The sequence below is a fragment of the Lineus longissimus genome, chromosome 2 (assembly GCF_910592395.1).
Source record: "Lineus longissimus chromosome 2, tnLinLong1.2, whole genome shotgun sequence".
NCBI classification, from domain to species: Eukaryota; Metazoa; Nemertea; class Pilidiophora; order Heteronemertea; family Lineidae; genus Lineus; species Lineus longissimus.
In genome coordinates this window covers 4,696,919-4,824,767 of record NC_088309.1, presented here as the reverse complement: position 1 = coordinate 4,824,767, position 127,849 = coordinate 4,696,919, and the positions used below count along the sequence as shown (strand labels likewise).

Here is a 127,849-nt window from a genome sequence, read left to right as displayed (position 1 = left end):
TCTCTACCACACGGCCGAGCGGGAGAAAATAACAACCCAAACTGTTAGAATAATAGCCTTCGCTGTTATAATTGCCATTGGAAAACAGTCCTCGCAATTTACAAGCTTTGTGTAGTATTTGAAGATTCATATACGGTCTTTATTTTGCACTTTTGATATTTTCAAAGTGTCCTGGCTTATTATCTTGGCTGGTTTAATTAGCCTGATATTAGCCCTAATTACCCCAGGACTATTTGTAGCAGTTGTCAGAAACGGCTCTGCGCGAAGACAATTTGATGATTCGCTCCTCTGTGAAGGAATCAAAGACCGCGATAGTTCGGACGTGATCACCGGCAAGTGGTCCTGATGCGCGACACACAGGGTGGGGTCATTTGGGCGGAGAAACAACAGTGACCGCCAGCAATGGACAACCATCACGTCAATACCGCAAAAGGTGAAATGGGCCAGAGGCCAGCTGAAATAGTCTTTGAGGTCGACGGTTGTGTATGTGTGGCACACGTTTGTGCGCTGGTGAAGCCGCAAGACAAAATTACGTTATCGTCACAAACAGGTTACAATAGAGAAGACCAGAGGCCTGAGGCATCGCGCGGGAAGTGAGCACGATAATATCTTGTGTACTGTTGCTGGACGGTAAAGGAGGTGTAATTTTCAATACCGAATAACAAGGTTATCACGGGTCTCCCGACACTGGTCCAAGACCACAAAGCGCACGTTTGATCGCAGAGGTGATGACCAGGGGCGATAGCGCAGCCCACCACAGACTCCCATCTAACATACTAGGTTTCCTTCGATCGCAAATCTCAGTCTTCAAAGCAAGAAACCTATTAGTGGCCGGAATGACATGTTTTGAATGAGGTCTGTATGATATACTCCTTTGCTCAATTCTGTGACGAGCGCGGCGCCATATGGTGCCTAATCGTACCATCTTCCCAAGACGGTGGCTTTGAAGCCATTGATGAAACATTTGAACTAATTAGGCGAGAGGCATTCTGACCAGAGCTCATAATGATCATATGACTATTTTTGTATCGCTAAGTGATCTATGAGTATTGAAGGCATTTGATACGCCATCCCTTAGGGAAAAAGAGCAAGATCGCGACATCTAGGGTCGACTCGGATGGCAACTTGAACATATTTGGAATAGTTTCCCATATGATTGAGATTTTAAGAGTCTTTTGAGAGCAATCTGGATAGGGTAATTTGCAATGGTATCGATAGAAGGAAAATCCCGTGTTATACACCGAGGGTTGGTGTTGTCAAAGCTTGCAGACAAATGCACAATCGACCAATGGCCTCGTCATAACTTACAAAGTCCGGACAGATTCCCACATAAGATTTCGGTAACGGCGAATCCATCAATTCTTGCACGAACTCTAAATCCATGGTTCAACAGTGACATTTTCATTGCATTGGTTAGTAGCAAGACATTTTCAAAAGCCAGAGGGCAAAGCGTTGGTTAGGAATGAAACTTTGGAGATGGTTAACCCTCAGTTCAGCAGCTTAAGGGGGACTTTTTCTGCAATGAATTGTGTCAGCGGAGAACTTTGCTCAGAAATCACCGCAAACGTTTCTTTGTTCTCTAACATTTGAGGAGTCGCGAATATCATTTGCTAGATCACCACAATCGAATGATTTGTCATGTTTGAACAAGATTCTTAAAGGATTATTAACACGTTTAATGATATAACGGTGTCTGAAGCCGCAACACGGTCAGTACACCTGGGTTCAAAGGCGTATTTGGTCAGCTTCATGCCTTACCGGTGTGATAAGCAGAGACACGACTACTGTCTGCTTCGACAAACCGCCAGAAAGCAAGAACTGAACGGACAGCAAACATCTTACGGAGATGCGCTGTCAAACATATTGGCGTCCATGTTTGTCAATCACCCACGGAGCGTAACTGGCGAGGGTTTGACTGTCATCGGCGCTGGCATTGAAGGGCCAGAGAGACTGGTCAGACGTCCGATGAACCCTGGAGCCTGTCAGTAGAATATTGAATGAAAAAGACTGATGCACGCTTGTCCCGCGTGACGCATCAGTCCAATATGTCCCTCAAAAGGGCTCCTTGGGCTTGACTCATGTTTCTGGAAAGCATGTACATGTATAGGCTGAAAGTACATATCATTCCTAACACAACTGCCGTAAAATTTTCGAATAGGTATAGCTTGTTGATGCTCTTTATGTTGCCATGACCTCGTTCGATTTGCTTTTGGCTCCAGTTATCAATATTGTTCGAGCCAAAAAACAAATCGAACAAAATCATGGCATTAACCGATAGCGACTTGACCAGATTGGAGATGGCCAAGAGAAGTAGCTTCTTACTCAGTATAGGCAGGTGTATTTGATTTGTACACGTAATTTAATAGTAATTCAAGTAGAGTTAATGGCACTTTTTTTCCCTAAAGAAGGTAATGTTGCCAATCTCTCATTTTCCTTTTTGGTGGTCATCTGGCTGCGAGTTTATCTAACCCCGTCGTCTTTGTGGTCGTTACCACCTGTTCGGCCAAATGGCCACGACTCTGTAGCAGCTTTGAGTAAATTACTAGCTGAAAGCCCGTCCATACTTTGCACTTAAGAAGAGATTGAGAGGAACAAAGTAAACACGGATGCTTTAGGCCGGAATCAATGATTTCTCGTCAAAGGAAGTCAACACACGGTAAGACGAGAAACTTGCGCTATCATCTAAGACGCAGCGCTTCTCGTCAATATACGGGCGACTTTAATAACAGCCGATGCACCATATTCCCGGTAATGAACGATTTAATCATGTTTTGTGTTGATCAAAAGTTACAATCAAAGTGGCTTTGTAGACGGCTAACGGTTGTGAGGATGACGGCCCGCCGTGGGTAGCCTGGCTGATGTCACGTGTGGAATGCTGTTGAGCTGAAGGCTCTGGTAGCTGACGGTTGGACGGGGGCTTGGACACGCCTACAGGAAACCAGGCGGAAACTATCAAATCCTTCACATCTTATGGGTTACTGAACATCACTTCTTCAGCTAGCATATATCGTCTCAAGCAAAATCTGGCACTGGTTTTAGCGACAAAAAACATTTGCTTTGGACGCGGACTTGAAGTGATTTCACGTGATTGAAGGTCGTGTAGTCAAGCAACGACAACAAAAATACATCTCATTTTATTTGCTAGGAACTCCTTGCTAGGAAGGTGTAATAACATGGATCGCCCATTTGTCACTTCTCTTAAGGGTTAACGCTCAATCCGTAGAGCACAACCCCATAGGCTGTATGCGCTCATCTCGAACAATGTTTTATTTAACCATTATTTCATAGCTCGAGATGCGCCCAAGGCTGTACAAGCTTTGACAGAGACGAAACTTTACTGAGACCAAGCTCCAATGATTCTGAAAGTAATTCGTAAAATAAATCGCCTCTCTTCGCTTTGTTTCGCGTTTATGTGCCGCTCATAAGCACCAGATCAAACTTGTTTGAGAACGTTTTGTTTAAATTGCACGATTAGGTGGGAACTTTTGTTTAAAAGCTCCGCTGCCTCCACGTCTCAGCGAAGATGAAAAAGGAAAGGAAATTGAGATGGAGGGGTTCTTAACTTTTTATTGATTTCTTCCTTTGAGAGGTTCATTTCATATGAACACTGGGAATGGTCTATTTGATTTTATAGAGCGTACTTCAAATTGTGATGTTCATTTAGATTTGTATATCTCCTGCACCATTCGGGTATGGCGAATATGTTCAATAACTCGAGAAAATCGCCTGAAAATACAAAAGACGGTGTAGGATACTGGTGGCGTACACCGAGGAGCGAAGAGTTGGGTTTTTAGTCAGATCACCATTCGGCTGTCTTTTTACTGATAAACATCGCAAACAATTGGACCACAAATTATCGGGAATAAACATAATTTTTTTGTTTGATCAAAATTTTGATCAAGATACAGGTCCATCATCGAATGTCAGAACAAATCGATCCACAAATACCTTGGTCAGTGTCGTTTATTTATAATGGACCCATCTATAATTGAGAAGCTAATGTTCTTTTATATTTTTTATGACAGAAAGCGTTGACATCGTGACTGTGTCCAGTATAATCATTATGCGTAAAATCGCGGCAAACCATCTCTCATCAGTGAGAATCAAGGCAAGACCATTTAACATATCAAGCCGCTTTGGTCACTTTATTACACAAAGAATCAGAATGCATTGTTCTCTCTTTGTTGCTAATGTCATACAAGCAATGACCACTGGGAAAAAGTTTTAGCCATTTCTTGGTGATTTAGATATCGTTTCCCTGATATAATCTTTTCCTGTCTTTGATAAGGATGCCCGGGTTTGTCCGAGATCAAAGGCCAAGGGAGAACTGGTAATCGGGTTAGAGGAAAAATAAAGGTTGGTGCGAGCGAACTGAGGCCAAATTGTCTTTATGCAGTGTATAACGGCCAAGAAAAGATTGAAAAAACTCTGTCAGTGTGGCACTTACCACGTTCCCATGCGGCATTTTCTAAGACTTCCTGTCGTATTTAATAGCCAATCAGAAGTCCTAAAATTTGTGTCTTCGGGGCAGACATAATAATCTAACCAATCAGAAGTGTGTATTTTGTCAAGATATTCTGTTAATTCTGTCTGGCAGTATATGGTGAATAGACAAAAAATCCCCAAATCATGACGGAAGGAGTAAAATTGGTGTGGCCTTCTGCATGGGCACAAATTTCCTTGACCTGTCTGAGCTGTCACACGGCATGGCGTTGAAAAACATGCTCAATGGGGTTTATCCTGTCTATCCCATTGAAGTATGCTTGAAAATAGAAACTTATGACACAGAAACTGTCATACCCATCCCAATAGTGAGCTGCAAGGTTGCAGCTATTTCTATCACAGTGCGACGATAACTACAGCGAAGTCATAAAGGACAACGCTAAAGAAAAAGTCAGTATGATGCATTTGATGTTAACACTGCTGTTGACAGCGAAAACATATGACTTTTAACCGGTCATCTTCTGTTTTTAACCCATATACAGATACATGTATTTAAATGTAAATGGGGTGAACAATCTCACTTTTGGATTGGAAAAACTCTCTTTTGTTTGTTAATGTAGAAACATGGCGGCACATCACAGCAGAGAGATCAATGCCAAATGACCAGAGCCGAAATCATTACTGTGTTTGTCAACAATTACTCAGCAATTTTCTCCAATCATTCCATTTTTGTGACGCAATAAAGTGTAGCCGAAACACATATGGCGTTTAGGTTGCACGCCAGTTGCAGACATCATGTGAAAATAGCCCAATTTTGCCGTTACAGTTTGGTTTGAGCAGACGGTAAAATTGTTCCATTACAGCCAACAGAGGAGCCAGCCTAACTACCAGAGGTCTTCATTTGGCGCCTCTAATATGGTCAATATTGCCTGGGATGACTTGGCTTGCATACACAAGTTGTTGGCCAGACGCCTCAATGTTTGTTCCTAGATCATGCCATGCATATTATCATGATTATACTCGAATTCATGATATCAAATTAAATAATGTCAGGGCAACTTTGAAACATTCAAAATGAGAGGCTTGATTTTCATCAACATGTGGCTTCTCGTCACCACGATCCTACACATGTATAAGCAGGGACATTTTAACGCTGATGTGGACCCACAGTTTGATATTACGCCAGCTAACATGTACATAGTGTAGCAGAAGAGCACTCTGAACAGAAAATTGAGAAATGTTTTCTTCAGCCAACGTGGTCGTGCCATTCCACGAAGACGGCAATGTTGTCATCGTTCTTATGGACACGAATCAACAAGCACAACTATTGGGAGGAGGGTCCACAATGTTTTGCGGTAAATTAATAACAGTCCATATCATACCACACCCCATGTCATGGCTTTGTCCGTCAATGAGTATTCACGTCCTTGGATACAACTTCACCATTGTATCATTCAATAGCAATTATGGTTCGATATTCGCTTGGATATGTGGAGGGCGGGGAGTTGGTGGGTGTCCCATCGCGTTTTGGTAGGACATGCGTGTGGCCATTGCAACCTAAGGGCAAGAGCAAGCCGTGACAACTCCTCAAAGGGCGACAGAATACCTTGTCAATCGACAACTAGATACTCGCCTAGGCTGTTGTAAAACACGGCCTTCTCCTAAGAATGCATTCTGCCAGCCATTTACTTTATCAATAAGACATTTCGTCCGGTCATTTTAACGGTTTAAATTCGATCCCTGAAGTGAAAATCTTAAGTTCCACTTCAATTAACCGCTAAACGTAATGACCTGGAGTGGTTTCAGACCAATGGAAACTCGTCCTTCAAATGCATCTTCAGTCAATAAAGGTAACGAGTTAAGGATACGCTTGGTTACACGACACTGAAAATGCATCTTCTCATTTGAAAGCTTTAAAATTTTGTTGTGAGACTACATGAAATGATCACCGTTTTTGTAAATTAACAAGACTTTGTTGTTGGTGATCGGTTTTCTTTGATGAGATGATAGGTTTAGCACTATCGGCTGCAGAACGGAACACGATTTGGTTTGATTTGTTGTTCTACTGTATTTGCTGTAGATTTTGTTTATTGTTCTTCTGTGATTTTGTTGTTGTAGATATTTGTTAGATTTTTTGATCTACTATATTTCGTGTTGTGTTTGATTTGATACCGTGTGCCTTCAATACCGTCAACATACATGTACATGTACTCCAATACTCACATCATACCAATACAACACCATCATACTCCAACACTCACTTTGAGTCAAGAAGCGTTATTGGCAACTGGCTACTCTAATAACGTTTTTACATCTTCATCGCGTCAGTATTGAGAAGCGATCTTTCTAAACTTTGCAGAAACTAATTTACTAATGTTATTGTGCTCAGCAGTCGAGTTATAAAGATTTGGCTTCGTTCTTCACAACAAAATCAAGACGTTTTATGTACACGGTTATCAAATTAAAATACATCAAGTTAAAAAAAATGATTTAGGACGAAGCAACTTCAGGGAACGAACGCAACCATTATTATTAATTATAACAAGCTTTCATCTCCAGTAACAAGCCGAAACATCACGTTTCATTTTCACGGTTCCGCTATGCATTCCGCCGAATCGTGACGCTTTGATTTCCCAACGTCAAACTTGCGACAAGATGCGAAATTCAGTGCCAAAATGATTCGTCACGTCAATCAGATGCGAGTATCTTTGATAATTCGCCCGATACATCCGCCAAGATTGAGAATAGTGCGCCATTCCTCACGATTTCCGCCAAGCTACGGCATCATTAGACACATACGCCAGTCCTCGCCGGCGTTGAACGTGACTTACTCGGTGTTACTGTTCCCAGGAAATGAGCTGCCTCTCGAAAGAGACTATTCTGCTTGATTGGTCTAATTAGGTGCGATTTTTAGCTTCTGTTCCTGTCATATCATTTGGCAAAAGACTTTTGGCTTAATGTTATCACGAAATACATGTAAAGCATACCTTATTTTCATGTAGTTTTTAACGTTATTCTTCATATTTTTATTCTTATTTTGGGCATGTTTCTCATACATGTATACATGCCTGAATATAATTGAAAACCATTTTAACAGGTTCTTGAACACGATTTTTCTATCTGCTATTTCTTCATACTAAAGTTGGCCAAATGCTGGCAGCCCATCAAAGCAGTCTAGCCTTGGTGTTCATCAGCTCGGCAGTTTTTATTGATCTTAGAGGAACTCTCGCACAACGCAACACTTGTGCTTTGTTAAAACAATTTAAAATGAAGTCTACTTCTAAAACTATTGAAAGTCCAGGTGTAGCATTTCACATAATTTCAGACTTGTTACCACTTTATTGGAAATAAATCGGAAACTCGATACCAAAGGCCTTGTTTTCATTCCGGTATTTTTCTCGTCATGGAATCTTGAAACTGTATAGGCGTGGAGGCAGCACGACATGAGCTATTGGCAAGCGCTGTGGGGGCCCCTATGATGACATGGCGGTGGTCAGCTCCCAAGGGACCCCCTGACACCATCACCGCACGTAGCCTATCATGTCACAATCTGCATCAACGTTATTAAGTTTAGAACGCAATAAATAACAGTATCGGTGCGTATTCTATTGTTTTTCACAGCCAGTGAGTTTTCAAATTAACTGGGATTCAAAGGAAGTAACGGGAGTGTTAGTACAAAGCATAATTACATGTTTCCTACCCCACGAGGTCGCATCTTCTTGAGTTCTCTCCTGAGAACAACACACGGCAACACCGATTATCTAGGCCTGATGTGTTGGTAATTTTTATTTACTAACGAAGATGAAAATTACACTTGAATTGTCTTTCCTTCTTCTTCAGTCTTGTAGCTTCATTTGACGAGAATATCAAATTGTTGGTGAATCTGCAGATGAAATACCGGGTACCTACACTTCAAAACTACGTCGCATGCAAAGACATTAGTAGGCCACTGGTAGGGTACTTTCTACAGTTAACTGCATTAGTGGGATATTTTTTCTAATGATCCTGCAAGGAGAACCTGCAGCCCTGCTGGAAGCTTTTTTCTTGCAGAACAACTAGTGTTTCACTCGCCCTGCTTGTGTCAGGCTTACTTTGAATTTAACCCCGCAACTCTCGTACTGAAGATGATTTCTCCGCGACTGCACTACACTTCACCGCACACCTACGGCACGACTACGACATCTGACCATGATATATCAATATTTCATAACAGATTAGGACCTAATTGATAATGATATCACTTTATGATTTTTTGTTGAAAAGTTCTGCTTGCTTCCTCCATCCATCACGGCCGTGTAATCTTTGTTCCGCTCAGCAGGTTCCGGCAAGGACCCCCGGCGTTCCCAGTGTCCCCTACTTTCCGTTTAACGCATAATCTGTCACTATTACCGTTAGATATTACGGAATTGGTCCTAGATGATACGGAATTGCTCCTAATAGCTCGGACGTGACCTCCCGCCAAATTATCTCATCACCATGACATCACGCTAAGTATCGTCTGCTAACTCTAGTTGTCATAACAATGGCGGCCATGATTAGAGGATAAATCACCAGAGCCAGAGGACACAGATAGAGACAGTTTTACCGCAACGTTTAATTAGGAAATGGTTGCGCTCCTAATGGACTCTGAAAAACTCCCACCCACATTTATTTGCTTTTATTTGTTAATTTCATCACGCGATTTAGCGGATTAGCTTACTTTTTTATGTTAGCTGTTCTTGACCACTAAGGCAAACACAATTAAAAGTGTGACACAAAGGATCCTGTTTGTATTTTTTACTCTCATTGAAGATGCATGTATGAAGAATGTCATTACAGGTGTATGTAGCATACAAACCTCGACTCCATCAAGAGAGACCCAACGGAGATTCGCAGAAGATATACATCTGCAGAAACCGACAGAAAACCAAACGTAATTTGGCCACTGATCACTTGCCAAGACAAACAGCATTGACCTGGGCTCGATCCTGGATGCTGAATGTGTACCTGGAAACGAGGTTGCGCCTTTATTGGAGAGCAATCCTTCCCGAATGTCCATTGAAGGGCGACATGAGTGATATTTGCAGAGTCAACAGATCTCACTTTCCGAGTCTCTTCCTTCAACTCATCTCCTCCTTCACGCTCTTAAGTGATTTAATTTCTCATCCTCGGTGCCAATGTCGTACATGACCGCCTCTGGGCAACGACTCTCTCGCTGAAGATTGATTAAACTGTTCAAGTTTGCCAGGACTAGTCTTCCAAGTTTATGAGAATTTAGCACCCGCGGCGAGATGGGCGGGGTAGGATTATTGGGACGATATTAACTTATCGCATTGGACTATTATAGCGAAATTTCTCATATCAGGAAAACTCTTGAAAGACTGTAACAACGTTTTATTATAAAGTTTAGATTAGACCCTCGAGTGCCAGATCAGCGGTCCTCGGCAGCGTCATCGCTATTCCATATTTCCGACTATTTTTATTACCGATCCTCGGACGGTTGATTGGGGTTAGCAGAGCCCTTACTTTACCATTGGTAGTTTCATTTAGCACTAACTGATGAATTCATACTATAGTCCTTGCACTGAGGAGCATGTTTTTTTAGACGTCTTCGGGGACCAGATTGGTGCCTGATCCACGCAGCAGATAGATGGCACGATTTTTTTCGTCGTGCCAATAGGCAACAGTTCCATCCGACTTGGTGCCAACCCATGTCAGTAACGGCCAAGTGATTGCCGCCGATCTCGCGGCAGACAGAGAGGATTCCGTCTGAGCAGGATATCAACATTCATCGTTGAGGCGACACTGCTGCTTGAACGTGGATGACGATGACGTACAAAATATGTTTTCATGACATATATTTACATGAATATATATATGAAGAATTGCTAATGGAACTCTCGATTTGTGAGCAATTGCTCTCTGGACAGTACACTTCTATTCAAATTGACATTTTCGTGTGGAAGCAAAACCCCAGCGGACCCCATAGGGTTTGAACCACCACTCATCTTGCGTGACTCCATTTTGCTAGAACTCAAGAAGAAAAGGATGTAGTACATCCGGGACACTGTTTGCTTCATCGGGTGTCGGTAAAATGAGAACTCGGGCAAACACTCACTATTATGATGGCCATGTTAGCTGGTCGGGTATAACATCCGGAAAACATGGTCAGATCACGCTAAATTGGTCCGAAAACCTCGCGATGATTTGCAGAGAAACACAGTCTGCTCAAATGTCAACAAAGACAGCACAGATCACCAAGGTCGAAATTCCAATCATAACTGGAATTGTCAAAACGTCGCAATTGGATGTTTATGCCTATTTGGTCGCACAAACTTGGAGAGTCTGTTGAGATGATCTCCACGGAAATATCGAATCAGACATATCAACAGGGTATATAATCGGCGCAAATCAATCAACAAAACAATGAAATGCCGGTCGTACGACACACCGCTACCAACGCGAAAAGGCAACACTTTCGATTCTAATGTCACAATCAGTTTTTGTTTCAGCTCCATCCACTCGGACACAATTTGAATATCTTTCCCTATTCACTGCGAAACTATTAACCTGTAAACTTCCGGCGTTTGATAAGTTGGGGATCGAAAGCGAGGCAGGCGCCGGCGATCCTGCACGCGAACAAAAATTAATTTTTCACTGACTGAGATTATCGGTGTGCGTCTTTTGTTTGCCCGGCAGTGGCTTCGGGATCCAGATGCCTGATTGGTGTTAAGTCTTGCTATTTTCCTGCTCAAAGCGGGAAGCAAAAAGGTCTCGAGTGTGGGGAGGGGCACCAGTAACTTTCACGAAGAGGTGCAGAATTTTAACGGTATGCCTAGAATTCTGCAATGATCAAGAATCTGAGAGCAGGCAAGGTTTTGTGCAAGAGGACAGCTTGGAGATCGGTAATGGAACTTCCCTAATGTAATGGGTTAATCCAGATGACTTTCTGAAGGGTATCATCGCATCGAAGATCGTTATTTACCAATCACAGGTACGAACGGTGAGGGTTTGATGTGGGAGTCTTCTTCACTCATCAAGTGCCTGCCGGGCGAGGCGTTGTCGTCATCGGCGCCGGAACATCAGAGCGTACCGCCTCACCGGTCGCAAAGCGAGAGGGATGACACGGGCGGACAAGTTGAAATTAATTGCATTTGAGCGAAGATTGTTTGCAGATGAGCAATCAGGCAATAGCTTTCAACTTTCCCAGGTGGACGTGAAAATGAACGCACTGAAGACGATAAATAGGTTTAAGCTCGTTTTGATGTTGGCTTTCTCTCGGAGACAAAGCGATTTGATTGGCGTTTGTCGTTTAATTACAGGATTCGGAAGACGCGGGGAGATTTGCGTACTTTCAAGAAGCAGACGATATCGGAATGGCAGACGGCTCAAACACACCCCACGCACTAATTCCATTTTGGCTCATTGGAACACTTTCAACAAACTACTTTTTCTGGATGTTTCATTGAGCAACATGCGCTTTTGCTGTACATTGCGAAGGAATGCTAATCAGTTTTCGTGTCTCCTAGATCGGAAGATTTGTTGTTGGTGGTTGTGTGAATGAGAAACCTCAAGTGTATGTTCGTGTACCCCAGGTCAACTGCGGAGTCTTTTTATTGTGTTCGATTATGAGGCCACTGGTATTCCAGTAGTAGAAGCAAGATTCCTTTGCGCAAGGTTGGCCTGCCATAATCGATGAGATTATCAAATATATTTCCTTAATATCCTGGCCTTATGACGATTATCGACAGGAGCGTCAATTCTGTTGAGAACCACACCAACTCTCACTCTCATTGGTGACGGTTGGTTGGGCCTTTAGCGCTTGGCCAATCCGCGGTGTCCGCGACCGATTGGGTTATCAGAGAGATAATCACGCCGGAAAATAACGCGGCGAGGTCGTCTTGGAGCTTTTGAAGTCTGGAAGAACGGACACTGTAGTGATTGGGATGAGTTATTGGATTATGTGTTACTAGTAACAGCGTTCAATACGTCTGAATGACATACTGATTAAGACAGAAAATGAGAAAATTAAACGAAGAGAGCAAGGCTTTGTGAAAGTGTGCGCACCACCCTTGGAGACTAAATTTTAATTTTTTTCTTAACCTTCCAGATCTACAAAAAAAAGAATAAAATGGTCACGACATCATTATACCTTGACGAATCGATAGAATGCAGACAGTGAAGAACGTGTTGTGAGTTCGCGAAGTTGATTATATTGATAACGTAAGGATATAATAGGAAAAGCCATCGAGGTGAAATGGCTATACGAAACAATGCAAGAAAGTCATCAATTTGTCCCCTGTTTAGCAAATCTCAAGCAGTTATTGCATTTACAGCGGAAATCTTATCATATCTCGATGGGATACTTCAAGTTTTTTGCCTCCAGAATAGATAGCGCAGCATGAACTTAAACATAACGGTATAATTTGAACCTGCGGGACGCTAGCAAAGCGCGCTTTCATTCATCTGCGACACAAAACAGACTTTAATAAATCCATTTGAGGGAGACACACCCCTCGAAAAATGATGACGTATTAATGCTGAAGAAACCTATTCACAGTCAGATGCAAAACTCTTAAAAATAAGGCCGTTTTTTAGCTTTCAACCATTATTAATATACTCCCAGGCGTTGTGTGTCCCTGTGACCAAGTTTAGGCTAACATCTTTAACATAAAGCCAAATGGACAGAAATTCATTTACAACTTGCTCTCCTGGGCTCTCCTGTGGCTTTGAACTGATCAACTGGGCGTTTTCAAGCAACTTCTCCTTCAAGTTGACCCTTCATGGATATTTTCAAATTCAACACCTTGCCTGTCAATTCCCGGTGTTATCTCAAGGCTGTTGACCGCGGCAGTCCTGCTTGTTCGACTGACGCCATACCAGGCGTCACCCGGGGCAAAATAATCACCCACTTCGACCATGATTGATCGTCTATAACACTCACTGCCCCGATCGATGTGTAAGGACTTAAAAACTGTCAAAGTTTGCACGGAGTCCACCATCTGTCTACCTAGAGTTGGCACCTGAGTCTCGCTGATATGACTACACATAAGTCCACGATAATATCGGACTGTCCTACACAATAGGATCCATGCTCGCAGGTGTTCCAAGTCCATTCAATCTCAGCTCATGCGTCCTGATATTTCATATGTATTGATGTACGCCAGGCCAAACAGAATACACATCTGGGTCTCACCAACTTTTGTTGGAATAGATTTTTGCATGGATGAACTGATTTATTGCATGAGGTCACGTTGCGGAAAGACGCAAATAAAATCTGAATTTTTGGTTGCCCAAACTCGTGAGGACCGTGTCTTCTTTGTTCGTTTTAGTGGCTTTTCAGGCACAATTCGGTCTAAATTGTCACAAATGCATGCATTTGCGTTAATAACCAGTAGAATAAGACAACAAAAAGGCAATTAACTTGTCCAGCATCTGCCGGACTTCCCAAAACGCATCCGTACACCATTTTTCGTTAAACATTTCAGCCCTCACGGTTTCACTATTTGACCAATGAATTCATCATATTGTTTATGCTCAATATTTTGGTAAATCGGTGTGTATGCATACACATAGCAGTTCGACATTCTAGTTCTTGGTAGACTGAAGCATACATATGATTACGTCAGGCCAGACATGATTCAGAACCTCTACGTCACTTCACATACTCGAAGGACAGATTGGTCATGCCTTAGGTAATGTAATAACACTGATCTATCAAGAAAACCTGACAGCATTTGAGAGAAAGCCTTATGCATCGTTGACAGAAGTCATCTTTTTTATTGAAAGGAAGGAATTTGTAGATCGTGCCGCACTCAAGGAACGACCATTGCATCTGTCATCTGCTATGTTTGGCTCTGGATGCTGGGAGCGATTGGTCTTGCCCGCCACAACTTGGGTGTTCCTGCCCTAAACCCCGAATCACGGCAATAAGATGTGAATGTCCATTTGACTGCTTGGATGAATAACGCTCGGTATCTTGTCATGTTTGCAATGATAATCTTCGGCGATCTGTGCATCTTCACGGGGCTATAGGTGCCCTGCCCTGTCAACAACTTAGTATTGTCTATTGATCATTGACTTGTCTTTCAGGGCCGAGCATTAGCCGCGGACAATCAGAACAAAGCGGCCGTGATGACCCGCCGATACCGCGGGAAGTTGGGATGAGACAGGGGACATACTGTTGGGAGGATGCCCAGCGGTATTTCAGTCGCCTAAGGTCCGGCAATTTCATCACGTCAGTTTCACAGTGCAATATGTTTGTTTTCTCCCCTAAGAGGTATATGTTTTCATTTAATTTCACATCTAAGAAAACTGCGAAACACAAAAGGCACAAAGTCGATTTTGAGCCCAAGGTGTTTAAACACACACGTTTTTTGAAATAATAGCAAATGACAATAAAATTGCACAAAATATACCACTTCACAAAAAGTGCGCTACAATTAGAAATGATTTTTAGCATTGAATTTCGTGGTGCCTTTGGCAGTTCTTGTGATTCTCTCAGTTTGTGTCGTAAATTAAATGAGCCATTTTCACTCTTAAAGTTAATTACAGATAATTATTGTTAATTAGATCGGTTGGGGAGAGGGGAGCCACCAATTAAATCCACGGGCGCCATGCATGGCTCCGGTTTCCGGTGAGAAGAGAAGAGCTGAATTTGTTATCACTCGGAGTCAATCGATGGACTTGAAGATTTTGCCTAAAAATCGTTTATCTTTGGATCTGTACATGCTGCATATGGTATAACAAGGACAGGCTTGTACCCATGCAACACAATCACACTTTGTCACAATGTAAGGTGTCGTGGTAAAAAGTTATAGTGGTATCAGCCAACTTATCTCATAAAAGAATTGTATTTTTCAAATTCATATATGTGTCGTCGATATGGGCGGTACCGGAAGTAGTTGCCAGTAAATAGTGGTTCTTTGTCTAAGCGCTTGTCTACGCAATAGCCAGACAAACAACAGATCTATTTGATGCATGAGAATAATAAAATCACCAGTTTACAACTCGATCCTGGTACATTAAGTCGGTCAGAAAAAGAGCTATGGCGCCAGCTGCGCAAATAGACAAACACCATTTGCTCGAAAATTAGCGGTAAATATCAAGGAGACTTTCAAACCTTGCGTATATATATGTACAGCGATTGTCAAATACCCTCTAATAACATAAAATAAACAAACGTGTCATTACACGTACTGATATTTACCTCATAGCACAACGGACAGCAGCAAACAAACAATCAGTTGGCAGCCATGTTGAAATGAGAAAGTATGAACGGATCCGCCTAAAAGATGGCGAGTTCCACCACCGTACTGGTACTCCAAGGTCAGTGTGACAGAAAGTCAACTGCAGTCTTTCATTCTGCTTGCCCCACCCGAACCCTTACAAGAAGCATTTGGTAATCTCTGGACTATATTCCTTTCACGCCGGCCATCCATCTCTTCACGATTTTGGTCCGCTCTTCAAGGGAAGTGATAACACCCAGAGAGGCCTTATTGAGGCAAAGTCAGGCTGGTACATTTGTACATTTGTGAAATGTATACATGGCCTGCATGCAGAAATATCGAGTGTTGCTGTTGATGAAGAAATAAGGCCTACAGTGGATTTAAAGAAGAAACATATCTTCTGTCCTGAAAGGAAAGCGTTCATTGCCGATGCCTCAATGTCCGTTATTTTGATGTGACAGCAAAGAGTATTACAGATAACCTTGAAGATGGCCCTACGAAATCCGTGTTTGCGCTTGCATGTACATGTGCATGGGTAATACATTTTTCTTCCCTCTGTGCTTCACGCAATAAAAACCGTGGATGTGACGTTCTGTGCACCTTAGTTCGAATCTCCTGAGATGCTTAGCAGAGCCCAACAAATTCAGTTTGAAGACGTATCAGGTTTCACATGAAACTTGGTGAAAAGGCTAGCGCATGAGTGGTAAAACGCACCCTATAATTTTGAACTTTACATGGCACTTGTTAGGCAATTACAACCATTCTTTCGGCTCCTTACAGAGTATTATTTCATGTGTCAAATAATATTTCGTTCTGTTTTGCATGAATGATAATTAAAGGGTAGAGCACCGCTCGGTCGCAATCGGGGGTATACACAACCAAAAACAACCTCCTTGGGCAAGAGACGGAGATCTAGAGATTGCAGCATCAGAGACTCCATTTGTTCCACGATTATCAGACTTTCGAATCCAATGATTCTGGCACAAAAGCATAATGGAGATAAACAGCTAATTGTGAATTCAGTAGCATTTGCGTGAACCATAGACCAACCATCCGACCATTCGGTGTCCATTCCGTACCAATCGCTTCCTCATTTTTTTGTAAAACCCTGAGAGATAACAATATGGCGTTTTTTTCTTTTCCGGCGTAAAAGCAGCAGTGGTTTGATCTCAGACTGGCGGGTTTGAGTGGCTAATTACCAACCCTCGAGAGCAAACACCAATGAAAAAAGCCTCAAATTGAGACGGTAAGCAACCTGCTTAAAGATCAGCACGAGCGACTACACCGCATAATTGATGGCGTCAAAGGCCGCTGCCGCCATAATTCGAATCACATTTGATTCCCGGCCTACTAATTTCACATCTGAGTTTGGCGGCGCATTTCCACGCTACCTGTGATCATCAGCAAGCGACTTCTCATTAATTTCATGGCCGGTACACTCGTAGCACCAGCAGTGGGGATGATAAGAAACCAAGATACACCAATAGTCGCTTAACAAAGCTTCTGGAGGATCCAATTTCGCCTCGGAAGTCTCCATTACCTGGGCTTGGTCACAACCCGATGAGGTTTTCTTGGGCAGCTGAAATCCGGCCTTCTGTCATCAAATTCAAGAAACAGATCCAACGTAATATGATATGGGATTGTTTCTTGGATTGTAGTGCCTGTCAAAGTGTTACAGTTGAAAAAGAGTTTGTGATTATAGGATGGGAGTGGTTTGAATTGAGTTCAAATGATACTGTTTAATGGCTTGGTGTTCCTACATGCCCTTCCTGTCACCAAACTCGAGTCTGAAGATCAAAATGTAAACCAATATCATATGGTTCTTCAAAAGCGTTTTTAAAGTTAGTGGTTCCCATTAGAATGTGGCTCTTTTAAAGAATAATCAATTCGTTGACCAGGGGAAACTACACATGATCCTCGACCTATATACCTATATACGAACCGTTGTTGGTGATGCACACATGTTTATGTGGTGAAAATCAATCAAAAGTGTAATTTATTTCTGTACATGTTTTGGTGCAAGTGTGTGCCTAACATGTATTTGCATTCTGTTTATAAAAATTCGTTCTCCAATTAAATCTTGAGCTTCACCCCTAACATACATACATACACATATGCCCACATAAAGGCACACATACTATGACATACAATCAAAAACAGACAGCTGAAGGAAATGTTAGTCACCAAGTCATATCATTATCATTATCAAGTAAAATCATATTCTCGACAGTTTCCACAGTGCCACCAATGTAAATCAATTGATAGTATACTTCTAATAGATTGGGCTGGGCTTTCAAGTGCAACTTGTCAAACTTGAATCGTCATCATATAAAAAAACCTGCCCTCTCTTTGTTACACGTTTTGAAGTTGACAGTTGGGGGCTTTTAACATTTGAATTGGTTAGAGTAGGGATGTATGTACTGGCATTCACTGTAGTTTTAAGTTTCAGTTAGACATCAGACCGGTCTCGCATCAGTTTTGCAAAAAACTACGAACGATGTCCGTGAATGAAATAAGAATATATACTGCTCGAGTGTGTGATCCGAGTCACCAGATTGAACGAGTGGATTTTCTCCGGCCACCGCAGATCTGCCGGATCAGTGCATTTTGGATATATGATAAAAATGATAGTTGAATGTATTTTCCGTGCAAGGTTTGCCTTGAACATTGCAGAAAAGACAAATACTATGTCTACGTATGCACTGTGTAGGATTTTGGTCATGGCGAGGGGGAGGGGGAAGTCTGCCATTCTAAATATGGCGGTGGCGTCAGCTGACCGTTAGGGTAACCGTACTGTAGGCAGGTCATAATCGTGAGCTATAGCTGGATACACGTACAACGACTAGAACATGTGGATTCCAACAAATGGAGGTTCGGGCCATCATTGCGTCGTTCATCGTTGTTAGTCTTTCTTTGACTCAATATCATCATCGAATGCTGGCCCAGATCTTTGCAGGATCACTGGCAGGCTCCTCTCGACCCCCCTAAGCTTCATTCACTTCTCATTTGCCACGATCACCCGTAGTGGGCTGAATTATGGTAAAATGAGGGTCAAGTCAATTTAGCGTCTCAAAAATCAAACTGAAGAATAATTGAATTTCATGAAGATTTTATTGCTTTTTGATACTTTGCCCTCTAATTACTTTATACATACACACATATATTATTCAATATAATACACATAATAATACAAACATGTACAATTTATCTGAAGAAGTTTACATGTATTTCTTTCACCAAACTCCTCGAGATGGAGAATCCATGTCTGTCTAGGCCTCGTCGAGTGTAATAATTAAAGCAGATTCCTCAGGTTTTAGCCATCAAAAGAAAGCGTCGTCCTGATTTCAATTGGCATATCATACGTTACACCGCTCAATTGATATAAATTTAAATGCTGACAACACTACATTTGAGGCTCAAGTTAGTTAAGGTTTTCAACCTCTCGTTTATTTTATCATACATTTTCCAATTAGAATCTGCATTGGGATTATTTTGTTAAAGATTTTACCAATTTTTCACTCAGAGAGAACGTAAGTGAGAGAACGTAACTGACTTGACAATTTTGAAACTTAAAGTAAATCTACATGGTCTTTGAACCATTTGTCATTGACAGTCAGTGAAGGTCAAACAACATTCACATCATACATGTACAGTGGTAGGAAGTACACCAATCCTTTTGGCTTTTCAAGTATGTTGCCCAAAATTCTCCCTAACGTAGACTCAGTCACAGTGCATGTTATGATATACAGACATTGGATCTCATCTCAAATTGTGGTCATTAAAGGACTCAAAGTAAAATTATACATATTTTTCTGTAAAAGGAATTTAATCCTTCCTGGTCGTCCAAAGCTCATGAAATATACATACAACCCAGTGATTTTTGTTTTTACATCGACATTGAATCGCTATTCACGGACGTTACACACACGTACATGTATACCTGTTATTCACAAAATAAAAGCACCAACTGACGAATCAAGTGCAGAATCGTACCGATTCGCACTTATTAAAATACATGTACATAAAGTATGAAATACATGTACACCAACATGTATGAAAAACATGTATAGGCTAAATACATGTAAACATGTATGAAATACATGTACAGTATTTTAAATACACGTACACCGATATGCATTAAATACATGTACACAGTGACATGTACGAAATACATGTACACAAACATGTATAAGATACATGTACATGTACATTCTTATAAACAAGCTTTAGATACAGGTCGACACCACCAACAGACATATTTTGAAAATATACAGACCTAAGACATTGAAGGAAAGTTTTCGTATTGAAATTGTTTACACAGAATTTGTACCAAAACAAGTCTACCATATATGACGAAGTAAATTACCACCAATGCACAAAGTCACGTACAATCGTTACCTCTCTGTTCTACATGTACACGTTTCTCTGTAACTGTTGGACAAAATTCATCAATATACTGGGTATGTAAGCTTTGTCCTTCTAAGCCAAAAACAAAAACAGATTTTTTAATGCAATCTATTCTACAAATGGATTACATTTCATTGAGAGGAGGTTGAGCCGCACGAAACACATAGAAAGATACAAAATGCATCTAAGAGTCAGAGTGTGATAGAATTTTTCTTTGACAGTACTGGTTCAGTATATATCACAACAAAATAAGCTGTCAGTTGTATTTGTAGCAATTCTTTAATATGTTGGTAATATGTTTTGCTTGACCCATTCGTCATTTCAACATCATCATCATCATCATCAACATCATCACATATAGCCTCATGGTCCCCTTTGCTGCGGTATTGATAATGATGACGCAGCACCTTAATAACAACAATCAAATTGTTCTATTTTGTGTTAAAAAATCTCAACGTTCGTGATATCAACGGGAAGTAAGATGAACGCCTCTGTGGAACCATTTGCTTTATACTTCGCTCAGAACCATCACACTTTTATCGCATCTCTGTTGTTTGTGCCTCATGATATTTTTTTCTCCCAGTAACAACGTTTCGTTTGATGAGCACCACTTAAAGATCGGCAGTTCCAGAGCCGTTTTTCCCCAACGTAATTCTTTCAAACGAAACCCAAACGCCCTTTACGAATGTAGCCTACTTTGCCGTTTGAACGTATCTGTCATGCAATCATTCCTTCTTGAGTTTATAACAATCCCACTTAAAGCGACGCTTGATGAACATATTTTTCCACTGACACATCTTTACCAAAACATAATCCACGTTTCTCGCCTTTGAGTATAATCGTCGCACGTTAGAAACCTCCTACAGCGAGCTCACGTCGTTTTACAAAAAGCCCCATTGCACCTTTTGATCTAACTTATGACACTACAGATCTGGTACATGTTCGTGTCGAGCTTTAAGTCGACTGACATCGGGATAGTGTTCAAGACTCAACGCTGGAAGCGTTTCTTTCAGCGCCATGGCGCGCTTACCTCTCGGTTTTGCGACAGGTATCACCACGCCCACGTGGCATCTATATGGCAAGAAATAGTGTTGAATACTTTAATCTTATGGTGAGTGTAATGGTATATAAAAACTCAGGTTCCTATGAACAGTTTCTAACTGCAATTCGATGAACAGATTAACAATTTTCATATTTTTCCTGTGTACTTGTCTCTTAAATCCTAATGGAAACAAACCGTCACTGCCTTTACCAACGTGGAATCTATACTTCACATTACATCAGAAATACGCAGCCAAGTTTGATTAATTTCAAGCTGTTGGATCTTCTAGCACATGACATTTCTATTGCACTTTTGTAGAGAAACTGTGTACAAGTAAGTATTGTACATGTAATGTATACATGCACATGCTACGGCCCGATATATTACTACCATACGCGCTTGGAATATACATTTAGTAGAACATAGGTCACAAATTTTAAAGTCTCAGATAGAACAAAATACTGCAAGATAAATGTAATACTGTCGATAATCACAGAAAATGGATTCATTATCATCGACATGAAAGGAAAAAATTAGTAATTGAGATAATGATAGCACGGATATAGTACATCCGTAAACCTATGGTCACACTTTACTTTGCGTAAGTTTATCTGTACAAACAGGGTCAAATTTTGTTGTGATGCCGTAATTCTATCTCAACGAAAGAAATCGTCGCATGTTTGGGTTTAACAGTACCAATAGAACTGACACGATTTGTTATGTAACAGACAGAATATTCAGAATGATGTATAGGCCTATATAAAGTATTTTTAAATACATCTATAAGAAAAGTTATGTTCATTGTAAATGCTCAAAGATATCAAGGGCTGAGGATATCATCAGAATGCTATGACTTGTACCAAATATGATTGTCCTTGTGTACAATCAAGTTATCAGCTTGTTGAGAATACATACATTTGACTTTTTTACATTCTAATAATCCAAGATTTTGTCGTAACCAGGCCCCAAACAGTTATTGAGGAATTACACTCGTCTACTTTTCTCCGGCGCTGAATTTTGTAAATGCCTCAGAACCATGATGGTCGTGCTTCCGTTCAAGTCCATCGACCATTCGTTCAATGTTTTCTAATTCACTTGGCACTGTGTTTGATGTGGGCAGGCTTGTAGCACTGGGGGAGACCCTCTGCCGGTTCAGGGGACTCGGCGATAGCCGGTCGCCCCGCAAACCGTTTACGGATGACGTAGACGAAGTTCCAGTGGAAGGAAGAGGTGCTGACGTCGTCACCATTGTTGTTTTTGTTAATGGCAAAGAATATGGCGAGAATCTGTGAGAATGCCGCGAGAAGAGAGGTCCAATATGGCTGTTCATGTAGGAAGAGTCAGATGAGGTTGTAGTAAATGGAAAGTTTTGATGGAGTAACGGATGTCCGGCTAGATGCGCGAGTTGAGAGTTTAGCACCATGTTGGGCACACTGAAACCAGCCATGTGAGCGGCCGCGGATATTGGCGGGAGATGCGAGACTAGATCACTGGTCACTCCAGATGCCGCCAGAAACGGATTCAAAGAACTGGAACCAGAGCCGTATAAAGCTGGGTGCGGAAAGTTTGGTAGGCCGTGCAGACCGTTAGCATACGCTCCTGACTGATATAGATATGATAACATCGGATGGCTAGCCGACGGGTGTAAAACCGTTACATTGGGCGGAGAAGTTGGCTCCTTTTCTTTGTGGCTGGCCTCCAAAGATGGCGGCGTTCGCCTGGGGCTACGATTGTCTGAACGCTCCGAGCGTGGTGAAAGTGAGGAAACCGATAGTCGGCCTCTTTCGCGGTCCATATTCAACCTGTGGTCCTCCAACCGACGATGCTCCTGGATTCGATTCCGGATGTCCTCGGCAGCTAAGCGTTGATGTTCATCTGCTCGTGATCGGTCGTCCACGTGACGTACTGGAACTTCGTCCGACCTCGGCCTCCGCTCGGCTAACCTCAGTCTATGTTCGTCGAGTCTTCTCTGGTCATCTAACCGCAGCCTATCGTCTTCCCGACCACATCTCACTCGCTCATCACGCATATCAGACCTGGGTGACATTTGCTTAACGGCGCTAGTGTTCTCATCAACAATTCTTGCCGTCGGCGCTGAAGTTTCTGTTTTTTCACTGTCTCTTTCCGTGTGACTTTCTAAGGATTTTTCTCTCTGTGGGTCCTCCACGTCTACGCGTACACTGGCACAGTCTTTGTGGTCCCGTACTAAGCTAAGCGGCGAGCTGTTTTCCTCTCGCTCCACCTCCCTGCTCGGGGGCTGACTAGTCGCACTCCGGTCATCATTTTCAGATTCTGAAAGTATCACAGAAAGCGTATAATTTATTACAAAGGAACAGAAGTTGCAGAATGGTGTACATCATTGTTAAACACCGGCTATGAAAATTACACGAAAATTAAGTGTATTGGGCTGTGGCTTAGCATTGTCAGACGATCTCTTTCCTGAAAAGCATCAAGGTAAATTCATGGGGTTAGCCAAGAATGGGCTCACCAGTTTAGAATGAATACTAGTTATCCCCTGTTATTATTGAGGGCCGCACTAGCTGCGTGGTTTGCCTGCTTTAAAGTCAAATGGAGCGCACTCATAGCAGCACAATGTAACAACAATTTGCAAAGCGTGGATCCAACTCCGGCCTAGGCCACATCGTTTGAAGTCGTCACCATGATCATAGACCTCGTTTCTTTCCGTGTAATTTTTACGGCTTTATTTAGCCGCTCTGGCCCGAAATACACAAGCCGGCTTCCTCGACATCATGCTTGTTGATTAAACATAAACGTTGCTTAATACCTACAGACGGACCCAGTCAAGCAGTGACCCCATAGTCAGCGCCCCGCCTTAAACTAGCCAACAGCTGGCCCGCAAGATAACTGAGAATTCGGGATCTCCGCACTCTACAATTTTAACCATGACGATGCAGCAGCAAAATGATATTTCGTCACAGCAGCAAACATTCATTGGATGTGCCAGGCCACATTGACCGTACGGTACATGTTATACATGTATGTCAAGTTTTATAACGAGATTTAGAAATCTCTCGCTACATGTACTTATTTTCTCCAATACCACCACTCACTTCATTGGGTTATTTTTTGCTTAAACTATTCTTTTATTGAGGTTTTTTTTCACAGGAAAGGGTTACTATTCGACTCATCCATACAGTCACCACTACAGTGTCAACAGCTAAGCGCTGATTTGTAACCCAGTCATATCAGAAATGAGATTTCCGTCTTTTTAGAGCATTTAATCTGAGTACCTTAGAATGGCGCCGCGTGCTAATGATTTGATAGATCTGAATATGTATAAGTCTTAATGAAAGTGTCCAAGTAGCCTTATCAAGGCCGGACATTTTGTAGCTTTTCGTGTCAGAAATCACGCTTAACGCGTTTTCCAATAACTAACTGATATCATCAGTGATGTTCTGGCGCCTTCAGCCCTACACGCTTATAGCGAATTAATAAGGATTTAGGCGTCACTGGTTGTATTTGTAACAATTATTTCATAATCACCGCAGACAAACTGGCTCCAGAAATTAACGGAAAAAATCACGGATAGGACGGCCCATACATGAACACGGGAACTTTCCATGTGCATGCGCGCCAATCAGTTAGACTGAGATTATAGAAGATGTATTGGCTTTTATTCAATGCAAACAACGCAGATGACAACCGATTGTTTTTCTGACCGGCCCAGACACTTCCTGATTGTATCTAATGTCATTCGGTTCCGTTAATACCCCTAATCCAAAGTTATCAATGTTTTGATATAACATGAGAGTTGTCTGCAGAAATGACTGACATTGCATTGAACACAAATTGCTTGTGAAATAACAGTTGTTGGTATGAACACCAGAATTACAGAAAACACCATGGCGCATGTGAAATTGACGGTACTACCGAAAGTTTAACGCTATGGGCGAATTTGACACAACCACCGAAAGCTAAACGCTTTGTGAACGTGTTGAAACTGAAAGCCATCCTCAGTACCTGGCCGCGCAATGAATCGCCCACGCGAAGTCAACCTGGTAGTGAAGGTTAAAGACTTGATCCAAGGATGCCCGGCGGTTGGAGCAAATGTTTGGCTTCTTCCAGGAAACGTAGCACTTGGACTCGCTACTACTTCTGACACAGACCACTGATTCATCGGTACGTCTTCAGTGGCTCATGATGTCAATAAGCTGTGGCCTTGTTAGGTCATCAAATGATGTTTCATCACTTCGCAAATTGTGTCTATTTGGAAAGAATGACTGTGCAAATGGGTAGATCCAATTGCATGCCTCTCAGCGAGATGGTTCAAGAATTTTTAAAATAGATGTAGTATATGCTTAAAAAAGTAACAAATGTGACATTTTTAATTTTCTCCAAATCTTTTTGTCGCCCACTAAGACTTGGATCCTGCTCAGCTGCATCGTCACCGTGGCGGCAAAACGGAATTTTTCTCAGGTACGGAGTAAAGTTGTTGGCTAGTTTTTGAAGGGTCATGCTTTAGAATGTGCATGTGTACTTACCAGTGTTTTTTGAAGGTAATATTGGCACAGTTATTGGGAGTTCATTATCCGAGTCGTCATTGACATCGACACATATCTCCATGTTCTCATCTTCCATATCGCTGTTGTCGTCGTGGTCCACAGACTGGTCGTGACTTGAGTGGTGTGGCTGTTGCACTGAGGAATGTGACGACATTATGAGTTTCCTGCAGAGAAAAGACGTATGAATATCAATGTGAGTGAGGAATAACCGGAATGAATTTGCGTGTTTCTATCATAAGTTTATAAGGAATGAAGGAAGAAAGGTTTTGGTTTTGATGGCACTGTACGGCGATAGAGAAGGGGACAATTGATGACCATTACACCCTCTGGGAGATAAGTACATGTGTTCTGATGGTTCACGAAATATCATCTCACCAAAATAGGAAAGATAACATTCTCTGAGGAGGACGATGTCCGAGTCAAGATATGTTCAATGGCGCCTAACAACACAGAAAACAGCACTCGAAAAGTTGGTACTTTGATCAAATTTCGATGTTTCACATGTTGCAAACGAGCTGACACGAGTCTTAAAAAGTGGCTTAATTAAAGGTATGAGGAATCGAGTTTGAGGGAGGAATCAATGTGATATACGATGTCATTTCGTGATCTGTCAAGAGATACCCAAGTGGCAGTAAACAAACGACCTAAATGGACCGCGCCGATGCGTCTGAAAAGTCTTGTTGAGTTGAGTGTGATTTGGCAGGGTGTGTTTCTTAAGCTACAGGTCACATCCAGCTAGTTTAGGGGAATGCAATGATCTTGGGCATTGTTGAAAGCATCATCAACCCTAGACGTGTCAATGGACGTCGATAACTCAGTGTGATGTTTGGATGGCGAAATTGCGATGGTGAATGTTCAGAATGAGGATTTGAGGAGCCGATTACTTGATGACATTATCAGAAGAATCGCACCAAACGATCACCAGCGCCATGCCCCATCACCCGATTCACAGATAACTTGAAAATATTAAGAGAATAATCGCTCGCAACGACATCAGCGGCGCGTAGACTATCACCATTCACTAGAGATAACTCTAACCAAATTCGCAAGGAATTTACAACTGAATCCAGCTGATTCAATCTCGCCACTGTCTGTGGAGCTCATCACCTCTGTATGAGGTAATCAGTGAATGCCATGAATGACTTAAACTGGATTATAGGACTCAGGATCCGAGACGCGCCATTTAGAGGCGCGCAGTCCCAACCTCTTGAGAGGCTCGGCATGTCACGCTGCTCAAAACAACCAGAGTCGCCTCGGAATGGCAAATTGTGTGCTTGTCCGCAAATTTAGTCACTCTTGTACAAATTTGCCGATGAATGGTCGCAATAAGGGATGATGGGGGAATCGATCCGGTGGGACTCCAGTAACTGATTGTAGCAGACGATGAGAAAATAGCGTCATTTTACGATAAGAATCACCAGATTCCGTGCCAATGTTAGCAGTCTCATCTATTGTAATTGTGGGAATCTATACTTGTCATTAGCTCTGGCTAGCTAATACTAGGCTACTAGATTCTGGTCATTTGTATAGCAATAAGTCGTTAGTGGTTTAGATTTCTCAGGGCAAGAGGCACGAATGCGTCGGATGGGTCATAGCAGTTCATAAAGGACTTAGTATCATTTTGTGATATTGCAATGTTAGCTGGCACTTTCGTCAGTTGTGGCGAAGAATATGACATGTTTCATTTCCAATGTCTAAGAAAAGACATTGTGAGTGTGGATGAGACATGAGTGTGGATGAGAGCGATGGTGTCTAAACGACTAGAGGTATGACACCATGACAAACTATAAGATATTGCAGAAACATCAGCAAGGACTACGAAAGACAGGAAAATGCCAGTGTAAATATGATTTATCTTCAAAACCAAATCGACCTTTACTAAAATGCCTGCAAATGTTTAGAGAGGGAACCATCAACCCCAGAACCTCTTTATGGTCTCATGAGGCGACCGCCATGTTTACTTTTCTGCCCGGTACTTACTTCTTTTCCCTCTTTCCACTCCCGGTATCTCGGAATCCTTTGGCAAATGGATTGTGGTCTATTTTCAACTGAGTTATCTGAAAAGATAGATGAGGCAAGAGTTTGAGAAGTTGGGTCTTCTTCAATGGTCAGGATTGATTAAGAGACAGTTCATGTAGGTCAGAATAATGGAAACCACCCGCCTCCTTGTTTTCTGAATTTCGAGATGAGCAACCGATGTGTGAACGGACATTACTTGCGAAGATATTTGATACAAACGACACGTTATGTCACCAAGCTGTCCAAAATATTACTACCACTCTTAAATCTCTCGAATATAATTATCAATTCGAGACACGGTGGATCCAGTAAGAAATTATTTTCAATTAATCAACGATGGCATGCAGGTACCAATATGTCTTGAAGAAATATGCGAATGACACTGGCGTCAAGTCGTAGGATTGAAATGAACAGGTTTTGCAGGGGAATGCAGACACGGTAGATATGTAACTGCTAAATAGAACAGGGCCTTTGTGAACAATGCAATTGACTCTTTTGATCACCAGATAATACGACCGTGACAATACTGCAATCACAGATTATATGTTCGTTATGTAACCTGTCTCCGAGGTTGCCAACAAGTTCCTTTGTTTTAAAATGGCGCCAGCACCCCGGATGCAGAACCATGGTCACTATTGTAAATAGTGGTAATCTCTCGCCGAATACAAAACCATAGTGATGCAAGTGCTACTTCATTGTGATGACTATACAACCTGATTACAATGGAATAATATAGGAACTAATATGGACCAGATGGGACAGAAGTGCCGCCTGTCTTAATTGGTGACAATCAGTGGTCACACCTTTACTGAAAAAGACTCATTGCCCAAGTCACGCAATTGCTTTTGAATTTAGACGCATACCATAAACCCGTAGGTGTTAATGGTAATACACTCAACATACCAAGAAAATAATTTTTTAAATAAAACATTGTGAAAAAGTGATGGAAGTGTCAGTATTTTTTAATGACGTGCGTTGATTGGCTTTGAGACAAGCGGGTATTTTCGGAATGTTTTGTTCTCAGTAAAAGAAATCAACAATGGTCAAGGTGTTAAATAAGTCCTGAATTCACACCCAGGCTACCTTCAACACAAAAGGGGTGTCGTGTCACGCAATAGCGTTCATGCCTAAATAATCAAATATGGACTATGTTCTATGATTTTAACAATAACTAACAAAAGAAACCATGCATACCAAGCTTAACTGATGAATGATTAACTCTTAAGTTCGATTCGCTTTGTTGAGTTCATTGATTACTGTGAAATCGACACAAAGGCCAAGCACAAATATGACGTCATGACCATTGGACAAATAAATTGTCCATCCAGACCATGAACGTAAAAAAGGAAAGACAGGAATAAGACTCTGTAACGCACGATACGTCTTCGAGTAGGATGTAGTCTTTCCCAAGTACTGCTTTATGTACACTGTACTCCAAATAGGTAGTACAACTTTACAAGTAGTTTTATCAACTCCAAGGCAGACTTTATAAGGCTTTTAATGGCGAAATGATGAACCACTATAGATATCGTCGAGCCATACGACCTCTCTCATTCACACTCTGGGTGATAAATTGACTCCTTAACAAGCTGTAAACACTGTCTTGCCATTGTTGGTCAGGTTATTTAGTCCTGCACAGTCTATGATGTGTTGGGGGCGGCAGTTTTGGCGGAAGGCGATTTAAAACCCGTGAAAAGAAGGCGTCACGAATCCCAGACGAGACGAGTTAGCATTGTATTAAATTGGAAATTTATGACACGTCATCAACCTGTAACATTGAAACTAGCCGACTTTAAACAATAGTTGAAGTAATGATGGCGACGAAAGACAATTAACTCACACAAATGTGTTGCATTGTATAATTATGCTCTTATCCGAGGTGACGGTTATGCTGGTGAAGCAGCCAGTTAAATTTTTTTGGATGCATGCGCCAAACTACTAGTTGACCTTTTTGGCGACAGTTGATTTATGGCAGTCATTTCATATTGTTAGATGCCACAGCAATGATTTTGCCGTCTGGTGTCCTGTTTGGGTAAACTCTCAAATAAATTTTCAATGGTTTGCAAAGATTATGCGCAATTTAGGCGCCATAGGCCCTGCATACTTGGCGCTGCTTTGCAATTTAAGTCATTATCATGTCACTGTATTCTATAACTGCTGTATCTTCTAGGCCACACAAGCGACGCATAAAAACTGTCGCAAAAACAATCGAGTAATAAATTCGAATGTTTCCTCTTATCATATCATATGCAGTACCGTCAGGGTAAACATGATGTTAGAGTTGTCGAGGATAAAACTTATTGTCTAGAAATCAGTGATGTTACATGTACATGTACATTGCATTGCTCTATGACCACCGTAGGTCATTATTTCTTAGTCGAACATGTTTGTTAACTTTACTGAAAGTCATAGATACAATAACTGATTTTTTAATAATTGCCACCGAAATCATGCTTTGTATATACTCAAGGGTAAAATCGTTTTGAAAAAATCGTTCCCGAGCCCATGTAATTTGTCCGCGGAGGATTAACTAGTTCCACTTCCGGTTGCGCCAAGATTGAGTTTTCGCCATAAGTTGCTACCTAATCTCATTGGTTGAATGTGACAATGCAGGGGAAGTAGCCTTAACAAAAAGAAGAATTCGTAACAAATAGATATAGTGGATGGAGTTTTTTCCACGCCTGCCCCGTGGCACTAGACGCAGGAACCCGTGGTGTGGTTGCCAAGTTCAAAGATTATGACCTTCGTCTTACTCCGCATTGTCAAGATATCTTCTTTTCGAGTCAGGATTCTGATGGAGAATCCGGATGAAGAAATGGCATCATGTAGAGCAACCAACAACCAACAAAAATAGACATCTTAAGACTGGCAACATTCATATTGTCGAATTGGTAATTATTTTCGCTGGGCTTTGTCTCGAGTTGGCCCGCTATCTCACCCCGGAGATTCCACCGTAACAATGGGTAACAATACAATGCGATGCTGGTGGGGAAATGAAGTGTCGGAGTCAAGAGACATCGCTTACGCGTCTGGTAACCTTTCAGATGACACCAGCCACGACATCAATTTCCTCCGCTATTCATGATGTGGGGACCTTCTTTAGCCGGGGATCTCGGATACAACCTCAAACAGGAACCGACAGCGGACCTGTACCGTTTTTCCTCCAACTGAACGAATTGGCCCAGCTTGAGAAGACCTCGTCTATTATGACATCTCGACGTGTAGAGACTCTGTTCGCCTATTACTAACCTTTTGATGACAGTGTTCGCAAAGGAGTGCGCGCCATGAAAAAGTCATCTCATTCTCTTGCCTATCTTGTCTCTCCATTGTGACAAATACGACTCCGCGCTGAGCCACGTTTAGATTTCCAAGTTCAATTTGCCACCAAGTGGAGATTTCTTCTGAGACATGCTAAATTTCCGTTTGCCTTTTCTTTTATGTGCCTTCTCTTTCGGCAGGTTTCGTATTGATCTCGAGAACTTCATTATCACTACCAATACTCGGCGTCAAAACACACACAATTCCTCAGAGGACAAAGGAAACCAAATAGACTTTTGACTACACTTACAAGATGGATGCGGCGCAGAGACTGTCGATTAGTGAAACTGAGGCGGCGCCAGGTTTGCCCAACTCATCAAACTCCAATACCTATTTGCGAGGGATTGTTGACATGATTTCATTCGCATATTCTGTTTGAAGCTGGCTTTATCACCTCAGTCAGTAACAGAACGAGTAAATTATCAACGGATTTCAGGCGGGGGGCCATCTTCCAATCATTTGATAACGATTGAAAACAAAACTTCGAATGAGTTCTTCACTTTGTTACACAAAGAATTGAAAGCACAATTGAAAAAAAGTCTTCGAAGGAATTCTCCGTTTCATTACATGTATAAACTTAAAAAATCCATATAACGTACCATATATATGAAATCTCTGAGAATATAATTGAACTCTATAGGAGAGCGACAATAGATATTCGGAGTAATTCAACTTCAATTCAAAGTTGGCGGATTTGTTTCCGTTTTTTTGCATTTACGACAGCAATGTTGGAAACACGCGCTAAGATTCTATCTGAGATGACGAGAAGAGATGGCGACAGCTTTAACATTCTATTCTCCACATTGTCAAATATCACATCAGATGCACAAGGCTTCACCATAGGAGGGCTCCGATTTTTGCGGAGATAGGTTTCACTTTTCAGACGCATTTAAAACTACAGTACAATGCACCGTGTTTGCCCTGTGCATCGGAACCCTGCTCAGTACACGGCGAGCACCACTGACGTCGGTATCGCTGGTTGGCGCCTCGGATTCACTGTCACGCAACCGAAGTCAAACACCGTAATATTGGAGCACCCAGAAGGAGGTTGATTGCACGTTCTCCACAATTCTGCATGATTAGGCGAAACTTCTTCATTTCGGCCCGACGCCGAAGATGAAAACCAAGAGTCGAGCTATCTGGTGCTCGACAGGGAACACGGCGTCAAGTACTAGGACTGATTCACAAATGTGTCAAAATGCTAGCGTGATCAGTAACGAAATATCACAATCTCGGCTTTTTAGAAGAAAGCGACACTAATCCTCCAACTGTGAATGAATTGGAAAGATTTTTTTAATACTGAGTTGTTTTGTATTGACTTTGTGTAGACGTGCTTGCCACTTGTAAATGCACAGGCATACACGAGAGATTAACGTTTGCAGAGAACAACAAGGATGGTATTGATTAGGGATCGATCAGAAAAAGGCATACACATCATCAACGTGTAGAAATGTACTTGGTGGCAAATCCTAAACTCCCCATTCCGTGCCTCCTTTAAAAAATGTACTTCACGGTCACTGCATCACCAGTCATCTATGTAGGCCCAACGAGGAACACATCTGTTATCTCTAGCTAAAGGGAAACCCCTTGTGATATAAGACATAAAAAGCAAAAGGGACGACTCGAATTTACTAAAAGGTATTTCATCTCGTCAAAGCTAGTGTTACAATGACGATAGTAGCTGTTATATTCGCAGAGATGCGTTCCACAAAAGGGCGACTCTAGAAATTATTGACAAGGGAAGGCTATAAAAGTTACACCCTGTCAAATTGGTAGCATGGTAGTCATGTTCACCTACTATTTGGTGTGTTGTGTTCATGGTAAAAGAAAGCTGGCCTGGATACTGTGTACAGCATCACTACGTCTTGTACATACTAAATGATGAGGAAAAAACACAACAAACATCTTGTTTGTGTTGACATCATGTTCGCACCAAACGTTCCCATGAAAAAAAACACAACCAGCTAATTACCTGAGTCGTAAGCACTAGGCGTTTCAGAATGGCAGTTACATTATCCTAGAACGTTTTGTCATCATATCTTAAAAATGTAGGAGATATTGGAAGTCAAAAATGGCAAATGAATTTTGAAATACCTAGTACTAGTATTCAGTATAGACGGCGATGATGAAAAACACAAAAAACACAACTTACCTTCTCATTCTGATATGCAGTAACGGCGATAAATTCTGTTTCTTTAAAGACATACGTTCTGAATTGACTGTATGGTAACTTGAGTATATCGTTAGCTCGGACTAGATGGAAACGTGGTTGATACTTGTGCATCGAATTTAATATCGTCTGCAAGGAGAAGAGGTAAGAGAATGGTGAATAATTTTATGAAAATATCAAAAAAGGGAAAAATGTTTAACTTATAGACATATTTTTAATCGCTGCGTAGAAATGTAATGGCTATGTAACGAAATCCTGAAACACGGAGACGAGAACATTATTTAATTCTTAATGTCCTCATCGAAATTTCGAGAATGTTAGAGAAGAGCCGAAGAGAAAGTTTCATAATTCATAGTTACATTGCTGTCTGTTTGAACCTGCCCATGGTGCTAAACATGCGAGGAACCCTCGATATTTGAATGCCAGGTGAGAATGCCAAATGACATCCTTCGCCATTTTGTTATCAAAACGAGCGAAAATTGAACCCGGTCTATCATCAGGCTAAGATAATGGCACATGGATTAGTTTAAGTCATCGATGAACTCTGATTTGCTACTTGAGGCGCGGCCGTTACGTTTGGCACGCCATCGAAACCTCTTGCCGTGTCTTTGGTCGCCAAGGGAAGCAATACTATCCTAACAATTAGGCGGCGTATCGATTTGGGAAGACAAGTACCTCCTTAGTACCGTTCATTCGGCAGGTATGGCGTGTGGAGAGGGCCGAAACTCGCCACAGTTGGGGTCTTAAACTCGGCTAATTACACCAGAGAAAATGGTAGACTCGATGTTGGAGAGTCATGATAAGTCAACTTAATTGTACAAAGGACAACTCTGTTGTTTTACTACATTTCCGCTGGCAGTGACTTCACTGCGAGATCTGGGTGCGTGATACCTCAGCTATTACATCGTTAAGACAAAGTCGTTTCCTAAAGAGCGCGTGACGTGTCACAGGCGGGCCGGGGAGCTCTCCTGTGGGGGAACCTAGACGTCCCTGGGCGGATCTTAGCACTTCAGGAGGTCAGGGTAACACTGTGATCTAAACTCATTGTCACAAGAGAGGGTACGTTCTTGGCATGTAGGGCTCAACCTTAAGCAGCGGGAGAGGGATACTTTTTGTTCCGTCCTCTGCACGTCATTTGATATTCCTTAAAAGCATTCAAGTTATCCGAGTACATCTTCAACGATCGACATTCGATATTTCGATTTTAAGAAATTTAAATTCTTTATGAGACCATCTTATTTCAGGTAAGACGTTCGTGACAGTAACAAATTATCTGTTAACCCCACACGTACCTCCCTTGTCAAGTTGTTAATCAGAAGGTATATGTTATGCAAGAACTAAACAAAAATATTGGGATTATTAAAGCGTTGTGCTGTGTATAGGCAAGTATGTTATCTTGTTTGGGATGGGCGAGTAACCACGCGCATGGTTTACCAATTTGACCAGCAGCCACCAATGTGAGCACACATTCAACGAAGTTCACTTCGCACTCCAAGAAGTCAAGGACCTGAAGATCAAATGGAATCAATTGGACGATATGAGTTAAGTTGTGGCGCTAGACCACCCTCATGCGGGTTTCCAGCCGAAGCGGCGGGCAAATCTCAACAGTATATGCAGTAAACAAACTGTGCAACCAAAAATGGGAGAGAAGAATATCTCTATTAGCATATCAAAAATAATTACAAGACAAACAGCATTAATCATATCCATCTGGCCTTGAGAGTTCGGCAAATATGGTGTTTTTTGCCAGATGGCTAGTATGGTTGAGAGACGGGCATGTACAATACATAAATAAATGTACATATATCGACCATCGTGTCTTGGCCATCTAATGCGAGATTTATCGTACTCGAGAAGTGATGTAAACACGTTTCATTCTGGTGACAAAATATTGAAACTGTACTTTTAGAATTTCATTTCATCTCAGTTTTTTTAATCTCGATATCAATCCATTCAAATCTCAACATCTTTAGCGCTACCAATGCATTGCAACCATGTTTTCCATTCTTATTCCTCTTTATCAGTACCGGGGCGGGAAACATTTTGTTGGAACAATTTGTTTCGCCAACTTCAACCACTTCAACAAATCAGAGTAGTTTTCCTCTCAATGCAAGTACCTCTCAAAGTGACAAGGACAAGCTTAGATCCCTCCCGCGACAGGTTTTCTTCTACCTCAAACTATGACACACACGTAGCCATCAACATCTGATGACCAACAAGAACGAACAGAATCATCACTTCACGAATAAAAAAAATCACAAGAGCTCTTTAGGTTTGGAATTTGGTGGAGGGTGGAACACACATGGTGATGATCGGTGAACATCGAAAATTGGGATAAACATTTCGTTTCATTTATTATCTGTTCCTGTCATCTCATAGCATAAAATACAAACTGAAACAACTTAATAGGCAAATTCACATTTATTAAATTTCCAGAACGTTAGACTTCTCGAGGGTGACAGTCAATGGCGTCACTTCCGGTTGTTTCGTTTGTTGTTACGAACAGCACTGGACTCTGGCCTGCCATCGTTTTGGTGAAGTTCGGAACTGGCCGTCAATATCGTGCATGCCGTAGTTGATTAGCAGCAGTTAAGGTCACAATGCCAGTGTTGGTATAGAGCTATTGGCAAGCGAGCAATTAGCCCTGAATGCTGGCGCCAACCAGCCAGCGTTACCTCCTCATAGAATATGCACCAATCTCACAATGTCCCATGTTAAATATGACAACCAAACATCGAATCGCAATTCTGGAGCGATATTAAAAAGGTGCCAACTAGGACATGGGGGTGGTTCATGAGGCGAGCAGATCTTATCGACTCTTTCATGTAATTGTAAAGTTTGCTCACCAATCGGTGAGGCCATTAATTCACGCGACTTAAGAATTATTAGAATTAAAATTAAGAACCACAGTGGCTCGTAGACCGAGTGGCGCTAGTTTCCATCGACCGCCATGTTTAGCTCTCGCCTCCGTCACCTATGCCGCGCTATCACCACTTGTGAACCCTTAGATTCGGCACCAAACCGACTGCACTGTGACAAGAACAGAAACTCATTTGACTAATGGAGAACACATAAATGATATTTTTCATGTTGATTCTTTCTCAGGCCACTTCATCATTAGAAGAAGAAACACTGAGACTTGATTCTGCCCAGCAACTCCTACGTGCAGACGACTTGTAAACAATCTTTGGTCACATGACCATTACTTCCGGTGTCAACATGAAGTAGCTCAAGCGGTTGTACTTTTCTGCTTTATTTCTACTTGTATATATGTAGAAATGTTTCTCCCTTGTCCGTTCCGTCGAAAGCCATAGCAAATTCGCAAGAAAACGCGACGCAAAAAAGATGTTTAGTCCCGAAGCCAGACTGCTGGATATCTTGCCAGCTATGACACGCCATGTGACGCTGCGGTGGAATTTTCGACTGTTCATTTACCCAATGCCTAGTCGTCCGGAACAACCAACCTGATTAGAACATGGGGGGTTAGAAGCAAAGCTTCGCGTTTTTAGAAAAAATCTGAAGATTGCATCGTGCCCTGGCACTTTATATGTCGATAACCTTCAGCAGAATGTTCCATGTTCCGTGACGAGTAAGCTAAGCAATCTTTCCTCGCAGCACTTCTCAGACTCACCCCAAACTGATTTTCTTTGCAAAAAGTCACTTTACAATTAAATAGTAATTCAGTCAAATTCTCCACTTGATTTCTCTCGTAAAATTATCCGTAATTGCGATAAATAGTAAACAAATTTCAAATAAGTCTGCAATTGCCAGCGACAGAACGGTGATATTTTCTTGATATAATGTAAAGAAGTGCTGATTAACATGTAGCCTTATTGTCTGAAACGATATAAAATTAACGAGAAATTTGTTCGTTGCTTGGTAGCGAAAATAAACCATTTTAATGAGAAAACCAGATTTGAAATGACGCAGAATTGTATCGTTTCTAAGACATCCTGAAATGACGCTCGAAGGAGTATTACATACGTGGCTTAAAAAAGGAAGTTAAAAAAGTTCACTTGAAAAAGTTGAAAAGCCTCAAGCTTTTCCCTTGAAATCCCCATTGCCGTATTTTATTAGCATTTTAGTAATACCTTCTTTTTTTGTCAAACTGGACTGAGGATTAAAAATATGCCCATTTATAAATATAATAAGAACAAAAGACAAGATTATCTGTATGTATCTTTGGCATTTTGCTCTTAATCCATCCATTTCTGCCTCGCACTTGACAGCATCGTGGTATGATCCCTCCCCGGTGCCTTATATCACGGTGAAGGAGCCTGCTTCACCAGCGTGATCCGGGAAGAAAGATTTACCGACAAGAAAGATTTACCGGTGCCTCTTGTTCACGCCTAATCCTCCATTACCGTCAACAGGGGACTTGGTAAGGGTCTTTCACCGGCAATTTGCCTTCGTTGATGGCCAAGCGAAAGAAAAATAGGCGATACGTCTTTGCCCTCTCGAAACAGCTTAGAAAAAGCGACTCAACCCTCTGCTGCATTGCCATTTTTTCATGTTCTTAGCTGATGAAAAAAACGTTAGGCATTATGATCTTTGACACTAACTACGTATTATTATGATGAAGATAGAAAATTTTTGTTTTGAAAAACAATAACAGATTCAATTTAACCACCAACAAACCACGAAATGGTGCTTTCCATGTATTATCAATTGGTCTGCATGCGTTCTTTTATGAATACGATCACTGTGCTGGACACTGACTATTCCTTACTACGTTATGCATAATCTGAGATATAACAAACAGAACGACAATTTCACGAATAAAGTGTAGGGTACTTGATTTGTAATCTGAGCGCGGAAGCCACTTCAAGCCGTAGTTTGACGACCGAGGTCTAGTGGACGTGGTGACAGTCACCCCGAGATATGCCAGTAACTAGACCCACCGTCATTGGATAAAATATATCGTCAAGCATTTCTATCATGACGGTTATGTCAAGTTTTGATTTGGAAAATGCGATTTGAGTGTCAAGTTCACGAATAAAGCCGGTGGGAATGACAGATACCTTATTGACAATCCGTGTTACAATTTTCTCTCCGATTTGTAATGGTATTGAGGTTTAGTGGTTTCATGAAATTGATACTTAGGTTGGCAATTCACTGGCAAGATTATACATAAAGTTCTTGGTCGAATTATATTTTAGCTGAACAATGTGCGAATAGGTGTTGGCGAATCTATTTCAACTCTCAACCTTTAATTTTTGCGTATCAAAATGAACGGGAAAAATATGCAAAGAAGAAACAAAAAATATTATTTTGTAACCTTGGTACTGTGAGGAATTTTTAAAGATGATTATAAATTGTATCAGGAGAAAAAGTTGTGGCTCAGTATTTCTAAGATGATTCCATACGAAATGGATCCGGGCCGCGTAAGATACCAGTTGAAAGTGTTAGCTTCCACGGGCTGAAGTAAAAGAAATGTGTGACTCGCCCACAGTCAATTGTGTCTCCAAAAGTCAAAATCTCAAGTGCCCTGCGCTTGTTATCAGCATAATATTGTAACGGATTTGGAAACTTTCAACATTCATTCGGTTTGAAAGCGCAAATAAACGATTTACAAACACGGGGACCTCCCTTATTGTGGGGATCATTAAAGCAGGCCATATGCATCCCGTTGAAGCACGGATTTCGTAAATACCTCAATGGTCAAAGCTTTGTTATGAGTCTCAATAACGCCAAGCTTTTCGACGAGGTGTTCCTGGGGGGAAAGGTATTCTTCTCGGGAGTCCTCTCCCCGCCCTCTTACCATGCAAACCAGTCTTTCTCGACACAAAGCTACCATACCAATGTCTCCCCACCATTGTGAAATGAAGTCGGAGATCATGATATACCCCTTAGTAAATCGTCGTTCCTGCAGGCAAGAGAATCAAATGATATCCCTATTGTCAGAAGACGGGGATTCATCGCTGTGTGTATTCAGTATAACTTATGGTGCAGAGACCTATGAAAAAAGGCCGAATGCCTTATAACAACAGTGGCGCCTGTCTGCCCAAGTTTGGCCCCAGCGCCGCGCTTCGGTGCCGAACCTTCAATACCGTCTTTCGCCAGAGAGATCGAAATCATCATCTTACTCAAAAATCTTTTCTAAATTCACCAGGTCTTTTGTGACGAATTTTTCAAATCTGTCAAGCAACTTTGATATTGTTGAATGGGTTATCTACTCTCTGGTCCTCACCTCCCACATAATAGCCCGTAGGCCTGCTGACAGGGTATGTGTCGCTGAGACAAAACGGTGCCATACAACCGACAGCTATTTCACCCGTCTATATCGTTACACATTCAAATGAATTACAACTGCGTTTAATACGTCAAAATGCAGGAAGAAAAAATAGGTGTTAGACTTCATGCATTGGAAATAATTCCATTTTTAGCCGTCAGAAGCTATCTTTAGGTCTACTTTGTTGAAGACGCCAAAAATCTAAGGATTTTATTGTTCAAACTGAGAAACGTACAGCATGGTCGGAAGACAAGTGGTTTAAATCTTTTTCATGCAGCACAAGTAATTGCATCGCATCGCAAGTAAAAACTCTGGAGTATTGTTGATATACAAATGTAGATGCATTAGTCTCTTCAATAAAACAACATATCAAAATTTTAGTTACAGACTAACTTGAATCAACCATTGTTCCCGCCAGCAGTAAAACTAAGCGGAATCAAAATCTATCAAACTGCCATATGCCGCTTTGTTCGTTTAAGCAGCATGGCGGTATTCTCAGTTACTCTCTCGTTACCTAACCTTTGAATCTTAATTGCATTTTAAAAATTGCGGCCAGTTTGAAAGCCCTGGATCTCCGCGACACCGTGAAAACACCCTCATTAATGCTACACTTTCTTACGAAAGACGCTGCAGCCGCTCAATCGCGTCTCCCAAAATAAACCGGGTGAGAGTTGATAAAAGCGCAGGGGTGCTGTCTTTCTCGAATTAAGCGGTGGCTTTGATATACCAAAGCATTATTGGTTTTGGCGGAAGAAAATTATCTATGATGGGAAACTAGGGCTTGGTGGTGGATAAAAAAGCCCTAACCTGATACCAAACACGCCCAGTTAATATCCTTTCCCCGGCGTATAACTGCATCAAAGATAGGACAAAGCTGGCTCGACTTTGATCAGGATTTGCATAATTGTTGCATACAAGGTGGAGAAACTCGGCAAGGTGTGTTGGAAACTTCTTTGTTTTTGCCCAGTGACAAAATGAACGCAACTCACGATGAAATCCACCTTATAATTTCCTCAAAATTGAACTGGCATTTAAAAGTTCTTTGTGGATTATTTCTAATTCAATTTGACACGACGGCGGAAGACTACACCCCGTATTTAACGGCAGAGAGCGGGACGGGGACAATTTCAATTACCAAGCGCGTGATATATTTTGCCTACACAGCGATTTGGCGTCGCAAGTCTTGTTCAACCGAGATCTCGGCAGAGGTTAACACAAAAAGACAAAAGCTTTGCTCAAAATAATTTTTTTCTAGTAAATGGATGTTCTGATCATTATCATCATCGTACTGCATCCTTTCCTATCCTTTTAGGACATGTAAATTACCAATTTTACAACTAAAAAGACTTGAGTATAAACCATCTAGACTGCCGCTACATTGTAGTTATTTTGTAAAGAAATTCGTCCAGTCTACTTTCTGGTTCCTGAGCAAGAGACATTATTGTCAACAATTACTTCATACATTTTATCGTCAGAAAAAAAACGCACTGAAGGGATGAAGGAAAAGCATTCTGTTTATAGATAAGTTATGTATTGTTTTTAATTTCGAAGTTGCTACGATATTCTGAACAAACTATGGTGCATGTCTCAGTAGAGTAGGTCAACTTTTTCAGTTTCCGATTTCGAATGCAAGAAATCAACAGCCGTGCGGTAGGCGTCGATGATTTAGTTACAGAATGGTGTCGACATTTCAAGCCATTCCTTGGCAGAAGTTAGCACCTTCGGCTCTTAACGTGTCGTCGGTGTGCCTAGCTCATTCATCATGGCGCTAACGAGACGAAACTACAATATCTTAATATGATTTACGCCAGTTCTACTTTGATGAAATTTTACGCACAGTATGAGTCGGAACGTGTACGGAAAAGTACGTAATTGAACAGTATTCGATGGGTGAGATGGTTTTTCTAGTCTTTAGCATATTGGGTGAGAAGAAGTAACGGGGTTGGCATGCCGAACGCTCGGGTTCCGCTACCTGTCCTCCATGGTTAATTAACGCAGACGCCAAACATGACGCCCAGGAGACTAAGCATTGAAAGCAAAGGAATACCAAAAGTCATAACATCTTTTCAGTAGACATACATGTGATAAGCACATGTATATGGTTCCACTTGGAATATGTATTTGATCAACATGACATCGCTCAGATTGAACTTCCTTTTGAAAATTCTGAATAAAATTATGAAAAGATATGTCATACAATGCATGCTTCAACAAAATGAATGTACATATACATACAAAAAAGGATTCGATTTTACCTTGGAAACATGTAAAATCCAGTACTCCATTGTCATGTTTTAAACACCAAATATTCCGCAATAATTAAAACTATGACGCTATGTACATGTATACTGTATATCAAAATACATGTACACTAACATTTGGGAGTATGGCGAGACCTACATTCATCAAGCTGTCTATTGTATTGATGAACTGTCTCATTGCTCATGACATCACCACAAAACGTTCAATTGGAAGTTCTATGATGCAGTGACTGATTTATTACTGAAGTCATAAATGTTCAATTAACGAAGCCATAATTATCAGCAGCGCCCGTGAATACATGTAGATAACAGCAACCTATTGGCACCTTTATAAATCTATACATTTTCATTATCGGCAATAACTTATAAGCGCATACGAACTTATTGACACATTATAAGCAATGTTTTGAATAGATTTTCTCTTGCGGATATGAAGGATGAGCCAAAGGATAATGTATACATTGTAAGTATAGAAAGGTTTTAGATCCAGGAAGGCATTAATGAGAGACAAGAGGAATTGGATCAGACATGCAGATAAAAAAACTCAAGCTTTCAGCTGATAAATTTGTACAAGTGTAACGGAAATCCTTGTGCCTTCGGTATTTTCACCAATCACATTGTTGGAAAACAGAGCGCGAGCCTTTACAACGAACCAAGTATAGAAAGCGATGACAAATTTATGCCTGCTTGAAAAAAACCACACATCTCGGAAAGCGGCAATACGTTCCGCCCTGATGCTTACTAATATACTGTTTGTCGTGTTCAATAGATAATACATGGATATGTATGTAACTCCGTGATATTGACAATAAATCAGTCTTTACATTGATGCCATTGTTATAAATCTGGCCAGAAAAAAGAGAAATGTATTGCTCTGATTCTCCCTTTGATTTCATCTTCACAACCTCACGCGCCAAGTGTGATATAACCCGTAATCTACGACGGCTACTGATCTATGACACACATTTCATGCGATAAGTGAGGATTTATAACATCAGTTGATTATTCATGATCGAGGAGAAAAAAACACGCACCTTGGTATACAAAACATACGAGTGTCCACCCATTAATAGGTCTGATTACGTATATCAAAGTATCACAAAATGTCATTTGGTTGTTAAATTCGCGTCCCACCGGATAAGTAATGAAAGATGCGTAAATCAGTGTTCGGGCTACAAATGAAAAAGCTATAACTATAACAAATAGCATTTGTTTACTATGAGCCTTCCAACCTTTTAGGTTCTCAGCGCTTGACACCCTGTTACATATTTGATTTTCACCTCCTCGAGTTACATGTACCAGAAAGTGTACTTGCTAATATTCGCCTGAATCCTTATGATGGTTTGCATGCACACTCTGTTATAGATTATACATAATAAAATGGCGAATGGCATGGCCCCTGATTCCGAAATCTATAAAAACTATGGCACTTTCAACATCAGCCACACACAGCTTATTGCCTTGGTTGCACGTTATATATTTTATTGGGCTTCATCTGACGGCGCCGTATGTACACCATTGTCGGTTGCGAAATGTCAGGTTTCCCGTCACGCTGTGTCTCCTAATGCAAGGTTTTATTACTTCAAATACACTGTTTGCAGCTTCTAGTGGCGTCAGCCCTACATTCAGGCCTTTCGAATTCAGGATCTGAGAGCAACACCACCGTCAACCAAACGATCACAAAACAGATGGTCGTCATGGTTTAGATAACCAGAAGTAGTAACGGTGGCGACACACACTGGGCGATATCTCATTTCAAAATGGCTGCCAAGTTGCTAACCACACTCAGGCTTCGTTGGACCTTTTATTTTCTTAGACAAGCATGTCAGATCGGCCGGAAGATACGTTAGAAGAAAGAGAAGTCTTCATACTGACACGATAACCATTAGATTTGACAATTGACCTCCAAATTACTCAGATTGCACTGTTAAGACTACACGAAGTACAGGCCATATTGCTGAATGGTAGATTACTTTGAAGTCGGAAGTGCGATGATAACTGCATTACTGTTTGATATATTGTTGGTCACCGGCCATAAGATATCATCACAAGCAAAGAAACAGTTCATGCACTTGCTACAAGTCACTTGAGGTTTATTAAATAAGAAACAATCATGCTAATTTTGCTGTTTATCAGCATTTTCGGTGATATGTTCCACTTTAAAGTTGGCTTTGATATCTCAGGGCCAATTAAGATGAAGAGCGGTGCTCTAGAACTTATCAAAGTGCGGAGGAGATCTTTGAAGGAGGCCTGACTGGTTAAACGGTGCATTGCTGTCCTGGGAAATGTTCCAAAATAACCTCTCCTAAATTTCCCTGAATGGTTCACTCAATGTATTCTTTGCAGTTTGTGGAAAAGAAGCTTTTTGCTACGGTTGCAATGTTTTTAAAAATAAGGTGTGGCCGAATTAAGTTCAAAGGCACATAAGAGACACCTAGGTTGCTATATCAAGCCTCATTTTGAAGAACAGCACGACCCCACAGCAGTTGCATATTCTCCCCTATTATCAACATGACAGTGCTGCCGACAAACTTTGAACTTGCAATTGATAATGACCTTGAACTTTTCATCAACAATTCACACCACTGTGCCCAGACTGAACTCAGTAAAGTCTATTGCCAGAGCGCCAGCAAATCACGCTCGACGCCGAATCATAGCAATATAGAAAATGACACTAAAATTCGCTCTCCCATTTTCTCAATCAGTGAATTAATTTGATGGTCTTTCATCCAAGTATCAAACAGACTGATGTGTACACAAGTAAATATGTTTACACACATTAAGTATCATTGCAACAAAATCACTCTGTTAATGCTCTCATTCGGTGGTAATTTCGCATGTTGACATGCATTGTGTAGAAACATTTAGGTTCTAATTGCAAATGAGAAATTAACAGCAATACCAGTTTGCTTGATCATTTTTTGATTGAGGCATACGGATCGTGTCATAAGTGTAATTGCTTAGGTTAGGACAGCCTCAAATGATTGTAACCATTGGGATTAAAATCTGATTCAAATGGTCAGGTTTAAAAAAAAAGAGAAATGAGAAATGAATTTGTATTCATTCGGGTCGCGGTCCAAACGGAAGCCGACCTATATATCGACGACAATAACAACCATACCCTCCATTATCGGATAGATCAGTGTTCAAGAAGATTTTGACGAGGCCGCAGACCTAATTGTGAAATTTCCGTCTCGTTACAAATGTTACTTGGTGACATGTCTTGAATGCGTTTACCACACTTATGCTGGTTGTTGTCCCGAGTTTTCTCGGACAGTGTGTGATCTCTGCCGGCTGTTGTGGTCTCGGTTTGAGCGATTATAGCCAAGTCTCAGTTGCCTCGTCAACACTTTTGTTCAAATCGTAGGATTCTTACATGCCGCTTGAGAAAAACACCAAACACGTTGGCGCTGCGTAACAACACAATCTACTCACTTCAAAGGAACTTTTTTTACTACCGTCTGAACATAATTCTACCCCGTCCCTTAAAACAGGGTTCACAGGTTCATGTACATGTATAAACCATCAGTTCTAGAATCATATTCAGAACACTTCGAAAAGGACACAAATATATATGCTACTTCTTTGATTTTGAGTAAACGCTTGCTTTGCACGATCAAATACGTGTACCTTTCAATTAGCAAACTTCCCATTTAAACATCAAGCCAGCTGGTTGACAAGTTCTCCTTAGAGAATCGAACGCGGGTGACGTTTAATATTTCAAAAGTATTAATTTTCAAGACCTTCTCATACTAAATCAAGTGTGAAAGCGAATCAATTAAGCAATCGACAGTTGGAAGCACACCGACGTGACGGAGGCGGCACTTATCTCAGTGTTTCAGCCCTTCTCCCCGAGATCAATTGGAAAGAAAAACTGAACCTCTTGAAACCTTTGCTATCGGATTCCAGAAGGAAGGCGATGGATTGTTCTCATGAGACGGCGGAAGTTAAACACTAAACAGACTATGATTTCTTGGGAAGAGGTACAGAAGGAGTATTGAGGCTAAGGCACTGTGTGTTGTAGATGCTTTAACTCAAGCATGTCAAGCCTGAGGGCCAGGGAAATTCTTGATGTTTCTGGCCGGATAGGCTTTGACAGGCGATAGTCTATCTTAGTGCATCTGTATTTGCTTTAGATTCAGATTCCGTTGAACAGGCCACTCAGTGCATGCACTGTCGATGTACATGTAAGGCAGTTCATTAGTGCATTGTAGTTCCAACGCAAGAGCAACGGGACCAACGGAACGTGTCTGCATTTTTCATGACTTCGACCCCAATCAGATTCTCATATCCACTGTCCTGTTAAACCAATGGGTCAAATAGATATGTAGTCATTACAAAAAAGTGATTAATCAATTTATCACAACTGTATGTGTAAAGAGCTAAAATTGAAACCTAATTTCGTAATGCTTCATAATTCTGAATAGTGTTGGAGCTAATCAGATATGATTATGTTTTTCTAGGTTTTGATGTGCTACCACATGCACTATATCGCTGTGTCCAGCCTGTGATTTCGACCCACTAGTATACGAATGTATGTTGTAAATAACCCGGTACAATCCAGATGATATTTGGTTGAAATGCTGTTTTTTCTGATAGTGTAATTTTTCACTAGTTTGCAACATTAACAAAGTTCTTCCAAAGATACATGTATCAGAACGCCTTCAAAAGTTTTAGAGAACGAAGTCGACAAAGAACAAAGAAGATTTAATACCTGCCCCTGTTACAGGTTTCTTACTCAATAGCTGACAAATCAAGCACGGATTAGAAGCAGTCACAAACTTCTGTCTTTGTATCATTTACCCCCTTCGAACTAGACTGACATTAGAGAGGCGCAAAAATTCAATTTTGATCTTGGTGAAAAAGTTAATGGATATCACATCGAAAATTTCTTGAAAATATCAGAGTTTGTGTTGTGCACACGGAAAACGTTTTAGAAGCTTAAGCGGAGGCGATGATGGACTGATGTTTTTTGAGTGTTCTGACAAGTCAAGGGGTGAGAGTCTCAAAAGAGAGCAGAGCGGTGCATTGTCTCATGGAGATTACTATAATCCATTCCCCGGGAAAATCTCAGTTCAGCTTCTGACTTAATTCATTCTTCACGATTGATTCTACGCAGTGACTTTTTTAAATTCAATTTTCTCCAGCGTTTATTGCCAATTTTACTCTTCCTTCTCTTGTCATCCGCTTAAAAAACATCCACAAAGCGATATTATTCAGAAAACCAACTGAGACGTAACTAAACAGATTATTATAATACTAGAAGCAATAACAGCGCGAGGCTAGAACTCGCAAAATACATCAACATCTTTTTGTTTCAACTCTTAACAGGAACAACGTCAAAACCTGGAGGACTCTCAGAGCTTTAACTGAGCTATTAAGCTTTCAGGGTCGGAAGTAGCAAAACAATATCAAATTATGAACAAAGAGGGATTTAAAATTTGTAGGCGAGTAAAATTGCACTTGTGAAATGAACAAAGGCTAAGAGAGTTACTTCTCGAATAAAATTGAACTTTAACACTGAAAACTGAGGGCGCCTTCACGAAAATTGAAATTGTAAAGGTGAACTGTTAGAAACTTGAAACAGAAAGTCATTTTCGCTAAAGAAGGAGCATGAACGGGAGTTCTGAGAATGTCGTTTGCTGGCAATCATCGTGCGAAAAGGTTGTCATGATGTATTTTAAAACGGCTTGATATTTTGATTTGATGCCTATTATTTCGAGAATTTCGGTTGTACATGTACATGCACTTGAAAAAATCAACTGATCCAGAAACTTCATCAATCCTTTTTACAAATGTAACAAATTTGGACCATTCATGCCATACACATTTTGCACTCCAAAATTCCATTGTTTATGAAATGGCGTTTTGATGAAAATGTGGCTGATTATTTCAAAGGATCGTCAAAAGGGAACTTATGTCACCTGATCCTTCGCCACCTCCAAGCCCATTGCCGAGGAGCCTGCAATCCTGTGAAACCAGCGCTAACTCAATCATTTTCTTCATCACCACGTTCTGTCTTGATCACCCGCACAAAGACAGCCAACTTAGATCACGTTAATTAATGCTAATTCACTAATCAGGCGGTGAGACCGGCCATGATGACGCTAGTCTCGGGGGAGACGCCATTTAAATTTGCACAGAAAATTCAAACGGACGCCATTAAAGAACTAAAGAAACAAATCTTGTCCCTAAAGCTTTCAGTGAACTCATTTACTATACATGGTATGACAAAGCCTGTGTGAAATGGCTAAGAGGAGCCGAGATTGTCAAAACGTCAAACGCAAGTGTGTCGTATTTTTATCTCAAAATGGCATCGCACGTCCTTCCTTGAACAAGGGAGGAATGGTCGCCCTGGTGCCGCCGGGTCTGGCCTAGTGTGGAGAGCACCCAGCGCTTGTCACGAAATCTCATCTCCGGTCTTAAAGTTCAGCTGAATATTCAAAGCTTTTTCGCACGTCTTCCACAGAGGCATGGGCGTCAGCAGACGACACCATAGCTTAGCGCAGACGACTGCGAACAGTGTTATCATCTCTTCTGCTACTTTTTATTAGCTTTACAAAGAACGCTTTCAACGACTTATTCAAATGTTGGCATATTCGGTTACAGCCATCAAATAATTCTATCGTTCTTAATTCATGATTGATTAAGACCAAGATTTGGGAACAGCAAAACACAACCGATGGCCGGACAATTTGAAGGAATTACTTGTACCCAGCGGATCATCAGTTCTGCTGCCTACAATTCTTGTCTATTTACCAAGGAAATTGACATGAGTAGTGAAGGCTTCTTAGTATCACCATCGTAAGCCTTAATGGCGCAGCCAAAATAACATTGGCTTTAGAGGATTTGACTTGAGTAGGCCCCCCGTGTGTTTACAATCCTTTTGGCAGACGACTGTAACAGCTCTGGAGTCAACTCTCGCGAGGATGGCGGCGAGACTCAAGCCGGGCACCAGTCAGTATTAGAAGTATTTTGTGAGATGGTCTCTTGAGCTGAATAGCGTTGGTACAAAAAGTTATCTAAAAAAACCAAAAAAAACTAGCACTGTCAATGAAAGGTATACTTTCTGCAACTAGAGTGGATTTTCACTTTTCTGGTTTTCTTCTAATCTTTTCCTTTTTGATTTACTTCAAATCAAATCTAGAATCTGTAAAATAACTTTACACAATACAGGTATTTGCAAATTTGTTATTTGGTGTTTCAAAAACGTGTTGTGCATGTGTTGTTGTTAGAAATAAGGTAATGCAGGTTAATGTGATTTCACAAGAAAGGGGATTCACAGGATCCTTCAAAATACTACAAAGCAAGCGTGGAGGTTATGGTGGATATCACACAGAAAATATTGTGAGGTTGGTTATTTATTTCCAGGAGTTGTTATTAGGATGTCTGTCACAAGTTAGCAACTTCTCCAAAACATTCGATAGTTATCGTCAAATCTACACAATCAAAACACAAGCATCAAACTCAAGAACAAGAGCCTTTGTTATCAACAATGAAATTGGCCCATTTTTGAAAATTCCCAATTGAATTTCATTCTTGCATTAAAAAATCCCAGGTTTGACTCAGACGTTGTCAGAGTAAAGTTCTAAGTAATCCTGAATTTCTAAAGCATTTTCCAAGCGTTTTCTAATTGCTAACCAAGGCAGACTATACTAAGTAGGTTATTCCAGTGGAAGCTGCATAAGATGAGGTAAAAACTTACTTTTGGCGATGATATAACCTGTGTCCCGTACATAAGTGAGCCTTGCACCATCTCCTACAGAGAAACGGGAAAGGTGCAAAAATAAATATACCAAATGATTTTATGTATCTACGCATTTATTGTGATGATTCTCAAAGTCTATGCACCGAGGTTAGATGTTTTCAAATCCAACAAAGATGTTACATGTATGTTGACTGCCGAAACTTCCTGGTTGTACCGTATCAGAATGATGAAAAAATCAAAAATCAGATGATTGTCAGATTGATCAACAGCCCACACTGAAACATTTAGCTACCAATTTCATCAAATAACTCAATTCAAGGGGTGCAGGGACCTTCTATAGGGTCTTTTGGTGCTCCTGACTCTTTCTGAAAAATAAGGCCTTTGAAGAGAAAGTCGCGCCGTAATTTTCTTTTGAAGGGAAGAAGACCACGTCATTAGTATGATTGCATTGTTGAAAAAATAGCACTTTAGAATACTCGATACCATAACGTTGGTATATCCTAATTATATATAAGAACACAAGAAATATTTTGTACCACATCATAAGCATACTCAAATAATGTCATCAGCTCATCACAATGACAGGAGAGATTGAACTTGCCAATATTGCAAATTCTAGCAGCTGTAATTTTTCATCCAACAAATCAGAGCATAATTTCCTCGATTTGATTAGTTGTCGCGGTAAGCTGCAAATACTCCAATGATTCCCAATCTGTTGATAAAAGGAACACCAGACTTGATGGATTGTCGATTTTTCGCCACTGGTAGATGGATTAGGTGCTGGTAGACGGATACTGGGTGGGAACGCAAGCATGAAGCTGTCATTGCTCCTCTATTGATATGCAATTTGTCAATAACATTTAGCACGTTCACCAATAACAGCTAACCGCCGCAATTTGAACAGTCGGCCATTTTAGCTAAATATCACATGATGGTATGGCAAACAAATCTCTCCCTAAATGGCGTTGGCCAGGGTGACTTCTGAGCAGATTAGTTTTAGTATCTCAGTACTTCACCATCAGTGTAATGTTTCGTCAATATGCTACTACTAGAAGTTGTTATCCTCAAGACCAGAGAGTATATACGTCATTACATCACCATTAGCGAAAGATGCAACCCCTCGGTAGCTTCCAAGTAGAAACTCAACACCAGATAGTACGAAGTCTTCACTCTAACGATGTAAATCGACAAGATCCCTGGGAAAATCAAGCGAGACAGTGCCATTAGTCACTCGAGGTTCCTATTCCAGATCAGACATTTAGGAGAGGACCGATCCTAAGTCAAGAAGCCGTTGCCCTAACTACCAAAAGTTCCGCCAAGATGTAATGAATTGCTAGTCTTGCATCGACCATTAGGGGGCCATTGAGGACAAGTTTCATGTTCTCTTTAAATGCAGACATAGTGAAGGAGCTACCCTTGTACATCGACGACTTGAAACGTTCGCCAACATGACCACTTCATCTTGAGACAAGGCTGAGAAAATGGCCATCCTTCTGACGCCAGCTTACAAATTCATCATCTTTATTGTTTCCTTGATGGAGCCGATCGATCGAACATGTTAATGCGGTGTAAGTGACACTGAGGCCACACCTACCGATAGTGGCTAATGTTGATATGATTACTTTCAAAGGTAAGGCGAATGATCGAATCTCTTGCTCGAAGGCTCGACATCTAGAGTAAACTGCGAGAGAATTTTTTGAGAATGGCGTCGTCGTTCGCAACCTTATTGCAAACAAAGGTTTGTGCGATGTACATTGTGACTTCTGATCTGGCCAAATTGCTCACACGTACGTAAGAGACACTTAGGTAACGCTGAAGACACACCTTGACTTGGCCGCGCAGCCAGGTTCCTTTCTGATTCATCGCCTGCTACCAGGGTTTGAAGCAGAAGGTAAAAATCCCAGTCGTCTGCTCCTTTATCCGGCATCACTCGGGCAGAAATCGGCATGCTTCAATCAATACTCAGTAATTTATCAATCAGTGAACCACCCGGTGTATTGTTCTCACCGGTGCATTATTACGCAAATCTCCAAGTGGGAGGTGGGAAAAGGTGGAATTATACTGGAATGACGCATACTTTAGTAATAGCTACATCTTCGTGATTTCCAAGATGGGAAGGTCCAAATTTTTCTTTTTAAAGGCAACCATGCAGGAAGCCCTCTTTCTGAATTCTACATCGGTACATCATGACAGTGAACAGCTCCCGCTGATTTCCGTTTCTTCCAATGGTCATCAAGACCACATGCGTGTTGGCCCAAAACAAATAATTTCGGCTAGAAATATCACAAATCTTTGAAATATTATTTGCATATGTTTCATGCACCAATCAGTTTCCGAATACCTTTCGAGAAATAGTCGCGGTCGCGGTGAAATAAAACAAAAAATATGAACAGCCACGCTTAGTGTATCAAGCGCCGTTACATTACAAGGATCATTTTTATACGCCTCGATTTCTTGCAAATTGCCGCAGCCTTTGTCAGAATAATGATCTTCATTGATTTGAAACTGTCACCTCATGCAAAATGAGCTTCTTGAGCTTCATTTGCATACACCGCTCGCATGTCATGTGGTACTGGCAGCCAAGAGTGTAGCTCTTAAATTGGTCGGATGGCTGTAAACACAAAAGAACACTGGAGCGTCATGAATTATGTTTTAAATTCATATGTAGATTTTAATTTTAAATATTAGAATACGACGGAAATGAATTTTTTGGATTGGTGAAAATAATTTTTTTAAACGAAATTGTCTGTTGGGCTGTTCAAACAAAATCAAAAGGAAGTTTTCTCATGGAAGTTCAAATCAAAGTCGTTTACTGCTTTCAATTTGTCGAAATACAAAATTTGCTAATCAAATGATAAGAATTAGAGGAATAGTTAATATAAGGTACTGAATTAAAATTTCAATGAGATTTATAACTACATGTATACATAAACTGCGAAAGTATCTCTTATCGCACGACGACATTTTCAAGAAAGAAAGAAAATAACTGACGATGAAAGAGAAAAAAAATGAACGAAATATGAGATCTTATCCCGGTGACATTAATATTGAAAGCTGCACCGCTATAGAAAACTAATACCGGCGAGAATTAAGCTGTTCTGATATAAAAGTAAGCTGCAACTAAAACGATATTTCCACATTATCTGTGATAGAAGATGAATATCATTTCTTCTTATCTAGCTCCGGGGATGAAGATTGCAGATTGCCTGTAAGAACATTGGACGGTTTGCCTAATCTTACTTATGTTAGTGGCAAATCCCGTGTCTCTATCTGAGGGACTAATAACCGCAAAGACAGAACTGTGCAGCGATGATACAAATTACAGATACATCTCCCGACTTCAAAGGCAGCTCGATCCACACCCAGCACCTAATCAAAGGCGTAAGAAGGAAAAACACCAATAAACGTACGTCTTAATTTTGTAAGAAAATTGAAATTTTTCTAGCGTGCATGGGTCAAAGAAGGTTACCCCACCGTCCAATATCAACTTCAAAGGCATTGAGGTGATCCACCAAGTCGACCAATTTTCCCGTGACAAACTAGATCGACAACAAGAGATAGAAATGAGACACATCTCTCAATCACTTTAACTTTTTCAATTATCAGTTTCATTGGATCGGAGGAACATATGGTTTTTCGATAATCTTTCTGGCGATACCGTACCAGGACTTCCACTAAGGTGGGTGGGGAAGACGCTGCACCATGTTACCTGCCCAGGGCGGTCACAACGCCGAAACATTTCAAAGGACAAATCGCGCATCCCCCGTTTATCGAAATCATCTTTTCCTTCAGATGCGATACGAACGAATGGAATATTTCATATGTCGTTTTGAACTTCAAAACAATTTTCGCGATATGAAATTCTCTGCATCACCAAGGAATCACCGATTTCAATTGTAGATAAACAATCGTAGCGAATAATTTCCTGATAAAGATGTCACGGACTTTTTTATGTCCGATTGATGACACACTTTTAAGGATCACACACCATTTGTTATCAGACCTATTTTGGGTTCATTTCATCTGATACCCTCTGAATTAATTAATTGGTTTGCAAGTTGGAAACGCACGTGAAAAATTGATGTTCAAATCACTGTTAAGTGTTAAATAGAGGTTTGGTTATATTCTTCCAGTTAACATTTCACAAAATACAATTGAGATAAGTATATAAAAATTGCCGCCTTGAGTGCAGCTTGGACGAGATGTCATCATAATCATGTGCAATTTGTCTTCATGCAACCACATATTGACAAGTACTACTTTGTCATTTCCATCATTATTTCACCCGTCATAACTACAGGGGATCAATAGACGCCGCCATTATGAAATTCGCAGACGGCAATTTAACAATGGCTGGACATTAACATAAACATGGTCACGGGTTAACCGCGATTTCTTGCTAGACGACGCTCTCTAATCGTCGGAGATTATAGAGTGATTAAATTTACCCTTTAGTCATTAACCATTTGAAATCACTTAAAATGTACTGCTGTTTAAAACAAGTAGCCCTACGTGTTATGCGTGTCCCCGAGTTCATTCCGTACATACATGTACCAATAAAAAAAAAAACATCGCAATCAGACAGTGGCATTTTTTCTAAAATGAGATTACATGTACATGACGTCCTGATATCAATGCAGTCACGAACTTATAGACACACTGAATTTAGTTCTTGTAATGAAGCTGGACCAGAAAACTTCAGCTCTGAAAAATCGTCGAGAAGATTCGTTTCAGACTTTTACTGATGCGTGATAAAAATGATATAGGACTCTCCTGTGTTTGCATCAAAGCAAAATATGCATCAAAAGAGGAAAAAGACAAAATAACAGACGTGTGTTTGATGGTATCAAATGGACTTATCCTAGAACTAACGTTATTTGCAAAAAAAATCGCGCTTCTGCCTCTGTTATTGTGTGTGCATTTGCCCCCTAATAACAAGACTAAAATAATTGCATTAACATGTGTCACTTAAATCAAACACTACCGTTAGGATCTACAACGCAAATATAATCAAATTATCTGGATACTGAGACCTAATCCGTGTGTTAGAGGAAAGGTAACGACAGGTAAAAGCCCGTGACACACCTTGTAGTGGGCGAGCCGAAAAATGATAAAATTGTTCAAGGTATTGCAGGATTTTCACAAATGGAAAGCTTTGAGGTCTTTTTCCACTCAAAGAATTCACGCCGCGTACCACGCGCAAGGCATATATGCTGTAATACGCTGCGAAACCCACGAACAACCTAAACCATATATTAGAAAGGCAATTAAAAACTAAAAATTGAATTTTTTTTCTTCACCACCAGTTTCAATGAATATCATCTTCACAGCTTTATTTGAATTACTCGCCTTCCCACTCGGGTTGTGATCCATCACAAATGCGCACTTTTCCTGTGGCAGGACTTGTAAGAGCAAGTGGACCAAATGGACTGGCCGTGTTAACGCTGACATTTACAAGACAAAAACAAAGTATATTGATAAAACAAATAACCTAGGGATCAAAATTGTCAAGGTTTAGCTACAATATGGTAGCTTGGAGGAGGTATGGAGCGAAATGTGAGGTCAGACAGGAAGTATCACCAGCAAGCGGTGACATCACTTCCGTTTTTCACATGGATTGTGTCCGTATCCGGTGGTCTAATGACTGCGTTAGTTGAATCGTTTTTCGTACGTCAGACCTTGCGCATTTACTATTCAAAGGAAGTCAGTTTCTGTATAGCAGCTATCCAATACTTGAAAATAAAAAATTTGTGGAGATTTTAAGTGATAAATCAGAAAAGCTAACTTCAAAATTATTGCATTTCCGGTGGTTGGCAAACATTACAATTTCACAAAATGGAACGACGAGGCGAATGCTCAACCTGCTCCAAATGTTATAATTTCAGGCATATTAAAACAATACAATGAGGTTTTTACCATAAAAAGAAGACATTCGGTGGCCTCCTTTTGTAAAGCGGGTTCCTAAAAGACGGACCGATGCACCAAGTTAGGCCCAGCCGCTCATGGGGCGTTGGGACAAGCCAGACCTATAAGCCGGCGCCTTATCGGTGGGCGTGACTGGCCAAGTTAGAGCCATATCATCCAGAACAGTAGGTTAGAAAATTACCAAGTAATAGGGTCCAAATCATAGTAGAGAACTTCAAAGAGAGTAACAGAAATGGCGAGACAATGGTTCGACTAAAATTGGATGGAGGGTGACAAACATGGCGACGAAAGCAGATCAAAGTATTTGGCTAATCCGTGGAGGAAATAATTATTCTCGCTTTTATACCATTTTGGAGTTTGTGACAAAGGCATTGTTCTTGCTAGATTGTGTACCCGAGAAACTATGAAAAAGACAGACACAACACTTATGAGTTGTGGAAACTGTATTTTCACAGATAAATTTGCATCTAATATATCTTTCTGTGACAACACTAATCAAATGAAAACTCTCAAAGTTGTCACGTGAACATACAGAATTACCACATACCCTTACAACCCGCCAGACTAACCCTTGACTTTTAAAAACACGAGTATCCTTGACAGCCAAGGCTTCGAGATGGCACAGTCCATGTGGGATTGGGCCTCCTGGGGGTAAGATGATAACAACAGTAAATAATTGATAGTCAAAGAACTCTGAATCAAGCCCCTGAAGAATATACTGTGTTGAAGGGTTATTTAAACAGGCCTTTTGTACAAAACCGGTTTAATTATATGTAGGATAGACTTTGGGTCACGGCCTCGTACATACATGTATGTATTTTATTATCAAGACGTCATAATTTTGTTTGGTTCCTGCAATTCCGTGCACACATGTCACATGTGCATCTGACCACGTATGAATGCCCGCAATCTCTTTTTCACGACAACATTAAACATTATTGGCGAAACTTGTAAAGTAGCGCCATCAAGTCTGGCCTTTGGTTCGAACCTGTGAAAAAAGAATTTCATAGGACAACAGCTGTGCATATTCTATAAAGGGAATTGTTACAGTTTCTGTCCGCTTTCCTGGCTACATAAATAGTGTTACTAAAGAGCATCATACATGTAGATCTAGCATGTAACTGTTTCTATTAATCATTTGACGTTTTGTGGCACGATATGAATGGTCAGCTGGTCGGAATCAGCATTATATCAGATCTTAGGCAAACCAGGCTATGCAAGTTAAAAATCTGTCACAAAATATATCATCAATTAGGTGTTTTTGGTATATACTCAAAAGGATCTGATGCTTTTGAAAAACATAAAATGAATTTTCGAGATCTCCAACATTCCATCCATATTATCTCATTACACTTGGGACATACGTTCAAACAATTCCAAACAAATATCTTAAAAGCCAGTAGCGACCTTGACTAATTTAATCTCAATGTCATCACTACTTATTAGATGAATTTACCCGGCAAAATCAACGCAAACACTGAGAAAATTAATGCTTTTTGTGTGCATAGAGCCCCGCTTGGTAGGATGATACGATTGACGAGAGGCGGGTGGGTCCTCTGGGAATACGGGTAAATTGACAGGGCGTTTCGGCGGCAAGTCGGCCATCGACGTGCACAAACGACTGATCATGCCCTAACAAGACAAATACCGGGCGGGCAGAAACAATGACTTGCCATGATATAATATTCTCATTAGTTTGGAGATCAAAGTCAATTTGACTGGGGAAATGACTGGTGCCAGTTTCGTCATGCGCGCAAACTGAATATACGCGGCCACCTGCTTGGGACTGGAGTAAGATCATGCCATTGTTGTCTCTAGAAAGAGTAAGATGACATCACATCGTTCAAAATCGAAATAAGAAACTTGATTTCCATCCAAGAAACAGTTTATTTTGATTAAAACTTCGAAGAATCAATGGGCAACGAAAGAAATGAAACTGTGGTGAAACTTAATCTGCCAGTTTGAGCACACGGCCATGAGCATATGAAAGTTCATGTATCATAACACAAAATTTGAAAGCAAGTCTACCAAACCGCTATTTAATCATTTGAAAGATGGACACAATTACCCGTTTCCAGAAAAACCAACAAATAATATTTTTATCCATCGTTATCTTTCTCCGAATCACAGTATCATCGTCACAATCGCTTCATTTTTTTTCTCTCAAAATTGTTCCTTTTTAACAAAGATAATTAAAGTTGGCAGCAGACAGGAAGACGCTTGGTTACCCTGGGGGGAAAAGCCAGGGCCATGGCCGGGGCGGGGAGACAGCCTCACTTGTCGTGCTATAGTTCCTCCTGCGCATGATCTGGTAAGGCTCCTCAATTCATAGGCCTCGAGGGGCTTCACCGGGACAGGGGCCGCGGATTGCACCAACCGCTGACTGCCTCGTATGGTTCCTTAGCCAGGTATTTTTGTACAAAATATCGTGTCTTTCGACCAACCGCTTGAATTGTAGATAATAGTTATAATTTTCAAGAGCAATTGCTTCACGTTTCGCAGAGGCATTTTCATTGTGGAGAAGATAAGGCGAGGTTTATCAGTATTGTCGTGAGCTATTGTGGTTTGGTTCATAAAGTGGAGTGTTTGACTCTCATAACTAGGGGTTCCTTTATGCAGCAATGTTGGGCACCCAAGCAGGAAATCATAACATGAGAGTTAGAGCGTATATTTCTAGCGGTGAGGGCCTCTTTGTACAAGCAACATTAGATTCGGTCCCCGACTCTGACATCATATATCTCACGATCCATTTTGATAATCTGCAATGCATATTCAGGTGCAGAAACATGCAGGAAGTTATCGTTTTCTTCATATTACGTATAGGCATTATCCACTTAAAATTAATCTCAATACATGTAAAATGTAGATGACACTATATACATGTAGAAACAAAACCACGGCATGCTCAGTGAAAAACCATTCACCGCAAAGCCACCTTCAAAACCAACCAAGTTCGTGTAAACTACGATTTCAAAAACAGAGAAATAATGTTACAAAACTGAAATCTATTTTCTCGAGTACCATAGCTTAGATTTAAAAGATTCATTAAATTTATGAAATTCCATCATAAAAAAGCCTCATAGCTTAGAATTGACAAACAGCTAATTTAAAAATCTGAAATTGATATCAAGCCTCATAGCTTAGAATTGACAGAACGGTAACTTCATATACTTACAAATCCGTGTTTATCTGATATGTTGTTGGTAAGTTTTAATTTATGGAATGTTGCCATTTTCTGCATCCACTGTTCCCCGGTGCTCGGCGAGTCAGGGTGGATGTACATTCGTTTCGGCATTTCAGGGTCGGCTTTTCCTGCCACCATCCAGCGGCTGTTGTGGAATTTGTACCTGCAGTCGTCGACTGCAACAATGTCCATGAGTAGAATGTATTTGGCACGTTTGTCTAGACCGCTGATTTTCACTTTGAACGGGGGAAACATTCGCCTGTAATGAGAAGGATGAAGACAAAATGAAGCTGATGTTTCAATATTTCTTGAGGAAAATGGACATTTAGAGAAGATACAACACAGAAACCAATCTACTAATAGCACGTGCCCTATATATATTGCTGAAATAAAAATAAAATAGGCAATATATCTGTTGAAACAAACAAAAACCATGTAAGGTTGAGTGAATATTTGATATCACCCATGTTGTACGACGAATCATTCATTCCGAGGTTCATGTATACTCCTGATAAATCATCGCTCACATTTGGGCAAACCAGCCCAGCCTGTGCCTGATTCGCTTTGAGGAGAATATTTTCAGATTTGGAAATGCCCAAGGGAACTTGGTAGACCAAGCTGCTTCCCTTGAGTCACGTGAACATATTTCATGCTAAAGGCATCCAACCAATGGGAAACCAATGACACATTTATCATCATCGGATCAGATCGAATATGACAAGTTAGTGATTTTTTCTTATTTGCAGATCGATCTGAGTTCAGACGGCTAATAATTCGTGATGCTGACAGAAACACATTGCATCATGAACTATCCGTGTTGAATTTGTGCGGGCAACATGTCGTTTGGTCTCCATGTCAACTTATGTTGACGTCCATGTCATCATACCTTTGCCTCACTCGCATGTATATTGCACTGACGATGCACATGCCAATGCACAGGTAATATTGGCTAGCGTGTGAGTAGCTCTGTAAGGTATGATGTAGGGCTACCATTGCGGCTTTTCACCAGGATTATCAAATGATTTATAAATGTTATTTGACTCAAAGTGACAGACGGGACCTAAATTGAAAATATTGCGTCGTTAACAACGAGTAAGTTGCCTGTTTTAGGAGCTTTGGCGTTCAGAGGTAATCCACTAGGCTGATGTTAGAACAAGCACATCCGGAGTTTGTTTAGGCCATTACGAAAATGGAACAATTTAGACTCATTACTGCGCTTGTTACGTCGAAAAATTGAGGTAAACGCGGAAAGAAAATGTCAAATTTAGTTAATAATCCGTGATGGTGAAGGGAAATCATGCACTTTATAACACTGGTATACACTATTCGCGTGCAAAGTCGCAATTAAGGTTCTATGTTGTTTGATTCTGTTTGATTTAATCAGTAAATAAACGAAATCAGCGTCCGCGAATGCGATTTTGCTACTTAACAGGTTTTTACCATTTCCGGTCGTCGAACGGGGAGCAGAAATTTTTGGTTGCGATGGAATCTTTTATTCGCATCCGTATAGTAATTGTCACGAGCTGGTACAGCGACAAATTACGAAAAATAAATCTATAATGACATTTTCTATTTAAATACGCATTACTTAAACTGACAGCGGGGGATTTTGAATACGAAATTAGAGATTTAATAGAAATCAGCCGGCTGGTATCATTTGGCTGCGGCAGAATAATTATATAACTTGAGGAAAAAAAAAGGAAAACGCGTATCTCGTATTTTTGCAGGACTCATCAAATTTCGATTTTCTGACTCGGGTTTGAAAATCATAGTTACTAGACTACATGATATAAACGACTTAAAATTGTTTTCAATCAAAGATGCTTGACATTTAAAACTGGCTTCGCCTTCACAGGGCCGGCGGTAGATCAAATGAGTGGAGTTACCCGCACGTGTTAGTTCGGAATCAACATATTCACACAAACGAGTCAATACTATTATACCAGTTGTCAAGCTGTTTAGATATATTGTGTAAAAATCATAAATCACCAGTAATAAATTGACGAGAATCGTGTGTAAAATGCCTGTTTTCGTCACGTTCAATAATAAAAAGAATTTTTCGTTTTTCAGCCAAACCACAATGAGAGGGATTATTGTATGCACATTCAGACCTAACGTCCCACTCTGAATTGTATTTGACATGTCCCTGCATATTTTGGGTTAATCAGTTCAAATATTGCGCAAACAAGCACAATTTTAATTTATGTTCATTCATTTCAGGGATAATGAATTACCCATCAAACAGTTTTTTTTATAAATCTGAAATTGGTGTATTAAAGTGACCGAAGTGTACCCGACATCCTCTTCGAACAAAATGGCGATAAAGTAAGAAAGTTGTCACGAGACACAATTTCCGTTAACGGAACTGGTGTTTTATCGAATTGAGTTTTTTCGAAGGCGAATTTCCTTTGAGAGACCGACCAGCACCAACCTTGTCTGCAAAAGAATGGCCTGAAATAAAAAACACTTTTGCTGGACATTGTTGAAGAAACACCGCACGCGCCATTGGAAGATTTTTTTAGGAAGTCGCTATAAACATCAGAATAACTTGCCAAACAACCAGATAAAAATATCAGAGAAAGTTTCCGAAATGGTTCATGATCAAAGATAGGTGCGCTGCCAATTTGTCTAAGTGTTCCACACCTCTGGTCAGAGAGTAAGGGAAAACCAGGCCCCCTAATGGCCGAAATCCAGTGAGATGTTACTAAGAGGGCGAGGCTTTGAAACTTTATCAGTTATGCGCCTCATAATGTACGGAGATGTCTCCTGACAGTTCACCGCTACTAAAATAAGACTGACATTACACTTGTGATTCGCATTAATGCACCATGGGCTGTCATGGATTTTATTTGATCTTTTGTGCCACTGATCAAAGGGCGGGTCAACCCTGTGCCCAGTGTCCGGCAGGGAGGGAGACCTAATCTCACATTACGTAAGAATCTTTACGGGGATCAAAGCAGCACGCGCTGTTACGGGATGGACGCTCGCAACGCACGTTTCACTCCCGTCACCGTTAACTACATCTGGAAGTGCTCCTCCTTCCGTTACAAAGTAACCGGTTGCTTGGCATGAAGTCAGAAATGCTGATTAGAGGTGATAAGATTTGTCCGTCGTGTAAAGAAGTCAAAAAGGGGCCTTCTGAGGAGATAAACTGAACTAAAACATCTAATTAAAATACCTTGATGTCCGCGAATACTTAGAAGTTAAAAAAATTAGAATCATGGCTTGTCTTGCCTCGCACATAACTGATACCAACAGTGCATGATACACTGCTGCTGATACAACATTGGGCGAGTCTTGCCTGTATCCTGTGACAACCCCCAGTTCAAAGATGATTACATTATCCAGATGGCGTAATCTGGGAAAGCGAACTGTGTACTCGACATGAGAACGATCAACGACCCCTCATCCATGGCCCACGGAAGTCACGCCAAGGATGTAGCTTAACATCAGGGCGTTTCTTCCGCCTTCTTAATTCACGCGCACTGATCACAGGAAACGCGCCAACAAGAACGACGAAGCCTTGCTGCTTTGCGACATCAAATAAATGCCGAGGAGGGAGATTTTCAAATGGTGCATGTTTTCCTGTGAGGAAAATCAGCTTCTGGCTTTGAAGGGCATGGCATGGTTTAGTGCAGTTAAGTTGTTCTGATACAGAGCAGAATGAAGGCGCGAAGGTCTATAAATACAGTAGTCGGGGTATCCTGGAAGGAACATGAGAGTGCAAATTCGATGAGGCGTTCGATTAACTTGTTTAAGTCCAATGCAAACAACGCAAATCACATTATGCAATAGACATTGACGGACTTAGAGTCCGTATTTTGGGCACCTGTTTTGCGTGCAAGCACAACTGAGTGGGACGTATGATAACTCCTTCATTTCGCCACTCAAACTGCCCCAAGTGACAAAGCCGAGTGTAATGATACCACCACTTTCCATACCAAACGATTCATTTCCAGACATACCATTGTCGCCTCCGTGACATACACAGAATAGCCAAACACAATAGCGGAGCTTTTTCCTCGTTAGCAAAACTGAGGCGAACCATCATCAGCGGTCCGGATCGTCGTCACACCTGGGGCTACAGGCCACCTCAACCCAAAGTCACAATACAACATAACATCAACTCATTATCTGCTATACTGGCTATTTTCGAAGTGACATTTTGCGTGCACTTTTGTCTCAGTCAGTGCCTGGACGCGTATTTTGGTAACATATGCTCTGTCCACCCGTAACCACGATCACACTCTTCTGACGGTTGGTATGGCCGCGCACGCCTATGGTGTCTTCAGTAATCAGTAGACTGCCCTATGCAAGATCACAACCACTCGATGGGCCACCCAGCAGGTTGCAAGTCCTATACAATCGCATTACTTGCCAGCGCAAAGTGAGAAACGGCTATCGTGGCGTCCAGACGTCAGGAGAAATGAGGCGGTTTCACTCATTTATTCTCGATCAAGAAGTCTGTTCAGGCAAACACAGCAAAGGTTCTTTGGAAATGTCCGAGGTCAACTTGAAATAACCAGTAGTTAACCGGTTATTAACAGAAATCTTAAGGCTCTAATTGAAATTTGCCTCAGCATATCAAGGCAGAGAAGCGCTGATGATACAATGGTACGTCGTCACGATAAATAATCTGCAGGCCGACACCAGAGTCTTTGAAATACATTTCACTCATTTATTTGAAAGACTCTTCTCTTGCTAAGTACATGTACTTGGGTGTGATAGTGAAAAGAAACTAAGAACAAAACATGTTTTTATCTTGGCCTAGGCCTGTTTTATACGTGACACCTAATAAAATGACAAAGACACGTCTTGGTTTGTAAAGAAAATGATATTATCATTCTGTCTTTGAGTCTACCACCTGCATTGGTCACCATCAGAGTTCTCACTTTCCCAAATAGTCATGTCCCAAACTCTTTGAGTTAGATGACAGCTTATCGTTTCAATCATTGTAATTCTGAAGGAAGAACAAACCACGTTAATGCCATAGAATGTGAAGGAGCACCATGTGTGTGATCACTGCATGGGTTTCTAACGGTAGGGGGCAAGGGAAATACGCCCATACATCATATTGGTGGTCACTGTATTGTTACTATCATGTCTTGCCACTCGAGGTTTCCAATGTCGCCTTTCATCCTGCTGGCATAAGTCAGGCTAGCTTTGACACAAGCCCTTGTCACCGAAAAGCAAAAACATACAGCTTTTGTACACCTAACACCTGTTTGAGGGCATGTCGAACGATCGTATTGGAGTGTATCATGCAGAACACCTCCCAACAAAAGCTTATTTATACATTAGTGTGAATATAGGGTGACTTCATATTGTCAGTAAGGTAAAGCTGCCATTGTATCATCATTTCTCACAGTGTGGTAGGCAGAATTCATTGTCAGTTTGGCATTCATATCAAATTCTCGCGGTCGACCCAACCAAAGCCATGTTTACTTAACGTTAGCTGTGAAAAGCAATGTTACTCCTTCATGAAAATCTAAGCACATCTTAGACAAAGACCATGAGAACATTACGGAAAATATCATTCCTCGTCAGTGAGTGTGGTGACCCGTGACAAGCCAGTTCGACTCTTCTATAGTGGGACGCGAACACCTTGGAATAATTCGCCATCCGAATGCGAGAAAGCGTCCGTCTATTTGATGTTTTTCCGCCGGCCGTTTCTCGACTATTGCAAAAAGAAACCGCGTTTCTTCACCTTAGGAGGCCTGTCGTTAAGGTAATGTCTCAAGCAGGCCAACACTTGAAGCGTATGATGGGGCTCCCGAAAAGGGTGGTCACCGCCCCAACTGTGCCATCCGATACCACCACTCAATGGCTTCGGCCACTCGTAATGTTGACCAGCCGTTTTGAGAAATAGAAATCTTTTGTTCGTCTTGTCCCGAGTCATCCCAGTATTGACCACGAATACGCCAAATGTGCCGTGAAACAAGTATTGTTTCCTCACAATTCGGACCCTCTTACCCGATAAAACACTCGAAAGATCACGAGAAAATAGTTGAACAACAGTTGAAAAAGACGGGGTTTGCAAAACGGGTCATTTAAGGTACAGTCCCATGTCATCATGTTCTGCCGCCCCTCATTCAAGACAACAATCAATTATTTGTTTGAGGTTCTTTCAAACATTCATTCTTCTCCAAGTGGAAACTATTCACTAGCTTAGTGAGAAATACGAATTCAAGAATTGTTTGCTCATTGTGATGCAGAAGCGTTTATGTCACACCTTCCGCTTGAAACAAAAGTGACATTAAAGAAGTTATATAATGAACCGCAGTATAGGAAATTCGGCCGATATATGGTTCCTTTGATGAACTGATAAGCACCATATATCACAACATTCTAGTCTACAATGTCGCCAACGGTATGTGTAATAATAATGGTCGTATAACTACATATGATGAAGATTAATATGACAAGGTATTAATTTATATACATAAATAGTTGCCAGAAACCAGCCATCACACACGCACTGACAGTTAACTTGGCACTTTGATTTAGCAGGGGAGAGACCACAGTTGTTAATTACTCTAGAAATAAGGCAAGATTACTTGTAATATGCATTTATGTACGATGGTGATACATCAAAACAATACCCCAGACACGGTGATGGGCCAAATGACAAAAACTTTTATAATTACAATGGGCAATTACTGAAGAGATTTTAAAGTTTGGCACGTTTTGGCAATTTGCAATGATGAAGTGCTAAAAGTCGTGCAGAATAACTTTTGTTCTGTGAAAGATGTAACTTATTAACCAATTATGACGAGTGAACAATTGCACGAGTCCGATATACTTCCAATTTGACTCGCACATTTAGGCACGGTTCGGAAAAAGTGTGAATACAATGACTCTGGTATATGACTGGAATCGTATTCATTCCATATCCACACAGTTTAAGAAATATAGATAAACCAAGCTGCTTCATGAAATACAGAGAATCAATAATTCATCCGCTTGGTGACGCCACTTCCATATATTCATCCGGGTATTTGGTAGTCGTATGCCTTGTTGATATTTCTGTATCTTTTACACCAGATGCACGCGAATGCATGCACTGCTGCTTCATACAAATGTATGAGAACAATATGCGGTCACGTAACATCAACTTTGCAAGTGTATCTAAATAAAAATGTCAATCTGATTCAAATCTGGTTCATCAGTCACCAGATGCAACATTTCACCATCTTTTAATTAATTCAAATCATGTGTGGGTGACGATATAACAATGAAGGATTTTGCAATTCACTAACTTACTTTAGACACTGGCTGATTTGTGTGAATATTGTAATTTTACGGTTGAACGTAATGGGTAAAATCTGATGATGTCGGTATAACACGTGTCACTGATAGCTCATGAAATCCGCAAGAATAAGCTTGCATTTCATCTGCAACGCCATCGACACGCTTACCGAATACCTCAGACCAAAGGCAGAGCAAACTCAGAGTCAACATGACACAGTTGGAGATGCTTCCAAAGTCAGGTCCCTGGGTTACCACAAGCATCAGGTCAAATTGGAATCGCTTCCTTTTCAGACAGGCGTTAGTGCCAATACGTACATGTACATGTAAGTAAGGCAATTGAAGACGTCGAATAATCGGACGCTGCCCTGCGTCCATTACCCGTGCAGCTTTTACATGAAGCTCTAGTCTAACACGGGATTACTTCATTATGTACATCACATGTGTAATCAAATGTACTGCTAGTGTCAAATGTCCCAAACCACAACTCCGGGGACGAGACAAAATGGCTTCCGTCAAATGTACATTGTACATTGGCGATAGAGGCGCTGCTTCCTTACGACATTATACAGCTACGAACTCTGAGGAAGACGTATTGAACAAAATTCAATAACTTCATCGCCGGAAAGCAATGGCACGTCATCACCATGACAGCTTACACACAGCTTACACACAGTCCTAAGTACTGTACATTGTACAAAACGCTTCGTTCCCAGTCCTGCGTCAATTACAGTTGCGATAATGAAGCTCGTATTAATGGTGTGTAGAGACAACAAGATAAAGCCGGCAATCGGCAATCTTGCGCCAAGCCATCAGCTAGCCACAGACAGATGACTTATCAGCAAACCAAGGTGCACCAAAGCTAATAATGCTAAGTCCATTAAGAAGAATTGGCTGTTTTGAATGCATCCCGTCAATGACAGATGCCAAGTTAGACCTTTATCTGTTGGTATCATCTCTCTCCGGGAATCCGGCATAATGCCACAGTTTTACGCCATTGGCGACTGGAAGATTTACTCCAAGGCTGTATAGTATTCTGTTGATCGATTCATTGACCAGTTTGGCCGGTCTCGGGATGCGCAACTAGGACATGAACCCAGTACCTTTGACGCTGATCATGAACAAAGAATTTTTGCGAAAGAGACAATCGAGTTTGGACAATCCTATCATCTACTGATCATACGGCCTTGCACCAGGGTGGGCTGCACTGCGGAGATGGATTCAGGGATTAAGATTCTTGACCGAAGGAACTCGTGAGAGAGGGCAGCACAGTGTACATCAGAATGGCTGCTAATCAAGCTTTTAATCTGAGCTAGTGATCACCTAGCTCGCTATTCCAGTGACATCAGTTCGAAAGTAGTTATGGTGTTCTCAAATAAAAGCAAAGGATAACAATACTCCGGGATGACGCCCATGATATCCAGCCGTCAGAGGGCAGCGTGTACACTTCACACCATCATCCAAGAAATTGAGATACTCCAGGATCCACCACCTCGGTCTGTGCAACTGCAAAGCAATCAAAGCGTCGAATCTCGTCGCGTTTATTTACAAATCATCTTTAAAGTGAGACGGTCTTGTTATCCTAGTTGTCAAGTTCTCTTTTATATTTGAAAATAAGGCTAACCTGGTCCAACTTGGTTGCTTTGATCTATAAAGACATTGCCGCTGCTTATCTCAGCATCCCCTAGGCAGTGATAGACATCCCTTTGTTCGTATTGCTATGTATGCAAATTAGCGTATGTTGAAACCTACAAGATACTGTATGTACACGTAACAGGACAGTAGTCGGACGCGGGATATCATTGTTACGCTGAAGAATGTACTGTACATTACGTCAGCAGAGTTTTCAGGAGAGGGAGTGCAAAATGTACAGATCGAAGCTGATGAGCAAAATGACATAAATATTAGCAAGAATTAATAAATTCTTGAAATCAGTTCATACACCGTGCTTTTTATAAAAATATGGACCACTTTTTAGTTGTGCCTACCTCGCCAACTTCTAATTTCTAGCACTGATCGGATGAGCAAAGTTATCCAAAAGCCCTGCAAGGGTCGGCGGACTGTTTGGACACAGTACCTTCCAAACGGATGCATTCGATACCCTTCCAAGCTCCATCGCACCATCGCACTGACAGGCGAGCGCGCTCATAAAACTTCAGTGTAGTATTATTATCAGTTGCATCCATTCCGCAACACAATATGACAAAACGGTTCAAACTTCAAATAAGAGGGCTACAATGAAAGGGTTTAATCATGTCAGTTGTTTCATATTCGGTCGCTCTGATGTCCCCGGTTCCACAAAGGTTCCGCCTCGGACAGTTTATAAGAGTTTATACAAGCATGAGCAGAAGACAATGAGCGTTCCACTCATAAGGGTACATGATGAAGAGAAATCGGATCTCAGCTATATTAAGGACAATACGATTTGTCTGTTTTTCAATGTGACTTCACCGCAAGTTCAAGAATCGCATCCTCATGAATGAAGTGTCTCTTCGTCGACGCTTTGGAACTCCTCAAATGCTGTGTTTCAAGTTCTGTCGCTTTGTGTTTCACGCATGTTGCATCCAACGCTTTCGCAAACTCTCTACGCATAATCAAATAACGAAAGGTGCAATTTTCAATTTCATGGGTCCTGGAGACTGGTTCTTCTGGAAGCGGCGCTTTGATTTCTTTAGTTGGGCGGCAAAAATAAGGCCTGTTTACAAAAATGTAAAGGTTCCGCCAATGTCGGTGTGTTTACGCAGGTTCAATGCTATTCAACGGGCTGCAGACTCAAACACTGTTAAGTAGGCTGGAGACGGTAATGTTAGCGTTCAGGCGGCGTCTGCACTGCCCCTCTCTTAACGTAAGCCCACGATAGGCCATCCTAGCCGACTTTATAAACTCTAATATTTAATCTTTCCCCAAACTTGCCAAATGTAAACTTGAACTAGCTGTCTTGCAAACAACTTACCATATTTAAACTTCTCTTTTAAGTCAACATTTGGAATTAAGTGAAATAAAACATGACAGCTAAAGAGTGATTTATTAGTTGGCTTTTATTAGCGTGTTGATTGATAACATTAATAAGCCAGTTAGGCGAGACTTTCATATTCCTGCACTTATTCACAGGAAAACTGCCAAAAACAGAAACGTTGGCTAGACAAATGATCGACTTCATTCTCAGACAGCTACGCCCGGTAAAATGTATTCAATATTTACCAAAAGCCACTGATATGTGCATGGTATAGTGGGTTTGTGTATAAAAGCAGCAGCCCCCCCCCCCCTCCCCCGACTTCGATTCCTTTTTTCCACACTGTGTGTTCTATCATAATATCAGTTCAAAGAGAGTTCATGACTCAAAACCTCTCCCCAGATAGCGGCAAATTATCACATAGGCCTACAATGTAAATCACATAATCAAATTTAATTTTTCTGACACCTAGATATGTTTGAACCGAAATTACCAAAGAAAGAAAGAGTTCACCATTTGTTACATCAAAGGCACGAACTGCCTTAGCAACGTGTCAAATAATCATAACTACAGGGTGCGAGTTGTTTTTTACTTGCCCGAAATATTAGGAGCCTCCTGGGCCAAAAAACACAATCACTGATTTTGTATGCATGTACGTCTCAGTGAATTTTAATGTATTGTGGTTGGGATTTAAATTTTCGCTCCAATGCTAATGTAGATAGGTTTTATTAGAATAGCTGAGTACATGTTTGGAGTTTATTTCTGACCATGTTCTCCACTCGAACGCCTTTTTTCACGGGTTAGTTAGTAAGGCGCGAAAATCATATTAATTTTGGCGTTAGTAATGATCTTAACGGTCTCAAGGGTGTCTAACTAGGCTTTGGCAGGCGTAAAGGGACAAGCGTGAGTAATGTGCACCCGAATGTGAACCTGTCAATCTTCCTGTCGTCAAAATGTAGCGTAACATCATGCCTTCTACCATGTAAACCCTTCTAGAAGCGAAAACAAACCTCTGGCTACATGTAGTCTTATCCCGACCCAAAATGTGTCAGCTTTGTTTTGACCAATACATTATTACAATGAACTTTGCTAGCGGAGCCGACCCCATGTTACTCATATCATTTCCCCGATCATTCCACAAGCCCGTACGAAGTATCTGCTGGGTTTGTCAGTGGGGGTCATTGTAACTGCAAACTCTCAGTTGATAGCTGACGATAGAACTCTAACCATTTCCCTCCTCACCGTATCATGACTCGAAACTTAAATACGATGACGTCACAACATGGCTGCCATCGACAACATGGTCGACAGCGGCAACGATGAGGAGATAAGACTTGAGATCGCATGAGGCAACAAGAATCATGTTTCTATCGCTCTTTGTTGAAGGTATACTTGTTCATATGAAATACATGTAAATAATGTATATTCTTCCATTACAAAATGCATTAACTGATACTCCAAATATTGAAATGACAGCGACACACTTGTACAGCGCCAACTTTTGACATAACAACTGTTAGTGACGTAAACAAACAAAGTCTAGATTAAAACTCGACCTGTCGTCGAAGGAGCGGCGCCTTGTCTATATATCATAAAATAAGACAACACAACGCAGAGATCGGACAAGATAGTGCTACATGCATATTATGATTCAATTTTTAACACCCAAGATGGCATTTATTGGGTGTCAGGTCAAGTAGCCTGGACTGTTGACAGTACTAACATACGAGCAGACGGCGTCGGAGCAGAGTAAGCAGTCAATATGGCACGGATCCGCACCAAAACGGAACGAAACGGGGTACAAGATCAATGAAAACACTGTTTTGATTCTTAGTTATATATCAAGCGTATCATAGTGTTCAGAAATATTTCAGATGCATTTTCTGACGCCTGCAGACTTCTTTCTATATCCACTGGGACTTAGAGGATTATATATGTGGTTTGATAATTATTTACGTCTGATCAACTCGGGCACTTGCCAACTGCTCGTTTCCCATAGTTAAGCATAACAAATGTACACTTTCAGAGTGTTTTGTCTTAAAAGCTTTAGCCACGCTTAGGTGTTAAAATGAAGATTCCTGTCTGCGAACCTAATTCCAGTCAGGTATAAACAAAATTTTGAGGAGGGGTCGTCTCAACCAACGCATCATGTAGACTATTGGTACTGTAGATTCCCCAACGGATCATTTCACATCAATGATGAAATCTTCCCTCACACATAAACGAGAAACCGCGGGCTCTATTTTGGCAGCACCATTTGTGTCCCCTGTAATTCTGCCAAAGTTACTTTTCATGTGACGCATGCGCAATATCAATTCTGTAATATCAACAAACCACAATATCATTTTCGATTAATGATTTTGAAAACAATAGCCTAATGAGATTACCCCTTATGTATGTAATTCTGTGCAAGAGGCCTTGTAAATCATGGTATAGCGCCGCTGTTCAGATAAGGTGACAGGAATACGATCAAGAGTGGGTGTGAGGGCGAGTCCACGGCAGTAATGTTACGAGATAATCGCGGCGCTTTATGACCACTTCATCGGCTCCTAAACGATTTGCTGGCGACTACTCATTGATCAGTATTTGTGTTCAATCAGCCCGCCATGGTCAAAAGGTTCAATTCTTGGCCCGAGAGGCGTCAAATGGATTTTCAGATATCCATGAAATCGCAATAAAATGTGTTGGCGGTCGTGAGACATATCGCGGTCGGGGCGATTGGTCAACCAGAAAACAAATAGAGAGACTCAAGTATTATGTCAATTATTGAGTTTTTTCTCATGGCAGTCATTCAAAGTCATTCATCATGTGGTGGCAATGGCCTGTTCGAACGTGATCGCACATGGACAAGGATCGCATACACACACTAAAAGATTTCACCCTCATGAAAATGAAAATCACTGTTTCTTCTTCGGCGGAAAGGGGTTAAGCCGTACCAATGGTTCTGTGTGTCGAAGCACACACAGTACAGTTTCTCAAATGTTTGAAAAACATTGAATATAATGCAAGCACTATTCGAAACAGAAAATAGTGAAAGGCAAGTTCGAAATGGCAGCAGACTGAGAGCTCTCGAGATGCTCTTGCCTTTTGAGTGGTAAACGTATGACTAAGGTCGTTTTGGACCACCACAGTGCATGCGAGTGAGATCATGGGCCTGGCTGAAATGGGTCTCGTGGGACTCTGAGCAGACACCCAAGACTGTTCGGTTCGGTGACATCCGACCGCCTCGGCCAGCGATATGACGTCGTCGCGCGACATTGCGTCATAATAGTACCCAGTACCGAAATTACACTAGGCATTCTGAAACACCTTAGTTACACTATAGCACTATTTGCAGTGTATAATGCACTGTGCCTCGTTTTGAAGGCAGCGGTTATACCCAGCATCCAGTTTGTAACATACATTCCCATACCTTTTTTCACAGCATCTGATACATCTAGGGCATCAATCTGTTAAAAATCAGAAGTGTTATTCCATTAAATACTCGCATTACGTAGCGAACACTTTTACTCGGCAAACATCAAAGGCCTTGCGCCACATATATCCTAATGCGGAAATTATATTGAAAAATGCAGACAACAGACACACTGGAACCACTGTAGATTCTCATAGTTGGATAATCTGTTTTTTTTTTGTTGCGAACAGTTTATAGTTATACGTCATAAAACAAAGTACATGTAACACTGAATTACCTTTTCGTGCATCACATGATTTTTCTGCTGTATTCAACTGGGATGACATAAACGCTTACATGCTTACGTATACGGTAAGCTAGCGTTTTAAAAGTCGAGATTCATGTCACTTTCAACTGTCACCTAATTCCTAATAGGGCCGAATGCAAAAGAAGAGATTGAAGAGGTGTGTGCCCAGATAGGCCCGAATTCGATAGAATTGCTGTTCTCTCAGTCAAAGCAGGTGAAATCAGTGCACAAGTTCTCATGACATCGCTATCATCTGCACGAAGACTCCGGGCAGGCGACGATCTAGACGCTGCAACAGACACGCCCAGGGAATTTGATTAAACCACAGCCACCGACTCGTCTCCCTCTAAACTATTTAGCGACGACTATAATGAGAGTGCGTTGAAACAATGCGAATGGCAACATGTCCCCGCGGGCGATATTGCATGTAACGCCCTCTAACGACCGGACGCCATCTTGCCTCATTACTAGAAGACATGGAGCCAATATGGCACGTTCTACGAGGTTTTGTCCTGTACGACCGATTACGTTTGGAATCTATTCTTTGATGACCTTGTAATTAGAATATTTTAGGTAGAAAAACCTTAGGGGATGTTATTAAATGATAACACAAATTTATAAAAATATTAATGTACACAAGTTTTACCGTAGTGTATAACTGACCTTGAAACAATTGTTTAAAAACGCATGATTTGCATTTGTCTTGGAGAAATTTCACCGATAAAACAACTTCTTAGATTTATGACTGGATACTACTAAGAAATAAACACTAGTATAATATAAATCTGTTCTTTGGAATGTGGTAGTTTTTATTCAAATATATGTTACACATAATACCACCAAAAATCTAAAACCTTAACTATGACTTACTCCTGGCTTCGTGTGTTTTCGATACAATCAAGGAATATGTTGAGATGAATGGTATTGTCATACTAGTATGCATGAAGGTGGATCTATTTATTAACTCTATTCAGTCAAAAAAAGTTTTAAAAAAGTAACGAATCTGAAATATCTTTGAATTATTAATAAAATAAAAATATCGAGGTATTCCGACACTATATAAGCACAACAAAGTGCATTAAAATGAATATTGAAAATTCGTCGTTATTCAAAGTCGAAATTTCAAAATTGAGTAAAATCTAGCAAAAACTTTTAGCACCACATGGCGTATTCTCGCAAACAAGCTGTCAAAGTTTTGTTTTCACTAAGCCCACTGCTTCCAACCGGCAAGGAGCAGGTGAACGACGCGTTTATTAGCACTAAACGCTGATTTGCGCACCTTATTCTATATACAAGAGCGTCTAGTGGCGCCAAAGCGAAATATTTAACGGCCAGGTCCCTATCTGGCACTTAAAACCCGACACGGAATTAGAAATAAGAACTCCTAAACACGCAAAACCGCGACTTTTGACTGCTTCGTGAAAGTTAAGCGCGTTAGAAAATTTTCTAAACAATGATAAGCAAACGAGGCTTTTTGGTTTGAGTTTGTTAGGTAAAGTTTACCTAGCTTAGTTAGGTGACAGCTCTTGTTAGCACTGGGAGAGCAATCACAAAAGGCGTCGGGGAAATGTTTGCTAACTCTGGCTGATGATGAGGCCGGGGCCACTCTCAGTGGTATGGATTTCCCAGGATACACACGCTGAATACGGAATGCAAAAGATGGCTCGTCCTGCGCACCAAAAGGCTGCGATTTCAATATCATGAGTTTGAGACTGTTAAGTGGTTTGAAAGCTTGAAAATCAGTTAAATTGCTATAAGGCGTTAAGAAAATAAAACATTAGTTAATACATTGTAGTATGGTAAACATTTGGTCAATGTAGTTGCGATTAGTCAGTTTGTTCATCTGTTCTGGCACGGTTGAAGCACGTATTATTTTGAGCTATACCAAATGGACGTATACCGTAAAAATGACCAAGCAAACTTTTTATTTTTTTATTCTCATAAAGAACGAAAAGTGTCATAACAGATTAATAAAGATTTAATGATACTATTAGTAAATTCTACTTTAATATCATTGTTGAACAAATACAATTGTCCCAATTTAAGCCACCAATTCAAACAAAAATGTCAGAACATCGTGATTTATCGGCAGTCATTTTTCATATTGAAGTATTTTTTGGAAGATCGGGCAAATTGTCGCTCTCCAAATGACCAAAACCCGCTAAAGAAATAAATACACGAACGAAATTCGAAAAAAGCACAACCACAATTAAATGTGACAGAACCGGCATACAACAATTATGCATTTCACAATCAAAATAAAAGAACAAGTTGATTGTCCCAAAAATTAAAAACGCCAATGAAATATGTTTACATAAAAATGGCGAACAGTTACATGTACAAGTATCCTAGATGGCGCCACTGACAACCTCCGCAATTCATTGGAATTCAACGAATGGAAGTTCGTGAAAAATGTCACCACGCCTTTGAGCATTCTACATTCGTATGTCGGTTATTTCCAGGCGAGTAAAGCTGTATTAAACCTTGTGATGGTCGCTTAAATCTCACGCACCCTCGGGAGACAACCTACTGAACAACCACACTTAATATTTTCGACATACACCTCTGTCGTTTATTGTTAGCGTGGAGTGTCCTCTGGCTTCTGTGGGAAGAAAAATTAATATCACCCTGTCTGTATTTGCTGGGTATACATAACGCAGCGAAGAGTATGGACCAGTTTTCCCTCGGGGTGAAAAATCCTGGGTCCCGATTTGCTAATGTCGACTGTCCTTTAACAAAATTCACGGTGGATTGTTTTAGCAGGAAATTGAAAATTAGTTTTCGGGATATTCACTTTCGTATATTACTCCTTTCTCTGCATGTCAAATAGTCTACACTAGCTTTGCGGTAATAAAGGTAAAATTGCGGTTTGTACGTGCCTCACACAAAGATGCTGCCCTTTAATAAGATTCTCTGTTAGCTCAAACCTGACAACAACGTGAATAGCATTATTAGAACTTTCAGAAACATGAGAGCAGCACAATTACAAATTTAATTTCTGAAGTAATCCTCTTGTGTTTTCGGTGACAGGTGAGGTTTGTGGAGAATTAGCGCGAGTGTCTCGGCTTGCCAGACACTACCTAGGAAGCGTCTTAATAGACGGCATGGATCCAGGTTAAAGGTGACTATTATCATGTCATGTTTAATCAGCCTTGATCCAACCAGCAGAGAATCTGTCAGACTTCGTCCGATATGTAGGAATTCTCCAGGTATAGTTGAGACATCACTTTTTCATCTAAAAACACATTCGATTCAGTGAAGCCAACCGTCATCGAAGTGGCGCCACCTACAGCCATTAACAGCGGCCATTTTTATGCAAGATGTACCATGGTATACGGAAATGCTGTTCCAATAATTGTTCGTGACAGATATGCTAGAGATTTTGGACATGATCAATTTGTTTTCCATCGATAATGCTTGCTAAAGTAGTCATGCCTTACAATATCCGAATTCATTAATTCATAAATATACTGTGGTTCTCCAAAATAAAATTAATTAAAAAGAAAGTAAATCACCAGCATATTGTAAGAACACGTTTCTACATATATTCTATTTAAAAAGAAAGTTCGTGTTCAAGCATATCCTTTTCTGCAACCCGATCTGAAGAGCTTCGTTAGTACTTGTCGTCTTAAAAAGTTGCATTTTACGATAGCGGCGGGGAATTTGCTATTTAAAGGTATGAAAAATATGTCACATATAAGCATTGGAAGGTGATGGGCGCCCAGACATTGTGCTGATGTGTTAACACCTCATGTGCAAATACGACTGGTTAACACCATCTTGCACTGGCTAATGTTCAATTCATGATAGGCCATGTTACCCATGTTGTCGAGTTTCCTATACGTACAGATAATGTTAGCTATAGGAATCAGCAGGTCTGACAGCTCTAAAAACCAGGTTCAGGATCCCCAACCCAGTTTTATGGTCATGCACCACTGCTGCTTTGTGATTAATATCCCAGCGTCCAGTGATGGACAAGGTCACTGAATATCAGTAGATAAATGTACTCCCCAAGGTCCTTTCCAGGGCCCTTGGAAGAGTGTAGTTGCCCCCTCACATTGCTCTCAACGCACGCGTGGAACACATGACATTACACATGAACATCACACGACTGCACATGCATTCATGTACATATTGATCAATCTGTATTTATTTCTAATATAGATTTGTCCTTTGTTCATATACCATACTCGGACTAAAATACAGCGTGCTGCATGTATGGATGGAAAATCTACTGCAATGTCATTGAAGCTGCTAGAGACAATTAGAATCGTTAAAGAGGCCGTGTGCTTTTAAACATTCTTCCCAAAGGAGGTTTTATTTTCTTTAAAGATGCAGCATCCTGAGAAATATCGTCGCATCTCATCCCCTAAGTGACGAAAGGAAACTAGTACAGGCACGATTTCGAGAAAGACGTATTGTGACAATATTTCCATCACAAATAATTGAATGAAATACGATGACACTTAACTGAATTTAGTGGATTGCAAGAAGAACCCTGAAAATGCAAATGATTTCAGCTAAACTATGATTCGAAATATTTATTTGCAACCGTTTTAATTAACTTTATTCAAATTTTTTAAAATGTTGGTGTAAGTTGCTTGAGAAGTCCCAATTTAATATCATACATGTAGGAGTGATGAAAACTGTCAGTTATTGAGGCTGTGTCTGATATTATCAGAAAGAGGAAGTCACCAGTGCCCACTCTTGCTTTAGATGCTTATTAGGAACGACAGAGGCAGCCCACACCACGTCGGGACATGAGGAAGAACACAGTCTCGCGCTCGTGTGGCGTCTCACCACTTATTAACGTCTAGAGAAGTGAAACCGAGTTTTGCAGTATCATATTCAACTGTTTAACTTGGAGGCGACACATCGAGTAAATTCTGCTCTTTTTCTTGCAAATCTCAAGTGGAAACGCAGTTTGCTCACAGTGGGGTAGTATAGCATATTCATTTTTTCAATTCCCTTCGAGACTAACTAGATAGTCTGAAAGATTTTTCCTACATTGCAGCTTAAGTGATTTCAAACAAAAAGGAATACAGTGACAGCGAAAAATACTTCCTTATTTCGACAATTAAAAGGAAATAACCCTCAAAGAGTTTTGTAAATTTCATCAGGTGTGAGTAAGTACGTGTAAATACATATCATATTTTATCTAGTCCAATAAGAGCCTTTTGTTGCTGCTAATCAAATCATCCCTTGAAATCATCCCTTGAAAATCAAATGCGCTTGGTAAATTAAAAGATGTGGCACATGGAAAGACCTTGAAGCAAATATAAAGTTATCTTCATGATTAAAACGTTGCCATTTGAGGGTTATAACTCGGAATATTTTTATTACCAGTTGCGAAATAATGACTTACATGATCTGATAAATCATATTCCTACTATATTTGAGCACGTACGAACGGTCTGATGAATTTGTACTTGCCACAAATATGTGTTTGAATTCGGTGATTAGCAGCAACAAAAGGCTGGTCACACAGAAATGTTATGGAAATTGTTGTTTATCCAACGCTTCATTTTGCCAGCTCTGCTGTTTCGAGTGTCAAATGTTTCAGCAGGCGAATGCGTTATCACGAAGCGACAATCAGACTGCAGCATAATGTCATCAAATTAATAGCTTGTTTAGTATATAACTCATATTATTGGAGCAATGAACGTTAGTATTCTCATCACTTTGGGTTAACCCATTGGGAACAGTTCTAAAAGCTTCCAGAGAGGCGTGTGATTTGTACAGATAGTTCGGAAGGCGTTAAACCCTGATATACCATCTGAAGTGCTTTCTCGTTTTTGTCACGAAATCAAAAGTAAAATGTGAAGTATTTTTTGACTTAGTTATCATGAATTTGAATTAATGATGATGAATATGAAATGTCATCAAGAGTAAAATTAAATATATTTTTGGAGAACGATATTATCAACTCAAATTATACTGAATTTATTTGGATTTATAGTTACAAAAATGTTCTTAATGTACATGTAACACCATGTGTTCATATTCCGTAATTTCCAACGAGTGCGATCGGGACTGACATCGCCGGCTGCTATTTAGACGGACCCGACCATCAGCAGCCAGGATGGACATGAAAACTATTACAGTGGAGCCAACAGGCTGCGTATAAAGTAGTGAAGTCTGCAGCAAATGCTCAGCACATAACATAACTGTAATTGTCGTTCAGACAACATACGTGCAGCATTTACAGTAACATATGATTGCGCTGTGAAGAACTGCGGGCAACTTTCATTTCTACGTTTGTCATGTTTGTGGATGACCGACTTTAAGTGTCGTTGGCCGGATGTTTTTGTTCACTTATTCAAATCTTTGATTCATATTCTTTAAATGATAGCCATGGAATACACCAAACTACACCAAATTATGAGTAATTATCACTGCATAGAATAATGAGTTTTAATGGCGACTTGAATTAATTCAGTTTGTGTTAACAGTAATGATAGTATGTAACAATACGAATATGTATGACTAAATGTGTTTGGCTGGCGCGATAAACTCACTGTGTGTGACTTGTGTAAGAGGCTAGATCAGAGTGGCCGTCCCCTTTCATGTCTGCCGACACTATCTATTCGAATATACATTTTATTTACGAAATTAAATGATATCTCGGAACCCGACTGGCGAGGGCCAGACCGATACGGCAGTCGACTCTATATCAAACTTTGTAAGTTATCAGGACGTGTAAACAGAGAGAACTACTGTGGTTATCTATGTTGACACTTTAACCATGTTACATTGAGTACTTGATGACAGTTAAGGTAATCTGTGAGGACGTTATGCCTTGTAGATTACACAGCCGAGCGACCTGCTGTCATCACGCATGTGATTTTAGAAGATTCACTGCCTGCAAGAGTTGCATCCAGCTTCAGTTTATTTTCCCCTTTTTGATAAATTTATCATTATCTGCAAGTCAGAGCTAATGCTTATATATTTCATATGATAGAACCCTTCCCAAATAAAACCAGTGAGATTTTTATCAACTTCCAGTGAGTAATCCCAATTTTACTTGCTGACTCGCCACTTCAATGTTGACGCAAACTCAGAAAGCTTGATAGCGCGGACTTCTCTCTGTTCCTCTTAATAGCTGCAAAACGAGTCATTTGAGACCGATGTTGTCAACCGCTGCTAACCATCCGAGTTTGACTTCATCAGAAATCATCCGAGGCCATTCAGAGCTGTAAATACAGACTAAATAGTCAGTGATCATTAATGATAGCCTGGCGCAGATCTGTAAAGTGATGGCCGGTTGATGAGGGCATTAACGCTTGTAATTCATTGGAGTTGAATGGAGCAAGATTGTCAAGAGTCTCTCAAGATACAGATTAAATTGACGTAATCTGATGGAGTGAGTAAGCCAACCCTAACATGAATTCTCTTGTCTGCTGCATACAGTAATCAAAGGATGGCAGGATGCAACCCGTTTGATCTTTGTCAACAGAATACTTAGAGAGGACTGTCTTTACAAGGTAAATCTTAAATGTTGATCTTGTTCATTGTTTGGTTTCGATTGGTGTAAATAATCTTACTTGTTTCTTCTGCATTCAATTTCCCTTGAGAATAACTGACAATCACTGAATACGGCATTTATTTTCCGAGTTTTTCTGATGACGTTATTATTTAATTTCCGCGTTTGCTATCAAATCGTTTAGTTTCCGTGTTTTCCTTTAGATAAAATTTAGTAAAAATGGGATTTTTATGGTTGTCATTGCATTAAGTAATATCAAGGCATCTTCAAAAGCAAGAAACACTGACACGAGACAGTTGCTATTATGTTATTCTTTTAATGATTAGGAATATTGGCTGTAAGACTAAGAGGACAAGCGACGGGGGACAATGTCCCATAAAAAGTATTGTCATACTTAAAAAAGAGTTTAATAGGTGACACTTACCTTCCTGATTTTGTTATCACCATCTCTGTCCCGTATTTATGAAACTGCTCCCACAGGTCCTTGCCATCCAACTCAACCTTTGGGTCATCGTGAACCTCATTTTCTGCAGGGTCTATACTCCGTAAGGGCCTAGGTATATGCTGCGTTAACAGGTCTGCCGGGGTCAGGGGACCCCTGGCCACAGTCTGTTGCAACTTTGGCAATATTGATGAAGGTAGTCCATGATGTGGTAATACACTTGGCAAATAATGTGGATGGGCTAGTAAGCTGTGGACACTGTAATCCGAAGGCCGGTGTAAGAGAAAGGGATTAAAAGCCATATTGCCACTCTGCTCGGCCACAGTGTGATGGTATCTCTCTATAGTCATTGGAGATCACCACACGTCCTTTCCTTTCTAGAGTTCACTGAGTATTTGATATGGTAAAGCAATGCGATTCTGGTTTCGTGAAGTGTATTAATGAAACGAGCAATCTGATTGGCTGCTGCTTTGGCTCGGGCCAATCAGGGTGAGAAATAGGCGTGTATCTGACAAGTTTACGCGCTGCTTACTCAACCGCGGAGGTGATGGTAGCCGCAAAAGCTTTTGATATTATTGTTTGAACGTGTTAGTCCTCTATGTATCATGCGAATTTGGGCCAATGTCGCCCGAATGGTTCACAGGTCTCAAATAGAGAGCTGTGAACGTCCACCGGCGCGCCGATTCCGGGTTGGTGTCTCGCTGTCCTGTTGCACAGTTTTGTCCAACTTCGCACCTGTGTGTCTGTGGTCACTATGGTTACTATCAGATCAACCCAAAATCACTTGCGTGGCTCCGCTTGACAGTGTAACACAATACTGGGCTAGACGAATCCGTTTTTGAACATGAACGCACAATCAGGAGACAATGAAGCAGACGACACGTTGTTCGCCTTCTCTCACGAAAATCCGATGTCCTTAAAAATCTGAAAAATGCAATTGCAACCTTAAACAAGTTATGTAAGCGAATTAAAAGCCAACTGATGGTCTCTTTTTGTATCCTCTCAGAATCTTTAACACGGGTCCCTTTTCTTCCCCTGTCCGCGTTGGAAGGACACGTATCAATCATAGACTCGTCACGTTAAGGCGTGTTTATACCAGCTCCTCTCTCGGAAGTCGTGGAACCCCAAGTGATTAGTTATTCCAACATTCAAGCCGCCATCAAATGCATAAGTACCGCTGGCGCCAACCTTGTGACGTCCAACAATAAAACCGATGTCTGCTGGCGGCTTCTATTGAAGGGGACTTAAGGCCAGCCCTTTAACATGAATTATGGACATTAAATATGATTAAGACCAAAACAATGCAATTATAAACAACGATTCATTACACACATATGGACGTATTTACGTATAGAATGCATTCCTTCTCAATTTATCCAAATCTGTACTGATATTTATTGAAGGTTTTGAAAATTTCGTCATTAACGAATTTGAAGTTTTTATTATACAAGTTCTGGGCGCGTTGACAGGAAGGACGACCTTCTCATTAATATTAGTCGGGCACAAAGCTGGTCGATATTTCTTTGAGCAGACAAATATCATTTCTTTCCGAATTTAGTGCAGAATCTTAGAGTTGCTTACGAACAATTCGTTACCTTGGGTAATTTTGCAAAGGTTCCAGAAAAAAATTGGTTGTCCGGGTTGGTCATTTGGTGAGATAAAAACAGTTTTCAGTTGGAGCGGATTTTTTTGACGCCATCCGTCGTGTTTGGGATTGGAGCAGACGACAAGTCTGGTAACGCCTCCTGTCAATCATTAGCGTTCCTACATAATTGTTGTTGACTCAGTCGAGTGTTAACATAATTAATAAGCAGAAGATAAAACAGTGGAGGTGTGAATGCTCCTTATGACAGACGACGCACAAATACTGACTATGTTGACTGCTAAGTCCGCTGGCGCCACCGATTTTGGTTGATTAGGCCTGGGTCTACAGATGAAACGGACCGGATTGGCCCGTTTTGGGCCGCATTTTTCTGCGCAAGCCGCGGTATGCTTTATGATGTAGCTGTAATGAGGTATGGTAGTTAAGAACCCAATGGGTGTGGGCACGACAACGAGGTATTATGTGAATTAAAAAGAGCAGTAAGATGGGCAGCAAAAGACCACTCGGAGCAATGTCACTGCGAGCTGGAAGTGGTATCCCGGCAACGACACAGTCCGGTGACCCTATTCACTAGGCCTTGGGACCATCCAGACACAGAACGAGAAGACAACACCAAATTGTTCTGTTTTGTAATTTACAGCGGCGACAGTCGCCTGTTTGGGGCGGGGTTTGAAGAGGTAATTCAGGAAGGGTAAATAACTGAAGAGGTTTGAGGTGGTCCACTAACCATCTATCTTAAAGCCCTCACAATCAAACCACTCTAACGTCCCGCTAACCTATTCAATTCAACTCTGTTATGTCGTCGTGCTGTTCATTAAATTCACATTATCCTCGGAATGGCAGCCCTTGTGTTTGTATACGTTTGAAGAGGGGTGGAACCGAGACAGCGAAAGAGCAGCCATAACCCCCAATCTGCCCGTGGCACTCGAGTTATTAACATGATATTCCATGACTCATGAATATTCACTTTCACTTGAACTCAGAGGCGCCATTAATTGTTTGGAATGTTGATATGTGTAGTTACTTATATTCTTTATTATATACACGTATTGATTAGGTTGGCTCCAAAGCAATGGGCTACAAAGCAGTGGGTTCATTTATATTTAAACATAGATGATGTTTTCCCTGAATCAAAAAATTAGGAAGGTACAGAGCATAAACTGATCAACATGTTCGGAACAGGACTAAGATATATGTCGAGAGTTAACACGGATATTTTGTTGGGTATTTCGAATTACGTATGACAAAATTCAGTATCCTGGCGAAGATAACTGAAACCATCTGTATTTCGAATGATGAGACAAGCAAAATCAACCTGCTTCATTTTCAAGTTCGAATGTCATTCTCTCGTGAAATACTACTGTAATTTGGCAGATTCATACTGCCAAAAATAACTTGGTTCTTCCCGCAGGATACATTTTTGACACGAAGGTGCTAGCAACGGACCTATACGTAAACAATAGGGTAATAATTCCCCGCATAATGCTCCTTGACGTTCGTAAACGTAATGATTACATAAATGTATGTATATTGATACGAATATATATGAGCATTAATGGGATTGATCCGTTTAATTAGTCTTTAGTCAACTAATTAACGGCATAGACGATGCGGATGATTACTACTGCGCTAATGACGAACCTGCATTAAGGGTGCCATCATCATCCTCTGCCGTTTATTTATGAATGAGGAATAATATGTATACACTCGTCAGGAAAACGCATTAATAATTAGCATTTTAACTTCTGCAAAGGCATTTTCATATACAACCAGATGATTTGTAAAAATACAGCCAATTTGTAGAAGAGTTCGAAGTCAATAAATACGCTAATTTTTCGGGATTGCTTTCTTTCCGTGCAAAAACATTTTTTGTGGTGTAGAAAGCGATGGCTAGCTGCTAAATCCAACATGATTATAAATCCCAATGGCGACACCAAAATGCATCTAGTTGAAATTAAGACTAACAGAAAATCAGCAAAGAGGTATTCACAATGTCACGTAAACCCCGTAGAATATAAAAAGTGATGGTACGATTTTGTATTGGTCAACTCCGCGTTATCCTCATTCGAAATACAGATGGTTTCAGTTAACTTCGCTCAGTGAATTTTGTTATTCCTCATTCGAAATGCAGATGGTTTCAGTTAACTTCGACAGTTGATTCATTATCCGCTAATTCGAAATAAAGATGGTTTCAGTTAAAGCTTATGTGAGTTCTGTTGTCTGTCACCGAGATTCGAAATAACACGGAGCTAGGTCTGTGTAAATAAATGTATAAGTCGTCGAAGGCGTATACATGTACACATAGTTGTCCGTCATGCTGATAGTTCGACCATTGTGGCATTGAGAGCGTGATTCTCACAATATATCAACATGCTTGCTATATGAGAGTCATCAGTTTGGGGACAGAGTGATATTAGAAATATATATAACGCTCGATCGAGAAGATAAGACACAAACATTTATCATCATAGCGTCAATCAGTGAGAGGTCTCGAACCGATCGTGCACTTAGGCATATCACAATCACGGTCTTGGACGGGGCACTCGCCGCGGATGTCAGAGCAAATAGTACGTTGTTTACTGTGTTATAAGTACCCCAGATAAAGTGTATGATAAACTACTTGTATTTAAATGACCAAAACAATATCCCACGTTATGAATGTGTTTGTGTTTCTACTCACTGGATAATTCCTTGTAAAAGAGTGAGCATTTTTTAATGTTCATGCATTCAAAATTAGTTAACTGGCCTGAAAGGAAGATAAAAGTTGCTAGGAAGGTATCATCCAAAATATTTAAGGCGCATATTTTGGTATCATGCATTGTCATGTACCAACAATACTTACATAGAATAATGCCAGACAAACACGGGGATATAAAAACTGGATGACAAATTCATAAGGAATTAAAATCAGATACTAAAATGAATTTCCCTCTTTTAAGAAAGAAAAGCGCTGCATTTATCACTTAGGCTTCAGTTGACATTTTGTAACGAAGTCGAAAACTATTTTTACACCAACTGATACGAGAAACATTTTCTGACAATAGACAACTATTTAGGCTTTGGTTTGCCCTTCAAACTTCGGACTCAAAGTCACATTTGATAGATGTTTCTGGAAAATCACATCGAAACCCTAAAAAAGGGTAATGAAAAGAAACAATGGGGATTGATGGGGCGACAGAGAAATGGGTGACCTACCTTGTTTGACTAATATCAGAATGTGACAGATTCACACTCTGTCGGACCAGAGCAGTTATCTATCTAGATGGCGCCACTGCTTGTTTCAGAATCATTTAGATGATTGATACTGTCAAGACCTCTGTTCTCTTCGTTTTTGATAGTTTGATTGGCTGGATAAAAATCCGAGTATTTGTCATGGGTTTTCGCTATCTCTTTTCAAATAATGCAGTATGTAGTATGAATTTGTTTGCAGGTGTTTCGGTAAAATATTTAGGCGAGCCTTAAGCGTTAATTTCTGTCCAAACAAAAAAAAACATACCGGAAATGCGATCAACACGTGTCATTCACATCACCTTGACCTTCCCCTTATGACAATGAAAACAAACCTGTAAATAACAACCATTAAAAAAAATGATGAATTGATCTGTTACACACATTCATTATTGATTTGATTACACTGTCCACACTCTTGCCTCCTGCTAGGCCCGTTTCTCACCTTCGGTCGGTAAGCACCGCAGCACAGCTACGCGGAGGTGCGATAACTCTTGGATGGGCAACAATGGCGGCGCGAAACTTCCGGTTCATTCGGCACCATATTTTAGCCTGCTTCCGTGAATTTATATTGAGGTGCCACACCCGGCGCTTTCTTTGAAGCAATGTATTACGTGGGAAAAAATTCAGTATGACTGTTTGGAAGAATCCACTCCAGTGCTAAACATAAACAACTTTAGAACCAAGGAGATTTCATCAGAAATAATCGATGATACCGTGTAAATATGTATAAAACCTCATTGGAACTAAACGTAGTGCAACCGTGGTAGGAAATTGTTTTTTTGTTCTTTCGTTTACTTCAGGTTTTGCGCTAATATAACGGATCAATAAGCATTGAACGATGTTTTGAATTCTTTACTATTTGTGCACTGGCATATGTAACAAATGTGTATGTGGTGCATCAAAGCACAGCGGTGCCCATACCATACCATACCATACCAATAATTAGCAAGGCGTAACGTGCCTTCTCTTGAGGCCTGTGTAAAAATCACCGTCCAAATTTATTTCAATAAACAATAGAACTTTAACATTTAGTTTTTGCAATCCTTAATCAAAGCTACCGTTGCGCATGCTCAATCAAAGTCACTTAATCCATCAACGACTTGTGATTGAGGCGTGTAATTAAGCAGCAGCGTTCCATTTTGTCCCCAAATGCCGTGCATGACTGGCAGACACGCGTTACACGCGTCCTGTACGTCTATCACCTGTCTCCCGTTCAACTACACCATGGACGAGATCTCATATAACCTCCCATTCCGCCTTCCCCCGACCCTAGAGCACCATCAACGCTGGATCCCGGGAACTGCATTATACTTTCATAAAAGAAGGCCAACCGCCCGGGCAACGCCCAAGGATGTGCATACCTTTTGTGAAACGCTGCCTTAATACATGTTTGATTGCAATAAAATGATGATACACTCAACAGTGATATTTGACTCGACTATTATGTGGTGAGCGCCGGGACTTGCCCGTAGGGGACCGTGTCGAATTGACGTATCACAGTCGTAGAACGCCTACTACTGCTCATCCAGAACATCTTCGGGTTAGAGACGACACTCTCTTAGTCATGCCGTGATATCAAGATCTGAGGAGGGTTATGGTAGCACTGGCTGCAGCAAATATGGCATAGAACGATACTGTTTACTGCCTCACAGAGCGGGTACATACATTTATGTATGTCGACTATACGCTACCAGTGTTGAGAAGTTCGGGTATCGCGACGTGGATTTGATGCTGCCTTTTTTCAGATTGCAGCCTAATAGAAGTCATGCAAGTGATTCTTTGCTCTACGCTATACAGTGTCAACGGCGTCTGCAAACAGACCAACACTGAGTAAGGTTAGATCAAACTGTGTCAAGTAGATTTTGTCGATCTTCATTCGAAGTACAGATGGTTTCAGTTAATCGTGACGTTGACTTGACATTCGAAATTAAGTCGGAACCTTTAGAACACCGTTTTTACGATGTTTTTATTCATTCATTCATGTACATATACATGTAATTACAAAATGCCCAGAAAAGATGACCTGCACTTTTATTTGCAGTGTACACTTGAGCACTAGAGGTCATTGGAAGCATAAAGTCAACTTGGTGTACAAGTCTACAGAAATCCCTAGTCTTGCCGCGAGGTGGAGTTTTGATTCCGAGAACGAGGTTCAGCTTCGAATCTCATAACGCATGACTTTGTCCTTGTTTTCATTAGAGTTTTTTTTCATTGAAAGAAAATCAGATCATACAGTCACACAAAATGCATCTTTATCATCGTTAGTATGCATGTGATATTCAAATCTCACCTCTGGACCAGGACATTGCCATAGATCACAATGTATCAAAGTGGAATAAAAGGTCTCAAAAGCAGGCATGACATTCACAATTACTTGTAACAGGACTTCTCTAAAATAAACAGGGTTCCGTGAGGGGACGCCGCACTCGGCTGTGGGACATGACAGTGTGAATGGATTTGGTGTGGACGATCTCGCCTCCTGCTGAAAGCCTCAACAGTCGCCTTGCCAACCAGGTGTCATGGCCGACTCCCTCTCTCAATCATGGTGACCTATACGGTAATACTTGACTTCTCAACGTATCTTTTTATGACTTTTTGTATCTTCCGCGCTCAATCATGAGACACTGGCGTGTTTATACAATGGCGGGGCTTTGGTATTAGTCGACAGTCCAGATGCCTGACCCGTGTATGCATCACACATCATCCCTTTGTTTTTGACACCACAGAATATCTTTCCTTGCAACACAGCAATTATTAGGATAATATGTTATTCTCTCCACGGGCCACTGTCCGTTACAACAATGGTTATTGTGCTTAGCTAGGCCTAATGATAAAGGGACAAGAAGTAGTGGGAAAGCAAAATTGGCACGAGTCTCCAGAATAACACCAATGTGATTGGCTAATTTTACATTAAGCACTTCTGGCTGGACAATACTAGCGGAAGTCATCCGAAAATCTGTTTGCGGGAGTGGGAAATACTAGAATCTGCAAAAGACGATGGATTACTTTGCTCTTCTGAACAGAAGTTTTATTAGAGACAGAAGTAACGTGATAAACATGCATGACATAGACCTTTCTAACATTTGCTGGCATACTTTATAGATGTACATGTTCGGGAAAACGTAGTATGTACATGTACGACGTGAAAATGACAGAACTATCTTCCGATGGATAAATCATTTTAAAATTTCAAACAGCTGTGTTTTACATTTTTGACGGTTGATACCGGTAGCAAAAGTGGACCACCCAAAATGTGACATTGTCATTTTTAATTTCATCTTGCCATGACCATGATAGCAAACAAAGTGTTTGCCTCTTTCTATCTCTATAACCCTCTTGAGTGGAATGAAGACCACAATGCTTCAATGGCACTTTGACTTCTTGATCGAATGGTCATTTTGGGTGACTGACTCCGCGCAAATTCTATGAGACACTTTAATGATAAGGTGTTGGGTTTCAGTGGGACAGGTTGCCAGTTGAAGGTCACTGACCATTATTCTGACCTGGTGGCTGGAAATGGCCGATGAAACCAACAAAAGTGAAGGCGTAACAATCTTCTTTGTTCATAGCACGTGGGGTAGGATTTATTCTTCTACTTTCACTTGTTTTTCGATTTTCGAAATCGGTGTAAAAAGTTTTCATTGCCTCATTCGTGTCTTTCGAGTTTATCATAGCAGTTCTGAGCCAGCGGTAAAATTAATGCTTGCACCAGCCCGAACCCGAAGCCCTTCACCTCCTAATCGAATTATTTAGATTCCCATAATAACAGTATTCATATCCTCAGGAACACTCCCACTAATTCTACTTGACTTGGACCACTCATTTAACCAACACAAGAACCCTAACACTGGTAAGTGGTCACTTTATCATACTCAAGCAGATGATCCCGCTTTCTTCGCCCTAAACCGCTTACGTTCGGAAGGCAAATATTTCTTTTCTCTAACTCGCGCCATCAACATCGTAAATCCGCTAGACAAACAGCCTGTAAGTTGTGACATTGTCCTTGGCACTGCCCCCCAAAGTCCCGGCACCACACGCCCAAAACTGTCACAAAAATCTGATAATTGCGGTAAATCGAATATATAGAACCGCTTAAATTTAATAAAACTTATCTTTCGTGGCGACTGGTTGTCGCCTGCAAGCTTGCTTAAACACCTTGATAAAGACTGCCCAATTTTAGGATTATGCGCAGCCCGTTTTTACATCGTATTCCTTTGTTGTCTTCGCCAAAAAGCTTCGCCAGATCTGAAAATCTTTTTGTGAAATTTATTTCAGGAGAACTTGTAAGTAATTAAGAAAATCACCTTCCTCGCAAAAATGTACTTAAACTAGCTGCCTTTGGTGATTTAATCTTATTAGGCCTTAAACGATTTAGATTTTACAAGGCAAATTCCGTAAATCATCACCAAAAGCTGGCTGCATTTTAGTTAAAGCATGTAATGACCGCAAGTATACTGTCGCCACCTTGTCTGATAAGCTTACTCTAGAAAACAAAGTGGGTATATAAAAACAAATTGGATGCGATCTGTGAAAGTTTTATTTGAACTTCCATGAAGGGCGTGTTACAAGTGCTAAACTCTTCAAGCTTGAAATGAAAGACACACAACTTACACGCAAATTTGTAACTTAACATGATCCCGTAAATTAAGCAGGACCGATTTGGAGATTTTAGTGTTCGATTATCGACTAAAGAAGCATAAGTGCCAATCACTTGGATTTTATTGTTTTTTTCCTTGGTCACACCAATGACGACCATTATCCGTAGTCTTTGGCCACATATACACGAGCATGACGAACTACGTTGAATCATCCGAAGCTGGATCAGCGCTAAGGACTTTAATGTGACGTCGTACATGTACATGTACATGCATGTATTCTACTCTACGATAGTTTAAAGGGCCGTATAACATCATTTTACCAAAATAAATACAACGGTGTATCATGTTCATGTATATGTTCCTAATTGCACCGTGGATACATTTTTATAGCATCGCTACTCTTCATATTCTGTCAAAGCAAACTCAACTTTGGTCGGGCCGATTCTCACAACCTCACCGCCTTTCAGGTCGACTTCTCGCAAAAGCTGCTCAATCGTTCACGACCAAACTGTTTTTGTACGCAAAACATTCTACAAAATTATGGACCTGTGCGGGAAAGACATTTAGTTATTTCCCTCTTTTGCAGTCACGGGCCACGGTTCAAGGAAGTGCCCCTCCTAATCAGACATGCAGTTTCTCTTCCTCCGCTCATCAGAAACTCTGGCTGTTTGGCCATTACAGAGTGATATATTTCACAACTGTCATATTTTAAGCTCATAAACTAATTTAGCTGATGCGACAGGGAAAACATTTTGTAAAAGTTGATGATCTGTCGGGTGAAATTACGTAGGTTTGATATGGTACAGGATACTTTCCTGTCGGATACTTAGATAGATGTTGAAATAAATTGTTATTCTGTATAACATAATTCTCGATTTATTTCTAAATATAAAAATTTGATTTCGATGATAAAGCCAATAAAATGAAATTCTGAATTTGAAAAAGGAAAAAATTGGAGAAACTAAACAACATCGCTGCTCACTCAGTCCCTGGTACATGTTGGTTATGGACACCACAGAACACTGCCGTGGGGCTTGTAAACTAAAAGTCCACCGCTTCCAGTTTGACTCGCTGTCCTGCCGTCACCGACCATCGCTCTCATTTTAAAATTATCGGTCACAACCTTTATCTATCGTTGGAAAGATAACATTTAATGCTCAAATTCTGTGCCAAAACATCATTTTTAAAACTGCATTATTTGTAGATATTATGATTTTGAAAACAGTTTAAAAGATATGAAATAGTAACTCCTAGAGGGTAAAAGTCCGTGATTGTCTTCACGCCAGAAGGGGTCTATTTGAATACTTTATTAGATTGTACAATGTAATTGATTCAAAGATAAACCGAGACTTTACTTTGTTTAATGGTTTCTTTCACGAATGCAGATAGGAGTGAAGCTCTTAATTTCACGTGCAGGTGATGGGAACGATCGAAGAGGGGTGATACTTAGGATGCTATAACAACATCGGTCTAGCCATCAGTTGACAGGAAAATGAAATGGTCTAATGATTTCGGCCGTCCTTCTCTTTAAGGCGATTCATGGAGTTCTGTAAACTTTTAGTTCTCATAAGGAGGACTTGATATATTCCCGACTCAATCTACTGCTACACGCCTTAATCATTTCATGTAGCAGCTGTCTTGGACCAGGTCCGCCATCAACTTGATACTTAATTATGATCTGTACCCCGGGGCAAATTCATTTTGATAACAACTCGTGTTCGCCGTCAACAGTCTATCTCGCTCATTCAACGCAATTAATCATCAATGTTTAAAATACAATGTAAGTCAAATTTCATTTTAAAACTAAACTTGCCAAGCAGACACTAGCCAGAAGGCAGCAGTAGCCATACTGCTAGATTTTTGACATTGGTCTTATCAAGACTTTAGCTTGTTATCACAAAGCCCGCCGGATATGCAATTTCTAAATCGTAAAAAAAAGATTTCGTGTTAGATTAACTATTTTGCTTGAGACCTGGACATTTGGTGACTCGATGACTTGCGGTTTATTTCACTCAAACTGGTGAACTGCTGTGTCTTTTAACGTCAGTGGATGTGGGCGTTGAGAGATGTTTATCGATGTCAACTTGTAACTAGCAGAGAATGAGGGCCTATGCATATGAGCTAACCAGCAACTTTTTTGTAACTTTGTTCATCGATCCGTACACCAGTCTAAGATCATTTTGGGAAACAATACAACAAGTGTATATAAATTCGAAGAAACCCCGATAATGCTCCCTTGATGCCCTTTACTGAATGTTAAGTCAGTGGTGTTACGCAAAATGGTGCTCCGATGGCCTTCTTGCTGAAGGATCGTCTGACCTTAAACGACGTTCAATCTTTGACATTACCCGTAGGCCTACGCATCTTGCCATGTTCAACACTTCTTGGTAGAAGAAAGTTGCCTTTGAAATGGAGATTGAACTGAAAAAAACTGAAGTGAGGAAGCCCACACTCGAGAAGTCGCCTAGTGCAGTTTTTAGCTAGATTTATGAGCGCTGTGGTTATACTCTTGCTTTTCCACAGAAACTGCTTGGGGATAGGAATTGTTTTACTTTTGAATATGCAACGAGGCTTTTTCCTTGAGCTTATTAACATGTCTAATGATGTTGGCAGTAAACACACATCAAAGTGAGTAAATAACGCTTCAAATTATCATAAAACACACAGTAGAGGGTTCACGTGAATTATCATTTTGCCGCTGGTGGTTTCCAATTTGGTCGAGCTGATGCCAAAGACGAGAGGCTTGGTGCCCAAGTGCCTGAGAGCTTTTGCAAGATAGGCTGTACTCTTCGCCAAGGCTTCTGTGGAATACTTCACTTTGCCGTCTTTGAAGGTAGTGTTGGCACGTACCTTTCGACAAGTTGCCAGAGGCCTTCCACAAAGTTACGTTCAAGGCTCATTTCCCACAAGCACCCTTTGTTCTGTTCTATGATTCCTGGGATGTCTTGCAAAGGAAGTATCAAAAACTCCTAACAGAACAACCTGTAGGCTAGTATGTTTTATTCAGGTGTACATGTACTTCTAATCCGCCAATAAACAAATGAGAAAGAATGGAAAGCACCACCCCCTCTCAGTTTGGGTGTCATTAACTTTTACTCTTATGTTCCTTATGCAGATTCCTTCGCAAAAGCCATGGGACTCGTCATTAATTGCTATCACCATCGAAAAATAAGACAACGGCGGCAGACTAGGGTGAGGAGAAAACATCCTCGGTTTGATAAGTCTGATGTTCAAGTCAATGATTGCTCTAAATCGTCAGTGGGCAAGTTTGTTTTGATGAGATGCTTAACCACGTCAATTTAATTGTCGTAATATGATGGAATATATGCAATTCTACCAGCGCCATCCTAATTTTCCATACTTACGAAGTCTTTATGTCATAGACGAATGTGTTAAAATGGTTATTAATTGGTTTCTAAAATGTGTTGATTGTGATGGTGGTTCCAAATTAAGTGACCAATGGCACCGTATAATTGGTGGGAGCCAAACAAGGCAGGGGCGAGCAGACGACATCGATCATTAAACGACGCCGATCTCTTCGAAAGTTCAGAAGAACGCTCCAGAAAGACATTTATCGAAATTGGTATGCATGGTGAACGCTGCACCAGTGTAATATGCTGTGTGAGGTGACATTGGCTAAATGTGGTATCAAAATAATGGACGTAGCCATGTGGGTTTTTGCTTTTATTTGGATTGCGTTGGAAAGCATTGCTATGAAGAGACTCCCTTGTATGCCTTTGTAATTGGATAATCTGACGATTGCAACGGCCAAGCAGCATTGAGAGCTTTGATTTGTCAATATCACCGCAATTATTAAAAAGCTGCTTGAGGAAAGTCCTGTTTTCACAAAATTATGGAGATTGATTGAACGAAACTCATAAAAACCACACCACTGAACTTATTCGCATGATCTTCGCATACTTGGTCTTTAGTGCATTTCATCAAAGGGAAAAGTTGTAAACAAAGCTGCCGCGGCACCTTTGGTTTTATCAAGTTCCTGAAAGCCAAAGGATCCCGTCTCGGCAGAAACTTAAGATACGTTGATAGTAGCGCGAACTCTGCAAAGCGTCGCTGGGGTTTTTCAGATAAACAAGGATATTTAGTACGAAAATGATTGGTTTTGACGCAGGAATGAAAATGCGGATAATTCTGTTTGAGATGAGATAAGAAGGGACTCTACACTTTATCGTGAAGTAATTTGTACTCATTCTGAGTCGCAGATCGGCTGCCTGCAGATAGCCGCTTCGAATAACATACCTGTCTACAAGTAAAACAGTGTAAAAAATAAAGTATGCGACTTTCACGACAATCAGATACTCGAAATACAACAGCACCAACAGTTTTGTGAGTTTCATCCCCCACTACATGTATAATTTTTGGATTGCTGCTACCAGCTACACACACCAGATTTCGCTCTACACAACATACCATGTAAAAGACATAGAGGAAATATCAATCCTTCTCTATGTATGGACATAACAAATGTCTTTTTTTATTATGAAGATTTTTTTTAATAAAAGATTTTAGAGGTTTTTGCAGTTTTTCTTCTAAGTGGTACACGCATGTGGATGCACATGTAAATGGAATGCTTTGGGCATTGAAGCTGTCTCGTACATGTCGTAAGTTCTTCCGTTCATATAGATTTGATGTACAAATGCCGACATCAGACCCTGACTGAGATTTGCTTTAAGTAATTATGCATTGCCGCTACAACCACCGCCATGAGCTATGACAAATTTAAATGGCGATTAAGATATACATTTAGACAATTATAGATATGATGAAAGTCTTTATAGACGCCAGGAAAACCGCGATGGCGCCATGTGCAGGAAGCAATAGACCCGCGTTCAAAATAGTGACCACTTTTTTCTTAGAGAGGGCATCTCGTACACAAGCATGTAAGCATACATGTACAATGTACTTCCAAATTACAACATTGTAACATCATATTGGCAAATGTTGGTTCTTTCATCAAGAAAATCGTATTAATAGTCCCCTGTTCAAATGAATGAAGACAAAATCACCACTGACAGACATGACTGACCTTGTGTATATTGCAACTGTCATGATACCTGTCGTATAGGCCAACCATTATCTTAGAAATAAGGGGAAGATGTTAATTTTGCATGAAAAATATTCTATCTACAAGTACATGCAACCGCTTTCTGCACAGATCAATTCACGATCACATATCAATTCACGAATACTAAAAAAACAACGTAAAAATTAACGTTTAATAATTTGGCGTATGATTGCTGTTGCCCACTCCTGCGGTGATTGGTGTCTCAACTGTCGCCAGGGAAACTCCCACCAATGGAAGCTGACTTTATTGATGATGAGCACTTAATGGATGTCTAATGAAGGAATAGGAGGCACGGTAATTGTACCGTTAAATCCAATAGTATTTTAAATGTAATCGGAGACAATTTACCCCCAGGGAGACGAATCTGGCATGCAGTTTGGTTAAGAATTTCATTCCTGAACCGTGATTGGTCCAAGTTATTTCTAGCTTTTGGTTCTTGTTCGTATACCTTTGTCTCGATTTTCATGATATTTCATAGAGAAGCCGCCGGACATGAATTTGACTTTCGTGTTTAATTACAAGACAAATATGCTCACGCTAGTTTTAAAATAATTAGGGTTTTGGGCTTCGAGAACGAAACTGGCAGATTGCCGGTGACAGAGGATCCCTGCCCACACATGAGTCGCCAAATTGTCGTTGAGATTGAAATATGATGAGTTCCGGTCAAGAGATCTCGAGGAACTCTCATTATTTCATTGTACATGTATATTTTATATTTCTGCTGTGGTTACGTGAAATCCTATCGAAGAGGCAATTTCAGCAACATTTGGAGACAAACAAGGGATTACAGGGTTTTCTATAAATGATTATATTATCGAGAAAAAAAATTAACAATAATCAAATTAAACTAAAATTGAACTTAACTATAAACCAGCTTCGTGATGAAACAAGAAGACGTTAGTTGGCTTGGAAGAGCCTAAAGACAATGGTTTGTATTGACTCTGGCGACTACGGCATGGCCAGCTGCAGGGGGCTCCTTTATCCGTCTTCCCCATGAAGAGAGATCAGGCAGATAGGCCGAAGGGTGCTCGAGGTCACACGCCGGACTCGTGCATAAAAAAAACCTGCGTGATTTTCGGGAACCGCCCGCGTAATCTAATAAGAAAAATTAAATTCAGACACTGAGTTTTTCATTGTTTGATTTTTTGTTCGCATCATTTCTAACTCTATCTTTATGTGTTGTTCCAAGGGTGTTTGGTGTTCCATCTGTTATCAGGATTGCACTGAATTAAAAAGAAAAAATTTTCTGGGGAAAATTGATTGAAATCACGAAGTGAAGGCCACGATATTGATGTTGTCTCGATATGCTTTGTAAATAATATTACGAACGATTACAAAAGATTGTTTTTGAAAGTGATTCGAGGAAATTTCAAGGGCTTGTGTGTCGTGATGATAACGTGGATACAGGTTTATTCGTTCAGAGCTGAAACGCGCGCTATAGGTCTGTTCTGGACCCGAACTAAAAAAACTTGAAAGTAAATTGTTGCAAAAAATTTACACTCTTCCTTGTCAGATATACCCTAATCCCAAGAAGAGAGAAAAAATGGTTATCGTCGTCAGTCTCGTGAGTTTTCCGAGATCCCGTGCCAGCCAAAGTTGTTAATAAGGGTACCATTTAGCGTGATATCGATACAGATGGTGTCCATTGTTGAGGCGAGGTGAACCGATCACCCGATCTCATTCAACGTCAAACGAACCGTGAAGTTTCCCCGTTTCCAACCACCCGTTCCCGCAAACCAATTCAGAACCCGGCGCGTTTCCGCACCGAAACTCTCCACCGCATGCCATCAGTAACTCGCTTAACCGCTCCGTGATAATCTGAACTAATCGTACTTGACACCAAATCATTCCGTGATTGAATCTTCAAAAAGGGAATTTGTTGCCCTGATGGATTTTGTGTAACCCTGATAAATGCTAACGAGACGCTTTTGCCCGCCGAGTGTTCAATTCATCGCCAACTTACTTTCAATTCGACATGGGTAGATATTTCATAATTTGAGTTCGGTATCGACGTGAAGCCACGATGCTTTTGGAACTGATCAACGGTGGAAGAATATTACAGGGAAAATTGATTAGGTATAGAAACTGACCTACGGTCAGTTGCTTTGAACTCCATACAGTGCCATAGGAAAGTTCATTCCGTTTATGTTTTCAACAGTCATAAACGGATATACAATGATGATACCCATGACCAACACTTAAAATAAAACCTGGTCATAGTTTTTCATGGCATAAGAACCTGACACTTCAATGGAAATTTTGCCTTATAATTTGAAGCACGCCAGCCAGGTCATCTCATTTCCACCATTCAATGCTTCATGAACCAAGGACGTCTGCTTACAGTCACGTGGTATCTCTGGAACGTGTCACCATGACAATTTTGCCGTAAACCCATTGGGCTTCGTGATAGGAAGGCACGTCTGCGTCAGATATTTACAAAAGACTTCGAGCCAAACTTGTTCAGGGAAATAAAAACATCTGCATTGATGACTTATTGGGTTCTTCAATAAAACGTATGCGTGTCCTAATCAATCACGTCATCGTACACGCAGACGACCTGGTTTATCATCTGAATCTCGGCCCCACTAACGTGAGACCGGGAGACAAAATACCAATGGATTTCTGGTAGATTTGTCCGGCTTGGACCCGTGAGATGTCTGAGATTCAGCATGCCTTCATTTACATATCTATTCGGTATAAGTTGTATTTTGAATGAAACAAATGACACCAAATATGGCATAAGCTGTTTCTGAACATGTCGAATGAGACCAATGACATCAATTCTGGCCTAAGTTGTGTCTCGAATGGGACAAAAAACAACTTTAGAAAACCAATTCATTTGGTTATGGTCATTTGAAACACCATTATATTCTAATGACTTGTTAACTTGGTGTAAGTATCTTGATCGTACACTTGCCTCAAGTAGGCCTTTTGATTCAATAAATGATCTTGTTGTGCTAAACCGTCCATCTTGGACAATAGTAAATACACAGGTTATAGTATTGACCTTTACTAGGCAATCACAAGAATCACGATACCATCTCGATCCCTTAATTGTCACTAATTACAACCGGCGTTTGATCTTAACCGCCTGCAGTACTATAGTCTATCAGTGTATACATAGCCAGCATAAGACTGAGAAAATAATTGCTCTGATCGTGCCAAAACTGCGTTTCTGCCCACATAATATTTTAAGGGTTCTATTGGAGAAAGTGCAACAGCCTAATTAGTTAAGACCCTTGAGCCATTACTACACAAGAGATTTTCTTAATTATGACAATATTGTTCTTTGAGCCGGCGCCTTGTCGTTAAATTAATAATGTCCCCTCATAAAGGCTTCATACGAGATGGACGCGTATTAGCTTCCAGTTTGATCCTTTCCCAGACGCATGACGCCAGAGATGTGGTTGAATCAACAGCAACTTTACTTGACATAAAGATGTAGACGCAGTATTATACATGCAATAACGTCCTCCCTTCCCCCACCCCCATTACACCCGTCTTCAAGGTTGAGGTCGGCAACTGTGGGCTGTTATGGCTGACGCACGGTCGAATACCAGGGAAAGCCACATGCTCTCCTCGCACACCTCAGTGCTCAGTAGGCCCTCTCGCTCCAATTTCAGGATGGGAGTACTTAAGAGCCACAAATTGCCCTGTCTAGTGACCATATGTGGTCTTGTTGAGTTCACTATCAAGTTGCCTAAAATGGGGTGGGAGTAGACGTTCGAACTTGGGAGTATCTCAATCGATTGCGACGACCTCCTGAAGAAGGTTGGGGATAAATAAAGGAGATAGGACAAATTACATACTCCTTTTGAAATTATAGCAATCTGAAGAAAGAAGGGTACTTACCTTTTCAAATAAAGAGTGAAATCGGAAGGCGTCGTGTATAAGGAATGATCCAATGCTGTGTCTGGTGTAACTCTTGTCTGTACAATACCAGCAGCTGCAGCTTCTCCAGCCGACAGATCGACCAAACAGAAGAGTTTAAATTTCAGTTGATTCTGCCTGAGCCAGCGGTGACGTTCGATCCGACAAAGATGAGATGTCAGTGTCATTGAGACAAGTAATACAGTCTGTACAAAAGGCAGTTTGATGGGCTACAATAGATGTTTCTATTGGCGACTGGGTGGCCTGAACGGCTACTGGGCCTTGATAAACAGACGTTTAGGCCAAGCAAAATAATATCATCTGGGCGGGGGTGTTAGCTCATCCCATATTAAGTCGTTTGGGAGATCTTTCTCATTCATTCGCACGAAGTAAATATGCCTGCATGAACTGATCACCTCTGAAGTGGAACGCTAAATTCCTGGTGGACTCACTTCCTCGTGCGATGGACAGTCTAGTCAAACGAGTATCCGCGCTTACATTGTAGCTGATAATGTCCTTGATGCGTATTATCTTTAAGGATTAAAATTTCACAAGTTCCTGATGTGAAGCTGCTTAGTTGACGCTCAACTCTCAACTCACTGAAATGAAGTTGCCGATTGACGAGGAACGGAAACTAATGCTAGTATTCCATAAAACCACAGAAACAACAAATGCTTTGAGACAAGTCATCATTCGATTTTTCTCAATCCCGCCTTGTTCTTTCAAGTTCCGATATCAATTTTTATATCCACGAAACCTTGGTTCATTAACCAAACCTTGAGGTTGCCGTGGCCATTTCCGTTAAGTGTCAAGATGCCTTTAGTCCAGAAATCAAACGGAGTTTTTTTACGCACGCGTCGAATGTCACATCTTCCAGTTTATTCATTGTTTGACAGTTAGATTGATTGACTAGTGAATAATATGGCTTTGTATCATGATTATAGTATTCATCACTATTGCCTCTATAAAAGCATTGAAAAACGTCCAAAGGAATAGGGCGATATTTTAATGGTTTTCAAAGCGTTGTCGGAAGGTGTCCACGGTTTTCATGTCTTTCATCATAATTGATCGCTGAACGCCTGTCTTAATTGCCTTTATTTTGATGGAAAAACAATCCTTTAAAAATCATGAAACTGTCACTAACATTGACGTATATCAATCAGAAAATGCAGTGCCATTCGATTTTAGCTTTAAAATCTGCCTTTTTGTTGTCAGTTTGTGGCAAATCATGCAATCATATACAATCTGAGCTTCTGTCAAATCTGTAAGGAAAAGGAACATTAGGACAGCGAAGACATTAAGACAGCAAAGGGAGATCGTCCTTTCTACAGAAATTGGATGTAGTTTTAAAAATGGGTGATAGCATGACAGTTAAAAATCATATGGCAGGCATTGGGAGGATTGGTATCTTCTTACGAGACACGATAGATATGATAATGGCAAAAATATCCACATTTCGATCAGGTTTCGCACGCATTAGAATTTGAAGATGGCAGTTTCGATGAAAGGGAGAAGCATCAGCACGAACGTTTCAAAGATTGGGTGTGGTCACCGATACACCGGTGTTTTCATATACAGATACATGTACCTGAACATTCAGTCTTGACTGCTTTCTCTCTCTGAGGTTTTTCATGTTTGAAGTGCAAAATGCTGACCGTATATACATGCATATACATGTATACGTAATGAGTATTCAAAGCTTTTGTTTTCATTCGCCAACTGAACTAAACACTTAGATGCCATGACAGCAGCATTACTTCACATAACACTGGTTATTCACTGCGGGTCTGTATTATCGGGTGTTAAATGCAACCTAAACAGAAGTCGCCGATTTCCTGGTCCACTGTCGCCAAACGGCGCAATTATTTTCATATGTGGCGAAACAAAGGTAAATTGACCGGTGATGGTTATGAACCCGGAATTGCTTTTGCCGCCTGGTTATGAAACTTCGCCTGAGGGTATTAAGAACGCTGAGAATGTTGACGGAATATATTCATATTTGTTGACAATGGATGTCGGAGTTCTGGAGCCCTTGGTGCCAGACTCGGGTAAATATTCACGATTTTGCCGTCTGCTGGGATCGATCTCGACCCCACTTTCCTTTGACCTAGGATGCCGACGTCAGGGCGAATTATTGTTTGTTAATTGAAGGCTTTGTTAGATTTGACAGCAATCGAACACTCTGCTCGAAAAAAACCAAATGCACGGTGTATAATCCTGAAAAAGATGCCACCTCAGCGGGCAATGCTCTTGACAATGTACTCTCATCAGACAGCTGACCGGTGAAAGTAACAACACGTGGTCAAAATAAGACTCGTCTGCCCGAATAAGTCATAGCATGGAGGTAACAAACCTCCATGTAAATATCGAGTAAATCAATATCAACATTGTTATATACCTCCACTTCCCCGATAGACCACTAACAAATATATAGCCATTTGTTAAAAATATTTGTCTTTGATACGTGTTATACAACATGTTTCCGGTTCCGAGTGTTTTCGTCCCCGAATTGTTCTGCTCCCCGGGTCGTGTTAAACGTTGCAATGGAAGTGTGACCAAGGACACGGAAGAATATGCAATGTGTCATTTATTACGGTAAATTAAAATGGCCTGATGTCGTGTGTCGTTATTGTCTGTATTTTACAGTATAAATAATTTATTACACATACTATTGGCGTGATTTCAGACTCGTACACTTACATGTACATGACATAATGGAGTGACATCCGGGAGTGATATCAGCGTGAGACTTTCGTAATGTTTCTCGTCACCAAGTACAACATCCATACACTGCCATACATGCCATAGCTTATATTTTGTATTTACATTCACATGTTAAGGAGTAAGGAAAGAGGTATCAGAATGCCAGTGATTCCGGCGGATGGTCGGCGGTTTTGGGTGACTCCAATGTAGACTCAAGGATGGATTGATTTCAATGTTGATTGGTATGAAACAACACGGAACAATTAATCACAATATTTCAGTGGACTGATTTATCTCCCGACTCAGGGTTTAGTATCAAATTAAGCATCACATCAATTCATATTTGACTTATTGCCAAATTAACAAAAATGGTCGACTTACTTCTGATCGGCGGCCATCTTGGATCATCATGTTGGCGTGAAGCGGATGAGGATAATGTGATGGTGGATTAGTGAGAGTTTGTGGAGGGTGACGTGAGATTCAGCCAAAGCCAACCAGACTGACGACCAGACTTTGTTAATAATGAGATAAATTAGGCTTTACTTGTGAAATCAGAGATTATTAATGAAAAATTGGTAGCCATAGCTTTGCAATACGATTGACGACATCTGAATGTTAAATCCTTTTTCAGAATGAAGCAATCACTTGGCTTGAGCTGAGGCCATACAAAAAGTAGGCTACTAAACCACTTAAAGGTCGACAGAGATAGAGGGAGAGAAGTGCCATTGATTTTACTATATTTACAAGTTCCTCGGCGGGGAAGGAGGGTGTTTTTTCACTACTTTCATTTGCAATACCTAATGGCCACGTAGATGGCAATCGATGATTCCCACAGCCACAGCGCGTTTACGGCTATCCATGGGGGAATTCAGCTTACTGATTCCAGTCACACAGATCTCTAAGTTATCCATAGCTTTCGCGGCTTGGACAGGAAATAAAAGCCGAACAGCCACGGAAGTCGTTTGCAAGTTTATTAAAGCAATCCTGCGGTATCCGTTAAGAAATCAGCAAGGCACATCACCTCGACACCAATTCACATTCATGAGAGGCTGGCCGGGAGATTTCATGGTCGAATTCGTTAGAAAGACGACCAGAGGTAGCACAGTCTCTTTTAAATGGCCTTTATCAGTTACTTGAAATATCTTGTACAGAATGCTACCTTTGTTTTTAGTGTTACATGTATGACTAGTTACTCCACCTCATATTTATATTGCCAATTATCATTAGCCATCATTAAACGCCATATTTGGTCAACACTGCCATGATTGCTGCCGTCATGCTCTCATGCTTGGGCCAACCTGGCCAGACTGCAACCCGCTGATGATGCCGGAGCAGAGGGGATAGACAGTGATTGTCAGACCTGTTAATATTGCGGAGGCGCGTTTCTGGCGACTTGGGTCTCATGTACCGCCAGTTAGTTGCATTAATTGACTCCAAAATCGTCAAGCAGCATTAGTCTCACTGGAAGTGGTCAATAATCATGAAACAGAGAAAGATATTGTACGTTATCTACATGGATTGCACGGTATATTGGGTCTTGTACGGGTGAGCAAATCTATGATGGAAGCCAGACCTTTCAAAGGGCAGACGACAATCCTAATCACGTGATCGATAGTTGCCAATCATTGTTAAGTGTGAATCGACGGCTTTGCTAGGTCTGCGTAACACAAATGGCGCCCGGCGCCCGTCAAATAAGTCATTTTGGACACAATCACCCATTTCCGCCAGACTGGTGTCGTATCTCGAGTTCTAAACGCTTTGTTTTGCTGTCCGTGACCGTTTTCATCCTTCCGCTGTCGCCGAAACAAAGATGCGTTTTTGGTGTGACAAAAGTTTTTCGGGCGATTGTCTTTTGAGCGTTGCGCGTGCCTTTATCAAACGCATATGGGCCAGTAATATTTCGAATTGAACCTTTGGTAGATTCAGCACGAAACCTTGCGATTTTCTTTTTTTATATGACGAATCGTTGTATTCTTTACTATTCGTTCCCGCAGGCGTATCAGTTAGGTGTCGCTGGATCCATACCTATTGCTTTAAAACACAATAGGATGGGTCTTCCAAACACCATTTTGCAAATAAATACAGAAAACCAGCCAACCAAAACTTGCTAACCTCATTTTGTCATGATCAAGCCTGATGAACTCACAAACAGAAGCAACACATTGTTGGTAATGTGCTAAAACTCATATTGAATTGAATAATATAGTTGTGATGAGTTGAAAACAAGGCAGGTATCGGGCCATAGGTGTTATGTAGATACATGAGATAACAACATGGTCTAAATTAAACATATTCTCAACCTGTTCTCGGTGAGAAAAAAATATCACCATAAAATGATTATCAAGGAGACAACACTCATCATGCGTCATATTGCGGTATGAAATGTAATGTGAATATACATGTACATGTATTTGCTTTATTTGTATTTGTGTTTCGAGACATAATTCCAAATACAGAAAGGGAAACAAGACGACAGATTAAGGTACACGAAGTCGCCGATGGTATGTGTCTTTACTACCTCACGAGGAATAAGTCTAATCGATCTGGCCAAGTTTTCTTTTAGTGTCTCTGTGCACTGTGCATGTTTTTGCGTGCATGCGTATGTGCGTGGGGAGAGATTCTGACATACCAGACACAGACAACTCATATAATATCCATCTCTCGTTCCCGTCTTGAACTGGTTAATCGTCCAAGAAGTTAAGCCTTGCACAAGGAGTGATCCTGATACGTACACGACCCGCTTTCCAGCCGACTTGAATTTTGCTGCCTGGCTTTCGATCGGGCCGTGGCTAACATCTCACTAAAAGCGTCTACAAGGGAATGGTATTAGTGACTTCACAGAATCAATATGAGAGGCTATGTTTGACAAGTTGCATCTGTCACCGACCTATCGAGTTCTGACACCAGCGACATCAAGGTCATCTCGTTTGCTCTGGGCAGGCCAGTTTAACCCTTTGGGATATAAGAGCTGGTGCTTGGGGCAATTATCAGTCGAAAGCCGGGGTCGAGCTTTACAGAAGGTATGCATTCAAGTGTGTAAAAGTGACTTCATGTGATGGCAACAACCTATCACTAAATGCGTTGCTGGGATTTTCTCTCAAGAAATTCTAGCTAAGTAACTTCTGACGGCTCGAGGGTTCCATCATTCACCACACTACATGATGTCCCGAAACGATGTCTCGTCAGGTGAAGTATGTGCACGACATTCAGAGAGACACCAGGGTGGTCCAGCACTTCATGTAAAAAAGCAAACAATTAGCACCTTCGGCAGTTAGACAAGGTTTTCAATAACCTCTTCCTCATATTGCTGTATTTGCGCATACCTCTCCCGATGCCTCTCAACATTGTTTGGCGGCCATCTTATCGTGACGTCACGCATACTCTCGCTCTTTTCGAGAGTGCTCGAGATTTGACAGGTATCAGGTCGGTAAATAGACCTGATGAGGTTGCGCATGTTTCGTTGGTTGTAGGACCATTTCAACACCTTTTACCACCTGTCTGGTCTCAAAATATGACCACTGGGTGTCCTCTCAAACCCGCAGTCGGTGCCTTCACTTTGTAGGTGATTGACTTGCGCTTTCTGTAGATTTAGTCGCTTGACATTGATTTAAAAAGTCTATTGGATAATTTTTGGTGAATATCAAATATTTGGTTCCACCTTTATTTGAAGAATAAAGGGGATGGGGCTTTTCAGCTTGTCAGATCTTTGAAACAAGAAATTAATTCACTGTATCACCTACGTGTATACATCTTGGCGTTACTTTATTTCGGCGCTAACCCACCTCATCATTTCGTAACTTTTATAAAATGTCAGCCTGCTCATATTCGTATTCCGCTACGTCCACGATATATGGGTGGAAAACTGCGAACCAAACTACTCGCAAAAGTAACCAAACACTTTGCTCCCGGAAAGTGACTACTTGTGTGGGCTACATTCGTAATCAGAGTTGATTGCAAACTCCTTTAATGACTCTCGTGTTCATTTTGTGTGTGTAACACTGTTTGTCAAGCGACTGCTCAAATCTGGAGAGAACTTTGGCGCGGGATCTTAAAATTCTGCGGGTTATGCCAAGTCGTGTTTGGGGAAATTACGACCAACACAAAACTGTATCTCGGGCGCCAGTTTCCTTGCTTTTTGACGTTTGGCGTTGACATTTGATTGATGCTTTTCGGATATTTGTTGGTGAAACAAGAAAGTCAACACTCCATGTCTGACTCTCACTCCCCAGCTGTTCCGTTTTAGACAAACTGCATCAAAATAAGCAAGAGAACTTCAAAAAAAGTTATCATAATTCAATATTTGGCTTCTAATCCGTTTTCATTAATATCCGTAATCGGATATTGGTTTTATGAATGTCGTCCAGAGTCAATAAAATAATGAAGATTAGTGGTGAATGCAATTTGTTTGTCACAAAGAATCGCCTATGGAAGAAAACATATCTATATATGCCTTATTGAGGATGTCGAAATTATAAGGAAAAATTTTTTTGGAACATCATGTCTGTTTTTCTTCTTTCCTACATTGTAAAAACACACACATATTTTTCGTATTCACTCAAGCTCTTGGTTGGTAGGATTCTCTCTCTAAAATATATGGAACGCTCGATGGTTACTTCGCTATGATCGACCAGTTCAACCATTTCGTGCAAGTACATGTATTGAGCAACCTTTCTTAAACCCATCATCCGTTTTAGCAATCATACCGCTGGGTTTCGAGAAGTTTTTTATGTGTTAATTGCATTCCGGGAATTACATTATTTTTTGTTACTAATGCATCAACTAGAGTCGAAAACGGGAAAAACCTACACAGCTCTGAATCTGTCTTCTAAACACTCAGCGTTTCGTCATTTTCCGTAATGTTCAGAGTAAAAAAAAACGCATGACGTAAAAATGGTATAAAACTTGCTCTTCTCAATCAGAGATGCGTGATGAGGTTGTGAACTTCCTTCGCGTGCCGTGACTACTTAGGAAGACCTAAAAGCAGTGTGTGTTTACCGCAGTGAAGAAAAACACCAACATCATCCATCGCCGCCGAAAGCTGCTTCGAGCGAATTTCCTTCTCGAGTATCGGGAGAAAAACACGACACTTGAGGCGACGCACAAAGACAATTGATCAATTTAGTGAAACAGAACATGAGACTGATCTGCAAATTCACCATCTCGAACAAGCAAAGTTACTTAGAGTCGCGAAGGATCGAGCGTCTTCTGTATCGATCATAAGGGATTTAGTGTTAAAAACCATGTAAATTTACACTGGTCTGCCCAACGTTCGATGGAACATTTGTTCACTATCTCACACGTCTGAGCGAGAATTCTTGCACATGAAGCCCCCAGAACCATTGGCTGTGGAGCTAATCCCTTGGAGATTCTGGCTGAGGTTACAAATCTCCCCGCTGGCAAAGTAACCCGGGTCGGATTCACGGTCTTCGATCGATTCGACGCGAGGCCCGAGAGTGGTTAGAATGTAGAATAGTTTGTTATGGGACTGCGATGTTTTTTAAGGGGACAAGAAGGGCGTGAGATATGCTGGTTTTTCATACGAAAGTGGCTTCAACAGGTCCGTGACATCTCCAAACACGATGATTGGGACGTTATTAAGCTGCAATACACTAAAAGCTGAGGCCTAAAAACAGTGGTGCAATCAGGGATATTGCTGATGTCCGGGTATCTCAAGCCAGTCTTGTCCTTTTCAATCTGGCATTCGTCAGCGAAGGGAGCGAGCTTGAGCGAGATGAAGTCAGAAGTTTCATGGATGGCTTTTTTCTGTTCTGTTGACAACACCGATGACGTCATGATCGTCTGCTTCGCGGCATACATTAAAGGAACAAGAACAACTGCGACAAATAAAGGAAACAAAGCGCACGAATTATGGAATGGCTACATTGTCAGAACTTCAGACTTGTAACGAACTTGAAAAGAAATAAATTCGTGCGTTAGCAGACAAAACGTAACCTTTGTACCAGATAAAGAGAAACTTCCTGCTTACAACAATGACAATGACTTCTTGCGGCAATAACAATATCGCAACAATGACCTAAAAACGATATTGGTGGAATTCATGCAGAGAAAACATTCATGAATCTGGTAAAATCTTTCCAGCAGACGGGTTCTGATCTAACACGGAACTCGCTGAGGATGAGGAATAAGAGTGCTATAGGTTGGAAATCCTTTGATTGGGGGTATAATTGGCCGATATTTGTTAGCATGTCAGGTGAGATTATTTACAATATGTTGATCATATTATTCTCCGAGAAAGAGTTTAATACTTTTACGGAGGCGAGCTGAGAACCAGATTACTGAATCCTGGTGTGGCCATTGATCTTGTAAAGAACATTGGAAACCTTTTGCAAAGGAACGGAGCCGCTGTGAAACCCGTGGCGCCAGCAAAGCCCCTGATGATGGAGGCGATTTATTAACGAATTCTCCTCACGAAGGTGCCGCTTGTCGCAATCATTCGCATTTTCAAAGGATTGTTCATGAACAAGGCCGTTGTAACTGATCTCATGCGCCCGATATTAGCAAATAATGCGGGAGAGAATCCAACCTCTGACCAAGTTATAAGAGTAAAAAGTAACGTAAAGATTAGAACTATAACGGTTCACTTCCGCAACGTGTTTTAAAATCCATGTTATCATCTTGGTTCATATTAAAACATGATTGTCTGAGGATGTTCTACGTTTTCCTCGTCCTCAGTCATTTCTGCAGCAGCATAAGCGTAATGACCCCGAAGGTCTCCTCATTCTCTGCAGAAAATCCGCATTGAGCGAATGACATCTATGGAATAGAGTTTCAAAGTGTATACATGGCGGGCCTATGCAATTTAGATTGCTGCATGGGCGTCTCGATCTAGATGGAAGGAAATGAAACTCGGCGCCACACTCCATTACTGATGCAGTCGATGGCGCGAAGCCTCCCAGAATCCACAACAAGCCGCAAAGATCAAATGCAGCCTGTTTGTAAACATTGATCGGGAGTTGAGATTGATACACTAAAATCACAGAATATACAAAGTCTTTCATTCATTATGCACTATTGTTTTTAGCATTTTTAAAGTGCTTTGGTAATATTTAGGTGCAAGGGTAGTTCACGTCAGCCTGTCTGCGCATGTCTTCCAGAGGCGCGCCGCAGCAGACGATCTCGCTAACGGGTGCTTGGAAAAGTGGGATTGGTTTTGAAGGCGGCCATCGAAAACAATATACATGTACACAACTCGTACCGAATGACGCGAAATTTCTTACAAAATATCTTTGTACATGTAATTTCAATATAGGCTGCCGCGTCTGCGGATAATCATCCAAATGGCCCAAAGTGGTGAATTTGGAGAAAGCGATATGGGAAAATGGTGTTGGCGAAAAGCCCGGATTTGAGGATCATTGGCGGACGATGTCCCCACGCATGATGGAAAATACAAAAGTGCCGTGAGAAAACAGCATCATCACATCAGAGCCTTTCGACTGGTACTATGCCGTTTGTAGCTCTTCGAGACCTGCTAATTGGCGTGGCTGTTGAGCAGTGAGTACGGCCTCCGTGACGCCATAGACGGAGACAGTGGAATCCGTTGACAGCGATCTCGGAACAGCCAGTGTCAATTGCTCTTCAAGAGTTGTATTAAACAGAAATATATTGACAAATATGCCCACTTGGGGAATGATTTGATGGCAGCAATCGACACAAACGCGGAACCAAAGTATACAAGCCAGCGTAGCGCGCGATGGAAAGAATGACGACCATCTGATTTGAAATGAGGGAAGATTTGCAGAATATTGTGAGAGATCAACAACCAAGAAATTCCAACTTTTCTAAAGCTTTATTTTTTTCCATTTCTGTTTGAACTGCATTCAGGAGCCCTACAATCGTGCGGTTGTTTCACGCACGGCTTCCGGTCAGCTTGAAAAGTCAGACTCGAAAATAAAGACAAAGTTCAACTCATCGTTCTTTATTCTGATATTATTGCCATTTATTTCTTTTTACTGGAAGACGTACAAGTGTCCTGCAAAGTGACACAAAATAAGTAACCCCAGAAGTTGTTTATACATATCCGCTTAGCCTTTCTCTAATTCAATCATAAAAGTCACAGCAAGCAGTGTTACCTGAAGCAAAAACAATACCACTGATTAAGGGCTTCTTAATTTGATCATTCATGCCCTGCTACTGCTTCGTTAAATCAGAGTCTTACAAATATAGAGTCAGGTCACGGCAAGTTTCCTTTGATCCCACAGCTCTCTCGGGCAATTAATTGGTGAAGCCCATTTTAATTCAGCAACTGCAAAACAATAATAGAAACGATCAAAAATTCATTAAAAAAATTATTTATCGGATAACAAATATATACAATATGAACTGTTGACTGATATTGATTCGAAAGACTCTGGTTAAATGTCAGTGGTTTTATGGCAAAGCCCCATACATGGGCCATGATGCCATTGATGATGATGATGATGATGATGATGATGATGATAATGATGATGGTAACTCTTTTACCGCTGGAAGCCTTATCATGTTATATGATGCTTATATCGCTGTTCAGTCGCCCGTGGAAACGATTGTCTAAAGCATTGCGTAGGCCGCCTTAGACCAGGGTATCGGATGGTAAGGAAAGGATGGTCACTATCCCCCACGGTACTGTCCTCTACCTCGGCTTCTAGAAAGAGCCATAAACGACGCGTCAGTCAGGAATTGTTTCTATCGATTAGTTTCTCTTGAGAACCATCTCTTTCAAACATTCCATGAAATATTTCCAGATCGAATCCAGATCCGACGAGATTGGTGAAGGCCTAGGTAGGCGACGCCGGCGAGTTCAAAGCAAAGATTTGTCTCGATGTTGGGAGAACTTAGCAGGAAACCAGTGAAGATTAGTGGCGAGCCGCGGCTTTGGTGTGACAAAACTCAGTGCAGAGGTAATTTCCACGTCAAAGGTGCTTTTCTGGCGAACGGGTAGCATTATCTGGCAGGATGTCCCGACGTCCATTTTTACATGTACTGTAGTAACACGTCTTCGATATAATTCACCCAAATGTTTACACCAAAGACGAGGCGCTCTTTCAATCTTTCAAGGGAAACGGCAGGTTGTCGAGTGGGTCTTTTGTCGGGGACAGCGATTTAGAAAGGTCATATATTAATGATTATTGGTGATTATTGAGTCGATACCCCAGGGATGTGTCCCGCAGGGGCAATGACTAGTGTTTAAAGAGGCCTCATACAGACGGCCCTAATTAAGTGGACGATTATCCTTTTTGAACACTGACCCCAGACTTAAAAAGACAGAGGACAAAACAGGAAAACGAGGAGCCGTTTATCAGTTGATCTTTAACACCAGTGTTTATTACTGCGGTCTTCTTTGAGTCTTTGATTTGTCAATTTGAAGGAGTTTAGAAGTGTTAACAAGGGTTGTTTGTGGAGTAAATTACCCCGGTAAAGTTAATGAATGATCAGCAGCCCCTAATTGTTGTGGTCTGAGTGGAAGTATGAACAGAGTCACCTGCACGAAACGACTGACACCAGGGACTCTGACTGGTCTAGCAGTATATACCTTTAAATCCTTTTTTCAAAAGACGACGCTGAGTAAGAATTAGCAACTCCGAGAGTCGGCTGTGTTATCAAGTCCTGCGCTCCGTTTTACCACATCAAGTCTTTATAATCAATCTTTCCTGGTTTTAAAAAGTTCTTCAGTGAAGATTCGAAGAGAGGGCTGCTTGCGGAGAACCATTTCTAAACATTATACTATCACTATTCGAAAAAAGGTATTGGTTGTCGCCAAGGGCGTCAAAATATCGTTGAGGAAAGCATGCAAAATGTATAATGCTGTTTAAAGGACGTTAGATGTGTAGCGCCTTAGGAAAACATTTTACAGACGTCAGAAAAGTATGCACCTCTTCCACAATCAGTAGAAATATGCGTCCTGATCATAGCTTAAGGGTAAATTCTACATCTTCGTGCGTGAGGAGGCTGCAACTCTTCGCGAAGCCTTCATTATTCCTTTGGTCCAATCGACGCCATAGTTATCGCGATCTGCGCTAAGGCTGAGTTGCTGAAGGGCAACCATCACCACAGCATCACCTGCGAGTCGGAAGACCTCCCTCAGACTCAGAGCCGCGTTTCCTATAGAGAATTATGAAGGAATTGGCAAGAAAATCCTCAAGTTGTCATTTAGACTGGCTTTTATTTATCGGACAGAGGTGTTTCATATAGCCTATATAATATTCCGTCAACCAGGATCTTCTTTGAATTCAACCAAATTGCCTACACTTCAGAGGGCCCCACTCATCTACCCGCCCGATTCGCATCATAACAACAACATTTGGGGAGGTTCTTTTTACACAGTGGCATCCGCTTCATCCCTCACCCATGACGAAATCGGGCCACATCTGGGGTCTATCTGCTTTTTGCCGACTGCTTTAAAATCAGTGATTAATAAACTGGATTGTAGAACATTCTTCTTACTCAATTCATTCCTTTATTTTCAGCAAGGGTTAATTCCAGTCTCTCTGACACTAAGTGACAGCCTCCATGCGGCGCCTCTACCGGTTGCTGAAGGCAGCCGCGGCAGCCATCTGCGAGTTCCTGCGCCATTTTCCTTTGCAAGTGACAGGTCCGCAAGCTTTCCTGTGTTCGTTGGCGCTAGTCTTCGTAGGAACAGGAACAGCCCGTGGCGGCTTCATGAAACTCACTTCACCGCGGCATTAACCGTAATTAGCTTCTGACAGCTCAGTTTACCTTGGTGCCAGGTTGCTACTCAGGCAAGACAGAGCTTTCTAGGCAAACTACTCGAATGGAAAAACGATAGGAAAACAGTTGCGCAATTTAAAGGTCGGCGTTGGACTTGACCCGGCAGATTGTAATCACCAATAATATCTCCATTGGATCACTAACTACCGTAATTATGGGCTCAATGACATCAGTGTCATTTCTGAGAGGCATCCATTGTATTCCGAGGGGTTAAATGGCTACTCCGAAGGCTAATTGGTGTAAATCTTTTAAAGATAACTGTCAGTGGTATTTTTCCCAGTGACAATTTTTGGGGTAATTTAAATGTTTTGCCAAAGCAATGCAGGCTGCTCTTTTCCCTGCGACCGGCGATGAAGAACAGGAACAACATAATACACCATAATGCGACTCGAACCTGGTGCGTCTGGCCGACTGTCTTAACCGATTGTCACAACAAAGAGTTGCCGCAGTCGACTAGTTTTCCATGCGACAGGGATCTAGGCACGGTCTCTCTAGCTTTATAAGGCCAGAACCACAATTAAACACCTGTGTCGAATGAGCCAAATCAAGAAATCTGCGTATGACAGGCGAAAATGATATAAATATTCCCATTTTTGTGCAGTTCATCGTCAGCCGGTCCTGGCGTAACTTCACGGTTGTCTTCCCAGTAGCAGATGTTTTGCAGTTGGACCTGTGCCATCTCATCACGATAATACACTCATTCTCTCGGTCGCATTGTCTTTGACTGAAACGTGTTGCACATTCACGGGACACTCAAATGAGACGCCTAAGTAAGTTCGTTTCAAATAATTAAGCAGTTCATACTTGAGGAGAGACATTATGTGACAATGGTCGACCAGCCGGAGACAACACTCGATTACATCTATCGTGAACTGACTTCCTGACTCCAGGAAATCTACGTTCCCACTTTCATGTCGCCTCCTAATACAATGTACATGTAACTCGTTCGCGGCGAGACGTGGTTGGGAGACTCATTAATTTTGGGGAATGCTGAGCACTACTTTGCAAAGACATGGCGCCACCAAACAGTGCCAGATCCTCCAACACAACGTAGGTAAAAGGATGTACATGTATATCTTTTCAACCTTTACTTTCCGCTGCCCCAAGAATAGACTGGGATCAGACCTTGGAAGAAAAGGTCCAACCCTTAGACTCCTGAGGCAGCTCATTCGTCATCCTTAACATGGTCTTCCTATATATGGACTGTCTCAAATAGCGGGATACCAAGGCCTGGGTTCTGAGCCATTCGACTAGCATAGAATACAACCACTTTCGACCTTATCTCTGCTAATAAGCCCCAATTAATCTGACTGACAATCCGATTCGCAGCGCCCTTTTTAGACGGACAGTGGGCATGACTATACCTGAGTATTTTGGGGACAGTCTTTGCGCGCCTGCATTTCCGTCTTCTCAAAATGTCTGTCGTCATTATGACAATCACGGTACCACTTTCCTCCTCATCCTGCTGATATCAAACTGTCTTATGATTAGCAAATACTAGCATAATCGCCATATCAAACTATCTTGTTTGTTCTGTCAGAGTTCTGATGGGTAAATTGTTGGTGATCACGGTAAAGGCGGCAGCGGCGCGCTTCCTGTGTGAATTCTCTCTTAAAACGCTTGTGACAAGATAATAAGGTATAAGGAGGCGCGTTCGTGAGTTTCGTTCTGTTGATTATGGTAAATTGGCCGGGGTCCTTTTGGAAGGCATCTCCAGTATTTAGTACCGTGCCTTTATAATGCTCTATAGCAAATCGATGATAATTCACGAGCTCTTAACGAAATGGCACTCTCAAGTAATTACATGGAAACAAGATAAATTCGCGCGCGCTCTCCCCGCCTGCACCTAAGCCAGTATTGGTATCTCCAGGCGTTATAAACAGCACAGTGGACAGCAAATTACGCAAAATAAATTCATTCATTCTACGCCAGGCTTGATATTAGTTAATATGTTTAGTCCTTTTCCTATTCAGTGTATTTTGAGATGATCCCCAATCAGCCGTATACTTCCTACCCTGTCCGTCCTCCTCAGTGCATTTCGCAACGATGAAGACGATAAGACGGCAAATAGAGACGTCCCAGTCGACATAAAGAGGTGATTTGCCCACTAACAGCCGTGAGATAGGCGCGTGATTTCTGACTGCGCCGGTCGATCAAGACAGCTCCCTGATGTGAAGACCAGTTTCCGCGACTTTCTCTCCCCTTCACTTCACAAATTACCAATCTTGCCCGATATGATGCCGTTATTGCCGAATATCACCCGTCTGCCCGAGCGGCGCTGACATTTTTCAAACGCCCGAGTGAAACTTAGCGAGGAAATTATCTGTTTATTTTCAAAGTTTTACACTAATGTGGTTCATCGTTAAACATTATTCTGTGAGACGCACAATCCTCGTCAGAATCTTCCCCAACAGATAAGAACATCTTGTCCTTAGGAAAATTGATGGGTTTCTTTAGGACATGGCGTCCCAATGACGAAATTCTTAAGATATTTCACTTGAAACTATATTATCGTGTTACGTCTGCAAGGTTTTATCATCCGCCTTCGCTGATAGAAGATCGCCGCTTCGGACCATCCGATTCCTTATTATCAATTAAGTTTCTATAATGGGGTACAACAAAAATTGACCAATTTTTATGGTATAACACAACTTTCTTAGCGATGTATTCTCATAGCACAGTCTTTTAGAGTAGTCTCTCGCAGTGAAAACGCCAGTAATGCTAGTTCAACTGGACCAACTGCAATGGTTCAAGAAGGAAACGTTTTCTGTCTGCATTCCGCTGAGCCCACACACAGTACTGTATTTGAAGTCGCAGCGTTCATGTTTGAAATAGACTGATCCGACGGGTATTAATAAGTCATAACTGGTTTCATATTCTCTATTCAAGGAGGCTTTTGATCTTCTTGGCAGAATTTTCGTCAAGCCGAGATTATGGTGGGATCTGACCCCATAATAAGATATGGCGGCCATTCGGGCCCCAGAGACACCACCACTCATCATTAATGTATGTTCAGGTATCTTGGGAGAGAAGTATGGGTGAAGGTGTGGTCAGAAGTGTACAATAGCCTCACCATCCATTCACAGGTTGGGTCAAAGAAAACGTCGACCTTGAAACGAATTTCTATCCCCGTCTTTCTGGTTGTGACGACCAGTTTGGGACAACTAAAGGAACTCATTATTGAACAACACGAGATCAGGTATTTTCTATGTCTTTTCATTACAGCAATGGTCAATGTGCTCAGCTAGGCCTTTTGTTGAAGGAGCAGGAAGTAATTTGGTGCCTGGGGATTCTGGTTGTGACTTTGTCTTCATATCAATCTTGGACTTTGAAAGAAAATTATATAGCTGATCACCATGGAATCTCATGCAACTCAAGCAAGGGTGATTGCTCATACCAGAGTATGCCTTATAGAGGCCTGGGAAGTTCACAGCCCACAAAATAGACTGGAATGTTCAACTTCTGGCATATTTGCATGGTGGGGAAAGATAAGATGCTAGTAGTCAGAAGGACATTCCTTCTACGAAAATGTATCCTTAAGTTACAATTGAAGTGATTTTATTGAAGAGGTAATGGTTTCAGTAATGGCAGATCAGCCCCAGGACAAGAGACCCCATATGAAAGGCCCCAGGAGGACTTGCAAAGGAAGAGTGGTGCGTGTTTCCCGCCTCTAGGGTGCTGCAAGGGAGGCAAGACCGCGTTACTTAAGTGTGCCATCCTGACCTTCAGTGTGGTATCTGACAATACTGTCGAGAAAATCAATATCTTGGGTACATTAAACAATCTTCACTTTTATTGGGGAGCGGGAATGGATGAATAATTTAGAGGTAATTCAGTGCTGATGCCTCAGCTCACCTAATGGTCCATTATGCCAGGTATTTACGGGGGAAAGTGGGCCTTTTTTTCCTTCTGTTCTCAGCTTGGTGTCCTCAGCATGGTAAGAATGTGATTTAATGAGAAAGAATATCGTTATAGACATTGTACTGCTAAATTTTTATTACATACATGTAAATATTTGTACAAATGATGATATTTCATACTTCTCGACGATTGTACTGAGCTTTCTCAATAATATCATGATAAAAGACCCACTGAGTAATCACAATAATTGCGTGCAGTGAAATGGCTGCTAAATGCAGTCTGGAGGTCTGTCTTGTATGCTTCCGAAATTCAGTTTTTAGCCCAGTATATTTCCATGTACAGCAGTGTACTCCAAATCACAGTCTGTTGAAAACCAAACAGATTTTACCAAATGTGAAAATGGTTTGATTGTGATGATTTGGTTACGACTTCTTGGCAACGTAGATATGTAAATGGCTTCGCCAAACAAAACGTGAAGGACCAATCAGAGCCAAATTTATGGTACAAACTATGACCTGGAATGGCACAGATATGTTAGCTTTGAACCACACATTTGATTAATGTTTAACTTCTTGATTAGGAAAATTCATATTCATCAGGAGGACCATTTGGTTGAATCTCATGGCGAAATGATTAAGACCGACTAGGAGCCGGCTGCCATTATAAACAATGGTAATCATGGAGATCCAAACGACCCAGGAGGCAGTTTTGTTACAGAAGATAATTGATAGAATACATAACTAACAAATTTGCTCAGCAATAACCACTGATCCCGGTGGATCTGGCTAATCAAATTCACAAAACGATCCTTTATCATCTGTGGGCATTAGGATTCCCTGTCATGTCAATATGATGTTGTCATATCGCGGCGCATTAGCAGTTAGCGAGATGTGACCCCTGTTTAGCTGGCGTAACTTTCCGGATTGTTCGCGCAGAACAGGTGTGCCTAACTACACAAGGGATGCCTAGATTCCGTCATTAAGTGCGTCTACATGAAGATTTTTCATTAGTTTTCTCAGCAAAGGATGACTGGGCATATGTCCGCGGTCTACAAGCCCATCTCCCCCAGCTGGTATGACAGATTTATTCAGTTTGCCTCGACCTTTTAATAACTTTTGTGAAGCAATGCGCCATCTCCTTTATTCACAGTAACAGTAACATCGCCTGACGCATACCATAAACCCCCTTATCTGTTTGAGCTTAGTATACACGTTTTGCAAGAGAATGGACAAGCACGAACCTGAGGAGCACAAACAATCACAGCTTGATAAATATCACAATGTGTTTTTTGTATCATAATCCCAAAATTTGACTGCAATCTGCGTCATCCATCCATCATTGAGCTGTTGGTCCAACTATCCATTATGTTGTCAGGTTGCCATCTTTCAAGCTTCGGCCACACTTTGCTTCACATCCTTAAAACGCAGAAAAGGCATACTACAAGGTTAATCATTCACGACTCAGTTATGAGACATTAAAGAGGCCAGGAATATTTATGACTTGGCTTTGAGGAAATTGGGGTCTGCCAATATCAATGTGGTACTCACATTAGCTGGTCAATTTCTCTGGAAAATGAAAGTCGAAACATTACTTTTTCTCGTTTGTATACAGGGGTTGCAAGCTAAATATCATAATTTCTGGCGTAATTCAATCATCATTGTCTTTCCGGGTACACCAAGCCCTGGGAGCTGTCTGGAGTGCCTCGGCTTCAGTGAACACTTACAGCAACATTACCAGGAGCAATGATTCCCTACACTTCAAAGCTCCTGATTTCCTTTTGCCCAACACAGATGATGCCAGGGGAAAATAATGACTAGCATAATAAAGATAATGAGCCTGAAGCCTTACAAACACTAAGCTCAGAAGGGGCTTGGGACAACTTTCTTTAGGAAACAGCTGCCGACAATAAAAATATTATCAAAATTGTCTGAGAGCCCGCTGCTGATCAGATTTATCTCCTTGCTCTGAGAAATGTTTGTCTGACATTCATCATGCTCATGGTGGGTTTCTTTCCCTTGTGTTGCCTCACGGACACGGCAAAATATTCAATAAGCAATGATGAGAACAAAAGTAAGACCTTTAACTGACAAGATTTGAAGCAGGCCAAAGCCTCAATTCCCTAATGTGCCACAAATGAGACCTTATTTTTCTAAATTAACAGTCATTATTTTCCAAATTGTGCTGGACTTAGTCACGTATGAAGCTGATTTGATATTGATTTCCTTTTTCGGCGGACGATCAAAGATGATATTTAGAGAGATAATATTCTGGACATGTTGATGTGAAGACCAAACACCCGAACGGTAGTGACCGTTAATACATCCCCGGCTAAATCAGGCGTTCAGGAAGAACTCGCGAGAGATGCGTAGATTTGCCTGTTATTTCTAGGATCGGCAGGAATCTCTCATTGAGGGGTCATTTACTCAAAGGGGGGTCAATCAGAGGGATGCTAAGCACCATAATTGGAACCAATCAGAGGGTACGTGCTGTCCACCGTCAGGTGATATCGCGATATATAAAAACTGACAAACAGACAAAATTCTGACTTAAGTTGTCCACAAACGTGCTGTGGCATTGATAAGGTGAGATTACTTTTCGAAAAAAAGAGTCAGACATGGCAGAATTCTTGAGAAGAAAATAATGTCTATTGCAGTAAAGTGAAATATCAACACTCCAGGAAAAGCTTCGAGAACCTTCAGCGTTGTTTGTCGTATTGTCATAGCAAAGAAAGGAAATGCGTTTTTAATATCATCAGGAATATCATGCAAAATGTAGGTACTATAGCGGTACATTTGCAAATATGAAGCCTTCAGCACATCATTTGAAACAACAGTTCAGGAGTCTACTAGTTTCCTTGGAATCGACATGGCTACACCCATAGTGTGCTCCTCTCAATTGAATTTCAGGGTCTCTTTAATGTACTGTTTCACAAAGCAGATATTGAACATTTGACACAATACATATGTTACACATTATCGATAGATAGAGTGCTCCTTCGTATACAACAGGGAGGGAATATAATAAAATGGATTAGATATGAAAATCTGCACTCGTTCTTCAAAGGGTTTCAGAACAAAGCCCCCATGCCCCTCCTCAACCTAACAGGATGCAACCAAAAGTGAAAAACAAGGTCTTGATATAATAGCATTAGACACGTTAGCACAAAGCTGCTAATATCGTTGAAACAAAAGTGACATCACTTCACAAGCGAGATCAAACGGGTCCTCTGTCGATGCTGAGCGTCTTCCGCTAATGTTGTCACTACACTCGGTATGCAGCCAGGAAGTGATGTCGTCAAAGGTTCAGCTCTTTTCGGTAATGCTGTGATACACGCAGCAGGCCTACTTTGCAGCTTTACTGGTTATTGTCAGAGGAACACGTAATGCCCGAGGACCATTTCACCATTTTACCGTTAACCCTTAATTATTTTGTAAAATACGTGTACAAGTATCTTTGGCAGTAACATGAAATCTTGGTCCCAAGTCCTATTCTAAGGATGGACGAACCCGGCCTGCCAAGTGTACAATCAAGATCACACTTTTGATATTTTTTAAAGAGCACTGCTACAACAGCATCATCTTTGATATGAAACCAATCTGGATACAGATAACATTACCTAGCCCCATATTCCAAACAATATGATAAAAATGCCATACACACATCGCTCTGATATCGTCCTCCCCACGAAAGTAGCCAACTGCTTTGTCATCATGGATAAGAGATCAGTCATCACACACTGGCATTACTGATAATTCTAATACCTGTAACTTTCAAGAAGATATGCTCATATGGGTGCAATATTTCTATCCTTCACAATGAGCTGCTTACACTTTCAAACATATCTCTTCAAAAAATATCCTTGGAAACGGACAAAGGGAAGCGGAGAATCTGGTTTGAATCACCATCAGATCATTTACAAGCAAATGTTTCCTTCCCAAGCGCAATCAAATTACAAAGCCACCCTTTTGTGTTGTGAAAACAACAATATTGCAACAAAGAGATGATTTTTTCCCGCCCATATTAGGAGGTTCTTGCTGGCTTATCTTCGTTCATAAGGCTATAAAGCGGAACGTCTCTCAGTTCAGAGCGAGATTTAAAAGGAACAAGATAAGCTAGGTGACCTATCTGACATACAGACAGGAAGACAACAGGGCTAGCCTAGCTCAAAGTGCAACATCGTGAGGATGATGCGCCGTTGACAACAATGCGGTTTTTGAGCAAATCTGGTAAATATGACAAACGGTGATAGCGAAGCTTGTAGAAACCGCGGCACACCATGATATACAATGAGCTAAGCTTCTTGTAGTCTATGGAGACCAGATTGTGTGCCGCTTGCAGTTTTAATCCCACTTTGCCAGTAATGAGAGACAATACTCGAACATCCTCTCAGAGAGTTTCTCAAAGATCAGACAATTTCTAACATAGAAGCTGTTATCTGCGCTGTCTCTTGGGACGGACTTATCGGACAAAAAGGAAAAATTCCTGTAAACGTGACACAGTTATGGGGATCTTGTTCTAATGATGCCACTCGGGGGCCGGGTATTATCCCCTCAAATTGGTGCGTATGGTGTGTGTAATGTTACAATTGATGCACGAATTATTTTCCACGTCGATTTAATGAGGAGGATTAATGTCAATATGTAGAAACGCTACCAGATAGATTGTGATTAATTTGTGGCAGAATGTTAAGGAGCAATGACTTAGATATGAGGCCAATGAATTAAGAAACTCAGTGAAGACCAGCAATTTAAATGCAACACAGGAAAGATACAGAATAGCAGAATAGCAGGTCTTTACTCAATGGACCACAGGGATAGTTGCAAGTTACGAACAAAGTACTGTTGATAATGCATAAGCTGTGTCTTTCAACATCTCAAAGTGGACATAAGGCATCAGCCTCGCTGTTTAGTCTATCTGATTTCTTCGTTGTGATGACGATGGTCGGTCAGTCCACATTGGTTGACCAATGTTTTTTAAGAGTCCACCCGTAGCCGCTATAGGCAGAAACAATCCAGCTAATGCACTTCAACGAGAATGTGAAACATACAATTGCCTATTGGTACCGCAAGATTATCCTCTAAATTTCCAGAAGTGTCGAGAATTAAAAGCTGCAGGAAGACATCCAGATGTCTTAGCTGTTATAATACTGTCTGTGGTCCCATCAGCCTTCTTAACTCGCACTATATTCGTCAGGATTACTGACAGCTTTGGAGTATGATCTGTCTGAGGGCATAAAGGTCAAGGTCAGATGCTTCTCTGGGGACAGAAAAGGTCAAGGTCATTGGATATCGCTTTCGCTTTTGACGGGGAACTTTTGCGCTGAACGTTCAAAATCTATGATAATGTGGATATTTTCTTCATCAAGTTTTTGTATCAATTGGTGCTTAAAGAGGAGTTTTTACTGGGCCTCTAATGATTTGTAGTGTGTCATATTTGATTAAATGTGATAACGACCATTCATGGTCCACAGTTTAAACGAGAACCACATATTACTGAAAGGAAAATATATATTTCAGACTTAGTGGGGACAACAAGTCACAAATTCAATTCAAATGTCACTGGGATCACGAAATATACCATCTACGCATATAAAATTGAGTAGAAGCCATTTACCCAAACCCTGACGGAGCCTGGAGGCAATTTGAATATACAGCGATAGGTTTTAGAGGTTAATTTGACATCTGTATCTCCTCAAATAGGTACATATAATGTCGGAAACTATATCGAAATGGATACATATCTCATCACAATTCTCGGTTCTTGCTTGAATAAGCAATAACCATCAAGTTCAATGCTATCTTGGGACTCGAGCGTCTACCAAGCCTTCACTTTATTGTAAAACACTGTCCATTAATCCCAAAGTGTAGATATGTCTGATAAATATCAAGTTAATTTACATACAGAAAACTAATCAAATTTATCGGAAACTCCATAACAGGGAAATTTGGCAGGCTCAATACTGTGCGAAAAATTTAATTGAACCTAACCACTTTATGTGACAAGTTAATTTGAAAAGGCAGTTAGATTGTTAGTTGAAAATATACCATATCTCCCTGGGTGGAAATGTCCATGGCATGGCTTATGTTATAAAAATTATTCTGAATGTGTTTTGTCTAACAAACATGCTGGGACATTCAGCACAATAATTTAAACTAATATGATGCTCTAAATTGCTGCATCATAATTTGGTGATGCGATTTCAATCTGATGCCACAACAAAACAATATGGTCGCTTGAGCCATGTCTTCTAATTGGGTGTTCGTTTTAAAAAGCCTTTAATCCTGAGAGAGCCAATTAAATTAAATTCGCTGCTTTGTGGTTGCAAACATATTCATCTTAATTGAAATATGGCTGCAAAATGGTTATATGGCGCCTTGATTAAGAATATAGTCATCATTTTCAAAAAGATAAAGGTCTGTTGATTTTAATCAATTGGGTTTTTAAGTTAAACTTGTTTGAATTGAAAAGATAAATTAACTGTTATTAAATGTCTGTGTAACATCAACGGGAAGGGGAGAAAAAAACAAACATTTTATGGAATAAGTCGAAATAAAACATTTTCCATCTAGTGCTCACATTCGTGCTTTACACATTCACTGATTCAGTGATATGAATAATCGAGAGAGAGTGAAATAATTCTGCTTTGAAGGCACCGTCAGATTAAGGACTCCCTCGCCAAAACCCAGCCCCTCATGGTCATAATCTTTCAGCCTCAATAATCATAACGTCATTCTCTTGGAAAGGACCACAACAGCACACTTAATATCAAGTCAAGAGACACAGCCTACTCCTGACAAATGCTCTTGATATTTTGGTAATATAATGGGCCTCCTGACAATGGGGCGTGCATCATAAGGCACCCGCTCAAGTGTCTCTAATGCCAGGCTCATTGTCACTAAACACACTCCAGGTAACTGGGAGGTTGCGGACTTAAAGGATCGTCTCAGTGGGGTCTGTGGTGCAGGCGCTTCAATGTCCCATCACAATCGAAACACCCCATTTGGCAATAGAGGCAACCCGTTTGATGATGGCTTTTGTGTCGTATATAAAGAAGGCAATTAGATGATAATTACAATGTATGCATATGGACTATGACCAGGGATTAAGAATAAAGGGCTTCAGTTTAAAATATGACACATGATACTAAATAACTGGGGAGGGGTTGAAGTGTTCCCCTTCAAAAGAGCAGCTTGTTGGGGATATTGTGTTCCTTCAAGTTGCGTGAGAGGCTTGAAGGGTTTCTGAGAGACCCTTATCGCTCTTGCTCCAGCCCTTTTGATACCTAGACAACCATCTTTGCGGCACACTTCGTTTCTTTTCATACATCACATTGATGGCAAACAAAACGAATGGAATAAAATGGCTGGACTAGAATGTGGTTATCTGGAGAAGGCAGGGTTTAGTCATGTCGGTACATAAATGACGGGAATTGAAAATGTTTGAGTTCCCAACATGATCATTGAGGATAAGATGTGTATACATCTGTTAAAATATTAACAACAATGGCTTTAGGCATCCACAAATAAAAATTATTATTATCAATTTAAATTGAACGATGATGAAGGGGTAGCTTTTCTGAAAATGGTACAACAATGGCGTTACCTTTGGTGCAAATATTTCAAAAAGTCTCTTAAATGCAGGTAAATCTCAAATGATACCTAAAAGGCCTATGCCATTCATGTAGTACTACATTATTTTTTGTTCCTGCCACTAGTAAAATTATATCGACATTGCCCCTGTATACTGTTCTTCGATTATTGCTAAGTTTATGCTCAAAACTGCGTTCGAAAGTCTCCATCCTAACCCTCCACCTTGATGATACGAGGACATTGCTTCTTAACCCCCAGCCCCACACAGCTCCCAACGGGTGAAATATCCCCTCTGACATGCAATGTGAATAAAATTTCCAAGTCATTAATTGTCAAATTTCACTCGATGAATCATGTGTTTTAAAGGCAGCTGAAACAGCAGCGACGGTGGATTAAAGTCAGTTGATACAAAAGTCCCACTTTCAGCAAGTTTCCTACAAGTTTTGATAAGGTTGTTCGCTTCCACCTGAGATAATTTAACAAGCGTCTTGAGGCATTTTAATGAACAGTTGACTCGGAAAATAATTTTAAGTCGTTTAGATTGTTGTTTCTGTGGTTCTACTTTGTGGCGGTAAGCTTTACATTTCGGAGGCAAAACCTGATACAGCCTCATTTTAATAATGTTATACTACATGCAATTATTCGACAAAACATTATTTGGCTCCAATGAATTGTAACTTTATCAACAATTTTATGAATTTTTAAAACTATTTCTGTTCCTTTTTGTGAATTTTATTTTGAAAATAGCAAATTTATAAGCCAGAAACCCGAGTCACAATCTAAGGAAAAATAACATTAAAACTTTCTCAACTTTTCAATTTGTTTCTGATTAAAAGGTAGAGTGAACCTTTTTATACCTTCGATAAAATCCTTGCAAACCTTTGACAAAATCCATTGGGATGAGGCGGCTGCTATTGATGACAGTTCGGATCAAATCAAACGTTTACTTTCATCCCAACGTTGGTTTTGACATATGTCACCGGATTCTAGCTACAATATCACTCTCCAGCTATTAACTTTTCAATTTCAGGCTAAAACAAAGTACCATGGTTTACGTTTAATCACGTTTTAATCATGGTTTAGTCTTTCAGGGGAGAGCTTTGGTTGTAATCCAGAGTTGGAGAGGAGGGGTATCATCCACTGAATAGAAAGCTCTTGGATCACACACTCGCTACAACCCAATTATCGACTTCAGTGGCGCAGGCTTATCCTGATGACAGGTAATGGCATCCATTACATGTGCATTTCTCTTTGGCTGCTCTTAAGTTGAATGTATCATGAGAAATATTTTGGAATACAAGTACATTGCAACCAATATTTTTAGTCTCCTTAATTATCTAAATATTTTAATCAAATACTAAATTTTCTTCAAAATCAAAATCGTTCTAAATCAAGTTTCTTTTAAATCAGAATCCTTAAAAATCATGAGACCAAAAAATCATAAAATCCTCATAAAAAAGATCACCAGTATTATGTACAACAGTGTAATTGAGGCTGAAAATGCAAATCTATGCGACAGAAAATTATAATATAATTATTAGTGTAGTTTTTTGGGTTTCGTTATGGGTTTGAATTACATGCACGTTATGTACTCAACAAATACAATACAATTCAAATAAAATTCCTATTGAATTTTGAATCGAATTGAGGAATCATCTATATTTCATTGGAAATTCGATTCTTTCATATCAGATGTTGCAGAGCAAAGCATCATTGAAAACTTTTTAATTCTTTGATTGGGGCATGAATTCTATTTGTGACATTTTTTCAACCAATTTGTACGGCCCGAGCCCACCCACGGCGCCGGGTAACGGCACAACACTTTCATTCAGCATAATATCAATATGTATGCACATACAAGTGTGTGGTTGTCAATCAAATATGACAGTTACATCAAATTATAAGAGAAGTATGAATCAACGCAATTTGAGACATTTTCTTGTGCTGTCACGTGTTATTCTGGCCAGGAACATGATGGAGTGACCTAGTTACTTCCAGAACGGGTGGCAAATTCTCAGGCCATCCTGTAACTTTTTTCACCAGGTTTGCCATTTTCTACACTAAAACTACACTTTTTACGGCTGACACACCTACCAATGGTAACATCATCTATTACAAGACATGACTGAAATTGAAACAACAATTGAAACTTTTTACAAAATCAAGACATTGGAGCTGAAGAAAAGTTAGGTGATAACGTTCTCCCACTTTAATAGACTATATAATTATATATAGGCCAGGCTATGAAAATAATTTTCTTGTCTGAGTATGAAATAATCATAAAAGTACTTGTTTCTCACTTGTTGACAACCAAATTAGTGCAGCGGTGACTTTGAAGGCAAAGAAAACCAATTAAAGCTTTAGGCCTGAAGTAGGATGATCCTATAAGCTTTAATACCTCAAGTTTGGTGTTTGACCAACAACTTATTTGAGAACTCTCACACCTTTGTTTCTCACTATAGGCTCGGTTGCAAAGCCTAAGTAAGCCTGAGCTCATTGTCTGATTAAGTTCTTTTAGAAAAGCTCCACCAGGACGTCTCGCTGTCTTGATGCCGCAAAGGTTTTTCAAAGCGATTTCTACTGTGTTGACTAACGTGGGTAGTCAGGTAAAAGGTGTATTTTCCAGTCTACAAAATTTCAAAGAGTTGATACCCACTTCAATTTTGACTTCGTTAATCTTTAAGAATTACAGGTAGGTATACTTGACTTTTCTGAAGGAGCTGTTAAAGAATGAAATGAGTGGTTGTGTGTTTAGCCGGGTCCCTACCAGGGGGCTGTGGACCAATAGCCAAACAATACACTCAAATTAGCCCTATTCACCAATCCGGTCACCTCAGGGCCAACATATGTCACACAATAGATTACTATAGTATTGTTATTTCATATACTAATATAAAATACCCTCAAGACAAGTCTAATTTCAAATCAGTTTAAAATATTCTTTAAGTAAAGCAAACTACAAACTATCCTTGGACAAGTAAGCTTAAATGTTTGAAAACAATTTGACACCTACGTATAGTTTGAACTAAATAATACTGTCATCTTTTCAAATAGGCCTTCAGGATCAAAGGAAATCTTTGAAGCAGGACTGTGGCGGTTTACAGCTTTGTAGAATAGCTCAGACAGTTGGCACCAAGAGTCTTAATCGAAGAATGGGCTCGGTGAGATTAGATCTCAGGCCGTGCAATAAAAACATGTTAACTTTTTCTTTTGCTGCGAGGTTTCAAACCTGACGCCTCAAAACCACCAGGTCCGGTGTGAGACCGAATTTTCCGGTCTGTTATGATGAATTGCCCAGTAATGTTATTATATTTCTAATGTTATAGGAGTTTCAAGATTGATTCGCAATTTGCATATTTTCCATGTTCGGTGTCTCATCTGATAACGCGTTGAATGCACGACATGAAATATCTGCTAGTTATAAGACGGAACATTCAAATATTATCAGCTTTGGCATCAACGACCGTCTCTACTATAGAAATATCTATATTTTAAAAACATTGACCGCTGGCCTCCACCGCAATATGGAGGTGTAATAAAGTGTGTCAACGCACACCTATAGGCGACTAGGCGACATGAAAGATAACAAATGTACCAGTCGAAAAGTTAAGATTTTAGATTTGAAATGTATGTAGGCTATTTACCAACTACAATGTGGTAAAATAACATAAATTTAATGAATAATGCCCTGCAACAATGGGTAAAGTGCTGACATGATTTATGTTAGCTTTGTGGTGCAAGTAGGTGTGTTTTTTCATCAGAGAATCACGTACAACCCGGGCATGGCATGTAATAAGTCAACAAACGAAGCATCCACAAACTCCATATTAACATTCCCTAAATCGGAAAATATTCGCAAAGCCAACATTTGCCCATTTTTCATTTCTTCGGCAAAATTTGGCGTTTGCGGCCCAAATTACAACAGTTGCGAACATTACACAGCTTAACGCTAATATTCTTTGTTAAAAATAAATTTCTGAAACTTTTTATTTTCTTATCTTCTTAATCAGCACAATTTTGCAAACCTTGCAAGGGGCTGAGTGTATACAGGAATAATAATAGCCAATGGCAAAGTTTCTCTGAGTAGTCAAAAACTGCCTCCTTCACAATAAAGACAAAAATTTCAAACGTGGTCAATAAGCTAACCTAATGACAACAACTCACCCGTGGCTAACAGGAAGTGACATCACTAAAGAGACTGAGCGGGCAACAAAGGCGCACCATTCACCTGTGTGTCTCCACGCTCATTGAGACTACCATTACTTCAAGTGATGATATGGCGCTCAAAGATTTCACAGACTAATGCTGGATTCACTGTAT

General features: G+C 40.8%; 1 protein-coding gene across 3 annotated transcripts; it reads right to left on the bottom strand.

Moving 5' to 3' along the window:
• Positions 1-18,742: 18,742 nt before the first annotated feature.
• Positions 18,743-98,696, bottom strand: LOC135502883 (T-box transcription factor TBX2-like). 3 transcript variants are annotated; one of them, XM_064796072.1, is made up of 8 exons: positions 98,634-98,696; positions 80,249-81,190; positions 58,431-58,698; positions 49,328-49,381; positions 33,112-33,258; positions 27,603-27,679; positions 25,602-25,786; positions 18,743-23,391 (listed from the first exon to the last, which is right to left on the bottom strand). In XM_064796072.1, the coding sequence occupies exons 2-8, from the start codon at positions 80,614-80,616 to the stop codon at positions 22,094-22,096; spliced, it is 2,397 nt and encodes a 798-aa protein (XP_064652142.1). In that variant the 5' UTR covers positions 80,617-81,190; positions 98,634-98,696; the 3' UTR covers positions 18,743-22,093. The 3 variants fall into 3 exon arrangements, with proteins under 3 accessions (XP_064652142.1, XP_064652131.1, XP_064652151.1); XM_064796061.1 differs by lacking the exon at positions 98,634-98,696 and having other exon boundaries at positions 80,249-81,356; XM_064796081.1 differs by lacking the exons at positions 49,328-49,381; positions 98,634-98,696 and having other exon boundaries at positions 80,249-81,357.
• Between the last annotated feature and the right edge of the window lie 29,153 nt (positions 98,697-127,849).

Excerpts from the sequence above, each read along its gene's own strand:
- LOC135502883 (XM_064796072.1), bottom strand. The coding sequence starts at position 80,616 with ATGACTATAGAGAGATACCATCACACTGTGGCCGAGCAGAGTGGCAAT. Across the intron at positions 33,259-49,327 it reads AGGTTATATCATCGCCAAAA|ACGATATTAAATTCGATGCA; the intron begins GTAAGTTTTTAC and ends TTCTCCTTGCAG. Across the intron at positions 27,680-33,111 it reads CTGCATATCAGAATGAGAAG|ATAACTCAGTTGAAAATAGA; the intron begins GTAAGTTGTGTT and ends CTATCTTTTCAG.